This window comes from Sphaeramia orbicularis, chromosome 16 (assembly GCF_902148855.1).
Source record: "Sphaeramia orbicularis chromosome 16, fSphaOr1.1, whole genome shotgun sequence".
In the NCBI taxonomy this organism is placed as follows: Eukaryota; Metazoa; Chordata; class Actinopteri; order Kurtiformes; family Apogonidae; genus Sphaeramia; species Sphaeramia orbicularis.
Genome location: NC_043972.1, coordinates 34,756,062 through 34,897,068, shown reverse-complemented (window position 1 = coordinate 34,897,068; position 141,007 = coordinate 34,756,062). Strand labels below are relative to the sequence as shown.

The 141,007-nt window shown below is 39.9% G+C and overlaps 10 protein-coding genes across 21 annotated transcripts; 7 read left to right on the top strand and 3 right to left on the bottom strand.

Annotated features, from left to right (window-relative positions):
• Positions 1-958: 958 nt before the first annotated feature.
• Positions 959-7,185, top strand: rab13 (RAB13, member RAS oncogene family). Its single transcript, XM_030158782.1, has 8 exons — positions 959-1,500; positions 2,269-2,329; positions 2,722-2,782; positions 2,892-2,969; positions 5,172-5,261; positions 5,566-5,631; positions 5,780-5,830; positions 5,934-7,185. Exons 1-8 carry the CDS (start codon positions 1,377-1,379, stop codon positions 6,003-6,005), a joined length of 603 nt encoding a protein of 200 aa, XP_030014642.1. The 5' UTR covers positions 959-1,376; the 3' UTR covers positions 6,006-7,185.
• A 424-nt stretch (positions 7,186-7,609) lies between these two features.
• Positions 7,610-18,764, top strand: fam189b (family with sequence similarity 189 member B). 2 transcript variants are annotated; one of them, XM_030157957.1, is made up of 15 exons: positions 7,610-8,090; positions 8,175-9,094; positions 9,184-9,240; positions 9,995-10,102; positions 10,230-10,346; positions 10,445-10,552; positions 11,999-12,159; positions 12,262-12,361; positions 12,473-12,545; positions 13,560-13,857; positions 14,171-14,532; positions 14,616-14,669; positions 15,343-15,518; positions 16,498-16,644; positions 16,965-18,764. In XM_030157957.1, the coding sequence occupies exons 2-15, from the start codon at positions 8,861-8,863 to the stop codon at positions 17,211-17,213; spliced, it is 2,244 nt and encodes a 747-aa protein (XP_030013817.1). In that variant the 5' UTR covers positions 7,610-8,090; positions 8,175-8,860; the 3' UTR covers positions 17,214-18,764. The 2 variants fall into 2 exon arrangements, with proteins under 2 accessions (XP_030013817.1, XP_030013815.1); XM_030157955.1 differs by having other exon boundaries at positions 7,610-9,094.
• A 572-nt stretch (positions 18,765-19,336) lies between these two features.
• On the top strand, positions 19,337-24,482 carry fdps (farnesyl diphosphate synthase (farnesyl pyrophosphate synthetase, dimethylallyltranstransferase, geranyltranstransferase)). Of its 2 annotated transcripts, XM_030157959.1 has the most exons (10): positions 19,337-19,502; positions 19,967-20,119; positions 20,196-20,336; positions 21,649-21,729; positions 21,912-22,034; positions 22,118-22,206; positions 22,329-22,401; positions 22,709-22,786; positions 22,879-23,013; positions 23,538-24,482. In XM_030157959.1, the coding sequence occupies exons 1-10, from the start codon at positions 19,500-19,502 to the stop codon at positions 23,736-23,738; spliced, it is 1,077 nt and encodes a 358-aa protein (XP_030013819.1). In that variant the 5' UTR covers positions 19,337-19,499; the 3' UTR covers positions 23,739-24,482. The 2 variants fall into 2 exon arrangements, with proteins under 2 accessions (XP_030013819.1, XP_030013818.1); XM_030157958.1 differs by lacking the exon at positions 19,337-19,502 and having other exon boundaries at positions 19,718-20,119; positions 23,538-24,376.
• A 260-nt stretch (positions 24,483-24,742) lies between these two features.
• Positions 24,743-40,909, top strand: rusc1 (RUN and SH3 domain containing 1). Of its 2 annotated transcripts, XM_030157757.1 has the most exons (12): positions 24,743-24,854; positions 26,257-29,620; positions 32,075-32,974; positions 33,997-34,119; positions 34,214-34,290; positions 35,019-35,193; positions 35,521-35,626; positions 35,754-35,800; positions 36,414-36,919; positions 37,001-37,245; positions 37,405-37,572; positions 38,340-40,909. In XM_030157757.1, exons 2-12 carry the CDS (start codon positions 26,383-26,385, stop codon positions 38,503-38,505), a joined length of 5,751 nt encoding a protein of 1,916 aa, XP_030013617.1. In that variant the 5' UTR covers positions 24,743-24,854; positions 26,257-26,382; the 3' UTR covers positions 38,506-40,909. The 2 variants fall into 2 exon arrangements, with proteins under 2 accessions (XP_030013617.1, XP_030013618.1); XM_030157758.1 differs by lacking the exon at positions 32,075-32,974.
• A 517-nt stretch (positions 40,910-41,426) lies between these two features.
• Positions 41,427-59,955, bottom strand: LOC115435379 (histone-lysine N-methyltransferase ASH1L-like). 6 transcript variants are annotated; one of them, XM_030157754.1, is made up of 15 exons: positions 59,498-59,947; positions 59,173-59,284; positions 55,845-56,733; positions 50,800-54,961; positions 48,990-49,338; positions 48,643-48,816; positions 48,259-48,353; positions 48,098-48,171; positions 47,910-47,955; positions 47,721-47,761; positions 47,554-47,624; positions 47,270-47,451; positions 46,664-46,755; positions 46,401-46,543; positions 41,427-43,330 (listed from the first exon to the last, which is right to left on the bottom strand). In XM_030157754.1, the coding sequence occupies exons 3-14, from the start codon at positions 56,523-56,525 to the stop codon at positions 46,415-46,417; spliced, it is 6,096 nt and encodes a 2,031-aa protein (XP_030013614.1). In that variant the 5' UTR covers positions 56,526-56,733; positions 59,173-59,284; positions 59,498-59,947; the 3' UTR covers positions 41,427-43,330; positions 46,401-46,414. The 6 variants fall into 6 exon arrangements, 4 of the variants coding, with proteins under 4 accessions (XP_030013614.1, XP_030013613.1, XP_030013615.1 ...); XM_030157753.1 differs by lacking the exon at positions 59,173-59,284; XR_003937688.1 differs by lacking the exons at positions 41,427-43,330; positions 59,173-59,284 and having other exon boundaries at positions 46,402-46,543; positions 47,275-47,451; positions 59,498-59,949.
• A 2,375-nt stretch (positions 59,956-62,330) lies between these two features.
• dap3 (death associated protein 3) lies at positions 62,331-67,405 on the top strand. Of its 3 annotated transcripts, none has more exons than XM_030157413.1 (13): positions 62,331-62,476; positions 62,695-62,736; positions 62,876-62,989; positions 63,103-63,204; positions 63,609-63,717; positions 63,801-63,893; positions 63,982-64,112; positions 64,841-64,921; positions 65,543-65,707; positions 65,818-65,877; positions 65,968-66,057; positions 66,972-67,089; positions 67,173-67,405. In XM_030157413.1, exons 2-13 carry the CDS (start codon positions 62,698-62,700, stop codon positions 67,256-67,258), a joined length of 1,188 nt encoding a protein of 395 aa, XP_030013273.1. In that variant the 5' UTR covers positions 62,331-62,476; positions 62,695-62,697; the 3' UTR covers positions 67,259-67,405. The 3 variants fall into 3 exon arrangements, with proteins under 3 accessions (XP_030013273.1, XP_030013274.1, XP_030013275.1); XM_030157414.1 differs by having other exon boundaries at positions 62,337-62,443; positions 62,692-62,736; XM_030157415.1 differs by having other exon boundaries at positions 62,349-62,447.
• A 973-nt stretch (positions 67,406-68,378) lies between these two features.
• Positions 68,379-77,493, top strand: gba1 (glucosylceramidase beta 1). The gene is made up of 12 exons (XM_030157412.1): positions 68,379-68,517; positions 68,761-68,835; positions 68,936-69,127; positions 69,220-69,366; positions 71,545-71,678; positions 71,759-71,931; positions 72,020-72,109; positions 72,200-72,347; positions 74,266-74,490; positions 75,483-75,646; positions 75,733-75,849; positions 75,934-77,493. The coding sequence occupies exons 2-12, from the start codon at positions 68,766-68,768 to the stop codon at positions 76,037-76,039; spliced, it is 1,566 nt and encodes a 521-aa protein (XP_030013272.1). The 5' UTR covers positions 68,379-68,517; positions 68,761-68,765; the 3' UTR covers positions 76,040-77,493.
• Positions 77,494-77,619: 126 nt separating this feature from the next.
• Positions 77,620-81,755, bottom strand: rnf115a (ring finger protein 115a). Its single transcript, XM_030158410.1, has 9 exons — positions 81,732-81,755; positions 81,546-81,604; positions 81,253-81,307; positions 80,701-80,984; positions 80,554-80,622; positions 79,455-79,527; positions 79,268-79,361; positions 78,247-78,362; positions 77,620-77,739 (listed from the first exon to the last, which is right to left on the bottom strand). The coding sequence occupies exons 1-9, from the start codon at positions 81,753-81,755 to the stop codon at positions 77,620-77,622; spliced, it is 894 nt and encodes a 297-aa protein (XP_030014270.1).
• polr3c (polymerase (RNA) III (DNA directed) polypeptide C) lies at positions 81,546-90,416 on the top strand. 2 transcript variants are annotated; one of them, XM_030157411.1, is made up of 14 exons: positions 81,546-81,603; positions 84,533-84,830; positions 85,571-85,717; positions 86,131-86,395; positions 86,740-87,036; positions 87,134-87,240; positions 87,924-88,097; positions 88,357-88,408; positions 88,510-88,570; positions 88,671-88,821; positions 89,329-89,430; positions 89,554-89,603; positions 89,773-89,922; positions 89,998-90,416. In XM_030157411.1, the coding sequence occupies exons 2-14, from the start codon at positions 84,582-84,584 to the stop codon at positions 90,080-90,082; spliced, it is 1,890 nt and encodes a 629-aa protein (XP_030013271.1). In that variant the 5' UTR covers positions 81,546-81,603; positions 84,533-84,581; the 3' UTR covers positions 90,083-90,416. The 2 variants fall into 2 exon arrangements, with proteins under 2 accessions (XP_030013271.1, XP_030013270.1); XM_030157410.1 differs by having other exon boundaries at positions 86,740-87,044; positions 87,136-87,240.
• Positions 90,417-90,497: 81 nt separating this feature from the next.
• On the bottom strand, positions 90,498-124,100 carry itga10 (integrin, alpha 10). Its single transcript, XM_030157409.1, has 30 exons — positions 123,260-124,100; positions 117,423-117,534; positions 116,675-116,784; positions 116,494-116,582; positions 113,720-113,834; positions 113,485-113,612; positions 112,726-112,874; positions 107,329-107,479; positions 103,277-103,442; positions 101,160-101,233; positions 100,937-101,081; positions 99,698-99,846; positions 99,436-99,579; positions 99,038-99,244; positions 98,185-98,315; positions 96,722-96,888; positions 95,162-95,304; positions 94,977-95,087; positions 94,487-94,572; positions 94,239-94,380; positions 94,032-94,124; positions 93,841-93,917; positions 93,634-93,723; positions 92,405-92,489; positions 92,212-92,325; positions 92,034-92,141; positions 91,832-91,945; positions 91,651-91,746; positions 90,787-90,900; positions 90,498-90,695 (listed from the first exon to the last, which is right to left on the bottom strand). Exons 1-30 carry the CDS (start codon positions 123,309-123,311, stop codon positions 90,642-90,644), a joined length of 3,516 nt encoding a protein of 1,171 aa, XP_030013269.1. The 5' UTR covers positions 123,312-124,100; the 3' UTR covers positions 90,498-90,641.
• Positions 124,101-141,007: the final 16,907 nt, after the last annotated feature.

The window sequence follows — 141,007 nt, the reverse complement described above, 5'->3', positions numbered from 1 at the left end:
AAAAAAAAAAGATAATAGAGATAATATGCAAAAAAAAAAAAAACTCAAAAACCTTGTGTTTAAAACAAAACAGTTAATTACAGCAATTATAGTGATTTCTTTTTTTTTTTTTTACACTCAAGCATGTTACTGCAGATCAGGTTTATCTAGAACAGCAAAGTTACAGTAATGGTATGAATTGCAGTGTTGGGGACTATGCATAAGCGTCCACTGTGTTGACTGATATGGAACTAAAACACTGTAGTGACCACTATGCATGAAAGGGTTAATATCGTCAGTGCAATTTTTATATTTCACAAATTCATCCCAGGGGCCTAATTCGACCCTATGGCGGGCCGGTTTTGGCCCCCGGGCCGCATGTTTGACACCTGTGGTCTAAACCAATAAGAAAACACAAAACAAAAAGGTGCTAAATACTAAAGAATAAAAGCAATAACCATGAAAATTAAAAAAAAAAAAAAATGTAGTCTAAATATCAATTCATTCATAATAGTCTAAATATTAAACAAACCAAAAGTAAACAAAAAATGAACAGTTGGCAAAAAAAAATACTAAATTATTAAACAAAAAAGGTAAATTAACTTTGAACCAAAAACTAAACAGACAAATAGCTCCTACAACATTGATGCTATTATAGAATTTGTTTGGTCAAATTGTGTAGTTATGTTCTTTTCTGTGATTTAAATGGTGCTGGTTAATTTGGAATAAATGTATGAAAGAAAATAAGGTCCTATACAAGTGAGACAACAAAGAATCCCTTGTTTGCGTTAACTTGGTGAATAAAAGGGATTATGTTTGTGATTCTATGATCCAATGGCGCCATCTAGTGTCCGCTTTTGCACGTGCAGGTCTGGGCCGTTAACTCCCATGAACTGAAACACTCCCACACTACGTAGCCTCCAGCGGATCCGGGAGGACAGAAAGTTTTTTTTTTTTTTTCTTTCTTTTTTTTTTCTTTTTTTTTTTTTTTTGGGAGGCTGGAAACACGTAGCCACCCCGGCGTGTTTGTAAACGGGGGTATATTGACTGTCGGGGGAATGTAAAATGGTTGTCGGATGCTCTGCTGGTGGACGCTTCAATTTTGGATTGGATGGAGTGTAGACGATTTTTTCTATCCAGACCAGAGGCACTGAGGGGGATCGGAATTTACCGGTGACAAGTCTGAGAGAGGAAAAAAAAAAAAAGAAGAAAAGAAAAGAGGATCCAGTCGTTACATGGGGCAACACTTATAAAAGTCTGTTTTTATTTTAATCATAACTAAAGGGATTTGCATCAAGACTGGGAGCCTGAAGTCGATGAGAAAAGTGTTTTCCAGACAGAAAGGGACTACTCTCCCCCTCTGAGTTCTGCTGTAACTTTGAAGAACAGCTCCGATCATGGCGAAAAAGTATGATTTCCTTTTCAAACTGTTACTCATCGGAGACAGCGGAGTGGGAAAAACATGTCTGATCATCCGTTTTGCTGAGGACAATTTCAACTCCACCTATATCTCAACCATCGGTATGTTGTTAAAGTGTAATATTTGCATTATGACAGCAGCTTGTGATTGTTGTTTTGTTTTGTTTTTTCTAAGTTGGCACATATGTTTCCTGCATGCTGGATTTTTTGTTCCTGGATTTGATGTCCTGACTCTGCACAAACTGGTTTCTCATGCACACACAGTCAGAGCTGTCATGTCTCAACTAGTCTGTGCTCTCACATTTCCTCAACTTTTTTTTTTTTTTTTCTGTCTTACTGTCTCTTATCTTTTTTCTTTTTTTTTTTTTCTCCTCCCCCTGTTGAATGTCTGTGCTGGCTCTTCCCTGACCCTCTCCCCCATCTCTCCCTCAGATCTCATTCCTCTCACTTGGCTCTCAGAAGGTCCACCCACCCTCATTCCTATCTCTTTTACCATCTCTACGTTCCCAGAAGAATGGTTGGCTTTCTGGCATGCACAGTTTTTGCACAGGACAGCCCCCTCCTCTGCTCTGCCTCTCTCTGTGTATCTATCTGTCTCTCAGCAGGAAATTCAACCAAAAACAAAAACCACCCAGACCATGTATGTGCATCTTTTCTTATAATGGCTGATGGAGGCAGATCAACAAAAGGGGGTCAAATCATGGCAAAGATGACCCTGAATCAGTCTCCACCCAAATGGGGGTGACCTATATTTGCCTCAGTGTGATGTGTGTGAGCCGGGGTGGGTGTGTTTTCACTTCATATCTGAGGTATTTTACTCATTCTCATACCCCCCACCCCCCTTTCCTCTCTCCTCTTGTTATCCTTCAGGCATTGACTTTAAAGTAAAAACCATTGAAGTGGATGGAAAGAAAGTGAAACTACAAGTCTGGTAAGATTAGATAGTCAGTTACTGCATTCTTTTTAAATGCTCTGTGATTTGTCGCAGGCAGATAATACTGATATGTTAAGTTATGTTTCCCTGTTCTTTGCCTGCCTTGCCATTTTCCCTGAGAGAAAAGAGGAACCTCCCTCTTATTCTCCGAATCAGGACTTTATGACAGGGTTTATTGTCCAAGTATCCATCACACATGGCCACCACAAACAGACACTTCACATCATATAGCATACATTTGTTTTTCAAGCTTCTGCCTTCCTGCATAATAGTAATTTCAGTCTGTTACAGCTAAAAAGAACATGCTAATTACATTTCTTTCTTTCTTTTTTTTTACCCCCCAAGCTACTGTTGTGTTTTAAAATCCCCCTGTGTATGTTTTTGTGTAGGGACACAGCAGGACAAGAGAGGTTCAAGACCATAACAACAGCCTACTACAGAGGAGCTATGGTAAGTACAGGATGCCTGCAGAATGGCACACTGGGTAATCGGGCTGACATCAGTGCCCTTTGTGCTCATTCTGTACCTTTGACTGGATCGCTCTCTGTCTCTCTGTCAGGGTATCATCCTGGTGTATGACATCACAGATGAGAAATCCTTCGAAAACATCCAGAACTGGATGAAGAGCATCAAAGAGGTGAGACTGTTTCCTCTTTGTCAAAGTCTGAACAGTTAAGGCAGGAAACACTTAAAACAGCAGTTAGTCAGACAGTCCATATTAGTCATGAGTACGAGCCTCAGTGCAGCAACGACATAGTGTCACTGCACATTGAGTAACTTAACGGGTCAGTTCACAAAAATCACAGGAAACACATGGCCTGCTCTGTTTTACTCCTACTTTTTACACAAACCTCCTTCATCAACAGAAACAGCCTTAAAAACAACACACTGAGTTACACTTTACCCTTAGAAACTGGGGCATTATTTCCAGGGGTATGGGGACCCCTGGGGGGTTCACAACCCACAGCCAGGGGGGTCCGCAAAATTCTCTGCAATAAACTCCCGTGTAATTAAAAGTCCATATCTACAGATGGGAGCTATTTGCCCCAATAAAACATGCCCATTATGTCTGCTACTCCCACCCATATTCACTGTGAGCCAATAGAAAATCTGATACGATGGTGACACAACATGTTTATCTGTTGTGACTCACTGCAGAAATGAACTGGTCCTACTGCTGCTTAGCTAGAGCTAACTGTGGCTGGTGAGCATGTGAATGTTTTCCTGAAGTACTATGTTTAATTACTATGGTGTAATCTGTAACAGTATCATGACGACTGTTGTGATTGTTCAGAGAATTTTAATACGAATAAGGAGCAAAAAGTTCACTAATACAGTTAAACAGTGAAAGTCAGCTCTGACCTGGTTGTGCTAAATGTGTTCCAATTTTGCTACTTATTAATTTTCTGAAAGCTTTTAATTATTTATTAATCATCCTATATTATAAAAGGAGAATGGACTCTGTGTGTGTGTCTCAGGCATCACAAAAAATCCAGAAAGAGCTGACTGCTACAGTTTGGCATACTTATGTACTTTTGGTCAAGGAAGAGACTAGTGAAAACGGCAAGTTGATAAGACCATTATTTTGGGAGATATGAGTAATTTTGGAATAGAATGGCCTCCCCATGACCAATCACGTTGCTATGCCCAGAATCATAGAATCATCATTCAAGTGGGTTACCTAGCAACAGATAAACAATAAGGCCATTGCCATGGTGTCCAATTTGATGTGCAGAAACAGACATACCAGCTGAGAGGTTATTCAACTAAAAATGCTAGTGGAATTTATTTACCAAGAAAGTAAAGAAAGTAAAGGAATGAACTGTTTTCTCACAGGTCAACACGCTAGTTTACTTTAAAAAGACTACATGCTGTAAAGTTGATGCAGTGTAATCCAAATGATATAACCCTCTTTTTTAATGAATATATTAACATGTATCACCATTAAACAGGTCTGGATTATTTAGGCTGAAAAGTTTGTATCCACGCTTATACATTTTTGTTTGAAAATGCCAATGTTAATTTGGAAATATATTAATGTGGCTTTAGCCTATGAGTACAAATGATAGTAAGTTTATGTTTAATCTGTATGTAATGATTATGAAGGGGTTGTTGTTTCCAGAGAATAAATGTCTTTACTAAGGAGAAATGTAAGAGTCCCAAATTACCTAAATCCTAATCTATCAATAAATAAGAAAAAATAGAGGAGATTCAGTTGTTTATTCTTAGTTTGTCATATATCTGCCAGGATGTTTTTATTTTCCTGATGAAGGCTTGATGCTGAAATGTGTCTTTGTACAGTTAGGTTAGTATAGGTTTTGTATGTCTAACTTGATGACGCCACAACAATAATGGACATGTCTCCATCCATAGAGCTCCTCAAACGAAACATCATTTTTGAGTCCAAGGAGCAACATTCTTTTGTATCTGTCAGACTGAACTTTTTGCTGTAGAAGCTTATTACTCATGATACATAGCAGGTAAAAAATAAGTCTAAACAAAGCAAAATACCACAAAATGACACAAAAGAGTGTCTTAAAAATGAAATAATGTGATTTTTTCAATTTCACTATTATTGCAGTCTCATTGTAATAGACAAGAAATATGAATCTCTGAAGTAAGAGAGCCTGTAAGAATTAACTTTAATCAATGCTTTATTTTTTTTCCAATCTACTCAACTTCCAGAATTATGTCCTCTAGTGGCTGATGTTATTGTTCTGAACTTCATTCTGGTTTTGGTTTGATGTAAAGCTTTCATCTCTCCTTCTTGTTGTTCTCTTTCCTCTAAGTTTGATCTTAACTTGCCTCATTTGATTAATTTCTTTCTTTCTATTCCCAGAATGCATCAGCTGGGGTCAGTCGGATGTTGCTAGGTAATAAGTGTGACATTGAAGCCAAGCGGAAAGTTTCTAAGGATACAGGAGAAAAGGTGAAATGAGCTAAATTATAGCCTATATGCATTATTATTATTATTATTATTATTATTATTATTATTATTATTATTATTATTATCTATGAAAAGTCTATGGTTTTTAATTCTGCAGTGTCAGTAATGTTAACGAACAATCATTGCAACAACAGTGGAATTCAATCAGCTTCATAGGAGTGAGTGACTGAAGTCAGTGTCATGTTTTTGATGTTTCAGCTTTGAACTTACTTTAGATAAGATCCAGGAAGTGTTTCTCGCCCATATCCTGACATGCTGTAATCTGTTCTTTGTCTGTTGTTGATAGCTGGCTAAAGATCACGGAATCAGATTCTTTGAGACAAGTGCAAAGTCCAGCATTAACGTCGAAGAGGTGAGTTGGACTGTAATCTCTAACCAAACTCACACCTCATTAAACTTTACACTGTAAACCGGTTTAGCTCTGACTTTTCTGTGTTAATATGACACAAATTCTGCTCAAACCCATTATTTTCTCCCATTTTCTTTGATTTGTTGTGCAGTCTTTTCTGGCTTTGGCACGTGACATATTACAGAAGTCCAACAAGAAACCGGTAAGTTCAAACAGAAAGGCTTTTTTTTTACCATGCAGTTTTAATTTAAATTTTTCTTTTTTAACTTTAAATTATTTGTCTTTTTTATTTCCTTGTTTCACAGGGTCCCACAGGTCGGGAAGTGAAAATCACCAGCAGCACAGAGAAAAAGTCATCCAAATGTGTTCTTCTTTAGACAATCACCAGCACATTCAAATGTAGGGACACATCAGTATTACTAAAGAGATATGTAACATGTTTTCTGTCTCCATCTGGTGGACTCAGACATCAAATACATACAGGTGCCAAAAGCAGAGTTTATACTCCAAAAATGTACTTTTCCAGGAAAGTAATTTATTGGATTTCTTTGTTCATCAGAAATTGTTACTGAGCTCATAGTATCTGTACTCTATATTGAACATATTTTCACACTTCCTGTGATAATATCATCTTCTATACAATATTACAACCAACAATCCCCAAAAAATTCAGTTTTGCCCAATATTTTTCTGTCTTATCACCGCATTACTGAGGTGAGAGCATTGAAAGAGTTTTTTGAGAGGTGAGAGAGTTTTTTAAATCTTTGTAAACTTGGTAGTAAAGTAAGAAGTCACTCTCGGCTTGTTGGAATAATTTCATTAATTTCCAGATATATTACTTCTAGTTAATCTTTGATTCAAGGTGCCTCAGGGTCATTATAGATTCTGTTAGATGGTTAAAATTCTAGTAAGGAAAAACAAGATACACTGAACATTAAATGTTAAGGATTTATGGTTTAATTTCACCAGCAGCTGTATAATTATGTATTCAACAGAATCTATGAGGTGGGTGCCATTAAAGATCAAGCATCACAAGCTTATAACATTCCCTGGTCATTGTATAAAATTAAAAACAAACTCCTCTTTGCATTAATGAATGAAGTAAGTTAATGTTGTGTTGAGTTCAATCTGAAACAAACACTGGTGATAAACAAGCCTTGTTTTAATAGATGAGGGCGTTGAGAATGTTGAAGATAGCAGCAGTGGTAAATGTAATGTAATATGAGAAGATGAGTGGAGAGATGAAAGAATGATGGATAAAGTAAGTGAACATGAAGGTTGTGGATGCCTGGGGAAGCAGCAGTGCTCACACTGTTATCTGAAGTGCCTGGTAAACTGCTTTCAAATGCATTACAATCAGACATGACAGTTTCTCAGACAATTTTTTGTTCATTCAAAAATGATCACGTTTTCCCTTTTTGTCCTGCATAGATATATAGTTACCTCCTTTGTTATGTTTCTTGCACATTCTGTTCTCTTTTTAGATCTGCCACAGATCTGCCTGTATGTAGTTTTACATGCTGCGACTTGCTGAATAAAACTGCAAAACAGTCAAAATCGCCTTTGTCTTGTAGTTCATTAACTCTACTGCAAATATAAAATACTGGCAGTAGCAGCTCAGAGTCTGATGTAAGGAGCGTGCTTCTTTTAGTATATTCTTCTGTGGTGACACACATTGCACAGTCTACAGTTGAAGAGCTGAATAAACGTTCTCTGGCTCAAGGGCACTGACAGGAGACTAACTACACTGGTTATTGCTCAGATTAGACCAGGCACTTGTGGGACTACTATTCCCACTACTAGGACCCTCTGCTGCCTTCTTTTGTTAACTATTATCTCCCCAATACAGTACAGTGATATTTTCTTTTTTTATTGCTGCAGTAGTGGGAGCTGGAGGCGGTCGCTAGGCAACCGCCCCTCCTTCGCAGCATCAGCACCGCGACGGTGTACGCGCGCTGTGCCGCATCTTCAAGTTGCCTGCACGTTATGCGTGCCTTGTCATCACGTAGGGCAGGTTTCAGTTTGCAAACACGATACATTCTTTTCCAGTGTCAGTGCTCCACCGAGGAACAGAGGAAGGGACGTGAGGGCAGCAGAGAGGAAGGGCCAAGAGAGAAGAAGGATCCGAGAATATACTTTGGACGATTTTAGGATGTTATTTTGGATGTAGGTAGGCAGTGGGCTATGTTATGTTCATGTGACGTCTACTGGGAGGCAGTGAGATAAACGTCCGGGATACATACACACACATAAACACACGGGCTGAACGGGATGCCCGCGTGACTGCAGGGAGAAGAGAGGCGGCGGAGGGGGGGTCTAGGTGCGTGTGGACCACCGCAAAACCCTCGAGGCGGAGTTATCAAAGATCGAAACGTGTGAGGGGAGATTCATTCTAGCCCGGCTTCTATTTTTGGTGCAGTTTGAAAATCGATGGAAGATATTTATTTCCTGTTCATATCGAGGTAATAATTAGTGTCGCTTCCCGAATGAAACCGATGTGATTTCGAGCTTTGATCTCCACACCGCCTTTTTTCCCTCCGTGACAGGATGAAGACCCAGTAACATAAGGTCGCGGGAGGGGAGCGCACATGTTCGGATGCTGCTCCTCCTGACAGGACACATACACAACTGACCGACTCATGTCATCGCTAGTGGGAGTGCAACAACGAGGTGATCAGGTGCTTTCTTTGGGATGCTTTAGATTTTGCGGCCTACACGGGTCTCCAGTTACCGCAATGCCACGGGCGAGAGGAGGGAGAGGTGGAAAGGAGAAGATGGAGAGATGGTAGCAGAAAATAACCGAATGGAGCAGTAAAAAACCTATCTCCGGTTTTGTGATTGTGTTACAATCATAGAGCGACTAAGCAGGAGGATGATCTAGACTGTACCTCAGTGTAGGCTATAGTGGCCTGTGAAGTGCATGGGGTCAAAACCACTTTATCGACTATAACGTCAAATGAGGTGAGTACGGTGTAGTGGCTGCTCATTTCTCAACTTTCTGCTGACAAAGTTCTTGGACTCACTGACGGGACCTCAGTGCGCACCATGGGGCATTGCGGAGAACGTATGGCACCTGCCAGTGGAGAGTTTGGTGCATAACAGTGACAGAGTGGAGCTCTCAAGCCAGCCTTTATGTCACCCCCTCTTCCCTGCTGTACTTCTACTTACACTGCTGAACCTGGTCTTATGAACGCAAAGTAAGCATCAAACCTCTCCCACAGTCAAACCTACCATGCCTTCACCTTCAGACTCCAGCAGCGTGGCTTCGGCCTCCGGATCCAGAGGCTGGTCAGACAGCCGTAGGGGCATGTCAGGCAGGGGGGCTGGAAGTGCACGGCTTCTCCTCTACCTGGGACTTTGCCATTTGGGCCTGGGAGCCATGGTCCTGGCCTTCTCCTTCACCAGCATGGCCTTCACCTCCTCAGCCCGTGTGAGGCAGTCCTGTCCCTTCTGGGCTGGCTTCTTTGTAAGTGAAAAACTGATTGTCATGTAATATACAGATCCATGAATTAAAAAGACAAGTCTGACAGCATGTGTGTGATGTCTGTTTTCCAGGTGGTGGCATCAGGAATAGTTGGAATAATCTCCTGGAGAAGACCTCTGACTCTGGTGGTGTGTATATATCTTGCCTGATATGATATTCAAGTGTCATTAGTGGAAATATGCTGTAATAGTCTTTGGTGTACCACAAAATTCTGGTCCCTAAACAATGTCTGTGTTGCTGCTTCTTGTCTTGATCCATGTAGATAGATAGATAGATAGATAGATAGATAGATAGATAGATAGATAGATAGATAGATAGATAGATAGATAGATAGATAGATAGATAGATAGATAGATAGATACTTTATTCATCCCGGTCTCATACCTACATCCTTTGAAAAACGTATTTAAATATAATTGCACAAACACATGCACAAATGAATCTGCACTGGTTATTAGGGTAGTCACTGAACTGTTCAAACCACATTAAACAAGTAATAATATTTGGAATCTCTGCACATTACTGTGTGATACTATGGTTAAATGAGGTATGGTTGATGGATCATGCTAAAGAGAGTGTTATTTTCTTCACAATTAAGTTAGTAAGTACAGCCCTCAAGGTACTAAAATAAAGCTAAATAATAATAATAACAATATTTGCATCATTTGTAAGCGATTAGTCTCAGAGAGCCTCCACTATATCCACAACAAATTGGAAAGAAAAACAAACTATTCACTGCAGGCATTTCAAGGGCTCTCCTACCACTGGGGCTGTGAATAGTCAGTCCCACTTTCCCCACGCTTTGACATTACTGCTTGGTGGTTGCTTTAGAAGAATAAAATCTTGTCCAAATGAAACCATGGCTGTCGTGCTCCTCCACAGGTGTCACTGTTCATGCTGCTGTCTGCAGTGTGTGTGATCCTCAGTTTGGCCGGCTCGATGCTGTCCTGTCAGAACGCACAGATGGTCAAGTCTATGCTCACCTGCCAGGTACACAACATTATGCAAGCGCTCGCTTTTCCCTCATGCTAAAATGCCCTTCTAAACAGATGTACAGAGAACATGCCAAGAATAGTTTTTGGTTGGAAGTGTATATTTTTATTGTGTTTGCATGTAGGTGGAGAATGGCCTGTGTGTGTGTTGTGCACCCACTCACTCCTGCTCCATCACAGAAGAGGAGACCCTGGTCCTCTATCTAAACGCTGACTGCCACTCAGTTAGACATCAGTTAAAAGTGGGTGGCATCATGTGTTTGAACCTCAACATTTACCTGTACTTACATGTAAATGTATTCTGATGCTATTTTTTTTCTGAATGCATATTTCTCTGCAGGACCTTCTTTTCAGTGCTTGTGGTCTCAGCATTCTCTCCACTATCATTTGTACTCTGTCCACTGTGACCTGCAGTATCCACATATTCTCTCTGGACCTTGTGCACCTGGTGAGTGTAGACGCAGCACATTTCACACTTAACAGACTTTTTAGAGTGACTAATGCTCAGCAAATGAGCTGTACTGCTGCATTCAAGGATGGAGTTTATATTTTAAAAAACAAAATCACATCGTACAACACCAAAATCGAAAGAGCTGGCACAGTATGGGAAAAGCAAATGAAACAGGCTTTGAATAAAGAGTTGGAACAGGGGCAATTTAGGGCTAGTAAACAATAATAAAATTCTGAAGTATAAAATATTGAAAAAACGATGTGATTGTAATCATGATTTAACACAAAAGCAGCATCCAGGAAAAGAGTAGCCAGGAGCCAAGATCAATTGAGGACCACAAGCTTATCAACAAACACTTGAGAAAATTATTGAAATGAAAAAACAATGTTCCCCAAAGACAGTTAGGAAACGATTTGGTTATTTCACCCCTTATGATAGACAGTATAATTAAAAGTTCTGGAATATGGATGCATTTCAGTGCATAAAAATTGACAACATTGTATCTAGGACTATCATTCATCCATAGTTGATAGAACCACAGTGGTTCAAGGTTGCTGTGGCTAACCTTTATCCAGTTCTGCAATATGGAATTACATCAACAAATGCAGATTCAAACTCTCCAAAGACAAAAGGAAACCTTAAGTTCACTGTGTTCAGAAACCTCATGGACCATCACTCGGTAGAAACATACATCATCATTTTGAGAGAAATGGCGCCGTGTGGCCTGGACCAAAGACAAAAAGGACAACCCAGACTCTTGCCAGCAAGACATCCAGAAGCCAGGGTCTGTTGTGATCAGGGGTTGGGTCAGTGTCCTTGCCAAAGGTCACTTGGACTTCTGTGATGCAGCATTAATGTTGAAAAGCACACTGACATATGGGAGCAACACATACTGCCTTCATGACAGCAAAGGCACCCACATATACTTCACAAAGACAAAGTGAAACCACACTCTGCACACATTTCAAAGGCCTGGCTGAGGAAGAAGAGGGGATGTGCACAGATCTGGCCTGATGCAATTCTCACTTGTCAATAACAGACAATGTGTGGTGTATGATGAAATCCAAAATTCATACTGTTACACACCTTAACATTTATTTGCAGGAGGAACAGGATAAATTTTTACCCAAAACTGATTTACTACCTGGTATCTTCCATCCCTGAACATTGTTTAAAGTGTTGTGAAGCCAAATGGTAACTGTGCCAAGTTTTTTCTTGAATATTTTAGAAGTCTAAATGGAAGAAACGTGCGTATATTTAAAAATTAAATGAAGTTGACAAGACAAAACATGAAGTATACTGTGTTCGTACAGTTAAATTTAATGTCACTGCTGTCTTTTTTAACTAGCATTTTCCATACGGTGCCAGTCGTTTCTTATTTGGGCTTATATTCACTTCTGTCTGTGTTGTAATCCTAATGCATCTCCTGTTCTTCCTGTCTAGTTGGCGCCACATCGGTCTCGCTCTGTCAACCCAGAATGCACCACTCCTCAGGATGCTTTCCTGACCAACATCATGGACTTTGAGGAGTTTGTCCCACCCATCCCTCCACCTCCCTACTACCCTCCTGAGTACACCTGCAGCTCTGAGACAGACGCTCAGAGGTACCATAAGCCTATTTATTCTATTTTTAACATTTCGCACAAGAATTACAATTGCATTTCAAGTTCTAACATTTAATGACTACATTCTTTTTTTATGTGTAGTATCACTTATAATGGCTCCATGGAGAGCCCTGTCCCTCTGTACCCCACTGACTGCCCCCCTCCCTATGAAGCTGTGATGGGACAGAGAGCTGCCAGCCAGGTGAGCATGTGAATATGTCTTTGTGTGTGTGTGTGTGTGTGTGTGTTTGTGTGTTGATATGTTGTGAAAAGAAGCGGTGCTTACTGATACTTGTACGTTGTGTCTATCAAGGCGACAGTGTTTGACCCCCATGGCACTGAGCTGTCTTTAGAGAGAGGAACTTCTACAGCCTTCAGCGGTGAAGGTAAGACAACATTGTAACAACTTGTTACCAACAGAAAAGCTCTCACGTATGAATGATGAATGAAGTATGCTTGTTCAAATATTTAAGTTCAGCAATGACATAAGTAGTTAAATATTTTAGCCATAAAAAAACACTCATTTATGGCAGCAGCAGCAGCCGCAGTGAAGGGAAAAAAATGCCAGAATTTACTTTTGCAGCTCTCTTCTTGATGTCCAAATCAAAAGACTAACTTTACACTGAGCCTGTTTACATGCACATTAATACTCTGATCACGATCTGATTTTTGTAGTTATCAGATGTGTTGATCATGTAAACAGCATAATCTGATGTGCTTTATCAGACAAGAACAGTTACCTAATTATGAGAAATCAGATTAACACATCTGGATTTCTCCCCAATAATCTGATGTCTTTGTGCAGGCTGAAAACAGCTCTGTTCAACTGTGTATATAACAACTGAAAGGGTTCTATCTGCACTCTTCTCTTTTACTTTGTTTTAATTGATTATTATTTATGTTTTATTGATTATGTTTTAATTGTAATTGTGTGCTTTTAATCTCTTTTCCATTTTTGTAAAGTACTGTGAATTGCCCTGTGTATGAATTGTGCTATACAAATAAATCTGCCTTGCCCCTTGCCTTGCATGTATATTTATACAATCTCATTCTTTTACATTTATGTATAAATAATTGAAAATGGAAGTGATGTAATCAAACATGAGCAGAAGACAATAGCAGGAAATTTGAGTCTACCATCAGTACATTCAAATGTACCCGAAAGAAATCCAATAATGGACTGAAACGTGAAGTACATGTAAACGTGTTGGATTTGATTATTACAATTATCTGATTTCTAACACACCTGGTTCAATTAATGATGAGCTCATCACCAACCTCTGCAGAAGCCTGATAACGATGCAGTGGCTTCCAGGTGTGTTGGAAGAGGGAAATATCTAAAACATACAGTAATAATAATATATTACGCATTGTAATAAAAGATTTGTTTTGTGTTTTAGTTTCCATGGACAGTGGATCTCTGTTGATGTCAGAGATCGTGGACATCCCTGATGACTCCTCCCCCTCTGAGGACTCCTGTCTGATGGAGGTTGGGCTGAGAAACCAGGGAGAGAGAGGCAACAGGACCACCAGTGAGGGGGGAGATGGAGGAGAAGGAGGGGAGTACATCAGCTACCGCGGTCCTCCGTCTCAGACACCGGAGAGTCCACTGGCTGGAGGACCCAGAGCTAGACGCTTCATCAGAGGAGAGAGGTCCAACTCCTGCTCTTCACCCAGCACAGCTACTACAACATACAGGCAAGCACCAAACAGCATATCAGCATGATTATAGCTATTATAGAAGTTTTCCTTACCTGTCGTACTTATTCAGTCTCTCACTTGATTTAAGTTTTAGGGTCTGTATAAGTAGTTTTATTCTTATTTTGAGGAAATCTATTTATTTATTTGTTTAAAACCAATCAGTCAAATTTTATTTATATAGTGCCACATCATAACAAAAATTATCTCATGACACTTTACATTTAGAGCTGGTCAAACCTGAAAGTAAAACCCTCTACTCAATACAACATCCAATCCAGAGATGTCATTGTGTTCCTGCATCGTCATCCAGGTCCCCAGTGTTGCGGCGCCAGGCCTTGCTGACCAGTAGCTGCTCCCAACTAGAAGCCATAGGTGCTTCGGCCTCTCAGCAGCGACCTTTTATCCCAGAGATTCGAGTTCGTCCCTCCACTCCCTCTTGCCAAGGTGCAGGCCTGGTCTCCTCAGCTCCTGTCACGTCATCCTCCTCAGCTGACAGTAAGCAGGGTGGTCAGGGTCACGGACCCCCACTCCCTCGCCAACCCCTGTATCTACGACGAAGAGCTGGGAAGACAGAGAAGGACGGGGAGGGCTTGAGAAGAAGGGATAGTGAAGGGTTTCTGCGTCTTGTGAGGTCACATAGTGAGCCAGGCATTGGTTCTTCTACCGATACAGGTAAGTCAGACCCTGAAGTAAACACGCTTTGTTTGTAATTATTTCTTTTCCTGTGACCACTCCTTCTACTCCCTCTTCTCTAGTTGACTTTGGCTCTGGAGGCAGTAAGGACGGCGGTCTCACATCAACAGAAACAGGTCAAATGTTTTAAGAGAGCTTCAAGATGATGCTTTTTGGCTTTTACTTGCATGCATGAAAGGCTCAGAAGAAGCCACTTTGGGCTGTTTTATTAAGTTAAATTTCAATACATTTGTATTAACTTCCAATCATTTGTCACTAGAGCAGACTCAAGTACTAAAGGAAATGTAAACATCTTTTTCTCATTAACTGTTTCATAACATCTTAATGGTCTAAGACTCAAACAAACTGACAAATTACATTTCACAGTGAAAACAAATAATGACTTTACCACTTCCTCATTTACATGTCACTGTCATTGTTCACTTACATCCATATTTATGAGTATTCCTACTCTTTGCAGTTAGAGGACTTGCACAGCAAATGTTTCTTCCAATCCCTGTTTTGCTGTATTTGTTGCGTGATAGAGAAAGAACTAAGATAATGACTAAGATTCAGTATCTTAATTTATGCATTCTCTGTATGATGAATTGTAGTTTGTGATACAACACAAACAGGCTTCCATACACACTGCAAATACACACTGTACTTATCGATGATGTTGCACATTTATAAAACAGTTACACTCTGTTCATGCAGTTATAACAGGGACAAACTAGAAGGAAATAACCCATTCTAAGATCAGAATTTAGTGCTGTTAGTTTAACTTTTCCTTCTTTTTTCATTTCAAAGGGCCAGGATCTGAAGCCTGTCTGTTGCCCCGTGCTTCTCTGGCCCCCGCTGCAGCTTTGCCCACTAAAGGCAGCATGAAATCAGCAGCCACAGGGGTGCAGGTCCCATCTAAACCTCCCCCTACCTCGCCACTGCGTTTACCTAAAGACTGCCACCGTTCTCTAGGAGACCTTAAGGTACATCAAAAAGTGTAACTGTAGGTTTATACTACAATCCCAATTTCACCCCATATCTGGCGCTTACCCAACATTTTAGAGGCATGTTCCTGCCATCAAATGTAAAATTGCTTTATTTTTTCATATAATGGTACATTTTTTTCAGTTTAAACCTTGAATATGTTTTCTATGTTCTATTGTGAATAACATATGGATCTCTGGAATTTGCAAATTATTGCAGTCTGTCTTGTTTACATTTTACACAGCATCTCAACTTTTCTTGATTTGGGTTGTAGCATGGTGGACAGAGGGATATAGGTTATGATTAAATATATTGAGCTATAGCACTATGTTGTATATTTATTATTGTATATTCTTTCATCTAAATTTAGGAAAACTAGGCCTGATATAAAGAATATAACACTATGTGCTAAAACATGAGTAAAAAACTTTTCTTTTAAAATGGATTCAGAACAGTGTGATCTTCACTTTCATGTATTGTATTTATTGCATGTATTTGCCATCAACTTTTTGTCCAAACAGAGCAACAAAATTAGTATTTGCTTATCTCTCTATAAAATTGATTTTACATGTAAATTATTGATGCAAAATCGATACATGATATCAAGATCCTCAAGAGTATTCATGCTTATTTACATATCTATGTTATATACTGTTGCCCATAAAGGTGGAATAAAATATTTTTACCTCTTCTCATGAAATGATTGTGACAATGAGATTTATTCTTGATAGATTAAGTTAAACTGTGACTCAGTATGTAATCACTGTACCTGGTCTAAAGTGATTAATAATGTGTATAAACAGTAATAAAAAGAGGAATGTGTTTGAAAACAATATTATTCCAACTTTACAGGTAACAGAGTATAATGATGCACAGGTGTAATATTTACCAATGTCATTTGACATTTCCTGGGTTTGTAAAAGAAAAAAAAAATTATTTTGCTGTTGTTACGTTTGTCCCTTTATTCTTGTTCTTCAGGTAACTCGAGTTCTGGTGGCTCGCTTCCTGCAGCGCTCCAAACGCAACCTAGCACCCTCGACAGAGCATGCTGGGAATACAGGACAGGGTCCAAAGAGGAGGGGCGGAGCTGAGGGGACTGGAACCAACCATCTGCCCCTGGACCAAGTATGATAATGTGTTATAAATTAACTCATTAACACAAACTCCACTAGAAGGAGCTACCAAATTCCTTAGAAATCAGTAACAAACCTGTGCCTAATTTTAAATATAATATTTATAATGTCAAAGATATATTTTGTTGTATCCTGCTGTTTTTGCCTAACTTTTTTAATTTCTTAGTCTCATAAAAGGCTTTCTACAACTTGTTTGCTAATTAACATTCACTCTAAACCCTATAATCCTTATGTTGGATAGCTGTTTTCTGTTTGTCTGTGGATACTGCATCTATCACATGCATCATAAATAAATGTATGCATCGTTTTCAGGTGTTGCGGACCCCTTGGAACACCAACCGGGGACACCCCAATCATCACTCCCATCACCCCCATTACCGTGGCCACCACCATTCCCACAGTGACAGTCGACACAATCGGCATTACAGCAGCCGAATCCCAGAGGGCATCCACCTGCGTAGCTGTGGAGATTTAAGCTCCTCCTCCTCATTACGTCGATTAGTGACTCCTCATACCCCTCATGGTTCATCAGGAGCTCTATACTCAGAGTCTGCGCTGTGAGGACAAAGGAGGAATAGAGGAGGAGGTATGCAAGGGGGAAGATTAAAAGGTGACTGGAATGAGTGGAAAAGGGGCAGACTGATGATAAGTACAAGCTATGGTTTTAGTTTATGAACTCTGGACTGTCTTCCCTCCTTGTTCTCTTTGTCACCTCCATTTTCTGATGCCAACTGCGCAAACAGCCTTATAAAGTGGTGCTCTTTATCACAACATAAAACCAGAGCTCACATATTTCATTGTTCAACAGCAGTGAACAGACTAGATGCGTACATTTGGCCATTCAGGTCCCTGTTCCAAGGCTGGCCCAGACCAAACTAGAAGCATCCTTACAGTGATTCTGTATCTATCTCCTCATCATCCTCATCTGGAAACGTGTTTTTTCCTCAAGACTCGAGACAGAACTCTTCTACTACTCATGCTACAACAACCACTTGTGTACTTACAGCCTGTAACATAATTATGGGTTGCAAAATGCTTCTGGTCCTTTTGTACATTGCTGTTCATTAAGAGGATCGCTCAGGTGAAGTGATCGTGGAAACCTTTATTTTGTCTTCCATTTATTGAAAACATGCATCTCAATACACTATCCACTTATAGATAGCTGAGTACATTGTAAATTAAACAGAAAAGGCTGAACGTGAGGACACACCGTCTCACATGGAAAACATTTTACTGAGTTGAAAATTTTGTCTTTTTCATTTTGCAACTCAGATCTCCATTATTTTACACTTCCATAAAGGCCTTCACAAGAGGCAGCCAGCATTTCTAACACTTACATGAAAACACACCACTGACACATGCTCTTCTTTGAAATATATTCTCTGTGGGTGTCCACTGGGCACAGTGGTTTGATTTGCATATGTGCATGTTTTGCTACAGCCTCCCCAATACAGCAGGTACCTTGTGCATTAGATTCTGACCGTCTGTGTAACTAAGTAATATGTCTTCAGAATGTCTTTATCTGCATGTTTTGACAATGCTTCTTACTTTTTTCCTCTTGCACCCAAGACCTTTGATAGTAGCAATTTGAAATGCATTTGTGTTAATAGAAAGCTGAAAGGAAAGGTCAGAGTCAAAGATATGTAGTGTTTATCGAGTTTAATGCCAGATGGCTGCAGAGATGCCTCCGCAGTCTAATTTGATTTGATAGGATTTGAAAATGTTTCAAGTGCGCAAGCATATCTCTGACACTGGCTAAATCAGCCTAATTCTGTAAGATAAACAGATGTAAATTGCACCGTGACTCTGGCATGAAGAGTCTCTTGCAATAAATGTACAGACTTATTTGATACAAGGCTAGAATTCACATTACAGGTTGCCAAGGGTCCCCTTTTGAATTGCAGGGATTATGAGTGGGTGGTTAAATGAAAACACCTTGGGCTGCTGGTACCGCAGTGACAGTAATGATGTGATTCCGACAGCTCTAGAGACTGAATAAGATGTATCAATGTATGTATCAGATTGGAGATTTTTCTTTGGAACGTATTTTTGGTGTGTTCACTAAGTGATATTGACCCCATGTCAGTAAAGGCACATTTTTGGATACACTCATATGTATGTAAATTATTTAAAAAAGTACACGCATACACACTTTACCTGCATATGAATGCAGGCACACTCATACACTCCCTTATTTAGGCACTGAGCTGTGTTTCTACCTCCTGTCTTGCATAAAACATTATTTATTTAAATAAATGTATATCTGTATTGCAGGCTAACAGGACAGAGCCTTGAAACATGAATTATAAATGTATCTAAATATGACACCTATTCCAGATTTTAAATGCAGTGTCAATGGCAAACTCTCAATGCAAGTTATGTATTTCAACCTATGAAATAAATGATAGACTTTAAAAGGAATTCTTATGTTGATGTTTCCTACATTCAATAGATTTTGTTTCTTCATTTCTACTCCTCTGTCACTAAAACCTTAATCAGCCTATAGTAATCGGCCCGTTCCACTCAAACCCCGCCTCTATTAAATTCCTATTGGTCGGTCAGTATGAAAGCCGATCCTGGTTCGATGTAACTGTCAAATCAAAACGCTTAATGTCAAATGGAGCCGTTTAAACCCCGCCCAGATGCACCACTCGCAAAGGTCCCCGGGTAATTTAGTTCAGTGGCGCTTTAATAAAACGGGGTACGCCGAGCCGGAGAACTACAGCCTGCACGTCCTGTTTCAGGAGACGTTCACAGACTTCAGTTTGACACTAAGACGAATATTAAGAAGATAATATTTTTTTCTGTATTACACTGAACTGTTTGGGAAAAGAGGACCGCGAAATAATGGTAAGCACGGACATGAGTGTGACTAAAAAATCACAGTGTTGGTTAGAATAATAGGGGGCGTAACGTACCTGCCGGATGCTCTTAAACAATGTAAGCTAATGTCAGCCAACGCGCCTTCTCATGACATGGGAACTTGGCAGCTAATAATAGTTTTTCTCTTTCTCTCGTCTTAACCTTAATCCTTCACAGGGTTTAGTGGACTGTTAGCCGAGCAGCTAACTAATGACAGTTAACCTTTTTGGTACAGCTCACTATCCGTACGCGAAATGTAGAGCTAATGGTGCAGCCTGACAAGTTTGACCTGAGCTTGTTTACATGAGACAGAGCATTTGGTCCTCTCAGGAATGAGACAACTCATAAATTTAGTTATTAATACTCGGAAAATAATCCGGACCATGCGGTTGACTGCCTTTCCGATTCATCTAAAAAATACATCTCTTATGCTGTGCACATCATCTTCTCAGGGAGACAAGATTTGCAATGGGACACATAGCAAAAAGCCGCTGCTGTCAGACTCTCAGATGTTTGAAGCCCAGTTTGAGGAGCTGGTGACTGAGCTGACAGAGAGGGACTTCACTGATCCTGCCCTGGCCGATGCCCTCAACAGGCTCAGAGAGGTGAGTCTACCGTCCGGCTGGAGCTAAGGTCCTCGAGCAAGTACCGTCTTGTTTTACCTCCGTGTTTTGTCCCCAGGTTCTGGTGTACAATGCCCCTGGAGGCAAGAGGAACCGGGGCCTCTCTGTGATAGGCTCACTGCGGGAGCTTGTCCCATCCACTGAGCTCACCCAGGACACTGTACAGCATGCTCTGCTGATTGGATGGTGCATTGAACTGGTGAGGACATGACCTGTGTTGGGATGAATACAACTCATGACATGATATCAGTGCAAATACATATAAAGTCTTACAAATACCGAGAATCCATGCTCACATCTCAACCTTGTCAGTATACAGAGGAATTGGAAAACTAAAATAGTGTAATTTAACTCTCCAAAACTAGAGAATTTGGTGATTTAGTAATGCTAACCTCTAACCAGGGGTATCTATACCTGGTCCTCAAGGGCCTGTATCCTGCATGTTTTAGATATTTCCATCTTCCAACACACCTGGTTCAATTAATGATCAGCTCATCATCAAGCTCAGCAGAAGCCTGATAACAATGTAATGGCTTCCAGGTGTGGTGGAAGAGGGCAACATCTAAAACATGCAGGATACCGGCCCTCAAGGAACGGGTTTGGACACCCCTGTAAGTCTAACCTATTTGTATGGATGAATGGGCTTCATTTTTGGTTTGCCTCATTGTTTCCACAAGTTTCATGAAAATCTATCCAACAGTTTTTCCATAGTCCTGCTGGCAAACGGCCAGTTAAACACAAGTAACTTCATGACATGTCACTTGATACTAAAGTCAGTCCAGTACTTCAAAAACCGGAAAAAATAAGTAAGGCAATTCATTTTACCAAAAGCTTTATGTAAGTTAGTTTAAGTAAAACACAATACTCTTAATACAGCCAAGGACAAGGATAGCTGCGGCATTTCATAATCTCTGATTTAGTAGAACTCATATTGTCACCATACGTGTACTGTATACCGTCATATTGCCCAACTTAATAACACAGACTGAGATGCAGAGAACATTGTGAGTTGATGTCAATGTGTGTTTTTTATCATTTTGCACCTGCCAACAGGTGCAATAGAGAAAGGTTAGACTTGTAAACAATGACAAAAGGCGTCTGCACACTCTCAGTCAAGTTTTATTACAACATTTATGTCTGTCTGACCTTCATCAGGTATGTAGGCAGCATCCTAATGAAGGTCAGAGAGACAAAACATAATACAATTTCAACAAGGAGCCCAACAGTGTGAAGGAGCTTTATTTTCTAATTTAATGTGGGTTTTAAAAGACTTTTAAGTGATTGGCTCAGAGTCTGAGATTCAATGACATGTTTATCTTCAATGACCTACCCTTTATTCATCTATTTAAGATTTATACTAGTTTGAAGTCTGGTTTTGTAGAAATTACTTGTATAGGTTGGAGGAGAGCTGTAGTGTATGCCTTAAAGTTCACAAAATCTCAACTGATGTCCAGACAGTCATAGCTTATAATGGTTCCACACTCTTTATGTTGTGTCTTTTTTGGTTGTAGCTTCAGGCATTTTTCCTTGTGGCTGATGATATCATGGATGCATCTGTGACTCGACGAGGACAGCCCTGCTGGTACAAGAAGGTCAGTTTTACTGTTTGTTTTTTTTTTTTTTTTTTTCAAGAAAATTCATTTGTGATATGTCCAGTAAATTTTTAATACAGCCCAAATCTCAAATCACAGCTTTGCCTCAATTGGCTTTAGTGTAGTGGTTTTGTGGATGTTTTCAGGTTCTAATGTAAATCATCTGCCTGTTCTTTTTAAAGGATGGAATTGGTATGGATGCCATCAATGACTCATTTCTTTTGGAAGGGTCAATCTACAGACTACTTCGCAGACACTGCAGGGACAAACACTACTACTTCAACCTACTTGAATTATTTACTGAGGTAGTACAAACATTTCTTTGAACACACACACCTATACATACTTCCAGGAGACTTACTTTTGTGTGTGTCTTTTTGTTTTTCAGACATCTTTCCAGACGGAACTCGGCCAAGCCCTTGACCTCATGACTGCTCCACCTGGTCAGATTGACCTCAACAGATTCACAATGGAGAGGTAAGAATTGTAAACATGTTTTTACCGAGCATATGGGGTGAACTTTTTAGAGAATCAAGTAAAGTGACTATGCAGTTTACCAGAGAGAACGGGGTAAATGGATGTCGATTTTGGTCTTTCAGGTATAAAGCTATTGTGAAATACAAGACCGCTTTCTACTCTTTCTACCTCCCAGTGGCTGCAGCAATGTACATGGTGAGTATGTGTCTGCAGTGTAAACTTGGATTAAAAAGGCTGTACACCCACAATTCACACCTTTTCTTACTACTGATCTTTCCCTGCAGGCCAGGGCTTTACTAAAGAGGTGCACATTGTCTGATGTTTTTATATTGTAAACAAATAGGACTCGATAGCAAGGTCACATGTAGCACTAAAAGTACTGGACAGAATTAGTAGTGAACATGCTTTATCAATGAGAGGATGAACAGAGGGAGGGAATCTAGGGAAAGTAAGAGAACTAATTTTATCTTGTTTTAAAGTGTTTATTTTCTTGTCTTTACAGGCAGGAATCAAAAGTGAGGAGGAACACAATAATGCCAAACACATCTTGCTTGAGATGGGAGAATTCTTCCAAATACAGGTATACTATCATTTATTAGTCTTAAATATATCACGCAGTAGCTTCACTTGAATTTGCAGACTAATCTCAGACTGTGAACATGTCACCTACAGGATGACTACTTAGATTGTTACGGTGACCCCGCTGTGACTGGGAAGATTGGTACAGATATCCAGGACAACAAATGCAGCTGGCTAGTAGTAACAGCACTGGAAATTATGACTCCTGAGCAGAGAGCAGAGCTGGAGGTGAGTGTTCGTGTAGTAAACTACAAAGCTGAAACCTTTTTAAGTTTGTACTACAGGTTTATTGTTGTTACATAAGTACAAATTTTTTTGCGATAATGTTATTAAAAACCTCAGTTGTTTATCCTGTGTTGCTTTGATGAAAAGACAGAAACTATACTGGAAATGTTAATATCACACACTATTTATTCCATGTATTGGTCCAGATTGGAAATAATGAAGTATAATTAAGGCAGTTTTTCCACAGTAAGCAGTTATATTAATCAAGCAAGATAACATCTAGATAAAGTGCAGCCCATGGAATGAAGTATCTACTGTGTTTTGATTGCAACACTTTGTCTCTATTATAAATGTGTTTGTTTTGCCTAGAGAATTCATTTGATGACTGTAGCCTTTTGGTTTTATTCTGATGATTTTTAGAATTGTCCATATTTGCAGTAACTACATTCTGATGCACCGTTTAGAGTGTACTAAATTTACTTTCTACTATGTCAGTGAAAATTAAACTGTGTTCATCACCTCCTCAGGCATGTTACGGACAGCATGATGAAGCTAGTGTGGAAAAGGTGAAAGCACTGTACAGTGCACTAGAAATGCCAACACTCTACCGCAAATATGAAGAACAAAGCTATCAGCGGCTCCAGAAACTCATCGCCTGTCACGCACAAAACCTTCCCCACTCTGTCTTCCTCAACTTTGCCAAGAAAATCTACAAGAGGAACAAGTGAGAAAGAATGGTGAAACATGTATAAGCTGAAGCAGGTGCATCAACATGGGTTCCTTTTGACTTTTACTCTGATGCACTGATCTGCCCCTCTTTCTTGAGGAGGACTATGAAAGGACTGAGACTCTGACTTGAACAGCATGACCCAAACAGGACTGTGTCATTTAGAAATCCAACAAACACTCTACTGTAGATATTTTTGCTTGTGAATGTCAAAACTATGCTGTTTATGATCTCAGTCTGATGAAGAAGTCCCATTAATACATGTTTCTATGTACAGATTCCCCCTGAGGTAAACAATGGTACCATCAAAAAAAAAAAAAAGGCCAAAATGAGACATGGGCTGCAAGTAATTTTGCAGCTATTTCATGTATTGGTTAATTTGCTGATAATTTTAATGATTAATTAGATGTCTCCTACATCCATTGGCATTCGTTTAACGGATAAGGCATCAAAAACTATTTTATTCATGTAAGAAAAGACATAAATCTTCATATTGAAGCAGCTCCAACTAGCAAATGCCTGACATTTCTCCTAAAATATACTGAAATGATAACAAGTAATCAATATTGAGTCAATTTAAATTTGTATATTTGGAGTATTTGTTATTTGAAGGCAGGACAGGTATGACAGTAGATGCATTAAAACCTAATTCCATTTATTATTTTTATATTGCTGCTACTGTAATATATATCTGCGCTGACAGGAATGTCATTGCTTTTAATATATAAATAAAATATGATTGCTATTCTCCTGTTTTTGCTCTTGGTATTTCATGTGTTTGTTTACTTTTTAAAGTCTATTTGATAATAATGATGATAATGAATGCTCTTATTATGTAGAAATGCATGCAATCAGAGTATGATTAAAGAATAATAACAGCAGATTAAAGGTGGTGCTTTTAAGTGGCTGAAGCTGGATGGGATTCAAGATTAATTGCGTGTGATGGTTAAAGGGAAAGAAGGGGTGTGGTTTGGATGGAGGGGGGGTGGGGGGTGATCCGCTCGCGAGAACAGAGGCTGTGGCTGTGGACGTCGGAGATGTTCACGCTCACACGGACTGGGATGTTAGAGCACCCGTCGAGATGGAGACCTTCATCCATCTTTACCTCCATCTGATCGTGAGTGAAGCTTCCTTTTATTCTCCTCGTGCATGTTTTGTATTTGTATATATATATATATATATATATATATATATATATATATATATATATATATATATATATATATATTAACATGAATCCGCTCGGTCGAGTCTGGTGATGAAAATCCCATATTCCCAAACGGAGCCTGCGTAGATAAAAAAAAATAAAAATAAAAATAAAACATGCAATCCCCTTGTTAACGGTGATATTTCCCGTTGCATCTTATTATTGTCATCTGTTTTTACACCAAATCTAAATATCTCTGGTAATATTTGGGTTACATTGAGGGCGGATGGGCCTGAGCACCAGGGCGATGCGGCTGGAGGTACCCCCTCCTCCCCATCCTCCTCCTCACCGTCTCCATCAGCTCAGTGGGATCAATAAATGTAGAAGGTAAATACTGAACACTAGAGGCTTAGATTACAGGTGATGATCTGCTGTTTTTGCTTTTATTTCAAGGCTTATCGTGGGTTTTAATGGCCATTCTGACGAGGGCCCAATGTAAGCAAGCACTAAAGTGATTTACATTCCTCAGTGATGTGAAGGGCACTGTGCAGGAATATATGAGCAATAGCCTTCGGTAGATGGGCTTTAAAAGGCAGATTCAGTGTTGCTTGGTGCTACTGCCTGATTATTTCATGCTCCAGTTAAATTTGCCCTATGTTCTGTCATTGCTGTAAGTAAAACGTCATTTTTCTGAGATCTGGATCTTGTTGCCTGTTGTCAGCTTGAAAGGATGGACTGGCACAGATGGAGACAGAACGACAACTGTAAACTCATGACTATCAGTACTCAGTGAGCCAGAACATAACAGATGATGGACAATGACAGTAGGCTATAAATTAGCAGACAATTATTAACATGGTGATCATTTCATGTGATATGTGTGTGGGTGTTTGCATTTGAATTGAGAGATTGAAGGAACTGAGGAAATTATTCTGAAAAATGTAGAGAAAACTGGCATACAGCTGATGTGACACACCTAATATTTAATATTCCAACCTTTACTTTTCAGTGACAGTCAAAATTATGGCACAGTTTGAGTGCTGTGGGGGAAAAAAAACAACGCATTTTCAAAACAGTTATTTTTAAAGAGAATCTCTGTAAAGATGTCACATTATTTTTCTGATTTGACAACATCTATTTGACAGAGAACAGAGTAAGACTACATGTGTGTTCATATTACTACTGTGCCCTCCCAGGATGTGGGCTGTGATAATTATAAAACGGAAAGCCCAAAAGCAGAGTTTTAATGATAATCGGCCAAACTTCAAAGACTTAAACCTAATATGAGAACGTGTAGAGGAAGAAAATAATGTTTGATGAGCAGAGTTTGCTCCTAGTCGTTATTCACTGTGGGTCTTCTTTGATGTTACAGGATCTTGGGAATGAAGCCAAGATGTGACCGTCACGGCGTGTCATAGTTTGGATCTTTCCAGCTTTTACAACACTTGTTTCTATAGCAACAGAAGTATCATAGTATCCTGAAAGCCCCATTCCCACAATGCAGTCCTCTAGCTGCTCCTCTCAGCCTCTAAAGCCACGCCGTTTTGACACCACCAGACGGACCGTAGCAGGACCAAAGTCTCATGGCCCTGGTTTACAGAAAGAGGATAAAAACATGAATACAATCACCACTTCCTCCCCACGTCGGGCAACTAAAGGCCCCTCAGCACCTTCCAGAACCAGAGGGGGAGCACAGCCTCGAGCTCCGCTGTACCAGTCCAGAGTGAACTCACAAAAACAGGCATCTGCCGTCTCCAAATCGGCTAAGCCCAAACCCAAAAGTGGTCAGGCGGCGGCAGCAACCCAAAATGCACCTGCACCCGCTCCTCCTGTGCTTCCCTCTGTTCTGCCTCTCGACCCAAATTGTAACGAACCCAGTTTGCCATGCTTGTGCTGCGATGGGCGCTCCCCTCAGGACAACAACAGTATGTTCAATCATAACCACAACAATAATAACACAATCTCTCTCAGACAGCAAATGCAGCTTCCGCCTCCTCCGGCCCCAGTGCCTGAGAAGCAGAATGAAGCAGGGGCCAAGGCCCGGTCTGAGCCTCCATCACAGGCCCAGCTGGAGCTCTCTGCCTGCAAAGATGTCAGTGTGGAAAATGAGGAGAAGAGCACTGATCTTGACAACAAGAAAAATGTAAAACTAGAAGAAGATGATGATGAGGAGAGCAGTGGAGATGTTGATATTGATGATGATGATGAAGAGGAGGCTGACAATGATGACGACGATGACGATGATGATGATGACACCCTGGTCCCCTCATGTTGTGACTGCCCCCCCTCTCTCCTGGAGTTCTCACTCTCCTCTTCTACCTCCTCTTCATCGTCCACTTCCATCAGCTCCTGCTCTGATCTGGAGTCTGACTGTGCGGATCAGCCCACTTCCATCTGCTCTTCCCTTGACCAAGAGAGTCTATCTTTCACTCTGTCTCCCAAAGATCGCTGTCCTCAGCAAGCCCCTCCAGCTCGTTCACCTCCATCCCTTCCTCTTAGTTGCAATCCCTTCTCTGTAACGTCACACTCCCCCATTCCCCCATGCTCCCCAGATGAGGGCTACCCCTCTGCCCTCGACTCCCCATCTCCTGACTATTTAGGAGTCAAAGGTGATTCAGAGGTCACTAAACTTGGCTTACTTGACTTCCTTGAATCAGTTGGGGAGTTTGGTAAAATGGAACGTTTCAGCCAGGTCATCCAAGTGGCACGTTGGGATCTGGAAGGAGAGCAGCACTGGGATGTTCTGAGGGATCGTCTAGATCATCTGGATCGTTTGGAAAAAGTGAACAGGGAAGTAAAACTAGCACACATCGCCAGACTGCATGAGAAAGGGTTTGATCTTGGCGATCTGGAAGAACAGGACCTCTCAGATATCATGGATGAAATGGGAAACATTGACATACCCTGGAAGTTGTATAAAAGTCGCAGAGAAGAAATGGAAGACTCACAGGAGTTTTCCGATGCTGGGGTTGACCTCACTGCTCCATCAGATTGTGATGATCCTCTTGTTCCAGATTCCCTCACCCCGTCCCCTGCAGAGCCACCACCAAGACCCCCCAAACCACCTGCACGTCATGCAAGCGTGAGCTCTGACCTTCACACCTACATCAATATCAGCAGGGAGACCACCTCAATGGCTGTCTCCACCTCCCCTACACCCACATTGTCGACTTTCTCCCTGAACTCCTCATCTCCTACATTCACTACCTTCAGGTGTGAGAAGCCCTTACCCCTATCTCCTCCATCCATACCTCCTCTACCGGCCTCAAAGCCTGTTCCATATCTCACCCTCTACACAGCTCCCTCTCCACCCCCAGCTATCCCTACCCCAACCCCTCCCATACCTCCTCCTCGGAGGCGACACCTTGCTAGGAAGGAAGCACAACGTCTTGCTGCTCTTCAAGCTGAACAGGAAAAGACCCCTCTTTCCCTTCCACCTCCTACCACACGTCCCCCACCTCTACCTCCTCCACCTGTCATCTCAGTCTCATCTATGTCATCTCCCCCTGCCATACCACCACCACCAGCTTTGCCTCCTCCCCCGTCCTTCCACGCTCTGGATGTAGAGATTCGGAAGCTGTTGATGCTTGCTGGGTTGACTCAAGCTGAGCTCCTCAAACTCAGCCCAGAGCTCGGTGTCTGTGTTGGGGGGCTGGAGGATGAGGAGGATGCTGGTGTCACATCCAGATCTGGAGAGCCACATGAGTTCAGAATAAAAGACCGGCAGCAGGAGAAGGAATATGACACAGCGATAATAGTCAGGGATGGATGGAGCAGCAGGAGCAAATTGGATGGAGATCGAAGAGTAGATATACTTGGAGAAGCTGAAGAAAACAAAAAGAAAGAGGAAAGCAAAGACACACAAAGAACCACATCATTTAGTGAGATGGCAAGGAGAAGGAAGCGGAACAATGGTCTGACATCTGAACCTTACTACAGCACTGGTCTAAGCAATACACAAGAATTAAAAGCAAATAGACTGAGCTATGAGACTTTACATTATTCTGCTGAGTTACTTGATTCACCTCCCCCTCCTCCTCCTCCACGCCCCTTACCCCCAATCCCACCATGTTTGCCACCCCCCAAAGTCAGCACTCTCCCTGCCAACTCTGCACAACCTGAGCGCTTTGATTGGCTCATAGCATTTACACCTGACTGTGAGGCTCCACCACAGCCCCTTCCCCAGGATTTAAGAAAGTCCCATACAGAACCCCCAAAGAAGAGTGGCTCCTCAGGGTCATCTCCAGGGTCAGCTCCAAAAGTCACAACCTTCAAAGAGCTGCGTTTTCGCAACAAGAGTGCATCGCCTCCAACAAAAGTGATCACTGAGCCTGATCCTGACCCCACAGTCATAACACCTGATCCAGATATACTCTACAACCTGAAGTGGAGAAGGGAGAAGGTGGGTAGCGACGGCAACCAGTGGGAGTACACCTCCCAGGCCCAGGCCTTCTTCATGCAGCCACCGCCCGCCCTCACCTCAATGGCTGCTCTGAAGGAAATGCTACAGAGGGCTGACGAGGAGGGTGGACAACTAGAACTGTGCCCGTCACAGAAGATTGGCTCATCTGTCAGTGACAGCAGCTTGTGGACCATGGGCAGGGAATGGGAATATGAAGAATTTAAGAGGGAGGAAAAGGAAATGAAAGAAGAAGAAGATCAAGAAGAAGGAGAAGAAGAGGTGGAGGTGAGAGGACGAGCTGATGGAGGAAGGACTTTTGAATCAAGAACTACAGGTGAGCATTTAGCATTGAAAGGTGTAGTAAATATTTGTATACTTAGAGTAGATAGAGCTTTATTGATCCTTTATTGATTTTTAAAAAAATTTGGGCAGAGCCCTCAAAGTCCTGAGGCCTCTGCCCCAATTTTTTTTTATTCACCTGTATGTATTTGTTTGTTTCTGTGTACATACACATAGGAGAAAATGAATACATAAAAGTAGCACAGTTCTAATTTGGATGGCACAACAAATTCTGGATTGCCAGATGATGCAGAGAAACAGACGGGTAAAAACAGACGCACAGTCAGCTTGTTTCCTTCCTCAGTGATGCACAAACAATATCCTTGGACAGTGCATTGGAAAAAAGAGGGGGATGAAAATATAGGCTCATTTTTAGAAATGATGTATGAAACAAGGGGGAAGAGAAGGAGGATGAGTATGAGTCACAGTTCAGGATGATGCACGATGACGGTTAACTGATGATGAGGGATAAACAGAGAGTGATTTCAGACAGGGAGGAAACAAAGCAGTGAAAGCTGGAAAGGGAACATGAACACGATTAAGAGATGGAAGGATAAAAGCAAAAGAGAATGAGGGTAATATGAGGAGAAAGGAGAGATTGGAAACTTTCCAGCCAGTATTTCCTGTACTGGATGTCAGACTGTGATGTCATCACTGTCTAAATGAATAATTCATCCACTCAAAAGACCAATGAGAGGAGGATTATATAGTGACCACTTTCTACCCTTGCTTACCTCCTTTCCTTTTTCTCTATGTTTACAGTTCCCTCTTGCTTTCACTTTTCTTTCTGTTTGCCAGGAAGCTGTCACATCACTCTCTGACTCTCTCATTTTGGTTTCCACCAGCAGGAGATGTATATGTGCTTTTCTCTTGCTGTCTATCTTGCCTCCTCACCCCACCCTGACTCCCTAGAGTGGGAGAGATAGCTCAGATCAAGTTACTTATCTCATACAATGCTGCAGTAGGCAACATAAAAACCGAGGATTACATGGTAGTGTCTAAAACAGTAAGATACTCGTTTGTTTTTAATCTCTCATCTTCTCCCAAAGGCAAATGACAGCTAATTCTGAAGCTATTTCTAATCATAAGGATAAAATGATAGCAGAGTTGATGAAGTTTGCCAACAAATCATCTATATTAGGTCTTTCTCACAGCAGACATTTTGACTAATTATGGCAGAAAATACACAGGTTTTCCTTTAGTTTATAATGGCTGCTATCAACAAAGGTACATTGGTTCCAGCTCTTTAGTTTGTGCATGGTGCCTTTCTGGCACGGCTTTCTAGGACACTGAAATGGAACAGATTCATCATTAATATTACTAGCATCACCTGTTTTTCCTGCTGCAAGAAGCCAAATTATGTGCTGTGAAGAGGTCCGTAAGCTGTAGCAGTGAGACCCCGTGTATATACCTTTAAGAGCCAAAAGGGGTGGATCTTGGTGCATGGACCAATTGCTGACAGCCAGTGTCAGAAAAATAGGAAGTATCATGTGTTGGTAATACTTCAAAGACAGCTCAAGTCTAACCAAGGTATGGTTGTTTTCCAGCTTGTTTTGACTCTGGTAGTTTAGCAGTTTGTCAGAGGTAATAAGAGTGTAGTAAAACTGTGTCCAGACAAACGGATAGATAGACAGACAGACAGACAGAGTGATTGAGCAAGATCGGAAAGACATGTCTGTTAACTGACTCAGCATTACTGTACTGTAGGCTGTACTGGTGGAGAGGAAGCAGAGAGAGGGAGAAAACAAATACAGAGAACAAAGAGAGAGAAGGTGATCCAGAGGTGATGATGGAACGCACTGCAGTAAAGTGTCAGCTGCATCCAACTATTAAATATTCATCCTAAACATTCTTGACTTGGAAAACAAGAATGAAGCAGACAGTGAAACCAAATCCCTTGAGGAAATTTGTATCATGCACCTTAGACCACATTAGAATATGAGTGTTAATGATTGATGGTGTAATGTTAGGCTGATTGACAGATTGAGTATCTACTGTACAGCTATCAGAGTGTTTAACTCTTACAGTCATGGTATCATTTCCTGTTCTGTCCAACCCTCCTCAATAAAAGACTGTGCACTTCATAAATCAACTCCATTGACTCTCATACTCTGTCAATGTGTAACTGTCAATCAGCTGTTTTGACTGGTTTAAATGCTGCATTAATGCATGGTGTTACATGATAATGATTTCTGCTGGAATACATTCATGAATGTGCATTTTCTCTCAACAGACACTAACATTTTCTGCATCTCTCTCTCTTTCCCATTTATTTGCCACATTTTTTTTACAATCTTCTTTGTTTTTTTCCTCACCTATCTATCCCATTCTGTTGTTTGTCCATGATTCTGCTTTGCTCCCTCATATCACTTTGCTTGTGCGCCCGCCCTCTTCATCTTCGCTCCTGCACCTTACAATTTTTGGCCTTTTTTCCCTTGCTAAAAAACAGTTTCCTCCCCCCCGTTGTCCCTTGCCCAGTCCTCCCAACCCTATTTCCTCCACTCTGCGCTCCCTTCCTATCGTCCAGGCTTTTGTAACCCCTATCCCGTTGCAGATCCCAGACCCTACAGCCATGAAGGCAGAACGTCCTCAGACAAACACGCCAACACACAGTGGGCTCCTGATGCCAGCTCAGCTTTTATCCACAGAGATGATTCCAGTACTGATATAAGCTGTGGGTTTAACTCGGAATCCCTGGCTGATTTTGGTGTGGACTCTTTTCATAATTATGAGAATTACTTTAAACCAAATCCCCAATTGGCATACAAACATATCAATGATTCCAAAACCAATCACAGAGACTTTGTGTCTGACTCCATCTGTAATTTTGACTCACTCTACTGCAGTGATTCAGAGAAGCAGAAGACACACTCTGCATCGAGCACACCTATTAGTGACACTATTGATGCTCCATGTTGCACCACCCCATATAAAAACATTGATGTCATGATGACGTACTCAAATAGTATCAGCGCTGTGGATTCGCTTTGTTCGAGCAGCACAGAAAAGCACTCAAACACAGACCACAACAGCAACAAGTCCAGGACATCCAAAGAGCTTCCTCCCCTCCCCACTTATTACCTGTACCACCCTAAGAACTGCCCTCTGCATAGGGGTGCTCCACCTCGGCTCTCCCCTATTGGAGCACTCTCCCCTCCCCAGCGCTCTGGAGCCCCCCCTCCTGGTGCGGCTGGTTCTTGCCTCAGCTCCCCGCTTTTCCCCCGGTCACACACCTTGCCTGCCCTTGCTGCTCCCCTTTACTATCCAAACCTCTACCCTCCAGTCCCACCCAGAGCTCCCCCCTTACCCCCAAAACTCTACCAGGCTACTCCGCAGTCACGTGTGGCGAGTAAGACTTCTCTCTCTCTTCTCTCTCCCTACGTCTCTTTCTTCGTTTCACATCCTGCTTGCATGCATGTCTGTCTGTCTGTTTCTGTCTTTAATCGCTCCTGTCGATATGGTGGCTCTCACACCTTTGTCACTTTTTTAACCCAGGGGATTTGCAGATTTGAAAGAACTGAGTAACTGAAGCTGGTTTATGTATCAGAAGACAGCTCCCTGCAGGTCATCTGATACATCTTATCTACACTGTCCTTTCAAATCTGCAAAAAGCCTTCAGAAGGGTAACAGCTGTTCCTGTCAGAGGGTGTCTACAGTCACTCTCATCACTCTCTTTCTCTTTGTCTCCGTCTGTCCTTGTGTCTGTCTTGTCTGGTGTGTCCATGTAGTTTCTGTTGTCTGTTTCTTTTTGCACGTTGTGTTGAAGTGGACACTGCATTTCACGCAATATATGATGTTATTAAGGACTATTGTGTCACTTCACCTTTTTGTGTGCATTTAGGAAGAATCAAAGTATTTAAGATCCACAGCAACCTGTTCATTATGATAATGTCTGCATTTATATAACTTGGTTATATAAATGTGTTTATGCAGATATCAAACAGTATGCAACACATGCTCTTTGCACATATGTTTGATTGTATCTGACTTATATAATTGTTCCCCCAGGCTCTGCAATTACCTTTTATACATTAATAAGTATTTGTGAGCGTGAATGAGTATTTTTGTGTCTGTAAGTGAGTCTTGAGTGTGGCATTAATGAATGGGATGCTGTTTATCCTCACTGTAGACAAAAAGTCCTCTTTACAGATCCAGATGTGACTAGCTCACTACAGTAAACCAACATTAGAGGATGCTCTGTATGTCATCAGTAGTACCATCTGCTTCTATCTGCCTACTCCAGTGCTTCATTGCTTAACCGCTTCTACTACTAATAATAATATTTTTAAGTTCTGGTATTATAGCTTTGTTTATTATCTGTGCCTTTTGTCTCTCTCTCATACCACTTAATAATTTGTGTTCTACTTTCAGCTGTTCGCAGTGTCTCTTTTGCTGGATCTGTACAGAGAGGAGAGACATCCTGGATGGGCGAAGATGTGAAGCATCCAATGAGAGGTCTTGGCCTGTCCTCTCTATGCCTGCAGGAAAAGAGAGGTGTGAATGCACATTTGTTGTTCTGTGTGAGTGTTCACTAGATCAGCTGTGCATTTTTATTTTCTAACACAGTTGCTGTTGTTCTACCCTCCAGCTCTGGTCAGTGCGGTTAGTGTGGCAGTGGAAGCCATCTTGGCCCAATTCAGTTCTTCTCGAACAGTAGTTCAGAAGGTCAGTCAGCTAAATTTGTCCCATTGTTTGTTTTTTTCCTTGGCTTTCTGATCTAGTTTTGTTTAAATGTGAAAAAGTGCCCCATTTCAACATGTAGCACTCTAAAGTTCACATGTACGCAGGTAGTTTTTGTGTTCATGGAAAAATCATGTCAACATAAACATACAAAAAGTCTTGTGGGTATTTTGCAGTAATTAAAAGTAGATTCTGAAATTATCAAAAGCCAAAAGCTCAGTTTCCCTAAATAAATATCTTCACCCTAGAACGAGTTTTCCAAAAGATACAGTTTCAGTGGCAGTGTTTGTGTTAAGACAAAAGGCCAAAAAGAGGAGCAAATAAACATACCTGTGCAGATATGAACGACCCCATCTTTTTTTATCATAATGTGAAAAAATATTTTGTGTCTATTTGTTGTTCTCTCTGGAGATGCTTTTCATTTTTTCTTGTTCTCACTCTATTTATATTTGTCTCTCTGTTAGAAAAATATTTCTAGATAACTCAGGACAATACTAACTCTAAATCCCCTCTCCCTCTAATAATGTCCTGTCACATTACTACAACCCTAATCAACTCCCACCTCTCGTGTATGTGTCCTATTTAATTTTCCCTCTCTGTTTAATCATCCTCTTGGATCTCATTGTCTGTCTTTCCCCATCACTTCTTTTTTACCCCCACTTACCCCACCATGCTCTTCATCTCCCCTCCCTCCTCTCCCCTCCTTTCTTCAGACCTTATCAGGAGATAGCACTATAAATCCATCTCTGGGCCGTCTCGTGCTGCAGTGTCTCTGCCCCGCCCTGCACAGCTTGCTGACCGATGGCCTAAAACCCTACCAGAGTGACCTGATTGCAGGCAGGAGGCCAAATTCAGCCTGGAGCCTTGTCCAGGCTTCAACCAGACCAGGTATCACACAGAGAAACACAAGAAAATTAACATGAATAGATTTTGATTTAAGAACATGTATTGGATCCAAGTGCTGGAAACTTGATAATAATGATCCTAGGACTTTGTTTTCCTTCCAGTTTCCCACACATCCATCGATATGTGCTGATTTTAGTGTCTAAAATGCTGAATAAAGTGAACAACAGGATAGAGATATTGATTGGCTTATGAGTGCCAGAGCTGCACTGCAATTTTTGACTCACCTCACTACGTTTTAATCTTCATCACCATCTACTTCTCCCTCTCTTGATACAAATCTCCTCCAATTTTCTCATTCTATTTGTCAAGGCCTTAAAACACAAGCCCTGTTCAACCTACAAGTTCGAGTTGGAGAGCTGCCTCAGCTCAAGCAGAGCAAACACAGGTTCAACGCGTTCCTCCTTGGCCTACTTAAGTGAGTAAATCTACTATTCATGCCTTGTCTTCACAGGGAGCTTGATGAACATCCATCTCAAACACACCATTTAGAAATATCTGCTTTCTCTGCATGTATCATCATCCTCTTTTCCTTTTCCTTTTAGCACCAAGCATCTTGATTTCTGGCTGTCTCACCTTCAGTCCAGCAGAGGTAAGTTTCTCCTACTTTTGTCTCATGTTAAGTCAAGTCAAAGTTAATTATCACTAAATGTGTCACAAAGAAATGCACATAAAATTTAAGAATGACATATAAAACTTATGAAACAAAATTTGAGGTGAATCACATATGAAACAAAAAATTCAGATTTAAAATGCTGGAAACTAAATACAACAAATAAAAAATCCACATGTAAAAATCCTCTACATCTAAACATAAAAAAGCACATGTAAAATGTAAGGGCATGTAATACATATTGTATATGTAACCTGCAGTTATCTCCTCATGACTGAAGGCAGAAGTGCATAATTGTGTTTTGAGTTTACTCTTAAATAAGATATCTTAACTGGTCTCTTGAATCTGAAGACGGATCCATAGCAGAAGAGTGTTATCATTAAATGACTTTTTTTAAAGTTGTAATATTGTGGACAGAGTCCACCAGGCACATGTGGAGGAATAGGGATGATAGTGTGAGCCTATGTAATATTTTATAAGTTAAGATGAGTATCTTGAAATCAGATCTTGCATAAAGGTTGTCAGTGTAATGAAGACTGGTCTGAGTTAACGTTGTGATCATGTAAATAACAGTGGTTTCTCTTTCTGTCAGATGTATTGGAGACATACTACCATCCCTCATCCTTTATGCGTCTGTCATCGACTGCTTGCCAGCCTCTGTTTGAGGAGCTGCTTCTCTTGCTGCAGCCCCTGAGCCTGCTGACCTTTAACCTCGACCTACTCTTCCAGCACCACCATTTAGAGCCTGACAGTCAAAGTCCAGAGATCCCCAGCCCACCATGTCAGGATGCAGGATTTCAGGTTTCAACAAAGGGAACTGAATCTATGATCATGGGATGTAAATATATGGAAAGTCTCTCAGAAGTAGACTTTGGAAGTCCAGATTTTCAAGCTGCTAAAGATGTAAAATCATCACCACTGTCAAATCCAAAGAATGGAGAGCCAGCAGAGTCAACAAATGGCAATGCTGCACCTGTAAAGGCTTCTGTCCCTCTTGAGCAGACCAGTCCACAGCTGCTGTGGGTGCAGGAGAAGGAAATTGGAGCTTTACCTCCTCCTGATGTTGAGGAGGACAGCCTTACACAGCAGGCAGGACAGGTAGACACCTCTACATGTACAGTGTTTGTATTCATTTAGCATTTTGAGGAACTAGAATTCTATTGTGTTTTTTTAATTTAGGTGATCCAGCAGGGATGGGGAGCTGTGATGCGCTGGGGAGGCCGACTGAGCCAGAACCTGGCTGAGCTGAGCCTGGCTGCAGGGAAGAAGGAGGAGATGAAGACAGATCAGCCTGATCTTCAGTCCCAGGCTGGGAGTGACTTTGCTCCAGTCAGCGGTGGTGCTCAGGTTCCCTGGGGTCTTGGGCGGCTTTTTGGAGCCTCTAAAAACCCCAACAGCCCGACAGGTCACCCACCACCAACCAGGTCAGCTGATAAACATTCAGTATTCATGTATGTATGCTGTTCTGTTGAATGTCATTGATATAGTTAACTATATGAATAAATTACAGGAATGGTGACGGTCCCTTGTCACTCTACCCTGTTTGTTTACATTTCTTTGTACTTTTCTTCATTTTTGTCTAGACGCCCCTCACAATGGTTGGCTCCGGGTGTCACAGCGCTGACCCGCATGGTGAGCAGCAGCTCTGTGCCAGTAATCAGAAGGATGCCAGAGCTGCACAGGGACAGTGACCCCGAGTCAGACAAAGAGGCTGAAACACTAGAGATGAAGGACAAACCAAGACCACTCAGGTACAACAGGATAATTGATTGTAATGATAACAGACAAGACCTTTTTATCATTCAATGCTGCAGATTGATCAGTTAATGTCTGTATTTTATATGTATTTACTCTTATCTCATCATACATTACCATTACAGTATAACACAATGCCTAAGTAACTAAAGAAGAACAAAAATTCCTAGAAAGGCAAATAGACTTGGAGTTTATTCCCTATGCTGTCATGTCAGTTTCACAAAGATGAAACAATGTGTAAAAACTGCATAGACTTTAAGTTTAGTGCCTATTTAACACATACTGAATTAAACTTCCATATTCCATGTGACATGAGTTTTAATAAAAATGTTGGTGTTTGGTGCCACTGTATCAATATGTATTGTAAGAAGTACTGACATTTTTCCACCTCTATTAACAAAACTACAGTGGTGCTACAATACAACTTCAGCCAGATTCATGTAAGATTTAAATGAGAATTATTTAAGTTTTTAGTCATTTTAAAGAAACTCCAAGTTATTACACATTTTAGCTTGTGGGTGTGTAGAATTGTCATGTCTGGGATTTAAAAACAGGGATTTGTCCATTTATGATTCGCCATTTACATGGAAAAATTTGAAATAATTAAATACTTAAATAACTAGAATTACTAAATCAGCGGATTCATTTTAGAAAGATTCTACAACATTGATTCATCATGTGTTGAGGATGTTGTTGTTGTTGTTTGTGTTTAATGTATAAGTTCATTGTTTTGGCTGAGCAGGTCCTCCCTTACCTTCCTCAGGTCAGTACGAACGCTGTGTGACCACACTGGAACAGGTTCAGAGCTCAGCTTCTCCAAGGGGGAGGAACTTGTGGTTTTAGGAGGCGTTGATCAAGACTGGATTCGCTGTCGTCAGGGAGACAATGAGGGGCTGGTGCCTATTGGGTATACCTCCCTCATCATGTGACTTCAGCACTGTAACTGCTGCATTTAAACAATAAAAAAACAAAATAAAATATATAAATATATATATTTTAGGTGAATAATGAGAGGTTATACTGAGACCCACTACTCTGAAAGGGATACATCACACCAGCTTGGTGCGAGTTTGAGTTGAGTGCATAACACCATCTGTTCCACTTTACGTGCATCAGGAGCATTCTGCCGCCGCTCTCCCTTTATGAACATATGGGAGGTTTTTTTCCCATCGCAGTCCCAGTTTGGTAGCATTGAACTAATGGATTCTAGCAGTAGGAATGCAGCAGATGGTGTAAAATAATGACTCAAGTTAAATGTAGACCATTTCATACTGGAGGACCATTGAAGTATCCCTTTAAATGCCTTTTTCAGTGTTTGGCTTCCTTTTCAGCCACTGATCTGAAGATAATTACAGAGAATTTCTGTAATTTCAACAATAGATTAATGTATTTTCAGATCACTGCTAGTTGCAAGGAGGCAACAGTCGATAGCCTGGATTTAACAACATTAATATCTTAAGTCCTCAGCTGAAAAGATCTTTGGCTTCCAGGTTATCAGGGGGAGAAAGCATGTAAGAGTAGTGGGCCTTTGCTCCTGTTGTATACTGCGTAGTTATCTAGTGTATCGTAGCTGTGTAGATCTGTGTTCTCTTGACCTCTCACCTTCATCGCCTGGTTCATGTGTGTTTGACATGTTTCTGCTAATCTATTTGACTGTATAAATATACATAAAAATACAATATATATAAATATATAGATATATAAATTGAGATTGATTTTACCAAGATAGAATGGTAGATGAACAAGAGAAAGCAGTTAGTGACACACAAGCAGCAGCTTAATACAGTGGCCACATTGAGGAGGTTGAAATGAATGGATCCTTATCTTTACATCTGCTACTTTACACACAAGTGGTTGTTATACATGAAAAAAAACACTGATATGTTTGAGTATGGAATCCTTTATCTTCCCCCTTGTGTGCTTTATGTATTACCATTTGTCTTGACATCATATCCACAGAATTATTAGATTTCGCCTCACAACTTTAATCACTGTATGCATCATGTAATGTGCCATGAATGTTTTGAATGAATGCCAGAAACTATCTATCCCTCCCACACAGTCATAGATAACCTAATATCAGACAACAGCAATCTGTAGCTAATATCTCTTCTTGTCTAAAAATCTCACAGGCCATCATGAGTTGAATTAAAGTCTCATAAAAGTATGCTTAGCTCTTGTTCAACACTATCTGAATCTTAAATTAGTGCAGTGAGATAATCCCTGGTGTCTATAATTCATTACTGCTACTGTAAAGCCTGTAGGTTTGGTGGCTGGTCCAGCTTTTTACATTTATCTTAACCCTTCCTGCCATGTTTGCTGATCATAGTCATTGATATTAATGATAGTGGTGGTAGAAGTGGTAGTGGTGGAAGTGATCTGTTGATTCTAATGCTACCCATAGAAAACCTGTTGCTTTGTGTCATATATTTCTTAGTTGCCCTCTAGTTCTGTATTAATGACTATGCATATATGTTAATGTACCAACAGCTTTTTTGTTAAATGTCATTGTTTTATTTGATGTTCTCATGCACGTTGACACCTGAGTACTCAGTTAATATCAAAGAGTCCACCTGTAACAGGTCAGGACCTCTTTAATTCAGCAGGAAAGTTTCACACTCAAGTATTTTTATCTATCAATCAGGGAAAATTCAGTTCTTAAAAGTTTCCTCATGTTATTGTGCTGATGCCATGTAGCATGAGATTACTGTCATAGTAGCATTCAGTTAAACGTGTGCTTTGAGCACAATAAAATTGCATCCTCACTGTCATCAGATGGTAAATACCTTGGAATAATGTCTGCAGCAGGATAGATAGGTAACAATAAAATATAAAATATGAGTTGACACATGAAACTGTGTTAATGCTGTTTTTTGTTTCTTTGTATATAATCCAAATGTGAAATAATAGTCTAAATCCATTTGTTTGGAAGCTGTTAATTTATTGGATGTTCTATTTATTGATCTTAAGGTTTCAGAAAGGAATCGCTCTCTATCTGGGTTCTGTATGTGCATTTGTGTGAGTGTGCACATGGCAGTGAATGCAGCAGTGAAAGCAGAGATGAGCGTGAGCACATCGATGTGTCTGCACATCCTGCACTTTCACTTGTGTGTGTGTGTGTGTGTGTGTGTGTTAAAGTGTAACAATGACTCCTGTACCTTCCTCTGCCCTCCTCTTCCTCTTCTTTCTCTCTGGTGTCATGTAGCCTATAGACATTTCCCCCCTTTGTCCTACTATTGCATATAGTTCAGTGCCCCTCTAGTGTCAGTCACTGTCCACCTCCTGCATGTGCTTGTTTGTAAATACACCAAATAAAATGAATATAAACCAAAACCATTCAGCTTTTGGACTCATTTCTGTACTGTATAATCAGTTTCATTAATCACCACGTTTAACTAGAAAATGTCTGCGGGATATCTAACTTTGAGAGTATTACTACATAACTAAATTACATGACAGTCACATGACAATGGAAATAAAAAGAGCTCCCTATTTTGTAATTCTTTTGATATCTCCCTAGATACTTCATCCCTTCAATCTCATTGGAGCATTTACTCTGAATTCTCTTTTTTCCACTGTGATCAAAAGATCCCAGGATGCTCTGTGATGCAGTTAAGGGCAGAGAAAGGAGAAAAAATCTCCAGAGTGAACTGCAGCCCTCCCCCATCTTGCTGCCGTGTTCTTTTGACAGCGTCCTCCATTGTGGGTCATTATGGAGGACAACACAGTATGAAATAACACCACTAGATAGCACTGTTTGCTCAAGCTGATTAACATCACTGCAGCTCTGCCCCCAAATGTACACAAGCACAGCAAGAAACAGGCCTTGAAACCAACACACCAGCAGTTGTCAGGGTTAGTAGTAGTAGACATAAAATGCTTTTATTATTATGGATATAGAGGCAAAAAGTCTGAGCTGACATTCTATGGCGTTGAGTTATTAACTGTTTTTGATGTTTTGTTTTTCAGATGCACATTATCAGAGGCAACAGGCAAAGGTTACATGTCATGCAAACTAGATAAATAACTCTTTATGTGTACCTTTGCTATAAAGTTAATCATCCACTGGCAATAATGTAGTGCTCTTAGTTAAAAAAGGAAAGAGGAAAAATATACATACAGTATGTAAACAGTCAAAGAAATTGCACTTTTTTGGCTTAGATTTAGAAGCCACACTACAGAAAGAGAGCAGAAATTTAACACTGGAACAACTAATCACTGTCACTGATTGTCTGACCAATAAAAAAACAGACGCAGAGCTAAAAAAAGAACAGACAAATTATGTATCCTACAAAAAAATCATATACAATCATAGTCAATTTTAAGGAGAAATGTTTGATATATTGGTCAGCTGTATAATTTGTTAAAAACATCTTAGTAAAATGAAAGATTTGATTAATAACTTTTATGTATAATCCAAATAGTACTGTCATGAATAATACTCATTTTACACGCTACTGCTGATAGAAGGAAAACCGGTCTCTATGTACATTCACATGAAACTAAATGCTATGGTTGCTTCCACTAAGTGGATTAGCCCGATGCTCCTAAGATGAGAACAATCTAATATGCATCTGTACAGAAAAATGACCTCCAATCCCCCAATATGCACAACTGAAACAAAAACATAACCAAGAAAGTCCTTATATAGTCCTTATCACAGGAGATATTGCTTTAAAAGACTGCATGAGTTCGCTTAGGTACGTACACAAGACAACATGGCACTTCTACAGAGCATTTGGGACAAATCAATTACATTTTTCATTCCCTTTCCTCGCTCCTTCTCCCGCAAGGACATTCTGATTGTCACTGCTCTGGAGCAAAGAGTGAAACATTCTCAAAGGCAGTCTGAAGTAAACAGAAACACTTTTTACCCTTCCCCAGGAAGCAATACTGAAAATAGTCAACAATAAACATTCCTATCATGAATATAGTTTGTCAATTTCTTTAGCAGATAGTACTCAAGCTGTTTTCTTTTTCAAAAATAACTTCTCTCTTAAAACCTCATTAGAAATTCTCTTGCAGCGATGCCAAAATTCCTATCACTAAGCCCACCCCCTCCCCTGCCTATTCACTGGTACATAACAGACACTGTCTTGGTAAAGTAACACTGTCTCAACAGCCTTTAACTGGCTCACTTCTCCTCATGTCATTTCCCAAAGGTGCAAAGTGACTTTGAAAGCTTAACGAGAAAATGACGGTTCAGTTTTGACCTACTTAGGCCCAGGCTACATTTTTTTTACCCCCGGGAAGCTTGTGAGCTCCTCGTCTCTTGGAAACTTCAGAGCTGAAGACGCTGAGTACCATTTGAGTCCACTTTCATTCTCAGATCAATGTTTGTCTCTCCCAGTTTGCTTAAGGTGCCGAAGTAAGAGCAATCAAAGCATATATGTGTGTTTATAGTGTGTCCACTCAGCATACAGTCTTTAGTGTGCTTGTTCATCCAGCACTAGTGCAAATTCATTTCTGCTGGTCTGTTTCTCTGTTTCGCTCATCTCGCGCCGTTTGGACAAAAGATGGGTTGCCATGGTTTCATCCTTGGTGTGATGCCCTTCAGAGCACTAGGTTCAACACACTCATCTGTCAGTGTGTGAGAAGTCTTTCTTGCATGTTCAGTTACTATTATTCTCCAGTTTTCTGCTCCTTTCTCCCTTGTTTTCTGTGGCACAACTACTCTTAGTAGCAGTGCTTTGACATCAGTTCCTGTCTGTTGGTCTGGTGGTGGGCCTGGTCCCTTTTGCAGAGTGGTCCCACCTGCATAGAGGCAACATAATGTCAACAAAACAGGGCATATGCAGTTAAAATACCTCTGAGTAGTGCTGGGCAATATACCAGATCAAACATGTTTAGTTTAAGGTACAGTAAGAATTTTTCATATATGCAGTCAGAGCAAGGCTAGAACAACATGTGTTATGCTTCAAATGGCAGCCAATTATAGAATATTGTATTCTTTTTTGCACCTTGAAGTCCAACACAATGCTGTGCAGAATGTACTAAGACTGAACATACCTGTCTTACTAACAGTTTTAGCCAAAGACAGTTAAAAAACAAGACAATCTACTAAAGCATTATTTCTTTTTCTGTGAGTTTCTCCTTTATCCCTTTCATTCCAATGGGACAGGGGTGTCAAACATATGGCCCACGGACCAAATCCTGTCCTCTAAAGGGTTTAATCCAGCCTATGGGATGAATTTGCAAAGTGAAAAAATTACTCAGTCAAAAGTGTCATTAAGTCTTGACAAGTTGTTTTAAATTTAAAAGCTGTATTTTTCAGTTCTAGATGCCAGTTAATAAATGTTTTGTGCATTTGTAAGTCTACTGCAATCTGTAAATTGTAATGCACGTGTGTAACTGATAAACTGAGGCATAATTTTGTTAAAATTGCATTTATTTTTCTGAAGAAATTTTAGGTTGTTCATGGATGTTCAGGTTATTCAAACTTTTTGTGAAAGGATTTTCATACTGTAAATCTACTCTTTTTGCACTAAAATAAAGAGAAAATTTGGAGTTTTCATTATTTATTAAGTTATTATACTATTATTGTGGTGGCCTGGCCTGCTTGAGGTCAGATTGGGCTGTATGTGGCCCCTGAGCTAAAATGAGTTAGACATCCATGCAACAGTTAACCTTATCACAGGTCATGACAGATTCCTTCACCCAAGACACCCAAGTAAATACTAGACTGTTTTTCACACATGTTGTCACATATCCCCTGAATATTCTGACGTTAAAAAGTACATTTCAGAAACACAGATATAGAGCTTGAAGCCTGTCTCATGAGATCTAGACACAGAAATCTTGACTAAAGGAGTTCAAAACAAGCAGGAAAATAAATCATCATTATAATAAAATAGTGCTAGTTGCCTGTAAACGAAACCTGATATTAATGTATTATTTTATTTAGACTTTATTAATCTACTTTGATCCATCCGCATTACATTCTAAACCCTTCGGAGACGTGTACCATTAGTGTATAGTTTCATATCATTGGCATCGTGTACAGTGACACGATGTACAGTGATATTCAATTTCCCCCGGGGGATTAATAAAGCTTATCTGTATCTGCATCTGTATCTGTACCACCTTTGTTATAGATGATAACACACCAATTAATTATCCACAGTGTATTCCTGTTTTGGAACATTGTGAACAGATTAACAATCCACCCTCAAGAGAGAGGGGTTCAGAGAAATGATGAAAACACTTACTTCATCCTAAGAAACCAAAAAAAGTTCCTTCTCATTCAGTGTTTTGTCTTTGTTTTCATTACTTTCTACACTGTAAGTTAAAACTAAGGACATCAGAGCTATGAAAGAACACATGGACTAATGTAGTAAATCAAAAGTGTTAAACTAACCACAATTTGTTTTATATTTTACTTTTTTTTTTAAAGTAGCCTCTTTTTTGCTGTTTTGCACACTTTTGCTATATACTCTATATACTACTGCTATATACTTTGCTGCAGCAGCTCCTAAACTATGGAACGATCTGCCTCTCCATATCAGACAGGCCTCCTCTCTGTCTGTTTTTAAATCCCTTCTTAAACCCATTTTTTCTCCTTGGCTTTTGAAACCATGTGAGATGTTTGAATGTATTATCTTTATTCTATATTTTTTATTTGGTAGTGGTTTGTTGTTCTTATTTATCTATTCTATTTGTTTATTTTATTCATATTGTTGTTTTTAATTGTATGGCTTTTAATCTATTCTTGTATTTTATTCTTTTTATGTGGGTTTTATTTATTCTTCTGTATAGCACTTTTTTTTGTTTGTTTTTGTACAGTTTCTATGTCTTTAAATCTATTCTGTATTTTATACTTCTATTTTGGTTTTAATTTTTCCTCTGTACAGCACTTTGGTCCACTGCAGTTGTTTTAAAGTGCTTTACAAATAAAGTTGGATTGGATTGGATACTCTTATGATACTCCTGAGGTAGTCACCTAGAGTGGTTTTCAGTTAATATGTGTGCCTTGTCAAGAAGGTAATTTGTGGAACTGCTTGCCTTTTTAATATGTTTGAGACCATCTGTTGGGTTGTGCGGAGGTACAATCAGTACACAGTTTGATACATAGCCATATTTGACTACTATTCTTATCCTTATTATGGGAATATTCTGATTTGTTTAACTGTTTTTGTTTAGTACAGAATCCGATATGTGTTTTTTCATAGTTTTGATGTCTTCAGTAACAACTTAGAACGAAATGAAAACTCTGAGAACCCACTGAATGAGAAGGTGTGTCCAAACTTTTTACTGTTGCTGTTTAAAGTCAGTATTTTTATCATTGTTCTGAACCTGTCTCTTTGTGGAACAATGTCCACCAAAGGTTGATTGTTAATCTACTATGATCTGTGAATCTGTTGTAGAAAATAATCTAAAAAATAAAAAATAAAGATATACCATTTAATCAGAAAGTGTGTCCTTCCTTTTGACTGGTACAGCATGTCTTACACTTTAAGTACTTCAGGTCAATATACTGCTTATAGGACTATATTATAATGTTTTGTTTTGTCAACCAAGCAATGTCAGAGTTGTTGGTGTGTTCTTACTATGTTGTAGCCTACACAACAAGGATAATTTCAGTTCTACAACTTTTATTTTATATCTTGCATCATTTTCTGGCCGGTGAAATCCTATAGTAATCAAAGCCTTTGTCAAATACATGATTAAATTAAAATTAAGCCACAAACGTATGAAGAGGCCCAATGACGCAAAAACATGTTTTGCCATAAAAATCCCCAAATTGTAAAGAAATTCAATAATTTGCTCATATTGCCAAGCACTAGGTATGAGTGTCCTTTGTTACTGTATCTGATGTTGTACTTACCCCGTTCTATTAGCTTATGAATGCTGCAGGGTCAAAAGTAAATCATTCAGCCGTTTCCTCCGCTGTTCTCTGCTGCAAACCTCCTCTTCCCCTCGTTTTTCTTCTTCTCTCTCCTCCTCTTGTCTGTTCTGGGCTTTGGTGGGCTGTGGTGAAACAAGTATGCACAAGTAATTGCAAAGGCAGACTTTTTATTTTTTTGTTGAAATTTGCATTGTTCAAGGACTTTTTTCTGTGGGTAGTGGTACATTTTTTTTTTAACTCACACAGGGGCTGGCAGTGAGTGAGCTGGAGGTGTCCTGACTCTGATGGTGGGGGTCACTGCTGATAACCGTCACTTCCACCCCCACTTGCTGATCTGAGGGTCAGAGGTCAGAAGTATGTTAGTGGAGGCTGTGCAAAAAAGGAATGGCTCAAAATGGCAAGTAATTTGTTTTACAGATGTATCTGTAATTATCCAAGGGTCCTTGTTTCCTCCTGTTTTTTATCTGCAATCAGTCAGGGAGTCTTTGATGGAAACTGTGTGGTTTCACTGTTAATGGAGAAAGTTGATGCCTGCTGGGTTCTTGGACACCAGCAGTGGATGACAGAAATGGGGAAACATTTCTGCAGGCTGAAATTCTGTGGTTGGAAAACCACTTAGTTTGTACTGCTGAGTATGATATTGAGAGACAAGCCAAATATGAGGACAACAGGCTATGAGCAGAGCACACACAAACACACATACATGCACACATAAAAAAACACAGAAAACCAAAAAAATCTATAAAGAGATACAGTACAAATGAAAATGAGTAGCTGAACCACATACACTCATGCATACACAAACACCTACAGAAACAAAAACTAACACACACACTTGCTTCATGGACCTGACTTGATGTGGCTGTCGTCCCCATCAGCTCCATCACAGGACAGATGTCGTGAGTCGGTCTCCTCTCCCTCTATGTCTCCCTCCCTTTCCCTCTCTCTCTCTATCCTCAGTCGGATCTGTCTGTCTCGCACAAGCTCCCAGTTTCTCACGAGAAATACTTGGTGTTTCACCACAAAGTTCCTGGCCCGACACAAAAAGAAACATTATCCGTCGAGGCTGACATCAGTAACAGTGCATTAAATAGTTTATCATGAAACACAAACGGCCGAGTTCCTTCCATACCTCTCACTGCTGGTTAAAGGATCCATGTCAAGGTGAGGAAAAAGGCTGGTAATGTCACTGGAGGTCTCTTCCTGTGCAGTAAAATGCAAAGAGAGGAATGTGTGTGTTAGACATTTTGGAAAAACAATCATTCAGCTAAATCCTTCATTGGACTGAAATAAACTCACCACTGTCTGGTGAGAGGATAAAGTCCTGTCCTTCAGTCGGCCTGAAAGAGACAGACAGATAGAGAGACAGACAGACAGACAGACAGACAGACAGACAGACAGGTGAAACATACTTCCATACACTATGGCATTATTGACTAGACCTATCAGCTAAACCTGCAGATAGCATATCTCAAACTGCCAACTTACAGTAACGCCTCTTCCTCTTCAGGGGGACAGCAGGCTGCCTGCAAAGCTGTAATACCACAATATTAGGATTAAAATCAAGTACATTCAAGACACTCCATAAATCTCCTTGTAAAATCCCTCTTTCATTCAAATGCACTTCAGTTTGACTTTTCTCCTGCTTGTTATTGTATTATGGAGCTCTAATGTACCTGGTTATGTCGCCAAAGCCACATAACATCATAGGGTAACTGGAAATGAATCCGCTTAAGCCTTAGGTACTTCCCTATAGGACACAAAGCAAGTTAGGATAAACTACCATGAGGATCTACAACCAAATAAAGGACTGAGAAAATGCCTTTCTTGCACTCACCAACATGAATGGGAGCTGGTAGAAGGCTATAATCACGATCCCCTGGTGTATACTCCATACTTTCTCTTGGAAACTGCTGTGAATGGGAAGGGGGGCTAGGAGAGAGGCACAACATTAAAGAAATGAGCATAAGACCTATGGCACATGCACATTAAAGGTTCAGTGTTTAATATTTAACAGTATCTATTGATTAGATGGCAACTGAATACTCCTGGATTCACCCTCCCCAGTGGTGACAGCTTGACCCTAAAAAACCCTAACACGATGCACCATCTGCCATAAAATGGAAACTAGTCTGCTCTGAGTTACAGTAAAAACATGCCAGCCCCTAAATCTCACACATCAAACCTGTAAATAGATAACTTCTTGAGCAAGTGAACTCACTCTGTGGTTTTGTAATCATCAGAGTAAAGACCTGCCCTCAGAAACTTCTTCCTGGGAGGGCCATCTTCTCTCTCCTCTTGTTGGATGGTTACTGGTTGGGATGGAGCCTGGTCCACATCTGACTGGTTTAAACATTCAGTGGGTGTGTCACACTCTGGTTTATCCTCAGCGACACTAAAAAGAAAGCATGAAGAGAGAGATAGAATGATAGAGAGAAAAAAGAGAAAGAAAGAAAGGCACTGGTTTAGCACACAGTGCTGAAAACGATGTGTTAATATAGCAGTAGTGAGTGGCTGTATTGTAATGTCAAGTCAACCAGCTCAGGTGCTATGAAATGCAATGTTTACCTCTGATGACAGGGGGAGTCACCATGTTTTCTCTTCCGTCCTCTCTTCCTCTTGGCCTGCAGCTCCAGCTCTGTCACCTGCTGCACTGACTCCACTCCTCCATCTTTCTCTGGCCCCCTCTCTTCTGTTCTCCCTCCCACCTCTCTTCCATCTCTGTTATGGCTGTGTCCTGGCAAGAGTTCAGGTGATGACATGAAGGGAGCTGCAGGGGAGTGTGTGGGGGAAGATACAGCGGAGGGTAATGGGTGCTTCCTAGGCCGTCCTGGCCTTCTTTTGTTTTTCACTGCCACACTGTCTGTTGTTGGCACATTTTTCTGCTGGCTCCAGCTTCTTGAGTCACCTTGTAAACCTGCAGTTATTGAAATAGAAAGAGGGAGGGAAGGGTTGAGGCAGAAAGAGGGAGGAGGGTGGGGTGTCAGTGGCGGAGAGGAAATGAGACAGATGTGGATCAGTTATTGGGCCAGCAGGAGGTGTGAGGTGAGGCCACTCTAGGCTGAGTCATGCGGATGGGCCACAGATTAGGTGAGTCACAACATTTCCTCTGACCAGATCACTTCTGGGAAATGCATTAAGAGGTGATTTATGTACACACACTCATACACCAGAAAACCGCAGGAATTGACAAACACAGTGCAGCAGGCATACTTTTTAATGTGACTATGTACACGTATGCACACAATTTGTTTTGCACATTCAGTTAATGTGGAACATAAATCTCAAAAGGCTGACAAAGAAAAAGAGAGAAAAAAGTGTATGTGGCTGGGGTAGCGTGCTGTCCCACATGTGCATTTAGTTAGATGATGAACTGATGTCAAATGTATTCCACCTCTTTCAAAAACAACATTTTCCCCACACAAGCTCTATTTGCCCTCATTCTGACCCCTGTGCTGCTTCTTCATCAATCACTCCTGAGGTCATCTATCTTTTTGTTCCATTTTCCACAGTCCCTGACAACACTGACCACTCTCTCCTTATTGAATTTTTCCAAGTCAAATACGCCTTGTGGGTCAGCACTAAAGGATAGGCCAAGCTTTAAATAGCCAATCTGGTGGTTAACTAATGACTGTATTCACTGGCTAGCCCTGGGCTGTAACAGCATGTGGTTTGCTGCAGAACAGGAAGATTTTAAAGATTTTCTGGCAGATTTGCATCAAGATGCTGCCCTCCTGCGATAATTTTTTTTTTTTTTTTTTTTAATTTCAACAGAGAGTGGTTGCTGAATTGTTGCATGTGTATCTGTGTGTCAAGCATGTCCCCTGCTCAGTAGAGGGAGTCTGAAATTGGCTATAAAAAGAACGGAGTCTGATTTCCTCTCAAGCACCCTCCTGGCTTTGATGTGTGGCTCAACAACACCTGAGAAAAAGCAAAGCTGTCACTATATTGGGAAAAGTATTTCTGCCACAATCTCATCTCCACATTGTGCAAATATAAAAACCTGTCATACTGAGGAAGTGAAAAGAGGCTCTTGGCATAAAATCTATTCTTTCAGCTCCCTGTCATGGTTTGGGTGCTATTGTTGATTCAGTTTTATTCAATAATAGGCACAATCGATGTTAGATTTTCTGTATCATGTAAATTACTGTCTGTATTCAAGGTATTCATTTTCTGACAATGTAATAAAAGAACAGAACTGTATGTGTTAACAATATATTTTTTCTGTATTCTAGCCACAGAGACACTAACGTTACACTTTATATTTCTGCAGCAAACTTCTACAATGTTGCTTTAACCGAGCCATTGAGCATAAAGAGATGTGTCAGCCATCTATTTATTCATGCATCGATCAATGGATTCATTCATGCATCCTCACCTGATTCTCTTCTCTCTGTCCAGGCAGGCTCATCTCTCCTCCATGACCTGTCTCCACTTCCTGAAATCCTACTGGCCAATCCACTCCTCAGACCCCTCCCCCCTGTTGCCATGGCAGCAGATGTGAATAGGTTGGTGTGGACTGGGGATGGGGACGTCCTGTAAAGGTGCGATTGTTGAACATCTTCCTCGTCTTCATCCTCTCCATCTGATGCAATATCTCTGCCTGTATGTTGTTGCTCCCCGGTGAATGTTCTCCAGCTATGGTTGGAGCTTCCAAATCCTGCCCCTCCAAGACCCCCAAATTTTATCCAAGTCTGACCAAGACCCCCCCATCCGCCCCCAAATGAGGACAGGTGAGTGGATCCTAGCCCCAGTGAGGTGAGCGATGTGTGTTTGAACCTGTCTGCTGCTGATGTGGATGATGATGATGAAGTGCTGGCAGCAGGAGCAGCAGAGGAGAAGGACTCACTTCCATTCTCACATGACCAAAGTGATTCTTTGGATAGCATACTCCCCAGTCCTCTGTTCCCTTTTCTTCCCCCTTCACCTTGTCCCAGGATGAACCCTGACCTTGACTTTGAACTGACTAACCCCTCTCTCTCCATACCATCCTCCTCCTCATCCCCATGTAAATCTTCCTCATCGTCCATGTCTCGCTCGCAGTGCCGGTGACGGTGTTTATGTTTATGTTTGTGTTCACTCCTCCCACAGCCACAGGAGAGGCTTGATGTGAACCCTGATGTGAGGTGTGGGGTTCCCCCACTGCCTCCCCGTACATCTCCTTCAACCTCTCCCCCTAAAGCCCCCTCTCTCAGCAACCTGCTTCTGCGCCTGTGGAATCTGGCAGGGTTAAGAAAGAAGTGGGCGTGGTGGGGCTGATGGGGGGCATACTGGTGAGGAGATGGGAGTGCATAGGAGTTAGGGAGGTGGTGGTAAAGTGGTGTAGCTGGGGGATAGCTGCTATAAAAGCCCATATTTTCAATGGTCTCCTGGAACTTTGTTGAGCAACCACACTGCCTTCGGTCCGGCTTCCGGTTACAATGCACTGGCTGGCAAGAATAGAAAGGCTGAGGGGTGAAGGAAGGATTAGCAGAGTAAGACGAAGGGTGAGGCGAGTAGAAACCATTCAGATTTATCCTGAATATATTGGAGCGGAGGGAATGGGAGGAGTGATGGCGCCTTCCTCCAGCGGCATTCCCATCAAAGCCCTGTCCCAGTCCTGTTCTAGCCCAACTCCTTCGTCCGATATGTATCTCGCTGAACTGACTGATCATTTCTTCTAATTCAGCCAGAAACTCTGGATCCTGCATGTGCAGCTGCTGGTGCTTTTTCTTGTGTTTATTTTTCTGTCTCTTCAGTGCATTATGCCCATGGCAAGGATAAAAGTCTGAATGAGTGCACTTATTGTGTCCTGGGCATGAGCACGGGCACAAGCACGTACAGGAAGAGGAGCAGTCGTAATCCCTCCGCCTGTGTCTGTGCCTGTCTCTGTGTCGCTCTACAGCAGTTGGATTGGTTATCGGGTTGACATGGTGTCTGGACATGTGAGACAAGGGTGAGGAGACAGGAGATGGACGGTCCACAAGAGACGAGGTATGCCTCTGACCTCCTAGAATTACCCCAGAACCCTGGCCCAACCTAAGCATCCCTCGAGCTCCTCTCATCTCCCCTCGCTCTGAAATGCTGTTGTTATCTGTTCCAATTCCGCTATCACTAGGCAGAGTCTCTTCACTGTGTGATTCACTCCTGGGGGAGGGGGTGGCCTCTTTCAGGTGGCCGGGTGAGCCAGGTGTGTGATGGAGTGGAGGTGTTGGACAGGAGAGCTTACATGAAGACTGGTGAAAGGGGAAGTGATGCCTTCCCTGACATGGACAACTCTTCTTCACAAAGGGGGAGAGGGATGAGGAAGAAGGGGGGCGGGGAGAGGTGCAGGACGATGATGGGGATGGTAGGGAGAAGGGGTGAGAAAAAAGTAGAGATGAAGTGGGTTCTGTGAGGCTGCCTTCACTGTAAGGGCTCTGGGCCCCACTGGAGTGGGTAAGAGATGGAGATGGAAAGGGGTGAGAGGGAAGAGCCTGGGGTTGGCAAGTCGAGAAGAGCGATGTTTCAGAGGGACTCGTAAACAGAGATGACTGAGTGGAGTTTTGGGAATTAAGGTTAGTTGTTTGAGCTTTAGGTTTGCGTCCTCGCCTCTTGCCCATGTAGATGGTTCCTCTCTTACTCACATTGATCTGGGGGCCTAGCTTACCCCCAAAGGAGGACGACAGGGCGGAGAGTGTGTGTACTGTTGTAGCCTCTATCGATTTACACATTCTTAGAGAGGTCTCACCATCTGCTGCCTCATTTCTCCTCCCTTCTTTTGCTACATATCCAGACAGCATTACCTTGTGAAGTCTCCTCTTCTTTCTTTTCTTCATCTCATTTATCAGTCTCCTGATCTTTAGCTGCCTATTTCCCTTTTCAGAGGGATGAAAATCTTTACTCCTGTCTTCATCATCAGTTTGATTCAGTGCATCTTCGCTCTGGTCGCCAGGGAGGGGGCGTTTGGGAGGACGGCCACGTTTCTTGGGGCTGGATTTAGTCTGAGCAGCACTAGGCAGTATTGGACTTGGCTCGAGCACAGGGGCTTTCTGAGCTCCGTCACGCCCTAGAAGAGGCACCTCAGATGAGATAGCATTTGGTGAAAGCTTAGGAGGAGGGTCATCTACATTTTGAGATTTAGGGCGGCCCCTTTTTCGGGCAGGGGTTATAGGGCGTTTAGAGGCAAAGGGGTTAGGGTCAGAGTTGGGATGACTCTGTTTTGGGGATGGAGGTTTGGTTGCAGTAGAAAGAGGGGAGGAGCTGCTGGTTAAGGAGCTAGAAGGAGCTGCATGTGAGTCATCTGTCTGCTGAGTAGTTGCCTTGGCAGCGAGGGACGTCTTGGGGTTCTGGGGGAAACTTAGTAAAGGATTACGTTGAGAATCTGAAGGGACTTCCTGACTTTCCGCCTTCTGAGCCCGGTGCACCAGCTTGGTCCAGCTGGGCCGTCTGGCTTTACGTTTCTTGAGCGGTCGGCTGTCTTGCTCTTGAGGGGAAGAAGGGGGAGAGATGGGTGCCCTGGAAGGAGTGGGCAAAGTAGGAGGAGCCGTAGAAGAGGGGTGGGCTGGAGGCACAGTTGAATGTCTTGAGATGTCTTGTTCTTTTGATTTACTGGTGTCACCTGTTGTTGTTGCTGGTTCAGCTTGTTTAACAGGCTTGCAACTGTCGTCTGCTTTGTCTTTTTCGTCCGGTCTGCCTGGGTTCACTATTTTACTAGTTTTGTCCTCTGTACCATTATCAACTGTTTCACTACATTTTGTATTGTTATTCTCTGTTCTTTGTCTGTCTGGGCTAAGCTTAACCTTCTTTTTCTCAGCTTTTCCTTTTTCAGTTTTTACTTCCTCCCTCCGTGTATCATCAGTCTTTTGTCTTTCATCCTTGTCTTTACCATGCTTAGACTTTCCATCCTTCCCTTTTTCTTTTTTCTTCTTCTTGCTGTCCTCCTTCCTGCTCTCACTCTTTGCTCTTTCAGCCTCTATTCTATCTCGCTTTGATTTCTTCTCTCTCCGTTTCTCTTTCTTTGCTTTCTTCTCTTTCTCTCTCTTTTTCTCTAGTGAGGGCTGCAGAGAAGGATCCTGATCCTGGGATTGGACTGAGGAAGGATCCACACCAGGGGGAGATTGTGGTTTTGGGGTGACAGTGGGAGTTGAAGGAGAATCTGGCTTGATCTTATGGCACAAGCCAACCTCTTTATGGGTGCCGGTAGAGACTGGTGGAGATTTTGTTGAGGAAGAAGCAGAGGTGGAAGGACTGTGTTTTCCACTCTTAGTTTTTGTTGAGGGGGTAGTGCCAACAATGTCAGCAGACCCTTTCCCATTTGATAGTCCTTTCTGTTTGGCTGTCTGTACCAAACCATTATGTTTCTTGGAGGTGTTTCCTTCACTCCTGATTTCTGCTGCAGAGATTGTTTGGTTGCAAGGTGTCGAGGGCGTAGCAGAAGCTGCCTGGTCTGTAGTGGGTGAAGAGGGTTGGTGCCCTGCAGAGACAGGCTGGCCATTGACAAATGGAAACTTCTCTTTCTTCACTCTCTCAGATGTGCCATTTGAATTCACCTCGGTCTTATCAGCCAGTTTGATAGGAACCTGGGGAATACAAACATGCAATCTCTGTCATGGACTGCAATAACTGTGACATCCATTTGTTCTCTGTTGACAACACTAAGGGATAATGGGGAAGAAATCGTAACTGAAATGCCTTTGTTTTTGTCTACCCATTAAAAGAGAAACTGAGGACAAAATGACTCAATCAGGCAGAGAAAGGAGGGCATACTGAGGAGAAGGAGAGAGCGAGGTGACGAAAACAGGAATGGGGTTGACACAGAAAGGAGAAATACAAAGGCAGAGAAAAAGAGAGGAAGGGAGTGGGACAGGGAGAGAGGGGGAGTGAAAGATAAATGAGAGCAGGTAGAGAGAAAAGAGGGGATGTAAAAATAGAAGAGAGGGACAGATATAGAGAGCTAGGCAGAGACGGAGAGAGGGAGAGAAAGCTGTGCTATTGGTAGCTATAAATTGCCACTAATACAGATGAGAAGGCTTGACATTTCGTACTTGTCCTGTAATTTTGGTATGCTGCAGCTTGAGTGGCGTTTGCACAACTAAAGCAATAAGCTTTCCCTTGGGTGATTGTCATAGGTACTGATGGACCAATGTCTGTAATAGCCCCAATTGGTTGCTGTGCCGTTGTCCTATTTATAGGTCTGTTTGTTTAAATGTGCTGCTTAGGTTTCAGCATTGAGACAATAGCTTGTTTGACCTTATTACAACTGAGCACAAAGCTGGGCGATTTTGCATCATATAAGCCTTTCTACTGGACAACTACAAACAGAGCAACAGCACATATGTCCCATTAATAATATATGAAGTCTGTACTCTCTTGGTTTCAGCAGCTTCAAATAATAACAGGTTTATTATTGGCAGATGATGTGGAGGAATCTGTACATGTGAGGCATAATGCCCTTGTTCTTACCTGTTTGGCAGTCTTGGTCTCTTGGCTTGACAGGGCAGTGACTGAGGCTGGGGTGGAAGTTGTAAATGTTGAATATAACGACAGTGTCTGTGATGAAGATGATGATGAAGATGATAACGATGATGATGATGCAAGTGGTGGTGGAGCAGCAGATGCAGTTTGTTTGGATGTGGTCTGGACAGCATCCAAGCCTGAGCGTTGCTCTCTGCTTGCCTCGTCTGGAGTGGAGCTGGTTTTACTCTGCTGGCCCACTCCTCCCTCTGCCTCCCCCTTCACCAGTCCCCCTCTGCCCTGTCTCTGATAGGTCCTGATGGTAGGCTTGCAGACATAGCTCTCCAAGATCTTGGGCGGCTTCTTGGTACGTTTGGCCTGGAGTCCAATTCGAAGTCTCACATTCCCCTCAGGGCAGCTTGTCTCTCTGCCAGAGATCTGGAGCTGTTGCTGCCCCGTGCTTCCACAGCGCCCCTCGATGAGTAGCTCTAGCACTGCCCCCTTGTCTCCTTCCCGTTTCCTCCCCACTCCTCTTTTCTCCTCCTCTTTCTTCCCCAATTCTCCATTCTCCCCTTCACCTTTCTTCCTATTCTCTGCCACCTGGTCCTTTTCAGAGTCTTCAGGTGCAGAGGAGGGGTCCACAGTGGAGTTTATGGTTGGAGGGGTACCCCCCTTCACTCTCTGGTCCATCAGAGAAGTCAGGGGGGAGAAGTAAGGTGCTTTGGCGTTCCCAGTATAACACTTAAATGGCCCCGTGGGGTTAGTGGGGTCAAGGTCTGAGAGCAAACAGCCAGGTGTAGGTGTGGAGATTTACAAAAAAATAAAATGATCCTTTAGAAGTCCACATACAGATGGGATCCTTCATCCAGCGAGGGAAGATCTCTCTCTTTAGGCAAAGCTAAAAGGGAGTTGGTTTTAAATAGAGAGACAAGGGTAGAGAAGACAGACAGAGAGACAAAAAGATAGAGAGGCAAGTGATTAGTCATTTCGGTGATCTCAGATGCTGTGTAGCAGTAACACAGGAATTGAGGGGAAAGTCCCCTTCCTTGAGGCAGCTGTAGAGAGGTGCTCAAGTCTGTGTCCACAGAGATGATCTCATCATACGTCAATGTCGCCGATTCCCAGAATGTCAGCGCTAACTGGAAAAAAGATCTACAAACATTTTTCAAAAAACAGCCATGTCTAGTTTTCTTTAAAAATCTGTTTTAAAAAATCTATCTGACAGACAGTGCTTGATCCCTAAACCTCTATAGTTTTCCTTATGTCCTCATCCTTACAGTGCCCCCACTCCCCAAATCAATATATCAATCAATCAGCCTCCTACTAATACGCACACTTGATCCAGTCTCCTCCCCTCCTCTCCTAACTGTCTTTGCGCCTTCTGTTCTCAGCTACTCCCACAAGCACTTCTCCTCCCACCCTTCCCTCTGCTGTACTTTCTTTTCTCTCCGAAACTCCCCTTTTCATGTTTGGCAGTAAGCTTTTGCATGCATTCTCTATTAGTCCCATCCACTCTCTCTCTCTCTCTCTCTCTCTCCCTCCCTCCCTCCCTCCCTCTCTTTCTCTCTCTCTGTAGACCACACAGTAAAGTGGTCAACTCATACACTGAATCCATGTTAATCAGAACCATATTTCCTCCTCCACTTCGTTCTTTTCCTCCTCTCCAAACTAAATCCCTCCATTCACGATCCAACCATTCCCCTCCTCCCCTTTCAGTAGTGGTAACACAAATCCGTAGGAAAGGGTAAAACTTATTTTTGGAAAGGAGTGCAAATTCCTCCTCCTCCCATTGCTTCCTCTAAGTCAAGTAAGCTTTTCATTGACCCCATTGTAAATGGACTTTTAATGTGACATTACAGCAAGTAACACACCCTAAAATAACATTCTCCTTACCAGAAAAACGTTCACTCTCATTTGCACTGAGTTCAGCACAGTTTTTTAACCTGAAGCATCTTCTGTCATGCTTCCTTCATTATACTCAGTCTCTCATTAAGGAAGACACTCATCCATTTTCTAATAAAACACACCCTGCCAAGCATTCTTTCAGCTCTCTCCTGAGAGCCTCTTATGAAATAGCTCATCTGTCTCTCCACGCACTGAACTGCCCCCTTAAACTTACAAGAGCATCTCAGATAATGTTTTCATTTAAGAGCTCAGTGGGCTATCTCTCCTGTGTCTTGGTCCCTCCACACCCAAACCCTTTCCTTGAATCATACTGTGCTCAAATCAACATCTGTTCCAGTAACTGCAGTTATGTAACAGATTCTGAAAGCTTTTCCAAGGCCAAACCTCCTTACAATAAAATAAAAATGTGGAGATGGACAGAGGTCCCCCTCAGCTGGCCCAGTCACCTTTATCATGGCCACCACTATATCTGAAGAGGGGCTGGCTGAAGAGGATACGGGTGCGGAAAAAAGCTTGAGTTATAAGGGTTTCATACTTGTTTTTTAACATGACTATAAGAAGGGAATAAGAATGGCAGGTTTTCAAACTTAAAAGGCCAAGCCTATTCAACATCAGTCAAAGTGCATACTAATAGCCTTTTATGCTCTCCAGAGCTATACCTCTCAAACATAACTCAAAATTATTCTAACATTAGACTAGAAGCTATTTCCAGTGACAGGATGATGGGTGGACTTGACACTGTAGTCAGTGTGGTTCCTCGGCGGTGCTGAGGCGACGATTAAATCATGATAATGGCCCACCATATTTCCAGCCATCATCACCTTCCCATGACGGTGTTATCATCAATAACTACAACACCATTATCATCTGCCTGACAACAGCAGGAGCAGAGCATCCCAGCTGGAAATTAGGCTGCTGTGATGGCATCTCAAAATACTGAGGCATGAAGTCAGTGCAGCCTCACTCACATAGGCCTATAAGGGAAGTTTCTCACGTGAGTCTCCCTCGTCCTCCTCCTCCTCGTCGTCTTCCTCACACACACACACACACACACACACACACACACACACACACACACACACACACACACACTTTTCCCTAGTTAGTATCATAAGTGTGTTGGTCGTACATTGTGTACCCAGGTCGCAGCTGCGTAGGCTGACTGATGTTGCTACTGTAGATACAGTATGGGCAGTGGGGGTGTTACCGCACTGGAGCAACCTATCACTGGTTTACTGAGGACGTCAACAGGAGCTTCCTTCTCCATAATGACTTTGCGCACCTCTGAAAATCACTATCCGCCTGATGCTGTCGCACTTACAAATGATACACACATGCACGTGTTGTTGTTGTCGTCACTCCTATTTCCATAATATAATATACGCCACATTTGAGCGACCTAAAATATACACAGCTACAAATTCAAACTCACCGTGGAAGTGGCTTCTACGCAGCATCAAAATATGCTTGCTGGTAGTGTTTGTGGTGTGGATTAGTCCACAGCCACCTTTTTCTCTTCTATCTGTCCTCTGCCAGCCCTTCTGCTGGTGTCAGCAACATTGAAATAAGAAATATCACCATGCGCGGAGAACAGAGGGAGAAACATACTCAGCAACAAGGGATAAAATTAGCGCAAAAGCGGATGCACAAAATTGTCACTAACCTACAACGCTTTGAGCTGGCTGATGATGACAGGCCTGCACACATTAATACAGACTGCCATGACAATCTGTAATAAGGCTACGTAGGCTACTTACCCCAGAGCGCGTCCCAGAGCCAACTGCGTTTAGGCAGGAGGTGAAGGTGTTGCTGTCCTGCTCTCCCCTTCGCACCAACAGCAATCCCACAGCTTTTGGTGCATTAGATGTTGCTTTGATTACATAACTAAGGCCATCGGAGGTTAAAACACCTCCTAAAACCGACTTTCAGTCGCATCAGAGCGCAGAGCCTACTGTGCAACAACATTGGCGCGGGTGTTTTCATAATCATACAGTCGACAGATCTCTGTCGGCGCGTCTCCGCAGCTAGGTGGCGGACTGGTTACACTGGATCTTATTTTGCCCACTTCTCTCGGGGAAAGTTACATCGCTCCCGCCAGAATAATGGCTCAGATTGTGCTTTGGTATGCATACAAGCTGTTAACGTGTCACGGCGACGGACTGAAGGCTGCAGCGGTGTGCGCCTGTTCAGGCTCACAGCGCAGAGCGGCTGGTGGATGTGCGGGAATGCAATTGCGTGGCCATTTTCATGTGGCCAGAGGAGGAGATAAAACGGTGAATACAGCACAGGATCTCATTGCGGTTCATAATAGGCGATTGGGGAGGGCTATTTAGGCGCTTAATAAAATGGCGACGACTTGGCTAAAGTACGCTGTGGTGGGGTTTAGGGCTCAGCGCAAAAGTTGTGTCGCTTATCGTGTTCATCTTTCAGCCGGGATAGAAATTAAAAACGAGTTTATACGGACATCTAATATAAACTTAATGTGTTTTAACTGCACAGAAGCACCAGCTAAACAGAAAACATTGATGAAAACAAGGGGTTGTTCTCCCCCAGGATGCACAAACAAACCTTGAAGCCCTGTTAAAGCTACATGTGTCAGGAAATACCAGCCTTACCACATTTTTTTTTAAATAAAACACAAAGAGAAATACACAGTTTGATAAACACTATATAGATTATGTATTTAAAAATATAAAAGATGAATTAATAATATTGACAAAGCATTGCAATACAACACGTGTTTAATATTTCCCTCCCAATACGGAATCTCTGTATTTAGGATGCACAACTCTAAAGCCACCATCTAAAATTTCCAGGGGCACACAATGACACAATGAACATACTGAACCAGATCCCATGGGTGTCTGGGTGTCTGTGGCCCAAACCAGGTTAGTTAGTAACCTATTTCACTCACACACAGCCACCCTTTGAAAATGTGTTTTTGGATCAACTTGTCCCCCTACTGTTCCACTACCCATCACCCCTGTAGCCTATTTCCAGGATAGCAACTGGACCCACTTTCTGTGTGTAAATGAGTTTGGCTGAGTTTAAGCGGACATCACTTTATTGTTTATATGTTTCTAAAGTAGAAGCTCTGAACACTTAATATATTACAGGTACAATATAGTTATATTAAAAAAATTAATTAATATGTAAAGGCAGAGGCTTATGCCTACTTTTAAAACTTTTATCATTAGGTTTACAGACAAGGTTCAAGGTTCAATTTATTTGTCATTACATGTATATGTACAGGGTGGGTAAGCAAATTTACAATATTTTGAGGCAGGGATTGAAAGACAGTGTATGACCAATTACTTTATTGAAAGTCATGAGAATTTATTTGCCACAGGAAAATTTACATAATAGAAAATGTTTTTATTCTGTGTCCTTCTTTCTCAATAACTGCCTTCACACGCTTCCTGAAACTTGCGCAAGTGTTCCTCAATTATTCGGATGACAACTTCTCCCATTCTTCTTTAATAGTATCTTCCAGACTTTCTCGTAATAGTTTTGCTCATAGTCATTCTCTTCTTTACATTATAAACAGTCTTTATGGACACTCCAACTATTTTTGAAATCTCCTTTGGTGTGACGAGTGCATTCAGCAAATCACACACTCTTTGACGTTTGCTTTCCTGATTACTCATATGGGCAAAAGTTTCTGAAAAGGTATGGATAATAGTGTTAGGTATGATTATGACGTCAATATATGTTTGGTTTCAAAACAATTGACGTAGTGCCTGCTGAGAAAAAACAACTAAATGTTCATTGTAAATTTTGCTTCCCCACCCTGTACATGAAACACAATCAGTACTCAGGACCAGCAAAGTACATCATAAAAATTCCTATAAAATAGTATATTATATATATATATATTAAAATAGTAACAGTAAAACCTAATAAATAAATAATGCATAAATAATGCAGTGCGAGATTTAAAAAAAAACAAAAAAACAGACACTAATAATATGGATCTTACTTAGAGAGGCTTTTTTTTTTTTTTTTTCAGTTTTCCATTAACATGAAATTTCACGTGGCACAATAGTCGAGTCTTTATCTGGACGATATAAGAGCTTTGCATGCACGTTTTATGTACAAACATGCTACACTACTGCTCTTTCCATATACACATCTGGGAGAAGTATGATGGTTTATTTGCTTCATTAAATAAATTCAATTCATGAAATTACACAGCTTTGATGATCAAGTTGTTACTTTAAATATGTAGAATTCTGCACTCTGTAGCCACAAAACATCTATTGGTTAGTTTTGTCTGTTTCTTAACAGATATATTTACTTGAAATGGCATGAACACCTAAAAGCATCTGAACTTGATGTTGTAGCCTATTACAAGACCAATGCACATATCTCATAATTCCTGTCAAAAGTCATGTTGGTTTTTGCATTTTGTGTCTCTTTCAATTTCCTATTTATTACGTTGTCAAACATCTCCACGCATTCAGCAATGTATAACTCCACACGCATTAGTGATTCCAGGTGAAGTGTCAAAGTCAGACAAACTCCATTTTACTCAGCTGTCTCCTGCCTCTTGCGACCTCATTGGCTCAACAGATTTGCAATATCGTTACGTCACATCCGGTCCTGCTCTGCATGATGGCGGTGTCCATGACAGAAGTAGCACATTGACTTCATCTGGAAGTGTACAGTTCACCCTGTTTTCTTGCCTAATCCGTGGACGACAGCTACTAAATCCGCGGTACTGTATATTCGAAGAGGTGAGGATTAGGGTCAATGATTTCTGTACTTAAATAGCGCCTTATTGCCAGTGTTTGGTGTAAATTATGCATGCAAGCTAGCGGTTAGCTAAGTTTTTGCCTTTACGCAAGGTTATAGAATGCTGGTGTTTACTAGCACATGACCTCCTTTTTGGACATTGTTATCTCTGATATACAGCACATTATAATGGTATGTGGTTTGCGTTGTCATATTTCAGATAATGGCCCTTCAAAGATTGTCATTAAAACTGCGGCAGACGGTAAGATAACAGTTATTTGAGAAGCTACTGACAAAATATACGAAGTTTTCCTCTTGATGTTTTCACCTGTGAGAGTTAAGTAACAGTTTATGTATTATTTCTGTAATATTTATATTTTATATGTGTTAAACTTTCACAGGTGACGCATTCAAGGTCCCTTCACAGTAGTGGATGTGGGCATCAGCAGAAGGCTGTGGCTGCACTGTCAGACCCTGAACCTTTCTCCATCTTCAGATCACAGGAGAATGATCCGGTGAGCAGACATGACTTCACCAAGTGTACTCCTTATTTTACTCCCACACAGCATAGTCCGCCTTTCATATTTTTGTGACAGTGCCTCATGATCTCACTGTTTGTCTCTTGTAGGCATGTCAGTCTGAAAAACATTTGGGACAGTATTACACAGTGCCATCCTCACATGTCCGCGCTGTGTTCCCTCAAGGCCTCCGTGCACGTTACCCACAGCAGGTAGAACATATCAACATTTATAGTCTATTTATGTTTGAGGTATAAAGATTACATACCCCACATCAAATGCATTCAGTCCAATTTTTTTTCACAATTCTGAACATTTATTTCAATATTCATTCCCTCTGTTAGTTCAGTTAGCCTAACTACTTCAATTTGATGATGGGAAAAATTCACAATAATCAAAGAGACAATTTTTAAACTCAATTTTTATGAAGTTACATGCACAGGGAACCAAAAGTTCATAGACACTAACTTCACTGTGTATTATAATAGCCTGGAAGCTTGTAGAATTTGACTTCTTATTGTGAAAAACACTTTGAATGCATTTAGCTAAAGTATCACATTATTTATTTAACGTGCTGTTGTAAAAACAAATAAAATAAATCTTTTGTATGTTTTAGATAAAAACATTTAATGAAGCATGTGTGATGGTAAGGCAGCCAGCTCTGGAGGTCATCTCATGCCTGAAGAAAGCTGACTACAGCAAACCTGCCTTGCGGTTTATATTCTGTATCCTTCTCAAATCTGCAGATGATCATATATTCTCTTGATCCTCCTGAATAAATACATATGAACCTTAACAAGTTGTTCAGATGGGTGGGAAGGCAGTGGAAAGACATTGTCTCTCTGTCACTCAGTTCATTATTGCTATACACAGGGATGGGTGGTATTGCACGTTCCTAATGGTGAGACAAACACAAGCCTAAATGCTTAATTACTCAGTTGTATAGTTGAAGAAATCCTACATTTTCCATGTGCTTCTGATCTTTACAGCATTTCGCTGGGTGAAAAGTTGTAGGGATTTGCTTCCCTCTTCTTATAACAAGTCTCGCTTTGACCAACCCTTCCACGCCACCGAATGGTTACGTAACTTCAAAATCATCAATGAAAGCATCCTTTCTAAGGTAACCAATGTTATTCAAATGTTTTTGTGAGACTCAAATGGTGAATGTACCTGGATTTTCATAGCACTTTACCAGCTTTATGGTACCCAAAGTGCTTTACAGTATGTCATATTCATCCATTTACAAGCATACATACACATTCACAAACCAGTGGCACTGTCTGTGGGCAGCATGGACACTTCAACTTGTAAACAGGGCCAGGGATTTAACCACCAACCTTCCAGTTTGTGAGCACAGTCACTCAGATGGTATTAGTAACATAAGCTGCAATTTTCTTGTGTTCATCTGTGTATTTTGACTGTATCCAAATTGAGACATGGTGTGTGCATAATTTCTCATGTCATTATCTGCTGTTCAGGCTTTTATGGACTCTGTTGACTGTGACTATTTTCACAGCACTTCTGGCCACACATAGATACACAGAAAGCGGTTAAGATGCTTGGTGGCTCAAGTGACAGTGATGAACCTATAAGTTAATTATTTTAGGAAAGCACAAACATTTTAATGCAAAGAAGAAAGAGAATAGCATGTTGTCAGACTCTGCTTTGTAGAATATTAAAAAGAAAGACATCTGAATGGAATATTGTCCTGGAGCTGACCAAGAAATGTCTTACATTTTCCACAAACATATTTTCTGCATTTCCTGTCTGGTATAAACATTGGAAACATGTTCAATAAAGAACAAAATCTGTGAAAAAAAATCATGTAACATTTTGTTTTGCTGTCAGATAAAAATAAAACAGCGCTACATGTGGACAAAGAGAGAATTCACTGAGGAGGGTAGCCTGCTAGGAGAACTGGTGGATCAGGTGTGTATGAGTTTTGGCCCAACCCTCCCTTTTCCTCCTGTTGTTTTTTTTTTTTTCCTGCTCAGTGTATTTATTTGTTTTCTCCAGAGATGTGTTTTTCCTCAAATTTTGCTCCGTTTGTTGTATTTCTACTTGTGATTACTTACTTCTGGGCCGTCGATTTCCCCGCAGGGATCATTAAAGTTTCATCTTTCACCTTGCCTGTGCTTAGTGATGATCAATAGCCGATGAACTAAGCACAGTGATGGATCAGCACAATGCTTGTACCACACACTAATAAAGGCAGAAAAGAGCTGTAGATTTTTTTTCCACAGCTTGTGGAATTTCTCATTTTTCCAGTCACTGGGTTTTGCTATTAATGCTGCTGACTTGTCACTCACTTGGTCACCATTGATCTTGTTTTGAGCTTGTTGTGGACTATTATTAAATCTTATATTGATAGGCAGCTTTCTGACAGCACACTATTAGAAAGCTATTTTAACCAGTCATTAGTTTCACATTGGTTTTAACCTGCTAAATTTAAAACTACAGGAAAATACTAAGCCCTACTATTTGTTCAGACATTTTCTTTGAGTCACATATTTTTCCTGTTTAACTTAATTGCTGTCCTCTTCACTGTAGGGCATATCTCGTGTGAAGAGCAGTAGTGATGTGGTGGGAGCGGTGATGAAGGAGCTGAGGCTGCAAAGTGGGCAGCCGGAGGCAGGCTTCCGTCTGGCTGTGGCAGTGGATGGTGTCAATGCCCTGTGGGGAAAAACCAACATCAAAAAGGAGAATAAGAGCCCTGTGAGAGAACACATCCAACATCCTGTCATTTATCATACTCGTCTTCATACTTCTCCCTCAGTTGCCTCAGATAAGCTGTCTCACAAGTCACTCTTTCTCACTGTAATTAGGTGGATCCAGAGGAGCTCACTTTGGTTTATAATCTGAGGAAGCTGATGAAGAACGACTGGGTGAGAAGTTAAAGACAATGACCACGGCTCTGAGAGAATATTATAATAATGTATTTGAACTTAATATTCTTTTTTTTTTTTTTTTGTCAGAGCGGAGGTGCAGTCATCACCACTCTTTCTCAAACACGGTTTTTCTACATTTCAAAATCTTCATACTTGCCTCAAGAGCTGCTGGGAGAGGTCAGTGGTCATTTTATTTGACTTTATTATCTGTAGCCCTTGTCCTCAAGCTCTGACTAGGGAAGAGTTTTTGTTCTCTTCTGTAACTTTGTTCATTATTCAGGAAATTGCAAACTTGACCTCTTTAGCCTGTGCCACACTGGTCTTCAGGTCTCAAGAGAAGTGGTTATTTAACGTAAAGTGAGACACACAAGACTCAGTTGTAGCTTTGTGAAAGAAGCAAAAACAGCTCCGTAAATCCAGTGTTATTAGCAGAGCGTGGATAAATATTGTCAACAATGGATGAGTGGCCTTGTTTGTTTAGTACATGTAAGCTTTCCCACTACACTAAACAGAGCAGAAAAGCTTTTTCTGAGCAGAAATGTAAACAGCACTGTGTCCCCATCCCACTTGTGAAGCGTGGCTGTAGTCGTCGACAGTATTGTACCATGTGGTTAAACTGTTTGTTGTTGGGTCTAATAATATTTATTGCGGTCGTATTTATCTGATGCCTGCATGTCACAAGATCAATTTCCTAATGGATGAATAAATCCGTCATTGTCAGCAGAAATTTCACTCGATGCTGGACAATGATTCAACTATAAACCTCAAAGTGGGGTCCTGTAACAATCATGTCTCCTCAAATTAAAATGTTGAGGTTGTAATTACATCTGATTAATCATTTAGACTTTGGTTCTTGATCAGTGACTATGCACCTGCATTTACACTTACGCCCTTTCATTTTTAGTTGTTCGGTGTTCATTATTGATTTCACCACACTGTGTATATTTTTCTGTGCAACTGTCTGATGATTTAAAAGGTGTGATCATTAGTTTAAACATAACCTTACAAAAATAATAGGCATGTTAAATACGGATGATAACAACAGTACTTGTTGTCTCTCACACTGACCTCCTGTTTGTGTGTTCTATCAGAAAGGCTTTGACAGCATGGACCCGTTCATCCCAGTGTCAGTGCCCAACTACAGCGAGAAAGAGTTTGAGAGCTGTTACCTCTACTACATGGACAGAAACTGGCTGCAGCACCCACAAAGTAAGTAACACAGACCTTATTTTATAAAGTGATGCTTCACTGATGCTCTTCTTGTAACAATGTTTTGTGTTGATTTTCATCAGGTCGAACAGAGGAAGGGAAGAAAGAACTCATCTTTCTAAGCAACAGAAATCCTGCTGCTTTCGAAAAACTTTGTACTTTCTTATGAAGTTGTGCAAAGTATTGAATCACACAAGTATAGAATTATATATCAGTGATTCATAAACATAAAAATGTCCATCTGTATAATATTCTGTGTCCCGCTCTGTAAATTATAATGGGTGTGCTACTTTGATAATAAAATGTTGAAGAAAGTAAAAAAAAAAAAAAAGTCAAGTGTTTTTTCTTATTTGACATCTTCAGGCTTGTTTCTTAAAGGGCTGAGAGGTTTCACAGTCAGTGACAACAAAAGGCTGCATTTTTTTGTTTGTTTTTAATGAATTATGTGCATCTGGGATACAATATTTTAAGCAGTACATTATTTGAGTAAGTTAACTGGAAAATAAATGATAAAAGTGCTTGGCTCATAATTTCAATACAAAAAATGATTATATTATTACAGGTATTGACAGGTTTATAAATATTAGGAATCTGAAATGTGAATGTATCCTAATGCGCAGACTGTTTTGGTATCTCTGATAAACTTTTTGACTAATACCTATTTTCTTACTTCATAGAATTTCACATTTTAACCATGTACTGTATATTGAAAACTAGCCAACTAGCACTTTTGACTTAATTCTTCATTAGTCACACAAATTTTGGGACTTTTCAACACCTCTGGAATTCTGGAAGCATTTTTCTTGATGATCAGTGCTATACATGAGTTTAAGTAATTAGATTTTTTTTTTTCTTCTTGACAAAGGATTTTATTTCAATTTTATTCCATTGAATAATGTCTAGAATAAAGAGTTTTTTCATCAGAGTTTATCATTTTGCATTCTGATACCAGTCTATCTGCAAATAACATTTCTGTTGTGGCCTCGGACTCATGTAAACAAAAAAGCAATAAATGTTTTTTTGTTTTTTGTTTTTTTTTTACCTAAAATTTTGCCTAAATGTGGTGTAATTTATCACATATGAAGTTTCTGCAAAAAATATTGAGATTTTTTTTTTTCTAATAAAGTAAGATGAAATAAAACAAAACAAATTAAAGAGGTCCAAAAGGTTAAAACCATTGTTGATTCTTCAGGCTGTTTTAGGTGCAGTACCATCTGGCGGTAGGTCGGAGTTACTGCAGGCTTGATCACGTGACCGCTTGAAACCTCACATGACTAGTAGAGGTTTTTTTTTTTTTTTTTTAATCGCCAAAGAAAACAGCCTGGGAGTCACTGGTTTGCCAGTTTGGAAAAGTTAAGGTGACTGTTGGATGTAAACACCTGAGTAGACCTGCGGGACATGACAGAGTGTGTGTCAACATCCTCTGAGGTGAGACTTCCTTTCAACAACACCCTGAATGATGGGACAATGAAAAGTGTGTGTCAGCTGAATGAACACTGGGGTTCCTGTTGTCGCTGAAACTTGGCTTTTACTTGTGAAGTGTCTGGGACTGTTTTGGGCTCCGTGGTGAGTCCAGAACGTTAAACAGCTTTACCGTGTGTGTGTGTGTGTGTGTGTGTGTGTGTGTGTGTGTGTGTGTGTGTGTGTGTGTGTGTGTTTTGTTTGTGTCAGGTAAAATGGCGCTGTCACTGTCAGCTGTCAGCCTGGCCCTCTTCATCCTGACTGCACCAGTCAGCCTCTCCACAGGTAACCACCAAGTGTCATGTGTTCACAGAACAGAAAACACCTGCTTCATCAAGTGTCACACAGAATAAAACCTTAGTGTTATGACTCCATCTCCATCCAGGAAGTAATAAATGTGTAGCAAGAAACTTTGGCCATGGCTCTGTGGTGTGTGAGTGCAACTCAACCTACTGTGATAGTATTGGGAAGGAAGCTCTGCCTCCACTGGGCCAGTACTCCTCCTACCTGAGCAGCATGGCCGGCAGCAGACTGGAACCAGGACAGGGTCCAGTCCAGGTGAACAGTAGCGGGGCAGGTGAGCTACAGGGGTTGGTTACTGTAAAATCAGGCCTGTGAAAGCAGGTGAAGACCATTTTGTGTGTGTGTGTGTGTGTGTGTCTCTTTTAGGCCTCAGGTTAACCATCGTACCTTACCAGAAGTATCAGAAGATCAGGGGCTTTGGTGGAGCTATGACAGACGCAGCAGCTATGAACATCCTCTCCCTCTCTCCGGGCACCCAGGATCAGCTGCTACGGCAGTACTTCTCCTCTGAAGGTACAGACAAGATGCATGTGTATTAAGAAAATGTTCTCATACTCTAAAATTATGGCTGGTTCAAGAGAGGTTTACTCATTGCATCTTAGTGTCCAGACAAGCCCTGCAGCATCACTGTGTGTCTGACATTCTATCAGGCAGGGTTATATATAGTGGTGAGGAAAAAAGATTTTGGATACATTTACATTTATGAGATATTGCATAAAGAATTACTCTTATGTCACTGAACTCCCTTCTTCACATGCACTGTTCTGTCAAGGTCAAAACTGAATGTTTTATGAAAATAATTCCCCTTGAAATACATCCAGGGCATGACATGTTGCAAGTGTCAAGAATTTAGTTTTGTTATATTTGCATCTGTCTGACACAGCCACACCTTATAAAACACAAAAATGATCTTTCTGCAAATATTTCATGATATTTGCAATTGTGTAAAATTTCAATGGTACCTGAAAACTTTTTTTTTTTTTCTGCCACTTCAGTACATTTACAGCACTGACAAAAGGTATGGTTTGGTGTTAAGAAGTTGGAGGAACAATGAGAAGTAAATCCTTCTCCGGAGTGTCCGCAACTTATGTTTACTGAACAAGAAGGCTTCAGAAATGTAAACAGATAAAGTGACAGCGGCTGGGGGGACTCCAATAATTTGTGTTTCACGTATGTTTACTTTGAGATAAAACAAGTTCTCACAGAAAAGTAAACAGTAGAACATCAGAAAAGATGACGCAAAGTTAGAACTGTTAGATTCTAAAATATTTATGTGGGATTACTGAAAATAAAAATGACATGGATATTTTTCTTTTATACACATGCACACACATTTATGTGGGATTAGGCCATTGGTACCCAGATCCTTTAAAGAAATGGCATTAATACTGCACTGAAAATACTCAGCAACAAGTAAAAGTTCTGCATTCAGAACATTACTTAAATAAAAGTATCAGCAAAATGTACTTGAAGTCTGAAATGTAATGGTTTTTGTAGTCATGTGCCATAAAATGACACCTGTCCATGTATTATATATGATGTTTGTGGTTCATATTACTGCTGCATTACACTCAGTGTTGCATTTTACTGCTTCAGATGTTAAAGGTGTGAGCTTGTCATGTCCCTGGGGCTGTTGTCCACAGAGAACCGTATATTTGTAGTAACTAAACTTTCATGAGCACAGGAAAAACAGCTCTGATTTCTGTTTTGTGAAAATACATTAGCTACATGAAAAGCAACTAAAGCTGGTAAGTGTAGTGGACTAGAAAGTACAGGACTTGTCTTTCAGGAGTAGAAAAATCAGAGGCAAATCCAGTAATAGTACAGTAATAGTGTAATAATCGAAGCTGCATAAAATGGAAATGCTCAAGTAAAGGACCAATACCTCAAATTTCTACTTCTGTACAGTTGAAATGATACTGTGGTAGTGATGATGTAGAAAATGAATTTGGTCATAACTGATGTTCTAAGGTATGATTTGTCCTTCAACGTTGTACACTGTAACATTTTGAATCATAACTTCAACAGAGTATTTTCTTTTGTGCCGTTAAAATTTAGAAATGTTATTTGTCATTACCGTATCAATTCACTAAAATTTGGTGAGTTTTTGCACTGATTTCAATTATTAGTTGCATATTTCTATCTCAGGATCTGTGGTATTCAAAGCAGAGAATGAGTGTCATTAAACAGGGAAACTGTTTTTTAGCCGAGAGAAAATAAACATTTTTACTTCCAGTTTTTTTATTGGAGCAAAATAATAGACTAAATATCAACGAAACACGGTGATCAAATAGTGGATGTTTAGAGACAAATGACAAAAAGGAAAAAATAAATTAGTTATTTAAAAAGATCACAGAGGCCCTTTAGAAGTTCATTCAGCTAGTGTTCATACACCAACGAATAAAAAGTGACATGAAAGAAGAAAAAACAAAAATATACTTATAGAATACAATAGAATAGACATTGTCATTACACAGAATGTGCAAATACAGTCATATATTAGAAAAATAATATCAGACACATCACTTAATATTTAAATAAGATTTTACAGTTTTTCCTCTGTTTCATATTTCTTTGTGTCGTGTCTCAGACTAACTTGGACTATTTTTTTCTAGTCAGTGACTTTTGGGGTCTCTTTTCTCAGCCATCTCCTAGTTAACTGTCTTCTCTTTGATGCTTGGTTTCTGGCAGGTATCGGCTACAGTGTGGTGCGTGTGCCCATGGCCAGCTGCGACTTCTCCACCCGTCTGTACACCTACGACGACACGGCCGCAGACTACGCCCTGGACAACTTCACGCTGGCCCCCGAGGACATCAACATGAAGGTGTCTCCATTGTCCTGAACACCCACACACAGTCTCATCCCTCAGTCCGTCGTTCTCATCTCTTCGTCTGTCCTTGTCAGATCCCTCTCCTGCAGCGTGCCCAGGCCATGTCTCCTCAGCCACTGTCTCTGCTGGCCAGCGCCTGGAGTGCCCCCGCCTGGATGAAAACTAATGGTGCACTCATTGGAAAGGGCTCCTTGAAGGGCCAGCCTGGGGGAAAGGAGCATAAAACCTGGGCTCAGTACTATATCAGGTGACATCTGCAGCTTCACCATGCAGTGATTTCACTTTTAGGTACTGCTGGATACAAGAGAAATTTACTCTCATTTCTTTCCTCTCAGGTTCCTTGAGGAATACGCTAAATATAACTTGACCTTCTGGGCAGTGACCACAGGAAATGAGCCCTCTGCAGGACATATAACAAATTACAGGTCTTTTCACTTGAAATGAAAAGGCACAAAACAATGTCTAATATAATCATACCTCTTAGATTTTACATGTTACATTATGTCCTTCTGCAGTTTCCAGGCTCTGGGTTTCACTCCTGAGGAGCAGAGGGACTGGGTAGCCCTGGACCTGGGCCCGGCCTTGCAGGCTTCATCATTCCCTCACACACACATCCTCTTACTGGATGACAACCGCCTGCTGCTGCCTCACTGGGCTAAAGTGGTGAGTCCAAGGACAAACCGATACTGCAGAGGGAAGAGTCAGGGAAGAGGAAATTACACCTGAGTCCACACAGCAGATGAAGACAGCTGCGCAAAAAAGACAGTGTAAAACATAGGACTGAAACTGGGCTAAATCACAACCTTAAAATAGGAAATAATGGTACAAATACAAAGTCAGCTGTGTTCAGGGAAGCTAAAATAAGAGAAGTTGGGCTCTATTCATTTAGTAAGTGATTGGAGGAATAAAAGACTAATAGGGGTGTCAAACTCATTTTAGTTCAGGGGCCACATACTGTCCAATGTAGTCTCGAGTGGGCTAGACCAGTAAAATAATAGTATATTGACTTATATATAGTATTCCAAATTTTCCCTTTGTTTTAGTGTGAAAAAAGTAAAATTACATTATGAAAATGTGAATAACCTGAACAAACACACAACTACAACCTGAAATTTCTTAAGAAAAATAAGGGAAATCTCAACAATATTATGTGTGTTTATTGTCAGAGTGGACCTATAAATGCACAAAACATTTAGTAACAGGTATTACATTGTTAAAATTACACTTAAGTTTTCATTAGACATTGCAGGTTGTTCATAGTTGGTTAAGTTATTCATATTTTTTTTGTGAGAGGATAGTTTGTAAAGGTGAATATTTTCATAATGTTATATTACTTTTTCCACATTAAACCAAGATGAAAATATGAATTTGTCATCATTTATAGGTGTTTATGCTATTATTTTACTTGAAATCACATCAGGCTGTATGTGGCACCTGAACTGAAAGGACTGTTAATATCTTCAGTGTAATTTTTGCACTTCACAGCTGGATTGGACCCTTTTTTTGGGCCGCGGGCCATATGTTTGACACCCCTGTTCTAGATTCACATCCCTGGGCTCCAAATTGTTTTCTTGAGGGAACACTAAGGAATTAAAGTTTATTTGATCAAGTACTTTTACAGTGCAAAGTCACTAAGTGCATCACAATAATACTTTTGTTTTGAATTGTATAATCAAGAAAAAATAGAACTAAGATAATTATAGACAGAGGAGGAAGATCTCAAGTGTTTCATAAGAGGAAAATGATCAAAATGAAGACCATAAAAACAGTAATAACTAAAAGTAAATGAAACAACAAGACAGAAGAAAATAGACTGTGTTCATAGAGATCAGTTTGACAGTTAAAGGGGTCATATTTTGCTAAACCCATTTTTATCAGTCTTTGGTACATTTATTTGTGTATTTGGACCCTAATAGTTCAAAAGCTTTAAATTTGAACCCTCCAGGTGCTGCAAAGCTATCTTTATATTCATTTTGGCAAAAATTGAGTGGATTTCTACAACCCGTTTTAATTCCTGCTTAATTTGTTACATTTATAACTAGTTATGTCACGACATTTGTACAAATAAGGTCAAGACTTCCAACGAACATTTCTCCAAATATGCCATAATTGTTTGTCAGTAGCAGCGTTTGTAGTCCATACTGAAAATATGTCCAAACTTCGAACTGATTACCTAAAATGTTCAGTTGTTGGTTGAACGGGACAGAGCAGCACAGTCAACAAGCTGGAGGGGGTGGAGCATGAAGTGGCTTATGTGCATTTAAAGGGCCAGCGCTCAAAACGACCTTTCTGGTGTCATTACTCAGAAATAGGGTTGAAGATGGACCTCTGGAGTTGAATTAATGAAGAATTCCGACCCATGCATAGCATTTACAGTTTATGTAGACCATAGGGAAATGTTTTAAAATGCGAAATTCCTTTTAAAAAAGCAGAATGCCACTCCTTTAAGGCAGTCATTTGGGATCAACTTGCAGAAGGGCGTTTCTCAATTGTTATATTAGTATCTGTGGTTTTCTTAAAGTTCATTTGTGTCTCTATTTACACGTATGAAGAAGAAATACAGTTTTCTTTCCTTTTTTAGGTTCTGAGCGACGTGCATGCAGGGAGGTACATTCACGGCGTTGCAGTTCACTGGTACATGGACAGTTTTGTCCCGGCTGAGATAAGTCTGGGAACCACCCATCACATCTACCCAGAGTATTACCTGTTTGGCGCAGAGGCCTGCGCCGGCTGGAGCCCAATAGACAGAGGAGTGAAACTGGGCAGCTGGGACCGAGCCGAACAGTACGCACATGACATTATAGAGGTAACAAGGCTTTTGTTTTGTTCATGTGGGTTGTGCATGTTCAGTCAGATGCGCTTCAACTTATGCAAGATTTGACAAGCTGGGAGTTGTTCCACAGAGGTGAGTCACGTCCCTCGCTGCTGCTGCTGCTGCAGTGCAAGTTTACATGTTCTACTCAGGCGTTTAGTCTCCAAGAGCTGCCTGCAGGCCACCAGAGCAAGCTGGAACTGGTGTTTTTTTTCTTCTTTCTTTCTGTTGCTTCCTCTCAAGGGAAATCAGACTCCATTCTATCAGTCTATCCATTTTGCATGTGTGTATTCAAAGTTTGGATTCAAAGTATCTTATGAAATACAATGGATTTGTTTATGTAGATTTACTTTCTATTCAACATTTAAGCAAATAACCAGGCACAAGTCTACTGGGCTGAGTCCATGCTGCAATGTTTAAGAAAAGAGTGTGAAACATTTTTAATCATGGAAATTAATCACAAACCACAGCGGACCTCTATAGACTATGAAAGGTGTGAGGTTAATCCTCACAGCTGTTACAGTAATATTTAGAGAATAATTTTGTACTTTACTAAAACTATTTTTATTTTGAACAATGCAAGTCATTAATTAGCACAGTACTTTGACTCTCATGCCTTGTCTTTAAAGGGTATGTGGTCATAAACACAACAAAAACAACAATTTATGTTTCTATTTATGTTTGGTGAAGGTCCGGTAAAACATGTCACTGTGCTTCTGTGTTTTCATTTTTCTATATTTGAGGGGCTGAAGTTTTAATGCTGTAAATGGGGGGATGATTTTTGATCCCACTGGGAAGAAAAAGTAATTCAGCAGAGGCAGGAATATGTACACCAAAGGGGGCAAAATTCCCCACAGACCCCCAGAAAGCTGAAACCAACATGTCTCATTTCAGATTGATGCAAATGTATTATTTATGATATTGGGCTGTAAAAACACAAATCGACACAGATCAGGTATCAGACTCAGGTGTTTACTCCATCACAGGACTTGAACCATTACGTGGTGGGCTGGACTGACTGGAACCTGGCACTGGACCAGACTGGTGGACCAAACTGGGTTAAGAACTTTGTTGACAGTCCAGTTATCGTGGACACAAAACATGATATCTTCTACAAGCAGCCCACCTTCTACAGCATGGCCCACTTCAGGTACATCTTCTAGCCGGGGTTTTTGTCCACATTTAATGACATAATGTTTTTTCTAATGAGATAAAACAAATGATGCATTCACACAGTAAGTTCCTGTGGGAGGGGTCTCAGAGAGTGGGTGTGTCTGCAAGTCAGAAAACAGACCTGGAGTTCTCAGCCTTTGTCCGACCCGATGGCTCTGTAGTGCTCATCATACTCAACCGGTATGTGTTCTGGATTTATTTACTGCAAAGGAAAAGTACATATATGCTGCTAACAGATAACACTGCTGGTCTGTTTTTCTATAGGTCGTCATCAGTGATCCAGTTTGACGTCTGGGATCCCATGGTGGGCTACATCCCCTCCACTGCTCCCCCTCACTCCCTGCTTACACTTGCTTGGAACACACACTAATCAGGAATGGAGACCGACAAGTATTTGATGCACTCAGACCAAAAATAATTTTTTAAAGATACATTTCAAGATGTCACAGAAAATTTCACTATCATTCTGACAGCTGGGTCAAAATGCTATTCAGTGTTCACTTAAATGTATACTAAACTCCATTGATTTTTCAGTATAGTCCACAAAATTATTTTTTTGCACTGATTTTTGTACCAGAATGGAATGTTAAAGGAATGTCATCTCACTAAAATGACTTGTGCTGCAATGTTCCTACTGCCTTAATTTAGACCTGATGAGATGCTTGAATTGTACAGACTTTAAAATGCCTTATATTAATGCTATTTAATTTTTTAAAATATCTAATAAATGCATCATGTCATGTCTGAAAATGTTCAAGTACCTTTGGGGGTAGAGCCTAAATAAAATAACACTAGTATTAGGACAATGAGCGATGAAAGTTGAACATATCAGTTTTTTTGGCAATTTATTAATACATCATAGACATTTTTTTCATATATATAATATACAGTTTAATAACCAGGTAATTCACATTTGTGTCTCCATTCTCAATGTTTTTTTTCCTTTGCAAATCATAAGTTGTTGGACTAAAAGTATTTACATTTTAAAAAAAAGGTGATACAAATGTAAAACAAAAGACAGTGATAAACAGAGGAATAGAACTGACAGCGGGATTCCATCTGTTGATAATATATACACCAAGAGGAATATGATCAGATCTAAAGTACTGGATAAAGGGCTGAGCTCCATGGATTTTAAGTGCATTCCCTTAATCCTGCCACATAATATCTTATGTGAAAGGTCTTGAAAGGAGTCCCTTGCGTTTACTAGATGTCAAAGCTTTCATTTCAGGAAATTAAACAGCAGCTACGTGACAATTCCTGTTAAAGACCTGCCTGTTATTTTGGTGAAGTACATTACAGAGGGTGGACACAATAACATAAACACCCCATCCAGTAAAACTCCACCATAAGTAACAACAGACTTAAATCAAATCTCTGACATGGTCTCAACCAATATTTTACAACATTTGTAAACATAGAATTTATTGCAGGGTTATCATCAGTTGGGTGTTAATGTTGTTAAATACAGCCTCTGTAAATGCCAAGAGTGGAAGTCACCCATACAGTATTCCCATATGCCTTACAGGGCTCAGTTGCAGGTTTCAGCGAATCTTCAGGTAAAGACGGCACTGTATACGATATAAAGTCTGGCATTTCCCCATTAAAGTGTATTGTAGCAGTGCATTTTTCAGAACAGATGGAGAGGGAGGTTATTTGAGAGGTGACGTGGAGAAGACACGGGCTTGATCATCAATCTAGGCTGGTTTGTTATTAGGCAAACAAAGAGATCGGCAGACCTCCACAGACTGGGTGGGTATCTGTTTACAACGTTCAGGAGGAAGGCATTAAAACAGAAAAGTAAAAATACCAAAAAAAAAAAACCAAAAACAAAACTTAGATCGAGATGATTATGACTGCAACTGGGATGAAAAGAGGAAGGTGAGAAGTGTTTTGTCTTCTCGTGTTATTGGATGTGGGTGAGGAGAACCAGGGGATGAGACAGGTGTCTCAGAAGGACCATCTGTCCTGTGTGCGAGGGTCCATGGAGAGGGATGGGGACTCTGACGGGGGCTGGCTGCTGCTGTCTTCTCCGTTCAAACTCTTCCTACACACTGGACATGTGTCGTGCTGTGTGGCAATAGAACATGGTGCAGGCAACATCAGCTTTATGTTTAACAATCAGGTTGTTGTTTGACATTTACAGCATTAATTATCCATGAAAGAACACTTCTTTCAGTTATTGTTGAACTACTGTAATAATGAAGGGTCCAAAATCAAGCAAATATACCTACATTTTAGTCAAGTAGCAACAAAAAAGCTATTGCAGCACTTAATACATGAAAGACTCAGCACTGGAGCAAAGTCATCCCCACATCTCAAACTAAGCTTACGGACACTAACATGGGTAAAATAATCTTACATAAGTATGTTAACTCAAGTGAATTTAGAAACAGCTCATGCAGTCATTTCAATATTCTGCATGAATTCTATAGTTAAAACCAGATAGCTATAGTACGTGAGCAAGGTTTCTTTAAATATACTTAATCTTAAAGAGTAATGAGTGCTGTGAATCAAAACAATAGTATGTCATTGAGGGTGTTCATCATTATTCTACAAATCTTTGCTGTGACTCACCATTTCCAGCCACGGTACTATACAGTCTGAATGAAAGAAGTGGTTACAGGGTAGCTGTCTGACAGGCTCTCCCACTGCGAAGTCCTCTTTGCACACTGGACATTCCATACAGCAGTCTACAGGAGAGATGAAAAGGTGAGGTTTTTAACATTTATCTAATATCAATACTCTAAGTCACATGAGATGGTCTTGGACTGAAATTCACTGCACAGCAACATTTCCTGATAACATATTCATCAGATAATTAGAACCAAAGCTATGTCTGCATTACAAAATCTGCTGGCAGGGAATTTAAGATAAGGAAACTAAGCATGGCCACAGTAATGACTAAATATACAGAATGAGTCAAAAGATGCCTCAAGGCCTGGGGAAAAAGATACTGTCTGTCATTCATCCAAATAAGCCAGTTAACAAAAGTGCTGCTAAAGCTGGGCGGCAGAGCTATCAAACCAGGCAAACCAACAAAATGGGACAGGATACTCAGAAGAGGAAGTTGATCTAAATATTTCCAGAACAAAAATTGCAAAACAAAATGCTGTTAATGTCATTTTATGCAGGCTTCTATGGCAGGTGGCGATAGTACATAAACATTATTTCTATATATTCATGAACATAGCTAAACAAGGTTGTATCCACAGTATGACAGATGTCCAATAATGAAAATAAAAAAATACTACTATCACTACTACTACTAATAATAATAATAATAAACTGGATTTCTATAGTGCTTTTCAAGGCACCCAAAGCCCTTCAATTATTGACCCATTATTCATTCACTCACATTCCCACTCATCTTCACATGTACTAATTTCTATGATGCATTATGATCAGAAGATGTGATGTTGATATTTATATCGCCATTTTATTGCTACATATCTGGACAACATACAGGTATATTCCACTGACTGATCTACATATGTATAAAGGGAATGAAACTCCAGTCACAGTCAGAAGAAATGCATAAATTTGTAACTGGAGGAGAACATAGTGCAGCAGTGGGAGAAAAAGAGAAGCAACTGACCTGCTTGTTCCTGAGAAATATTGACGGTTGGAAGAGACGAGATCTTCTCTTTCTCTGCTGGAGGAGGTCCCGTGTTTTCCAACTGACCTAGTAACTTCACACACAGTACACATAAACATTTATCAACTCAAGAGAGATTTAAACAGTGGCAAGAACATAAAATTGGCATCAAGTTAACGTTCTTTACCTGTGTTATCACAGCATCTAACCCTCCTTGGCCCCAGGCGTAGTCACCTGGATTAGAGTGCAGCATCCCTGTCCTTTAAGACACACAGAAACCACAAGCTATTAAGAAATATGACTGAAATAACACTCAGCAGTTGTTCAGTTTAAATCTAAAATCACCTTACAGTTAGCGGTGTAAGAAAACATCAACACATTTAACAGGGTTCCCACTCTTTCCCTGAAATTATTTTCCAGGACATTTTCAGCCTCTACAGAGACAAGTTACCACGTCATACACTAATGCATTCCCCTGTCTCCCTCATTGTTTGGAAGTGTTCTTTTCTACAATTGTAACATGCATTTACCCAGATTGTTTCTATGTTTATTACTCAGACATTTGACATTCAGTCTATGGCTATAATTTATCTATGAAAAATAATTATGACAAATGTATCATAGAATAATGCAAACACACAGATTACAGCGCAGCACTTGATTAGCATAACAATCTGGAGTTACAATGTCCATTTAGACAATTCCCAACTCAGCTTTCACTTGTCTCTTACTTTCTCTCCTGCACTTCCTCTTAACATATTTGTATATTTTCAATAAATCACTGAAAAAGAATTTCCTTTGTTTCATCTCAGTTATAGGCACACAAGGTCACAAGGCAGGGGGAGGATAAATAATTTTCCAGGATAACTTAACTGTTTCCAGGACATTTGACCTTTTTCCTCATTTTCCAGATGTTTTCCATGACTGGAAAATTGGCCAGTCATTTTCCAGGTTTTGCAGAACACGTGAGAACCCTAATTTAAGTATCACAATATTATGTTTTGTGACACTGCAATTATTTTTAATTTGTAATTTACATGCAACACTAAATGGTGCACAGTTCATTTAGTGTGTAGTGTTATAATCTATTGTCAGTACTTGGCTCCTTCTGGCCTGACTGCATGAAAAAGTTACTTTTAGATATGTGGCATGCATAAGGTGGTATCCTTTATACAATTTGGTTTTCTTCTAGCCTTGCTTGATGCATCACAACATATATAAAAGTGTAACCTCTACATCATTACACATATATCATTAGGGGCTTGCCAATACACAGTCATCCTTACCATGAGAGGGGAGGTGAGCCAGGGACTCCGGAGTTGGCAAAAAGACCAGCAAGAAACTGTTGTACAATCCTGTAAAACAACAAGGGAAATTTAATCAAAGTGGGTGGATAAGTGGATGAACCACGGTTGTACCAGTCTGTTACTCACCCTTCTACAGCAGGTGAACGGTCTGGTCTACTGCTGCCTCTGGATCGATATCTCCTCTGGCTGTGCAGGCGGGGGATACGTGCAGGCCCCCAGTGTTCCCCAGTTCCTAATAGACCCCCCATTGGTCCCCCAAGGCCTGCTGGGACTGATCCTCCGATTGGTCCAGCTCCCAACCCTCCCAGGTCACTGAGGCCCCCCAGGCGCCCACCAGGTAGCCGGGGTTCTGAGTCTGGGTTGTCGCTGTCTGTCGTGAATGGCCGCTCCAGCAACAGCAGGTGCCATAACTGGAGAGATGGAGGAGGTGGGTACAGTATGAAGGAGTCGATTTTCAGACAAAATTGTGTTGTTAGGAAAAGAAAGCAGGCAGGGAAAAAAACATAAAAACAAAAATGAAAGAGAGGAGAGAAAGGGGAAAAAAATAAATGACAGCCAAAGAAAAATGAGGAGGGAGAAGAAAGACGGTCAGTCACAATTACTTACAATAATTACAGATCATTACAGTCCCTTTACCCACTATGTACTCCCCCCAAAAATCCTCTAATTAGCTCATACCTCTGCAAACTGTGTGGCTGTCTCATCTATCCCATTAGCACCACCCTCTAGGAGACTGGGGAAACAAGGGAGCACAAGGAGACAAAAGACACATTAATAGCAGCACATATTGAGTTCTGTGCACAAGTATAGTATTAAGCGGGGATTAAGCTGCACAGTGAGGCTAAAGATAATACAACATGAGTATTTTGGAAAAGCAGGCACAACAGTCTGTCTGCCCAGGTACAGTATAAGAGACGTCAGGTTGTCTAAAGTGAGCTACATCTTCTGAACTAAAACAAAATATCTCTTACCTGGAATCTTCCGTTACTTCCTCTATGAACCCTGAATCACATCTTGGACAGATGTATTCCTGGAAAAAGTCAAGACAACATCTTAGACACACAGGACTGTACATATCTGAATCCAAAGGCTTGGAGGAATAGAGTTGGGTCCTGACAGCCATATCCTGCATCCTAGGGATCAAGAGTAATGGTTGCCTGGTTACTAGAGGCAATTGCCATGTCGGGTTAGTGGATCTGGGAACTCACTTGCCTGATTGAACAAGTGGTGAAAAATTAATTTTTAATGTAACCTTATGGGGAGTCAATGATTATAATAACCAACAAGTGAACTTCTGTGTCTACAGTACTGTGCAAAAGTCTTAGGCTGCCTTTACAACTCCTGTTTTTGCATTTCTCAGTCTTTTATTAAGCTACAACAAGAAAATGCTGGAAATATGTCACAGTATTACAATGCATAAAATAGAATTAAATGGCTCCTTCAGGTAGCCTAAAGGTCAGTATTTCATGTGATCTTGTGTGACCTTTGGATTTCGTACATCTTGAACTCTCTTGGGTTGACCTCCTGTAAGTTGTATATAATCTGGTGCCTTCTGAAGAGCATCCCACAGTTTTTCTTTACACTTGGGCTATCCTTTATTATTTTCTCTGTCCGGATAATACCATAAAGCTTCTGTAATACCCATAGTTTTCTGATGTATATTTTTGTTTTGTATGCTGTTTACACTTTCCCTATATTTTCCAGTCGTACATATATTGATACAGAGACTGAAAATTGTATATGTATGGACATTATTTTATTGCTACAACAAGAAACCTAGTAGCAGCCTACTGTATATGTAAAACCATATGGCTTATAAGGTCAGTGTAAATGAACATTTCCATTACCCTGAAAAAGGAGTTTAGTTGAATGGTGATGGATTTGCAAGATATGGGCAAAACAATGACTTATGTTTGAGTTGTTACAAACATCACTGGAGTGCCATAATAAAAGAGTCTGTATAGGACCAAGTAAAAACTTATTTTGGGTGAAAAGATTTGTGATGCACTTTCCCAACTAAGTGAAAAAAAAAAATTATTAATGCAGAACCCTGTTCCCCTTGAAGGGAATCATAACATTGTAAAGCCATTATTACTTTATAGCCAAGTCCATAAAAGAATACTATGTCAGCCTGTGTTTGTAGGGATAATATCAGTCTGATTTGTATGACAGCCAGAGTTTTATGAATGCAACCCAGGAGGTAAAGCTGGTCTGCCAACCACACCTACAATTTTCTGTGTTTCAAAGCCAGCTCAAATAGAAAGGGGAAAACACTCCTACATGTTTATAGATACAACACATGCAAGTTATCCTTCACTATGGAAAGAATTTCTCAACCTTGGGGACAAAAGGCACCACTACTTATTTCATAGTCTGTATTATTTAAATGTTGGAAAATATTGATTTTATTTGGCGATCTGAATATTACTACTGCATCCTTATTAGAGCACAATCATATTTACATGATAATTTAACACACAAATAGGTCAAAAGATTGTGATCAGAATAGTTCAGAAAATTTAACTAACCCAAATCTACTCCTGTGAATTGGGTGTCACAGGTCACCAAAAGGTTATTCTATTTGTTGCATAAATGGATACATGACTGGGACAAGCTCCTTGGGATATAGTAGTGTGAGGTGATATATTCGGGTGTTGTAGTCACTTGGCTCAGTGAAAACATGCCACAGGATTGAATGTGTCTGAGACAAGCAGGCCAGTTTAGAGTCAGTGACGAAGTAGGCTGGAATTACCCATCTTGGCCATATGATTAAAGAAGTATTCAATCTTACAAAATTTTAAGCATTCAGTTAAACAACAAAAGTTATCAGACCATTTCTTTTAATGACTTCATTGATCAGAACATACACTCTGTTCATACTTACAGTTTTATATGACTTGTCATTTTTAACAAATGTGAAAAACTGACCATTTCAGTATTTTCCTTGGGAAATGATCATGTTTTTCCACTGTGGACTAAATTATTTGGTCAATTACATGTCAGTTTCATACAAACTCAAATATATAAACACAAGTCAGTCTTTCCTTTGAGGTGCTGGATCTAGAAAAATCTGGAAAATTGCTTGTTAAAAAAAAAATTAAATAGATAGTTTTCTAACGCCACTAATGAATTACGGTATAACATACAGATCCTTCTGCAAGAATGGCATTAGTATTTCAATCAAGAAATCACTAAAACAACAAAATAAAGTCAGTTAACACATCTGTGAAACACTTTAACCAAATACTGCATTTTATATGGATACATGGATGTCAGGCTGATTACATTGACTATGTTATGTTTCTATAGGATATAACATGACAAATGTATTCAAACAGAAAATCCCACGACAGAAATGCAAAATAAATATGTTAAATGCAAACTGAGAAGAAAGATGTAATTTACGATATGAGCCATGTCTCGCTCTGTATTTTACACTGCTGTCACTTTTGACTTGAAAACTGAAAGTAAAAATGTGATGTCCCGAAAATCCCCACAGCGCAACAAAATACGTATCAGCAGGAATGTCAACTGAAAACGAAAACAAAATATCTTTCACCAAGTGACTTTTTACAATGTCTGTGAGATTAAATCGTATTAGCACAAACCTTCTTCCTCTCAGCTGTTTGTGTTGTTTTGTGCAAAACACCATATCTCCGAGCTGTCAATGCAAAGGCTTGAAAAACGGTAATTTAACAAAAGTGTCTCAAACACATAAGCCTAACGAACTTGCCAACATCTTGTTGAAATGTGTGATTCTGACAGAGAATTTTACGGCTGTCATGAGTTTATTTAGTGACTTAACAACAACAAACCCCGCTAACTGCTAACTGGTTAGCCTCGATTTAGCTGTAGCAAGCAAGCGAAACAATCGGTTTTTAAAAGAAAAGCTGAGTTGACAAGCAGTCGTTTAAAGCGGGAGGGTGTGATCAATACAGAGGGAAAAAGGTTCACCTTACCGGGAGTTTGGGGTTTACTTCTCCCTTACAACAGTGACAGAAAAACCGATGCGGGGGAACAGCCGCAGCCTCCGCCATCTTCCCCAGACCAGCACAAACACTGACGTCGGTCCTCCACAATCTGAAGCCCGTCGTCCGCCTCCAGCCCGGCATGCACCGCGGCTCAAACCAGCCAATCACAGCGAGCGAAATGGAGTAGCGGAAGTGTGTGTGTTGTCAGCTGAGCCGCATGTGTTTAGACTCTCATCAGTGGTATGTTTAAAAGAGAGGACCTCCTTACTCCTGTCTATCGGAAAGGTTAGTAGAAATACTTATAAATGAAAGTGTGAAATGTCAACATTAATCAGTCCTGCGTGTAAAGTGCTTAGCCTTAGTGTTTAGCCTCTGTTAATTCCTGTCAAGTTTTCCTGCTGTGTTTTGGCACCGTGTTTTTAAAAGTACCTGTTTATGAACAATGATTATTAATGAATAGTTGTAAGTCAACTGATATGTGTTGTCACACACTACTGAAAATGTAATTTTTTCTTTTTTCTTTTTTTTTTTTTCTTTTTTTTTGAGCAGACGACTAGTCTGCCTGTGGATTTTAAAGCAACTTCAGTGTTGTTTGAAGCTCAGTTTGAAGCTGCAGGATCCACATTTTATGTTTGCGTTATTCCAACAGAATATAATACACATTATTCGCATAAAATTCATCCTTATGCTTTTCCCCTTGCAATCTCCTTTAGAGGTTCAAAGTAGCAAGCAGTGCCATGTAGAGCAATATATCAGCAGTTTGCTGTTCAGTGACTGTATCTAACATCATGATGCAAAAAACTCTCTGATTGCGATTTTTCCTATATGATCTCAAAGCCAGTCAGTGCTTATCATATAAAAATGACTCTTCCAAATTGTCAATAATATATGAGTTTGATAAATGTTTATATAGCAAAAATAAATGTATTGTAAATATGTGATGATTTCTACAGTATCTTTGTGTTGGTTGGATTTGTCCAGTACATTGAGTGTAGTTGTAAGACCATCTGTGTTTGTCTGTGCAGATGACTGCCCAGGAGGTGCGTCTTTGTGGTCTTCTGCTGAGAGAGCATTTTGGAGAAGTGGTGGAGAAAGTGGGAACACACCTGCTCAGAAGTGGAGCGCAGAATCTTAGAACTATCATTCATGAAACAGGCCTCCCACTGGACCTGGTAACACCCACTTATTTCTAGATTTTGTTTCATATCAGCATGTTTCCATGATGGTAACGTTATATAATATATCCTGTATATCTGTTGTATGTTCCTGTTATATCTGTATTATGTTGTGGATACATCACCTTTGTGTATTTCTCATGAATATTCTGCTTTTCTTCACTGTTTCTGTTCACATGTATTTTAATTACATGATTATTTTACACTCAACTGTGATTAAAATAAACAGTATTTTGGGAGAAAAAAAAAACCTTGATACACAGAAGAAACATGATACATGTCTTCACACAATTATTTTTTCCTCTACTAAAATGCATAAAACTTGAGCATGTTTGATGAGGAACATTTAATTTATTTTCTTGCTTAACCTGATTAACAATGAATAAAACACCTTTTCTGTGTCATTGTAGGTGAAAAAGTCCCTGTGTGTGCTTGTACAACATGGGGCCTGTAACTTTCGCTCTGGTCGTAAAGGACCCGGATGCCCCACTGAGTACCAGGCCAGCGGTGATCGGATTCTGAGAATTCTACGCTATCCGCGGTACATCTACACAGCCAAAACACTGTACGGTGACACTGGAGAGCTCATCATAGAGGAGTTACTGCAGAGAGGTCACATGACCATGAGCAGCACAGTTAAGACCGTCGCTGACCGACTCACACAGAACATGGAAGGTCAGGCTTTGTATCACTGGTATTCTACAGAAAACATGAATGTCTCTCTGATTATAGTAGCTATTAGACACAGAAAACTTTAGTTTGCTGTAAGGGTTTGAACTAACAGAAATCAGGCAGGACAAGTAAATGCTGTTTACGAATTATATGGTAAGATTGACTTATTGTACAAAACTTTTACTTTTTAATAATGCTTCCTTGATTTGCTGATTTTGTAAAAGTGAATTTGAGCATTTATTAATTTCATCTAGTTAAACAAAGGATATACATACACAGTTGTTGAATTTAAAAAAAATGTGTACTGGTTACTTTCAGTCACTCATGGCTTCTTTGTCTTTTTGTAGAGGGTCGCAGTATGGATTACAGTGAAGTAACTTCTGCCTTCTCCAAACTGGTGGAAACCCAGTTTCTTCAGCGCTGCCCTCCAATGGGGGGAGCAAGAAACACAAAAGACAGTGGTTCTCCACCTACTCCATCTACCCCAGCTACGCCTGGTACACCAGCTAGCACCGCCTTACTCACACCGGAGAGTTTCCCCGACTGCTACAAAGTGCCTCATATTACGCTTATAGGACGAGGCAAACGCCGCCACTCCAGTGACGATGGAGAGGACCAAAAGAGTGCAAAGAAGGCTAAAATGGATCCAGAGGTAATTCTAACACATCACCTGAATGTGTTAATACTGGCCACAGTATTGCAGTAACTCATCTATAAACATCTGTCTTGTATTTTTTGTTCAGACACACGGTGATGAGGGGATTTATTGGCAGGTGAATTTTGAGAGGTTCCATCTCCACTTCAGAGACCAGGCAGTCATCAGCGCTGTAGCCAACAAACTAGACCAGGTGAATAAGGATTATTTCTAAAGATTTGACTTGCACAGGTGTCACTTACGGAGGAATACTAAGTTTTTATTTAAAGAAAGGAAGTGAATTCAGTTCTCAGTGCTCTAATTCAGTTGATTTATTAACTTTAAGAGTAAATACAAAGTTTATTATGCCCAATGTGCAAAATAGTTTTCAATTCCAGTAGCTGAACTCGAAACACAATGATGCCTTTTTTTTACAGTAAAGTATCATTCCCATGTGTGTTTTATCTTGTTGCATTGCTTTTATCTTATGTTCGTCTTGTATGATCTACACTGAGATACACCACAGGATCATATTTGTTCTGTGTTATTGTCTCATCAGTTTAGATTGCAATATGTTTTAATTGATAAAAAAAAATAATCAATAATTCCCCACAACTGCATAATAACTAAAGTAAGGAGACTGTTTTGTACTTGTATTTTGTTACTACCTATCTATAATTAATCATGTATAGTCTAAAGTCATACAACACTCTCTACAGTTGTGTTAATCATTAAAGTGCTTAGCTAATGTGCTACAGTCCAAACTGGAACACTATCATAAAAGAAAGCAGCCATGTAAGCTATTGATACCTCTTAGTTTGTATGTTTTCTTTAGTAAAATTAATAATTGTAGTCATATATACAGTTTTAATGATTCTAATGAATAAATCCTTTCAGACTTGCAGTGAGATAGTAAGGACCATGTTAAGGATGAGCGAAGTGACGACTTCACCCTCAGCCACCTGCACAAAGCCCCTCTCTGCCAATGAGATCTTCAGGTCCCTCCCAGCCAGCTACAACATCCTCAGACCCATCTTAGATCAGTACCTCACCTTGCTGGTGGACGATCCGGTACCACTCCTGCAAGACTCGCATCACATTATACCGCCTCATTTGAAGACCCTGGTGCTAAAAGTACTGAAGTCACAAAAAAAAAAAAGTCAGTTAAAATTATTTATAGGGTGGACTTAGCTAAATAAATAAAACATGTTTATGTACTCAACTTGAATTGTCCAAAAATGTGACATCAGTACTTTTGGCACCAGGGTCTTTAATTGTTTTCCCATAAGAAGTGTGTTGAAGCTCAACTCCTTTTTTTATTATTTACTAGATGGAGTTTGTGGGGAAGGCCGGTGAGAGTGGAGGAGGGATGTTTGTTGTCAGTATCCTTTTTTCATGCTTGGGTGTGTTTTCAGGAGTCAAACACTGCTAGGTGACTTAGAATGTTTGGACACAAAGATGCTTTTCTTGACCCACCTCTCAGATCTGCACAGAGCTCTTGCCAATCTGGCCCGAGCCACACTTGAGTCTGCAGTACAGGAGAGGTAAACCTGTGTGTTTCACATATACTACACACTACTACATCCCTCCATCAGAACTTGCTGTTCATTTATTTATATGTTGGTAATGATTATCTATCAACAGATTTGGCTCCCGGTCGGCCCGTATCTTTCGTCTGTTGCTAAGGAAACGTCACCTGGAGCAGAAGCAGGTGGAGGATTTTGCGATGATTCCTGCCAAGGAGGCCAAAGACATGCTCTACACACTGTTGTCACAGAACCTGGTCCAGCTTCAGGTTCGTACCTCCCATGTGAAGATGCTCATTAGTGTTCATTCTTAGCAGGATTATTGTAACATATATCACAGCTTGTTGCCAGAGCATACTATATGTTTTATTTTGATGAGCCCCGATCACATTGTTCACATCTACAGTTTATTAGCAGTGAAAGTAAGATGAAAGTTGATGGGGAAAAAAAACTGTTCAGTGCTATTTTCTGCAGCATTAATATTGTGCCTGAAAAGAAGGAAAGCAAGAGTCCAAAAACTCCCTTTGTTAATTGTCTGGCATGTGTCTGTAAGATGTACTAAATCAATGAGAAATCTTTTTAAGAATTAGATCTGTAGAACTGTAGCTGCATGTTTGGGCAATGACGCAGTAAGAACGTAAGTAACTGTTTGGCAGTTGAACCAGAGATTCATCAGATAACTGGAGCCAGCAAATTAAAAGCAGCAGTCCTACTTTTTATTACTTAATCTTCCCACTCATTATCTCTAAATAGCCACTATATTTCGTCCCCTTAAGGAAATCCCAAAGACTCCTGACTACGCTCCCTCTCGTACCTTCTATCTTTACACTGTCAACCAGCTCCCCACTGCGAGAATGCTGCTGCAGAACTGCTACAAGGTAAAACCAAATGATTTTCCAACTCTGGATGGCAAAAGAAAAATAGCATCAATCTTTTCTGTTTGCGGTATCCTTGTTAAAGTGTTGCTTCTGGATGTTTTTTTTTGTTTGTTGTGCATGCAGACAGTGGCCAACCTCATAGAAAGACGACTGTTTGAAACCAAAGAGAGCAAGTAAGTGCATCATCTGGACTCCATACCCGTAATATTTGTTGTGTAGACCTGCCACTGCAAACCAACTGGTTTCTCATGATCATGGTTGTCCAGAGCTCACAGTAGTGTGACAGATGAATGGCTTGACTGGGGGTTTCATAAGCTGATTGGTTTTGTGTTTGTCTGGCAGGCGTTTGTTGGAGAAATCCCAGAGAATCGAGGCCATCCTGGCGTCTCTGCAGGTCAGTGGTGCTGAGCCGGAACAACTGACAGAGGTCGAAGAAATGATCACCGCTCCTGAAAAACAACAGCTGGAATCTCTACGGCTTCACATTAACAAGTAAGAAGATGCATCAACACTTCTCAGTTTCTACTGTCAGCTTTACTGTTTTTTTGACTGTCCGTCTCCCTTCAGGTTAGATTCAGCAGAGAACCAGGTAGATGAAACCATGTTTCTACTAGAAGCCTACGTCAGCTCTACTGCCACCTCCACAGCCTGAGAGTCCCAGATTCAAGTGTTACAATGCACCCGTAGTACTTCTAAATAATTAGCTTCACTTTTCTGCATGAGTGCTGGAAAGTGCAACTGTTTTATAGTTTGTATGTTTGATGTGTTTCTGTTTGAGGTGGAATAAAATGTGCTTATATGTTTATTGTTTTTTATTTCATGCACCAACAGATGAATAAAGTTCTACTAGAATGCATCTTTTTAAAACTTTTAATTTCAGTAAAGAACAAACACAAAACTGTTGAACAAACTTAAGGCAAAGTGAACATCTGAAATGCAAAACCATGGAAGTGTCTGTATATTAAATAAAAAGAAGTGTGGTTTAATACACGTATGTTTATTCTTAAAATTAGAAAAAGATTATTTACAGTAAGTGCTCCCGACCCTAGAAATAGTGGGTAGTGCATTTCTGTTGGACCCTCGTGATGCTGTCTTTGGTCCTGGAGGACCTGGCCTCAAGTCCCATCCCAGGACTTTCGGTGTGCCTGGACGTGGACTTGACTCATCTGGTGGTCAGCATGTCTGGTGACTGCTGTCTGTTCAAGTCAGGTTCACTCCTCATGGTTCTCATCCTCTCCTCTGTGTTTCCGTGCGAAGAACCCCAGCTGACAAGAAGTGAGTGAAATTGAGACTCTGCCCTTCACAAATGCTCATATTTTCCACAATCAATTGTCAATGAAATTTAACATGAAATACCTTCCATAATATAAAAATGATAAGAGCCAGTAGCAATAAACCTCCAATGATGCTACCAATCAGAATCCAGAGTGAAATGGGAATAGCTCTGCCTTTCAGAACCTCCAGGACTGTCTGGAGAAAAACAAGTGAAAACAAGGATTATTCTACCTCCTCAGTGGAAAAGTACGTCACTGTATTTAAAATATATAAACATTTAACCTAAACAGAACCTCGGGCTTTTACCATTTTTACAGTAAAAATTTTAACAGTTTCTGTTAATATGTTTTATGTTGAAGTTTGCTTTGTGCATTTTTTAAAATTTATGCTCAAACTTATTACAATCAGTGTAAAATACACATTTCAACATCGTCAGGTTTTAATGTAAGCTGCATTTGAGTTTATTTTAGTTGTATACATTCCTGCTTATAATTAATTACCTGTACTTTTTTGTGGAAAGTGTTACAGTTTTACAGACAAAGACACAACACAGACAGAAAAAACTGGAGTAAAAAGACACCTTATAGCCTTGAGTGTTAATTTTTTTCTTAAAAGTAACCTTTTTCTTTCCTTTTCAGTGGGTGTTGTTTATTATTTGTTAAATTGAAAAGGTGTTTGTTGATTTCATCAGATAACTGTTACAAAGAACCCCTTTCTTTGAGATATTAACTAATATTATGCTATCTAAACAGTAGGTCCAAAATTATGCAGAAATGCATAACTTTTAGACATCTAACTAAAAGCTACTGTGGCACCTAAACCCTCCACAATCCCATGAGCCCTGTGTTAAAACGTGTTACTCCCTATTTATAATATATTTTTCAGTAACTAAAATGACGTTTTATAAGGTGGCATTGGTCCCTGTCAGTCCCTCCGTTGTATTACCTCCCTCCAGACTGTTCCTGTGCCCAAAGTGATGAGGTTCGTTTCCTGAGCTGTGACCTGGTAGGCACCTATTATTTTTGCTGACTTGTATTTTGCCTGCAGAGAGATACAGAGTTGATGATGAATGGTTAAGTCATAGGTCAGTGAAACTAGGCCATAAAGTGTGTGTTGTGTATCTTACATTTCGGAAAAAGTCATCATGGACTCTGCGGCTGACCCGTATGACAGCTGCCTGCCCTTTCAGAAGCTGCTGGACTTCACACACAACTTCTGTACACCATGATCTGCTGCAGTTCTGGACACAAACACACAAGTACAGTGTATTAACATGTGTGCTCATGCCACTGCTGAGGTCAGTCGCTGCAGGGCTGCCAGTGCCTCACCAGAACGTCATTCTGCATCATGTCTTCGGGATGGAGCGGTCGTACGTCCTTCTGTCTGCCCTTCAGCTGGGTCAGGTCACTGAGCACGCTGCAGTTCACCCCTGTGGCCTGGGGGACAGGATAAATGTGTCAGCCATGGTCTAACAGAGGTGGACCCCCACACAGAGGTAGTACTCACATTGTATGAGGAGACATCAGTGACGGTCATGAAGACTGTGTCTCCTGCAGCCACTGAGGGCAGGAGCAGCCTCAGCTCCACGTTACTCACAGAATAACAGCCCAGATTCTGCAGCTGAACACACAGACACATACTGTCTAATTCTGACATCATCACGTTTATTCGTTTTTGCATGCGAGTCATTTCTTATTACCCTGAGGTGTGTGTAGAACTCTGGTCCGATTCCCTCTGACACAGATCGAGTAGGATGGACCTCATAACGGTTCAAATTAGAGTCACTGCAAAAGAAAAAACACATGAACACAAAGCAAAGTATCTTCACTAAAAGGTAAATGTGCGTGATTTTACCAGAGTTAGTACAATTCTAAACCATTCATTGGCTTTTATTATTACATGGTCTTCCACTCAGTTTATGATCAGTGCATAGGTACTTGGGATAATTACGGTTTCATTTACTACTTCAAGCAGTTATTGACTGCAAAGTATTAAAAATACTATTCATGTTTATAACGATCATAGTTTGTCCAATTACTTTTGAGCCCCTGAAAATGGAGGGATGTTGTATAAAAATGGTTGTAATTCCTAAATGATTAATGCAATATTTTTGTTGAATACCTTGAATTAAAGTACTTCAGTCACAACGTTCATGCTTTATTTCAGTTCCACTGGTGACGCACAGAGGCAAAATTACAACATTTGTGTCTCTGTGTAATACCTATGGACCTGACTGCAGTTGTACTGTTTTAGTTTCTTGGGTATTTTGAGGAAATCCTTATTACTCCGCCCCCCGAAGGGGAGGCAAGGGGTATTGTTTTGGTCTGTTTTTTTCTTCATTTCTTTGTGTGCTAACACTCTAGCAGCAAAACTATTGGTTGAATTCATACCAAATTGAGGTTATAGATTGCCATTGACCCAGAATAGAACTGATTACATTTTGGGAAAAGTAGGTCAAAGTTAATTTTTTTTAATGAAATTTTAAATCTTCTTTTTTTCTTTCCATTTACTTATAATGGGTGAAATTTCAAATGTCTATAAAAAAAACATCAGTTTTGTTTCAATTTACTTCAAACTTGGCACATATATAGAGGCAATTGATATGCTGACATCAGCACATGCATAGACATGATGACATCAGCTGGATTGATGCCAAAATAAGCTACAATACATATGAGGGGCAGGGTTTGTTGCGCCTGGCACCACTTGTTTCCTTATATTTTCATAAGCTGAAAATGGAAGGATTAAATAATGCATGACATCAAATATACTTTAAGTACAAACAAAACTGCAGTTCTGTTTAATTCTAACTTATGTTACACTGTTTTTACTTCTATTTCATTTCTATCTCAGGTAACAACACGACTTTTTCACAGCTTTGTTTAGTCTTTGTTCTTGTTGTCTATAACAGCTCTTGTTGTCACTTACCTACTGACAAACAGGTCTGGTTCATATTGCACAAAACTCTGCAGCTGAACACTGTTGTCCCCCAAAGTTTCCTCTCTCTCCACACTGTCACTGTAAGAGACTCAAATGGTTACTTGTGAAAATAACATTCAAAACCAAGTGTTTAGGGGTATCTGTACCATGGTTTAACTTGTGACATATGCAGAACATGCTGCATTAACATCCTACCTGGCAGCATTGAGCTTCATCTGGACTCGACTGTGCAGAGATGTGCAGCTGAACTCAAACTCCAGCATAAAGTTGACCTGCAGCAAAGAAGAGAAGAGCCTGTTGAAGTGGCACATCTTACCTGGAGGATGTGAAGTATGAGTGGGCTCAGTCGAGAGCATGATGTGGCTATTTTGCCAGTGTGGACATACCTTTGACTGGGAGCGAAATACTGGATAGCTCACATTACAAGAGTGGCTGTTGGCACTAAGTGCTGTACACTCAATCTTAAAGTGGGCGTCCTCCTACAGGAAAAGCAAGTGGAGAATCAGAAATCATGTTTTTTCTTTGTCGGGTGTGTGTAAATGTGGCTGGTGATGGAAACGTGGTGGTGCGTGTGTGGTAGTAGTTTGGTCTACCCTGATGCTGAGGCTGGAGAAGTGCAGGTTGCGTGAGTAGTGCAGCGTCAGGCTGGTGTTGTAGGCGTTTTCCAGTCTGTTGTGAAGCTGCACCTCCACCGCCAGACGCCTACGGGGGCTACGGATCACATAAGGCTTCTGTCTGTAGAGGAAACACAATGAAAACTACCTGAAACTGAGCAACTAGTAAATCTCTCATATTGTTAGATTACAGTGGAAATAATGCAGAGGATTATCACCATCTGTACCTTGTCCCAGAGATGTCCATATGAGCATTAAGCACCAGGTCCGTTGTACATACGTCATCCTCCCCACAGTCTTTAAAGAATGGGATCTGAGCATAAAATGTAAGAGCATGTCTGAATTAAAGCTGATCATGTTTTGTTTTGTTTTGTTTTTTTGGAAAATCATCTAACAAATCAGGGGATTAGTAGCAGTACATCTATATCTGTTTATCTTGGACGTATCCCAGACAGTTAGTAAAACTGATAACTCTTGCTTAAAGAATTTGTTGGCAGAAATCATAAAAGCCAATACAAAATGTTGGCTTCTAAAAACAGTCCTACTGCTGATCTCTTGCCAATACTGTTCAACAAGTGCATCCTCTAGTAGAGATCATCTGTTCTTTGTAGCTCTAAAAAGTAGTGGGAGAAAAGTGTGTCTTCAAAATAATTTAGAAATAAAAGAATAAATAGACAGAATGCTTGACGGAGAAATGTTTATTCAAAAACAACTCACATATTTCTTGAGCGTAGTTGGCCAGCCTTCATCCAAGACTGGACCACTCTCTGTGTCGTTAATCTTAAACCTCAGTGAAAAGCTAATTGGACGGATGTAGTCCGCTGTGTCCTGTTAAAAACGAACGGATGAAGTTATGTCAAGCAGTTTTGTCACATGGTTAAAGGTGTTTAACAGACACTCACATAGACATGGAAGGGCAGGTTGTAGCAGAGGGTCTTTTGTGTCTGAACCCGGACCGCCAGCTGCGTCTGTCTGTGAGAGCTGTCATCAAACAGGGCCCGAGCCGACGACTTCCTGTCATCCAACATGGCTGAAATCCACAACTCTGAGAAGAGAGCAGGTAAACGTACTGAGTACTGGAAAACTCTCAATTTAATAACATGAGAGTCCAAGAGCACTTACAGCTTTACTAGTAAGTCTATTCTATTCACTTTTGATAAATATTCCAACAACTATTATAGAATTGGAGTCATACATTTCATTTACTGCCCATATTGGACCATATTATCCATGGAGTTTATGTGTTGAACATCCCAGTCTGCCCTCATGTTCCTGCATGTGTCTTATTGTGGTTTTATTTGTATTATGTATGCCAGGGATGTCCAACTCATCTTAGTTCAGAGGCCACATACAGTCCAATTTGATCTGAGGGGTGCTGGATCAGTAAACAGCAAAATAGCCTATAAACAATGAGAACTCCAAAGCATTCTCTTTGTTTTCATGCAAAAAAGTAAAATTAAATGATGAAAATGTTGACATTTACAAACTTGAACAATCCTTGAACAAAAATTGTAAATAACCTGAAAAACCTGACTTTTTAAAAGAAACACAAGTGCAATTTTAACAATATTATGCTTTAACTTATCAATTATACATGTGCATTACAGATTGCAGTGGATCTGCAAAGGCACAACGATTTAGCCGCAGGCATATTAATATTACAATTTTGGAGTTTAGAACTGAATTGAGTTCAGTATAATCCTTGCACTTCACAAATTCATCCCATGGGCTAGATAGGAACTATGGGCAGGTCCAAGAGTCAAATGTTTGGCACCCCTGATGTATATAATATGCATGTGTATTTATATCTGTGCTTCTCCAAATCGATGAGCTTCTGTGCGGCATGTGGGTGTCCTGTGATATGCTTTTTTAAATTTTATTTTATTTAATACAGTATAATAATAATAATAATAATAATAATAATAATAATGGATTAGATTGATATAGCGCTTTTCTATGAACACACACTTAAAGTGCGTACCGTGGATTCATTATTCATTCACTCACACACTGTCACTCTGGTGGTTGTAAACTACATATGTAACCACAACTGCCCTGGGGCAGGCTGACGGAAGCATGGTTGCCAATTCGCACCTACGGTCCCTCCGACCACCACTGAACATTCATACACATTCATACACCAGTGTGAGTAGCAGCACTGGAGGCAAGGAGGATGAGGTGTCTTGCCCAGGAACACAACAGCACTAGGACAGAGGGGGATTCGAACCGCCAACCCTTCGGTGGCTTCATGGCCCTCTTTTCTTATCATTATTGTTTCTACATGCTTATACACAAATGACCCACAGAATCGTATAATCAGTTTATCCACTTTTTATCACCACTCTAACATCTGTCTTCTCCAGATGAAGAATATCTATATTTACAGCAATGTTTATTAATGTGCAATGTCCCTATTGAATAAACCAACAAATCCAAGCGAAGTCATGAATAAACAAAGATACCAAAGTTGTTGCTGTGTAGTCCAGGGGAGCGAGAGATGGCTGTGAAGCAGGCGGTGGCATTGAGACAGGCCGATTCCCTGCCTCCCCTCTGGCAGGTCTTCTGGATGACGTTAATGGAATGGGGCTGGAAGGAAAGACTCACGTTGATCTGGACGATGCTTCGAGAGCTGAGGGACAGAGAGGAGGTATAGCCGATAAAAAAAATAGAATCAATCTATAAATGTAACAGTTATAACTAAACACGTAGAAGAATCCCTTTAAGTGAGGGGCTTTTTAGATGAGATACATGTAGGCTTAAAAATTACAAGAAAAGTGATGGCAATTTCCTTTAAACCAATGTTACCGAACTTTTTCAGCTTGAGAAATATGGCGTATCCTACAGAACAAATTTAGAAAAAAATGCTTAAACATTGTTATAAGTTGTATATTTTTATTCAATCACCCAGTTGTACTTCTACACCATTTTTGACCTGATCCGTCTCTAATATCATTTTAATTTTGTTCACTTTGTGACATTTTCATCTTTTTGCATCTTTCCCGTCATGTCAGTCTTGTTGCATCATTTTCATCATTTTGTGTCTTTTACATCATGTCCAAATTATTGTGCTTTTTGTCTTGTTGTCTTCTTCAGGTCATTTTCATCTTGTTAAACCTTTCCATAACTTAACCCATAAAGATCCAAACATCCACTTTCGACCAAAACTATCTACTGATGTAAAATGTTAAATAACTGTTCATCTAATAATCCAATCAATACATGTAAATAATTGGTGTAAAATGCATTTTCTCATCTTTTCATGGTCATCAGATATGACCCATTTGGACATTCAGATGCTCCGTAGTGAACGTGGAAACACTGTCATCTTCTACAACATTGATTCACCAGTAAAACCCATGGAGTTTGATCAATGACAGTAGATGAATACATTGTCTTTATGTTCAGGTAATGATAGATTTGCTGAAAGTCACTTCTTCAGTTTTCTCTGTTTTTGATATAATAATCCTCAACTTTAATCTGAGCTATTATGAACATCTACATGATTAACAAATTACATGTAGGAAAATACTTGATTTTCATGGAAAAAACAAAAAATGCAGAGGATAATATAACAATAAATGGTGATAAATCGCTTAAGGACGGGTAAATATAGAGAAAAATTCATTTGGGAACTGACACAAAAGTAACGCTGGGTCCTTGCGGGTTAATATCCACATGACTTTGATGAAGATAACATTTCTAAAGTCTAAATTAAGCAAGAAAAATCACATATAATATTGTTGCTACATATTTACTGCTGTAAATTTGTGACCCAACAAAAGTAAGCACTAAGTTTGGGAAACACAGCTTTTAACTAATAATAATAATGTAATGTTAAACTGTTTTCCTTTTTTCTCTGTGGGGAGTTTCTTCCACAGACTTAAGTAATAAACTAAAACTTATACTGGTATTAATCTCGACCCACCTGAGCACTACAGCGCTGCCCTGTGCCCCCACTGCCAAGTCTATGAGCTGATCTCCATCCAAGTCCAACCGAGCACTCACACTGCGGCCAAAATACTGCAGGGAAGGTGAAATTGATGACCCTGGAATTCGCTGAAAACATTGGGAGACAAAAACAAAAACAGACAGATTAGATCGACCTGTGATTCACCAGGTTGTAGTATTACTGTTTTTTGTAATTCATCAAAGAACACAGAAGTTCAAAATGCAACATATTTAGACCATGCAACACACTTTGGAAGAAAAAATCTCGCATTTAACTTTAAGGAAATATTAATGTTTAATAACTATATGGACAAAAATATTGGGAGACATCATGGCTACAGCTTGTAAGATGTCCTGTTCATGCTGAGTTGAGATATAAACATTAATATTTCCTTAGAGTTTAATGGGAGATTTTTCTTCCTAAGTGAGATGTGAAGAAAGTAGATGGTTAGTTGTGATAGAAAATTATTATTTACAGTCAGAACATGAAAAATATTTGAGAAATTTAGAAGTAGAACTGTTAAAACCATAGTCATAGATTTGAAAAAAAAAATCAGTAGAGAGAAATGAAGTAAAAACTATCTCTGAGGCATTTTGGAAGAAAAGATAACAATTTAAACAAACCTAACCTATGTCATGCATTGATACTTAACACAATATAGAACTATATTATGGCGTTGGTCATTATTGTTTTGTATCCCAGACCCATTAGAAAAGAAACACCTGAATTCAGTATGTACAAATACTTTTGTCCATTTGGTGTATGTGTGTGGAATATTAGGGCTGTAGTGTAGATAGTGAGGATACTGTGGTAGAGGACTGACAGATACCTGTTTGTAGTTGTGGATGATGTGAATACCATCTCCATGGTAGACATAGATAGCCCCCCTGTGGTCATCCTCCAGCGGCGCACCCACCAACAGGTCAGTGAAGCCATCCTGGTTCAGGTCTGGAGCAGATGCTAAAGCATAACCAAACCTGGCGTCCTGGGATTTTTCCTCTGCCTTCAGAGTGCCATTCGACACAAACACCTCCTCCTGGGAAAAAGGAAAAAGATTAATTCAAATTAAAACCATGGATTCACTTTAAATGTTGGGATAGATTCCATGAATGATAATTTAAAAAACAATAAAATTTTTATGACCTTGTGATATCAGATAAATGTGTCTTTTTGTGTATTTGTGTACGTGTACACAGAAGAGTTTCAGGTCCCACCCTACTTTCTTACCCCACTCAGGCTGTAGATATAGACTCTACCAGCCTCTTTATTTCCGTATCCAAGGAACATGGGAGCAGCAACCAGGAGGACATCAGTGATTCCATCCTGGTCAATATCCAGACCACACACCTCACTGCCATAATACGATCCAATCTACAGACAGAAACATGCAATTTCATTTTATCGCCAGTAGGTGGAGGCCTTGATTTAATCCTTCACAAACAGGACAAATGGAGTAAAGTGATTAAAAGTGGTAAAAACAGAGCTGTACCTGCTCTCCGTTGAGGGCCTGGACTATGTTGACATCACCCTCATTACTCAGTTCAAACAGGATGACTTTGCCTTTGTGCTTGAATCGAGGAGCTCCTGCTACATAAAGCCTCCTCCAGTCTCCAACTATCACAGAAGACACTGTGTAACCTGCATGAACACACAGAGTCACATCAGCAAACACTGCAGCTAAGTTCACATTCTACAGGATCTATGGTTTGGTTTGCCTATAATCATCTATGTTTTAATCCAGGCAAGATTTCAGAAGATACTGTGGATGACTGTATGACCAGTTTGTGACTGGGGGAAGTGGTTCTGAGGCTTTTAAAAAATCCAACAGAGTCATTACCACATAAAATAAACTAGTAGAATCAAGGTATATTATTATTATTATTATTATTATTATTATTATTATTATTATTATTATTAATGATAATAATAATAATAATAATAATAATAATAATAATAGGTTTTGATTTAGTTTAGCTATTTTTGTGAGTAGTTTCATTTTTTTATTTTCAGGAATTGACTTGTTCATTTAGGGTTGGTTCAGTTCTAAATTAAGTTAAAGTCTTTCAAGTATAATGAGTGAAATCTTGATTTATGGGGTTAAAAGTGGTAGGATGAAAGAATCCATAGCATTGAATATTTGTTACAAAACTAACGTTTATTAAATTATATTGTTAAGCATTTTGACAGTACACATCTTCCCCTATCAGCTCCCACCACTACAAAACAATGGAGTGTTGTGTGGGGGTTTTTTTGTGTGCATTTTTACAAGATTTCATGTCAAGATACGGAGCAGAGCACAATAATTATGTCCGAATTTGATCAGAAATGGAGAAGATTTCCACAGCCCAAAAACACAGGAAAGGAGCTGATGAAGTATGTATTGTTCTTTCTGCTCAGGAATGCTGAAAAAACTACCAACACTGCAGCTTTAATTGTCATTTTGATTTAATGATTTTGGAAACTGTCAGCCTTTTTTCCCCATTGTAATAATGGCCCTGGATACATGAGCTGAAATATCAAAATTATGGTAACAGTAATATGTCCAAGTTGAATATGTACATCACAACAGAGTAATTTGTTTGATGAAGGTAAAATGTTTCACAACGATGTGAAATGAAGTGTTGTGCTCCACAGAAACCTCATATTCTGGAGATGAATTGGAGCATGTTTGTCTGTGTTTATACTTTTACAACGTATTTCGGAATAAACACAATATAGTTACTGATACCTAGATAAGCAGCATGATTTTTGAGCTCTAGAGGAAACTCGCTCTCGAACGCCTCCCTCGGCGGCATGATACGTCCATTGGCACCCTCTTTCAGCACGCCGCCATCCCAGTCGTAGGCGCCGACCATCCCAAACAGAATACCATCCTGAAGACAACAGCAGAGCAAGATAAGACTCACAGGTAAAAGGCTCCTGGATGAACATGTGGTTAGTGTTGGACTTACATCCAGTGTGTGTGTGGAGAAGCCGATCTGAGACATCTCCATGTGGAAAGAGCTCTCGTTGTAGCCCAGTGTACCTAAATGGGGACACACACAGTCACTTCTCTGGCAGATCTTTGCACACCTCCACCCTTCCTTCCTCTGCCTCTTAGGACATCTCAGGATGGAAATGGCACCATCAGCACCCTCACTCCAGGGGGCAGATAAGCTCCACCCCTTCCTTTCCTCCTCTCCCTTCCTCTTGAAATCCCTTGAACATGCAAAAGGAGCATCACTTTCCATCCCCCTCCCTCTCTTGTTCCCATAGCTATTATGATAGCTGAACACTCCCTAAACCTTTTTCCTCTTCTTGATTTCTCTGCAGGACTACTGTTTATTTTTTCACACGGACCCAGTCCTTCACCTCTGTCGTCCACCTTCCACACTGTTCTATGTACTTCTGACACTTTCATTTCCCCTCTCCCTCTGAGTGCCTTATTTAAGCTTTGAATCCTCATTTTGTTTTCTGTTTATTGTTTTTATTATAAAGTAGACTTGAATAATAACTGCAATAATAACTGTGTATCTGAATGTGTTTGCACAGACCTACAGAAGAGGATTAAGGCCACAGGAGAAAAAAAAAAAAAATTATGGTCCATTATGTTTTTTTATCAATATATGAGAAAAAAGTCTGAATTCTGACTTTAATCTCAGAATTCTTTTTGTTTTCTCAGAATTCTGACTTTTTTCTCAGAATTCAAACTTTAATCTCAGAATTCTGACTTTTTTCTCAGAATTCTGACTTTAAACTCAGAATTCAAACTTTAATCTCTGAATTCTGGCTTTAATCTTAGAATTCTGGCTTTAATCTCAGAATTTTGACTTTTTTCTCAGAATAATAATAAAAAAAAATATATTGGACATTAATGTTTTTTTTTTTTTCAGTAGCCCTAAGCCTCTTCCATACAGACCTCAGTCAAATAAGTATGTGTTTATATTTCAGAAAATCAATCAAAAATCTGATGATCCTAAAGAAAAGGACAGCATTCACAGTAAATTAACATGAACTCAATGGTAGATTATTTAAGATTCTACTACAATCACATAACATGATAAATTAAAGCTGTGTGCATGTTTCTTTGTGTCCATACCATAACTCCATAGTAAATAGCAGTAAAGTTGACCATGACCCATGTGGTCACCCATAAAGTCACAGGATCAAAAAATTACATTAAACAGCTATACAATATACTAAACAGGCTCATTTATCTCATCTTATCATATCTGTCTGGATATGAATACACACACTGCAAAAAAAAGTCCCCATCTGGATTTAACTAAGCCAATAGTTCAGATCCTTCCGTTAGATGATTACTGCAGTGGGTAGCTTCTCATTTCTTTAAAAAAAAAAAACAAAAAAAAAAAACATCAGGGATCTAGAGAGCACATGGACAAAGCCAGGAATATTCAGGCTCATCCGGCTTGTGAAAGAGTGGTTCAGGGAGCATGAGACATCATTTTCACACATGAATTGGCCTCCACAGAGTCCAGACCTGAACCCCACTGAGAACCATTGGGATGTGATGGAGACTCTATGCAGGTCCGACTCTCCCATCATCAATACAAGATCTTGGCAAAAAATGAATGCAACACTGAAAGCAAATGCATCCCATAATCACAGCTAAAGGCGGTCCAATTACTGTGGGCCAGGCTGTGTATATTGTGTGTAACATTTTATTCAAAAAATAGAATTCCATCTAATAAAGCATCTCATAAAAAGGGGAACTGGGTTAGATATTCTAAACAGGTGCCAGGCCTGAGTCAGCATCTCTTAAAACTGGGTAAAACTATGTCTTACTTTGTAGTTCTATACCCTGTGGATAATTTACATTAAAGAGAGTGTTACTATTCTACTGCTGGAATGTGTAAATTACAGCTGCATATATTTAGCAAACAGTTTTTTTATGGGCCTGCCTGTAACCAGCAGCTAGTACATGCCATCACATGACAAAACATGATGGATTATGTGTAACATAAGGCCCCACTTGTAGCTTGTGGTTTGAATAAGTGCTACTTTCTTTCTTTTTTCTTTCTACTTTCTTTTATTCATCCTAAGCCATCCTTTTTTTTGCGTCACAAACCTTCCAGAGTGAAGATGCGGTCTCCCAGGGCATCCACGATGTCATTGAGCGCAGCTTCATCGGTCACATTGAAAAAGTATTTGTCATCAGGGTCACTGGCGATATACTTGATCTCACTAATAAACGTCTCAGGGTCCTGCTGCCGGCGAATGTAATGTCCTAGAACCTGAAGTATGGCAGAGAGAGAGAGAGGGTAAATGAATAAACAGATAACATCAGCTTTGTCAAATATCAAGGGGTTAACTCTGAGTGGGAGGCGATGAAAGCAAGAAAAACAGTGAGCATAAACAGACTTTTTGGCAAGTGTCAGTACAATTACTTCTCCATGTTCCTGAGAAACAGTTTTGAGAGAAAGTTTGTAGAAGACTTGAGAGAGTTAGCCAACAGCATCAGTTCAGTGGAGTTTGCAATGACACAGGACATGGAATCCAACTAATCTTTACTATTTAATTTAGTAATGATTAACTCAAACCTAAAGGCAACATATTACCTTGAAAACAAAAGAGAGGAAATGAAAGTCACCAGAGATTGGTCAATGAGGAGCACAGGCCCACGGTGGAGCTGAGGAGATGACTGATGCAGAAGATATACTGTAGCTGGAGTGGTGAATGGCTTAACGCCTGAAGTACAAATGAGAAAATTCCATAAGAGAAACCAAACCCAAGAATCTCCCCCTGTGACTCCAGCTGCCAAGCAAACTAAGGAAATCCTCTGTTTTCAAAGCGTAGGGAACGGAGAGGTCTGCAATGTGTAACATGAAGAGAGCCCACATATTAATATGTACATTAAGATCTTATAGAGGCGGAGAAATTCCACTCAGGCTGCCAACTGCTGCTGCCTTTTACATAATCATAAACAGGGAAAGAGAAGAATAGCAGTGTAACATGAGGATACGACTCGTTAAACTACAAAGAACACCACATTTCAGTAATATATAGTTTTGTTTGAATATATGAATGTAAGTGTAGATACACGGATAGTTCTGCGTAGATGACCCCCCCCCCCCACACACACACACACACACACACACATATACTTCTAGATGTAGAAAACACAGTCTGCAGTGACCGTGCTCTTGTTTTGAAAGCGCTTGCCTCCCTTGTGAACCATTTTCACTCCACACACACAACCTACACACACAGACAGCAGCACAGTGGACGACATCAAAACATGGCTGTAACAAGCAGTAGTTACCTGTCATCACTCTGACTTTTTGGGCAAACACTTGACCACAGAACCCACCTCCTTCTTTCTTGTTTTCTCCATCCACTGTTTGTTTCTTTTTTTTTTTGTTCAGCGCTGCATATAATCTGTGCTCTACCCACATGTTTCTGTCCCTTAGTGTCTGTTATTTTGCCTCAGATTGAACATTGGTTGACGTAGCATCATGTTGTCCACATGTCAAACAGCTTGGGCTGTTAATCACACAGCCTGCAGTGCAGTAACCTTAACAACATATTTTGGCACAATTTGTAGTATAGAAATGCAGCCTTTACCTTTTCTATTCTAAGCACTAGATGGTGACATATATCTCCTGTAGATGTATATAGGGAACAAAATATGTATTTAGCTGCATTTTGTTACAGTTATGACTTATCTCAATTTGTCTCGATGTTCTAGAAAATAAAATGAAGGACAATTTGGTTCTTTATCCTTCTACCAGACAAAGGGTCATAAAGGTTTTGTGTTTACACAGCTTACACCAAGTGTTAATATACAGTACCAAAACAAAAAAAATCCCACACATTATATTTTGTTGGACTGCCTTTCACTTCAATTACAGGACACATTTGTCGTGCCATCCTGTATGTCATGCAATGCTTATGCAGTGTCTCAATAAATGTCATAAAACATATTTCCATCCATGGATGCATTAAAATGCAGATGCATTAAGATGCACCAAAGTCTGTCTCTATCCCAAAGATTCTCAGTGAGGTTCAGGTCTGGACCAATTCAGCGTTAAAGTGGCGTCTCATGCTCCCTGAACCACTCTATAACAATATGACCCTGATGAATCCTGGTTGTAACCTTGGAATATGTCTGTGACATCAGGTGAAAAAAATCCACTGATGTACTGACCTGGTCATCCAGTATATTCAGGTAGTCGTGTGCCTTTATTTTTTATTTTTTTACATATAATGTTACTGAACTTGGACTGCACCAACTGAATCAACCCCAGATCATAACACTGCCCCCACAGGCTTGCACTGTAGGCACTAGGCATGATGGGTAATCACTTCATCCACCCCTCTTACTCTGGAACAGGGTTAATCTGGACTCATCAGACCACAGGACCTTTTTCCATTGAAACACAGTCCAATTTTTATGCTCTCTATAAAACTGATGGTCGTTGAAGTTGGAGTCAGAGTTAAAGAACTAACATATTAATCACTGCATGACTGCATGAATTTTTAACTTCTTTGTACATGTGTATAATGACAATAAAGCATTCTATTCTATTCTATTCTATTCTGAATTATCCAATGGAAGCCTCTTACCTATTTGCTCAGATGAAGACTTTTTTTATTGCCATACATACAGCATCCATTCACTTTGACTCCTAAATTATTTTGAATATGTTACTCACTTTTAGTATTTTAATGAGATATACTATATATTACATTAGTGGGCACACATTGTGTAATTAGTAGTGAAATATGTTTAAAAGTTGCCTTCCCAACAGCAGCCACGTCCAACACATTTCAACATAATTTGTGGTTACAAATCCTTTAGCCATGTCCATTCACTGGTTGTATCCACAGTGCCATTTTGCCATGTCAGCTCTTGTTCTCCTCTGCTGTGGTTTCAGTGGGGTCTGAAGGTTCCCCAGAGGCTCTTGTGGATGGGAGGGTCTTACCCAGTCCTGCCACTAAAGTCTGTCTGCCCCACTGACACCAAAACCATCATGCCACTCACTGTGTTCCTGTGTATTGAGGGGGTCGGGTGGGGCACGAAAGGAAGAGTTTTTGTTCCCAACTGACTATTTTAAGAGTCTCAAGGGGTTCATTTAGTAATTTGTGGATGTTATTTTTGGGGGAGTGGTGGAAGTATTGTGTGGTTGCTTGAGGGTGTATATGGTCACCACCACTTTCTCAAAATGCATGAGGAATGTAAGAGATACTCTATACAACAAATGGATAACAAGTGGTGCCAGGCACAACAAACCCCACCCCTCGCACGTATTGTAGCTTATTTTGGCATCGATCCAACTGATGTCATCATGTCTATGCATGTGCTGATGTCAGGATATCAACTGCCTCTATATATGTCCCAAGTTTGAAGTAAATTGAAACAAAATTGATGTTGTTATAGACATTTGAAATTCACCCATTATAAGCAAATGGGAGAAAAGAAAGATTAAAAAAATTCCTAAAAAATTTAACTTCAACCAACTTTTCCCAAAATGTAATCAGATCTATTCTCAGTCACTGACAATCTATAAACCCAATTTGGTATGAATTCAACCCATAGTTTTGCTGCTACAGACATTTGAAATTTTGCCCATTATAAGTAAATGGGAGGAAAGAAACATTTTAAAAATTCATAAAAAATTTGAACTTTGACCTACTTTTCCAAAAATGTAATCAGATCTATTCTGGGTTGCTGGCAATCTATAACCCCAATTTGGTATGAATTCAACCAACAGTTTTGCTGCTAGAGTGTTAGCAAACAAACAAATAAACAAACCAAAAACAATACCCCTTACCTCCCTTCAGGGGGCAGGGTAATAAAGATCACTAGTTTGCTTTCTATATGTCACTCTTGTCAAGGCACAATTTATCAAATTCCAAAGGAACTGAAGATATATCCTCCTGAGACCCAGCAAAGTATTTTTGTATTCTGTAGGCATCAAGAGTTTTGAAGTTTTGGTAAATTTAAAAAAAAAAAAAAAAAAAAAAAAAAAAAGCTCCACTGCAAAGGACACTCCATAAAAATATGTACAGTATGTTAAAAAAAAGTATTACATCATCAAGGTAATTTAAACTTTTACTTTACTGGGTCTCGGGGGTAGTAATATTGAAAGCTCTCAAAAGTTGCTGCGATGTACTCACAGCGATGGCGTATCTGGTGATATTTCTGTTGTCGCATTCATCCAGTGCGTCTGCTAGCTCCTCCCCATCATGTGATTCTCCATCTGTCACAACGATCATCACCTTGGTGGCACCCTCTCTGGCTCCTCGCTCAGTGCTGAATGCCTCTGTGCTACAAGGACAAGAGAAAAAAGAGAGTTGTCATGTCACACTAATTCACGCTCCACAGTTTTCCAAAACATCTACCTGGACTCAACTGAATCTGAGATGCTGAGCGAGGGCAACACAGTGGAAGGACACTAAAACTCAAAGGAGAGAAAGGGCCTGAGGGAGCTAGAGGATAAAAGGGAGTATCCAGTCGCATGGTTTCCTAAAATCTCAAATAAACATCCTCTATATGATAATATACAATTTCAAGAGCTTCTCTGAGAAAATGAATAGCTAGTAAAAACACTAACTGGATTTGAGCTCCTTCCCATTAACCCATGAAGACCCAAACAGCCAGTGGTGACCAAAACCATCTACTGATGTAAAATGTTTAATAACTATTGATCCACTAATCCTATCAATACATGTAAATACTTGGTGTAAAATACAGTTATTCATCTTTTCATGGTCATCAGATATGACCCATTTGGATGTTCAGAGGCTCAGTAGTTACAGTGGAAACACTTCTACAACACTTATTCGCCATTAAAACCTATGGAGTTGGATCAATAACAGTGGATGGACACACTTGGTTTATGTTCAGTTATTGATATATTTTACTGAAAAAGTCACTTTTTCTTCAGTTTTTTCTGTTTATAATATAACAACCCTCAACTTAAATCTGAGCTTTTATGAACATCTACATGATCAGTGAATGAAATACAGGAAAATACCAGATTTTAACTGGGAAAAAAACAAAATAAAGAAGATAATATTACAATAAATGATGATAAATCACTTACGAAAGGTTAAATAGAGAGAAAAAATTAATTTGGGAACTGCTACAAAAGTAGTACTGGGTCTTTATGTGTTAAGTAAGATATTAATGGTCCAACTCACAACTGGACCATTCCACTACTTTATTAGTCATACTTGACACACATACATTAGCTGCCAGTTGAGTCAAATTGGTCACTACATGGAGTATGCATGTGTCATTGCACACAGTGACCGCATCTGTGCATTCCCATCCGGCTGTGCCATGATACAGAGAGGAAACCTAAATGACAAACACACACCAACAGACTCAGCCGCACCCTGTTTGTCTGCAGGAAACCTGTTCTCAGTGGGACCTGCTTTAAGCATTGAATAGGCTTGGTAAGCCTCAGACCAAGACACACACACACACACACACACACACATACAAAGTGAGTAGTCTCTGCTTGTGAACTCACTCATTTTCAGGCCTAACTCCAGCCCTTGCCTAAATATAACATTGTGGTCAGCCACAAGAAACTCAGAGTTAAAAACAACCGTTTCCCCTATGCAGTCTGAAAATTACATAGGGTGCAAAGAAGAAGAGGCGAAACGAGAACAACCCAGAGGAAAGGAGTAGAAGTAAAATAATGAAGAGGAACAAATAGATGGGTAAATTTTAGGTAAGAAGAGTAAAGGGTACTTATGCAAACTGAAGGGAAAAAAATATTAAAAGAAAAGGGACAAAGGATTGAAAAAATGGATTAGCAGGATTAGGAATGTAAAAACACAGATTTAAAAGGCTAAAACTACTAGATTAGAGACAAAAAATTAAATCAAAATCAACTGTCAAAAATCCAAAATCCTTCTCTGATGTGGTATTAAAATAGAACTGACAGTAAAAGAGGGAGATAAAAAAGATGTCAAGGATGGAGGTGGACAACAACAGGTAAGAAGGGAAGTGAGAATAAGAGGAAAAGAGAAAAGAAAATGGAAAAGCGGAGATGAAACAAACAAGAAGATGAGAAAGAAGTAAAGAAAGATGAAAGACAAGAGAAAGTGAGTGGAGCTAATTGGGAGGCCTGGTTGTATTTACGACCCATTTTATGGAGTCACAGCAGTGTGGTAATGACACGGCGCAGTGGTCTGTGTGTGTACTTTTGTGAGTGTGTGTGGGTGACAGAGTGTCTCAGACGGGTGGAGCAAAATAAAATCAGCTCGTCCAATTGTACAAAGACATGTGACATCCATGCATCAGTCAGTGATCCCCTCTGTGCTACACGTGTGTCATTTACATGTCAACATTACACTGTGTGTGCCCATGTGTCCTAATGCACAGCCAATATTACTATCATGAAAAAATGTGTTAAAGTGTGTGTGTACACTAAGGATTGTGGCTTATTGATGTTTTAGGGCAAGTATAGGTCAAGACTGAAGTCACTGAAGGGAAATCCACGTTGAGCAAATTACATGTCAGCCGCACATTTTTAGGATTCTGAATACAAACCATTACAATATATCACATTTATTACTTCTATCCAAATCAACACGCACATTCTAGTTGTGTTATTAGGAAAACTATGGAGTTCTGTCCAATTCAGTCTTCTTTATGTTCCTATTTTTACTTTATTGCTTTTATTATCTTTAAATTTAGACTTTTTTTAATACTTTCCAGACTCAAGAAGTCTTTATTTTGGCTCTGAAGTGTCAAGTGAAGCCAAATCTGCAAATAATCTGTTGTGTTTGGTGAAGTAAGTGACCAGTTGTGAGCCTTTGTCAGCACTGAGTAGTAGATGATAAATGACGATATTGTCAGAAATGTATGTTTTGTGTGTGTTAAAGCATTTATGGTCTGTTCAGATGAACTTATGTCAATTCCAAGTATAGTTTTTATTTTTTTGCATCTTTTTAACAACTTATCTTCATTAACCTCCAGATAAAAGAGACGTTTTGCGTGTCTAATGTTGTTTAGGAAGCTTTTTTAGTTTAAGTGCCTGAGTTTAAGTTCGAGTGTATAATAAGAACAAGGTTAGGGTGAAGGTTAAAGGTCAAACATGCTGTGAAAAGGGGTAAAGTTGAGGTTAGAGGATCAGGAAATGAATGTAGTCAATGTCGGGCCTTTTAAGAACAGAAATAAAGCATCTGATTGTAGATGCGTGTGTGTGTAAGTGTCCATTCGTGCATGTGTGTACTGTATATATAAGTGTGTATTTTTACAGCTGTAGGAGCGCTGCTTGGCTGACCGGGCTGGGTCAGGCCCTGCCACACCTGCAGCCATGCTGAGCCAGCAGCAAGTTGCCCCAGCTCAGCTAATCTCACTGTTTTTCTACCCGGTCACTCTCATGCCTTGTGCCAACCCAACTATCAATACCTCTGAGTGTTTATATGTGTGGAGTATGAAGTACAAGTCAAAATATAAGTTTCATTTTGTTTGTTGGTACTATATCCCATGCTGAAAACTTCTTCTTTATTTACATTCTTATCACATCTAAATTTATTCATTAGGAATTACTTCTCTAAACATTTAATGAGCAATGATGAGCTGAGTGAGAGTAGCAGCCTGTAGTTTAGTCAGTCGTGATTTCCCGTCACTGGTGTTTTAATGCCACAGTTACCTTATTTTACTGGCTCCATTTTTCCAGTCACTTCTTTTCAACTACCCTCTAAATGTTCCTCTGAACTCCTCTAACTTTTACCTTTAAATGTAGCAGAAAACAGGAACTGTCCAATTACCTGCATGTGTGTATTTTAGTGTGTGTGTGTGTGTGTGTGTGTAGGTGTGTGTGTGTATTTGTGTGTGGCTGTGTGTGTGTGTGTGTGTGTGTGTGTGTGTGTGTGTGTGCACGCGTGCGCGTGGGCGTGTGTGTGTGTGTGTGTGTGTGTGTGTGTGTATGTGTACAACACCTCTACAAGAGCCACATCCTAAAATGGAAGTGGTGCCACACATCAGGTCTGGGTGTGGTTCTCTACGCGGGTATGACTTTAATAAAGCAGGAATTTTATTTTGAAAAGAACAGGATATTTTAAGACTGAGGTTTTACTTCAAATCTATTAAGCTGTTTCTTTAGACTTATGTTACCAGCTCAAGCGCCCCCCACATATTTCTGACAGAGCAGGCATTAATCGACAGGAAACAAATTACTAAAGGGTATTCTAAAGGTTATATACTCTACATTTGCCATTTATCAACATCTATTGCTGTTCACTTACTGCTAAATGTGTTTCCAAAAACATACATATTTACTTTCCCTATGACTTTATATTACAGAGTTAAAATTAAACATTCTTGACTCATAGGTTTATACTGAAGTATATCATTACATAGAAAAACAGCAAGTTAGACCTGATTGTCACTATAATTACATATGATGAACTATTGTTATATATTTAGACAAAACTCCAAGAAACATTAATCAACCTTAAAAGCCAGAAAGTTTTCAGTACAGAGACCAAATCTGTATTTCTTTATATAATGATCAATTAGTTGAATTAAAATAACTGTCACTATATTTACATGAAAAAATAGCATTCCACTATTCTGAATATGACTGTCCTTTGATTTTCATACAGGTCATGTAAATAGCATATCGTTAGCCTCATAGCATGATTGACTAAGTCATATTTTTTTTCAGGTCATAGCCAGTGATGCAAAATGAAACATCAGTGGTAGGAGAGTAAAGTTACACACATACCACAATTTGGCCAAAAATATGACTTGGGTAATTGTGCTATGAGGTTAACGATATGCCATTATCCAACCAAATTAGGACTTATTCCAGAAGTAGTATTTCTTTAAGACATATGGGATATGCTTATATTATATAGGAACACTCTGAAAATGCATCTTGGTTGGGGTTTGTTGTAGACTTTACCTCATATTGCTCTGTAACTGTTGCTTACAGTCACCTTATTGATCTGTACACAAACCTACTGACTTACAGTTTGCATTTCCAACGGGATGAGCAGTCACTATCACTAACAGTGATGTTATAGATGACAACCAACTGAATACCTCCCTACCCACTCCTACAAAATCCCTTGTTACAGCCAGTGTTTGTTTTGTCTGTGCTATAAGTAACTCTAGGCCCACTCAGCACCTTAACAAACATTAACGCTGGATGGACAATAGAGTAGAAAAAAGAAATATACAGTTCATTCTACAGGAACAAAAACCTGACAATTCTTATTTTCATACAGTTATACAATAAAGAAAAGATAATCCTAAATCCTTACCAAATCATACATAATGGACCTTTAAAGCTTATGAATAACCTTTTCAAGAGGTTGGTTATAGGAACACAGTCCAACAAGTCTACCAGCCAATGAAAACTTAGAAAAAACACTATTTTGACACAAAATTTTAATGTGCAGCTGCATGAAAACGGGAATCGTGGAGTGTTTATTTTCATAAGTTGTATACACAGTTTCAAGAGAACGGTTTTTTTTTTTTGTTTTTTTTTCAGAATAAGGGCAGAAATCTGAATATTTTGTGCATGTAAACATGGTCAGACTTACCAGGCCATGTGGATGGCATATGCAGTGCGCGTCTCTCGTCCCTCCTGCCGGCTGATGTTTTTGGCAGCTTCCACCACTTCCTGTGTGGTCTGGTAGTCTTTCAGTGACCACTCATGGACTGCTATCTCTCCATACTGTAGTATACCCACCTGAAATGCACACACATGCACAACAATTACAAAAATGCCAAATGTTCATGGCTTTTTGGCACATATTTGTGGAAAGCACCATCTGAGACTGGTGTCTTTGGGGGAACTATCTCTTTAAGCACCAGTTCTGTTCTTAAAGCAAACAGTGCACTTGGGGAATTTCTGAATTCATTCAGAAACCAAAGGTATTTCCTCTTCACCTCACATTGCCTGTTACCCCTTACCCACACCACCCCCTTCTCAAAACCCAATCCCCCCTCTCACTGATCTTGTTGTTTAAACCCAGAATAACGTCCCCATGCACAATCCCTCCACCGCCAGCTTCCATTCTTCCTCAACCGTAAGTGATCCTGGCTTCTGTCCCCCTGCATTACTACAGCCATTCATTCTGTTCATATTTGCCAAAATTGTTCTTTATATGTGTCACTCTGAGTATGTTTTCACTCAAGGGACTAGCTTGTCTTGCTGCACATGAAAACCAAAGCACCGTTCCAGAGTTCCAGAGATTTAAGTGGGAGACAAAACTCAAATAATTCAAACCCGCAAGTTTCCATTACTAATGTAAATAATATTTATAGACTGTTCAAATGCACATTGACTTGCTTTTTACCTGCATCTGGTCTGAGCTGATGTGGAACTTGCTGAGGATATTGCTGAGGAAGTTTTGGACCTCATACCAGGGGTAGATACTGTTGGAACCATCCAGCACGATCACAATGTCCATGTATGTGGAGCACCCTGTCACATGAGGGGGTTAAAAAAATGTTTGGTTGGCTTCAGTAAAACCAGGGAGGGATGTTTCTCTGCCTCAGTGTGTGTGTTTGTGTGAGCAGATGTGCGGTTACTTTGCGCTGTTGGAGCGATGGTCTCTCGTGGTTCTAGGTCATCGCTGACTGATGCGCAGATGCCAGTGCTGAACATAGACGTACCGCACTCCTGAGACCACAGAGGGGCACATGCCTGCCAAGGACAAACACAGACACACACACATCAACATCTGTCTTACAGGTGAAGTCATTCCATCTATGGACAATTTCAATGGTTTATATCTTTAAGTATCTCAGAAAGACCAGTAGGTGGTTGTTTGGCTGTTATCAAAAGGATTTAACCACGTAGACAAACGCGGTTGATGGACCCGCTTAAAAATACAGAAAAAGAGAATAAATGAGTGCAGACTGGGAACAAAAAGCAAACAAGTCATAAGAAGGAGTAAGTCATGGAAAAACTACAATAGTGTGGTTTGGGGGACAGAGAAATGAGGGAGAGGCAGAGAGAGAGCGACTATTGTTGACATGTTGGCAGTGGATGTTGTCATGAGCGGTTTAACAGAACTGGAACACCAGACTGAGACCAGTAAAGCAATTTAAATCTGATTGTGCTAAAAGTAGGGGGGACGGTATGGGGTCATCATGTAAAAATATTTCAGTCTTCAAAGCGTTTCTTTGGCTTTCATAGCAAAGGGTGAAGTGTATGTGTGGGGGGAGGGGGGGGAGGAGAGACGAGGTTCTGCTGGAAAGTTAAAAAAGAAACTGAGATACAGACAAGAGGACAAAAGAAGAAGACTGAAAGTTGGGTGAAATGTTGGTGGAAGGAGAGAAAGAGAAACATCCTGGTTTTTCTAGGCCTGTCATTATGGACGGGTTTCTCCACAGAGACTCACAGAGAGAAGAAAGGATGGAGGGAGGGATGAGAGGAAAGAAGGAGGGAAAAGACGGAGGAAAGCGAGAGAGGTGCTATGGCTTTTAGTAGGTCTGTCATTAACAAAGGGCCGGAGACGCATTCCGATCCTGTTATAGACCTGACCACTAGGGCTAAGATAAACACACACACACTCATACACACACGCACATTAAGCGGGCAAAGTTGGCTAGCATTCGTGAACTGTACACGACTCCACACCCGAAACAGCAGTAAAAAACCTGGCAGACACCAAGCACTCAGGCACACTTGCATTATTCCCCTGCAAGCCAGAGACCTCATTGACATGGACAAAAATAAAGTAACTAAAATTAGTAGGATTAACAGACTTGAATTGGACTTGGACTTGGAAAAACAGCTTAAAATCTGATCAAATCTGAGAACATTATATATAAATAACATAAATAAGACTGATAGCGGGGCATAAATAGCCACACAGTATATACTTAGTGGACAGAGAAACCATGAAGTCACCTATTGTTTTCTGACTAGGGATGCACAAATACCACTTTTTTCCAGACCGAGTACAAGTACAAATACTTACATTTGAGTACTTGCCGATACCGAGTACTGATATGAGTACTTAATAATACCATTACGGTTCTTAGTTACTTTTGAAAATCTATTTTATTGTCGTTGTCGTTAGTCTGACTGGAACAAAGTGCTGCTACTGATATTTAATGTGTTGGAATGAGCGTTTCTCTTCAGCTTTCTCTGCTCTGATATAACAGGCTTTGAATTTTCTCAAAGCTTTTATGATCGCTGGAAAATGTAGTGGATCATATTATAAATGGCAAAAAAAACATAGGAAAGGCTAAAGAACAATAAGAAAATTTCATTTGGAATAATTCTAGGTCTTTAAGGGTTAACTGGGCAGTATTTTAAAGACTGACCACTGAGCTACTTATTAGAGGTACCAAATAAAGCAGATAAGACCTGAATGAGTCCAGATAAAAAAGTTATTCTCTTAGTATTTTTAGAGAGGAGGTCAATGTAAGCTCTTGAATGCAATATGTGGCGGTGAGCCCAGCAGCCATCAGTGGTTTTACTACTTTAAAATACGTCCACTTTGGTTCATTTTGGAGTTGAGGTCCTAATCCTTTGAGTTGAGATGAACATGTGAGCATGTGTGGGATCAAGGGCTTTGTTAGTTTCTGACTCAAAGCATGATTCCTGTTTAAGCACAAAGTAATGTGTTGACATTTTATTCATGTTCCACGGAGTCATGTATATTCACATTCTGTCAAGTCATTCCGATGAAATATTCAAGGGGATGTGACACTGAGACATTAAAACATTACAGTTAATAATGCTCTGAGCATTGGTGTAAGTATGTGACATTAACTTACACAGGTCAATAAAATAACACAGATCAGTTTAGATATTTTGATACATAAATGTCTAATTATTACACAAATGCAGTGGTGGTCATAGCAGATTCATGTCACGTAAGTAAAGTCGCAATATTTATTCAACTCTGACTCTACATTTTCTGTTTTACAACATCTACCGAAGGGAAGATGATAGTCAGATAATGAGTAATTTCAGTCTTGAAAGCTTTAAACGTGGATGTGTTCCTAAAAAAATCCTGTAAAGTATTTCAGATTTGTCTGTAAATGTATGCTTGTAAAGTAGCTCTGTGTGTTGCACAAGACATTTTGATTCGGTAAGCCAATTATTCATTCCTCTGTGAGTACAACTTGGTTAATACAAGTATGAATCTGCAAAAGGTGTCCAGGAAGTGTGGGTGTCAGTGAACCGCATATGGCCACATTGACAGCTGAATAAAAACACACCATTGGAGCTGATTCATTCAGAACCTTTCAAACAAACACAGTCTGGTCTCACCACATCCACTCAGACCCCACACACAACCCCAGTGCCCATAAAGTTGCAAGAAAAACCCTTATTTTTCACCTACCAGGAATCCATCAGGTGAGTCTGGAGTGAGGGTCATTCCCAAGTGAGAGTTCCTCAGGTTTTTAGAAACATTCTGGAGAGCAGTCTCACCTGAGATAGATGGGAAAAAAATATGAATACAAACACTAGATAAACATTGTGATTACTGAGATGTTTTCTTTGGGTTTACTCATGACTCTCACCTAGATTTACTTTGCTGCAGTTTGAGTTCTTCTCTTCTCCCACAATGCATTTGTACACATCCCCTTTCCTGTTGTTGGGTGGCCCGTCCCAAGGAGCGCCAACCAGCATTCTTCAACACGATGACACAATCAGTCATTTAATATCAAAACTTTATCACATTTTAAATACACAGTAATTCCTGCTAAAGGTCTCTCAATTAAAACAGTAACAAAAGATGTAGTTTGATGACATTGTGAAGTTGCATGGGATAATGGGAGTTGTTGGTCTCAACAGCACTGCAAATGAAAATCTACTTGGTATTAATTATATTTACAGATGAAGAATGTACGTATATTCATGTTAGGAAGATGGATGGATGGATGGATGGATGGATGGATGGATGGATGGATGAATTGTTATAATAAGGGGCTGAAATATGTATTTATTCCCCTGAGACCCAGCAATACATTTTTTTCCTCTGTAAGGGACAAGAGTTTCACAGTTTTAAAGACTGTCCACTGCATAAGACACTCCACCAAAAAAAAAAAAAAAAGTATCTGAAAAAACTGTTATATCATGCTGCTTCCAATCAAAGCAATTATTTAATGTAAAAAAAAGCCAAAATCTTTACTTTCCTGAGTCTCAGAAGGATGTACGTACACTTGGTCATTTTCACTCATTGTAATCTCTATGTTATGATGTAAAGGTGTAATCTTTTTTTCTTGTCTTGTTTGTTTGTCATCTTGTATAATTCATAGACACACTTACAATTTCTCCCCTTGTGATTCATGCTGTAAAACAGAGAAGCCAAACAGAGCGTCTTCTGGTCCAGTAAAGATACGAGGATGCGTTACATCAATGTTGAAACACTGACACAACTCTGGAGGACAAAACAACAAACATAATGGTATAGATGACAAAGGGACACAAAGATAGTAAATTATAATTTTCTAACATATGAAAGCAATTCACATTCCTGTCAAAGTATCGTAATTGCGCATATGAGCAAACAAACAATATTTGTTAGTGGAAAAAATGAGTGAAAACACATGTAAAACATGGAGCTGAAAATAAGTCCAGGGCTGTAGTTAGAGCTCCAGTGCAGAGTCAGGTTATTATTTTCCTCTTGGCCTTGGGAGAGGGGATGAGGGGTGGGAGGTGGGGAGTGGAGGGTGGAGGGGAGGGTTGAAAAGATGGATAAACACAGTGACCAAAGGCTACTTCGGAGGAAAAAGGGAGTTCAGTCTGAGGGAAGAGAGGGAGAGGAGGCGAGGTAGGGAAGGGTGTGGGTTAGAAAAACTATGGAGTATAGTAAGCCCCCTGTTATGACACACAAACCTGCCTTCATCCAGACAGAAGAGACGTGCAGGAGACACAGAAGAGACAGTGAGTGGCAGCGTGGTAGTTGGACACTTTACTGAGCTGCGAACATGGAGGTGTAAACTGAAGCAGTAAACACACACACGGCAAAATAAACCACAGTCAGCTCAGTTTTAGATACAGTAGCTTATTTTTTGGGATAAAATGATTATGTAAATGTACAGTTTAGCTTAGTAATTAGCAACAGGACTTTTAAAGGTGTCGAAATAGCAGCAAAGATTCCAAATTTACATAGATAGATAGATACATACATAGATTTCTTTCCTGTTTTAGAAGTGTGTTTATGGTGTTAGCTGACGACTGGAAGCAGAACATCCGCTTTACTTCCTAGCTACACAATTTCACTAAAATGAAATGTAGTATTTTCACATCAGGCTCAAAGGCAGCTCTTGACAGTTGGTATTTAATTTGTCCCACATGTGTATTCTGGATGTCATTTGCAGGGCGTGTAGAGAGTATTTAGTTAAAAGAGCTCACTATGTACATTTATAATTGTGGAATCAGCTACAGGTATCTACAGTTACTCTCCTACTGTACATAACCCACTGATTCCACTGGAGAAGAAGAGTCCAAGACCAGGAACGGGACCAGAACACTACTGCTGCTGTGATTATACACCAGCTCCTCACACACTTGTATAAAGATACTTTTCCCCACAAATACGCACTGACACACACAGACAGTTACCTCAGCCAGGCCAATCAGAGTGGGATTCCATTTGGTTTGAGAGAGGAAACTAGATATGTTCGCTGTTTCTCTTCCATCATCGCTTCTCTCTCACATGCTGTAGTCGGTATTCTACCTGCACTTTTACATCCCTTTGTTTTATTTTTTGTGTTTCTGGTCACGTTTCTTCTGCTTCCTATGACCACATTTACTCATATCTTCATATCTATCTATATGTGTCACAACTATATGTTGTATTTGTAGTTTCAAATACTACAGAATGATTATTAGAGCATTTACAATGAAGACCTATGATGTTCTGTCAAAGATCTAGCATCAAAACTATTGGTTAAATTCATACCAAATTGGGTTTAAATATTGCCAGTGACCCAGAATAGATCTGATTATATTTTGGGAAAAGTAGGTCAAAGTTCAATTTTTTCTGAATTTTTAAAATCTTTCTTTTCCCTATTTACTTATAATAAGTGAAATTTCAAATGTCTGTAGCAGCAAAACTATTGGTTGAATTCATACCTAATTGGGTTTATTAATTGTCAGTGACCCAGAATCATGACACACACACACACACATTTACTTATATTGGGCGAAATTTCAAATATCTATAAATACATCAATTTTGTTTCAATGTATTTCAAAGTTGGCACATATATAGGGGCAACTGATATGCTGACATCACCACACATATAGACATGATGACATCAGCTGGATCAATGCCAAAATAAGGTACAATACGTGCAAGGGGTGGGGTTTGTTGTACCTGGCACCACTTGTTATGTGATGTTATTATCTTTGCTAAGTTCTCATTTGTTGATCCATGGTTCAGACAAAGCTATGACAGTTCTGATCTTGCTTGGATGATTCCAAATAGATCTTTGATGCAGATATTGATGACACAAACTGTACATAAAACTGGGGTGATTTGTGGTTTAACTGTGGCTGTTTTCTGTCTAAATACAGAGCTAAGCTAACAGAGCTATAATGTAAACTATCAACTGACACAACACATGAAAATTATAAGACACTGTCAATTTATACAGACTGTCAAAGTAACTCTCTATTACATTTCATGTGAAGAAGAAAACTTGATGATACCATAATACAGATGTGTGGAATCATAGAACTTTGTATTTTGTGCAGTGACTGATATAGTCTGTGGATACATACAGGGTGGGGAAGCAAAATTTACAATGATCATTTAGTTGTTTTTTCTCAGCAGGCACAATGTCAATTGTTTTGAAACCAAACATATATTGATGTCATAATCATACCTAACACTATTATCCATACCTTTTCAGAAACTTTTGCCCATATGAGTAATCAGGAAAGCAAACGTCAAAGAGTGTGTGATTTGCTGAATGCACTCGTCACACCAAAGGAGATTTCAAAAATAGTTGGAGTGTCCATAAAGACTGTTTATAATGTAAAGAAGAGAACGACTATGAGCAAAGCTATTACAAGAAAGTCTGGAAGATACTATTAAAGAAGATTGGGAGAAGTTGTCACCTGAATATTTGAGGAACACTTGCGCAAGTTTCAGGAAGCGTGTGAAGGCAGTTATTGAGAAAGAAGGAGGACACATAGAATAAAAACATTTTCTATTATGTAAATTTTCTTGTGGCAAATAAATTCTCATGACTTTCAATAAACTAATTGGTCATACACTGTCTTTCAATCCCTGCCTAAAAATATTGTAAATGTTGCTTCCCCACCCTGTAGTGTTGATTCATTGGTGGTTTTGGCCTTAAGTGTGTTCTGGCATGGCTGTTCCTCCTGTTGCTGAGAGTTTGGAATATCAATACTACATACAAAACATTTAAAAACAAAAAATGTGGCTAGTTTTAGCTCATGTTAAAGGTTAACTGTTATATAGACATAATTTGAAGCACTACATCCATGGTACAGTTTGAAAGATCAGCTTTTACTCTTTCTACTTCCAAACCTTCAGTGACTTGGAAGGGATCTGTCTGATTCTATGTTATAATACATGACCAATGGGAATCTGGCAAAGACGAGAACTCCTTGGGTATTCGTTTTCAGGCCTACAGTGATTAAAAGTCTATCCATCTTCAAGCATGGCAACATCTTATTCTCTCCCACCACCCTTCTTTACACACAGTGCAGTAAAATGTTTGCATCTTTTCTTGTGGCAGCGTCACCCACCCTCTTCAATTCCAAACTTCTTTCCACAACAAACCAGGCCTCCAATAACAACTCCTGCCACTGATTTTCTCCTTCATCCTCCTATTTCACTCATTCTCTCATAAACCATAAATTGCCTCTTATTTTACCCCCTCTCCACACACACACACTGTTATACACACTGTAACTCTACCACAAGGCCCCCTCTCCCTTCTCAGACCCCCTCTCTGACTCCCACAAACTGTACCATCGTTCCCCGTTTCCCCCCTGTCTTGTCCTCCCCGCTCTGGTTCCATTTTCACTGGGGTTTATATATGACACTATACCACAGCCCGTCTGACCACCCATCACCATGACGACAAGTGGCAAACATTTGTCAAGCCAAAGTGGGTCCAGATTCTCTCAACCACATGTTCGGCTCTGGGCGCTACTGCTACTCAATGTGATTGTGTGTCTGTGTCTCTGTAATACATGCATACTCTAGTGTGTGTGTGTGTGTGTGTGTGTGTGTGTGTGTGTGTGTGTGTGTGTGTGTGTGTGTGTCTGTGTGCGCACGCCAAGAAATTGCAGTGAACTTGAAACTACAGTGTTTTGGATACAAGAGAAAATATATCAGTATAGCAAGACATTGGCGCATGATGTTTAAATTAGGCGAAAGTATTAAAGTTTCCCTTCCTCATCTGTTTTTCTGTGTTCTTTATTTACGTCTCTTGACTTATGGCACCTCTGTGAAATGTCCTGCAGTTAAGATATCTGCTCAACGGTCTGTTTCTATCATCTTTATTTAACTCACTAATAATATTTCCCATGCATCCCCCTCCTCTCACACACTTTCACAGATTTTCTCTCCATTATCTCTATCATGTTCTGTTCTCATCTTTGTCACCCTCTCGTGGGGAATGGGGGTGGATGAGAAAAGGGTGGAGTAGGAATGAAAGTCAGCAAATGATGAGAAGAGAAAAAGGAGAATAACCGGGAGAATAACGGCAAGGATTTATGAATGACCCCTTAAACGCACACAAGCACACACACCTGTGTTAAACATCTCAGTAAAGCATAACAGAGTGTAACAGACATGGAGGCCTGCTGCCTGCATCAGGGGATCTCTGCTGAAACCATTAACATTACACACATACTCATTCACCTACATGCTCCTGTGACACATGAACACACATGCAACAGCACCGTGCTCAAGTAAATTAACGCTTAAGTTACAGACCGGAATGGTTGCCTTTTAAAACGCTTGGTTTAACCCAAAAATAGAGGGTAAAACTGGAAAACATGCAACTTCTGGCTGCTTCAGTGTGTTGTTTGTATGAATGTATGTGGCGTGAATGATCTGAAGGCGTGACATATTATCTAATCATTCTGCTTCTGAGCAAAATGCACAGTGCATATGATGAAGGTCGGCTGAATGGATAATCACTCACAGGTACTTTTTTTAGATCTAGCCACACAAATGCCAACTATTACAATCTATACATAAAATTCATTAACTATGTCATTCAATGGAGGTATGACTGTAACATGCCTTGCACAACATACAATCTCATCTATCAATCTGCCTTTTTCTTCGTGGTTGCATGCAGTTAAACATCTGCTTATCAGCTACATAAATACTTAAACATGTAGAGTTTCAGTAGACAACAATGGTCTTTTTCTTTGGTTTCCCACTGGGCAACCAAAATGCTAAATGAGGTGTCTGAGGCAGCTCTACCAGAATGAACAGGAGCAGTGCAGGGTAGCTGATGTTCATGCTCCATGAGGAAAACACACATGGCATAACCGCCTTAGTGGGAGAGCTTAGTCATGAAGTCTAAGAGATGGAAATGGATAATATGGCCGGTGAGGTCGTGTTGCACAGCTGCCAGTGTCAAAAAGGTGTCAGCTGTAAGAGGAGATGAACCAGTAACCTTTGGAAGAGGACACACTTGAGTATCTCTGAAGGCTTCTAACATCTCCTGGTAGGCCTCCAGCAGGAATGAAATATTTCCTCTGCACTGACATCACTGATAGATTTACTAAAGACTCCAACTTTCAACTAGGAGCCACTATTTTGTTCAACTTCCTAAGTTTTTGATCTCTTTGGCAAGTGGAGTGTGGCCATATGTTTTAATATGCCTGCTTCTGTACTCTCCTGCACACAGCCATGCTAGGAATGTCTTCATGGTCAGTCGCTTACTGAAGGTCTAAAGGTCCTCGGAGCTCAGGGAGGCACGTGTAGCATCGTTATTCACAGATGCTGGATGGTTAAGTGCAAAATTTGTGGAGGTTAATCACCATATCATCCACTGAGACAAGGCAGGAGGTCAATGAAGAGGCATCAGTGAAGGCTAGAGAAGAACAGATAACCTAATGTCAAAATGTATCTCCAAGGTGAACCATAGAGATGTTCTTACCTTTCAGAAGGAGGATGAACTCCAGGCACAACAGGTATTTACGCAGCTCCATTTACAAAATCCAATGAAAGCAGAGTCTCTCTCTTTTTTTTCTTTCTTTTTTTTTTAACTTTTTTGGTCTGTTTACAAAGTGGTCTCCCCTGAACTTGTGGAAATGCAGTACACTGGCATCCAAAACACACAACACACAAGCACACATGCGCTCTTTCAGCTCTTTCTTCCCCCTGGAGATGCGTAAAATCCGGTCAAACGGTGCTGCAGTGGCATGCCTGCTGTGCGTGTGTGGGGGTTCTCACCAAGACGGTTCGTTTACAAAAGTCCCGGGTAGTTAAATAGAGATAAAAATACCTTTTCGTGGCGGGCATTCTTCTCTAATGTTCAGCTTTTTTGCGCACCTTCAGCACAGGACATGAATTGAGGTGTAAGAAGCCGAGAAAAACCCAAGTGGCACCTCAGTGACCCATGTTTTGGCCGTCAAATCCTGCACCTGTGCACCATCCAACAAGAGGCCTCAGTGATTAAACCATTACTAATGTCCAACACCTTCCCAAACAGTCCGTCAGCGCCGCGCGTGATCCCTCGGGACTCTGGAGCGCGTCTTTGAAGATCACGACTCAAAAGTCCGCTCATCAGCGCCAAAGTTTGAGGTCAGCGCAGTTTTCCCAAAAAATCACTGCCCATGATCGTCGCCGATAATTTTCTTTAATTATCAACAAAACGGCCGCCTCTACCGAGTCTCTCTCGATGTAAATACGTGCTCTTTGGTAACGGATTTCTCTCAGTGTAAAATGAAAGAGCGCATTTATCCTCAGAGCTCCCCTCCCTCCGTGCGTCCTCCTCCATCCATCAGACTTCTCTCTGACCGCCTGGTTCACATTCACAAACCTCAAACCCACATCTCTCTCTCTCTCTCTCTCCTTTTCCTCTCTCTCTTTCTTTCACATAGATTTAATCTACTCTCTCAAATGGTTTAGTTTCCACCGGTTTATTATTAATCTATTTATTTATATTCTTTATATCTCCTTTTCATATCACCCATTGTACTTGTTCCCTTTTGCTGTGATGTACAAATCTGGCACGCTTTATAACTTCAGTTGTGATAAATATTACATGAATTATTGGAAAGAAAAAGGCGGGTCAATTTTTTTACTACGGTCAAACCAGCCACTAGTGTTTTTATGTGCGCTATTTATCTGATAATTACGGTAAAGTAAGTTGGCTAAAATGGTTTTAAGGCTTTTTTTTTTTTTTTACATGGAAAAACAAATCTTTTTCTCCATAGGTAATTCACGAATCTGGTATATTTAGTATTAGTACTTATTATATTACTATTATAATATAAACTACTTTTACCGTGTACTTTTGGAATAATCATACTCCAACATCCCTTCAAGGCTATACGTTTTCATCTGAAATAGTGTAAAAGACTAAATTTAGTGATGAATAAAATTAATTTTTCCAACAAGTACCTCATGAATCTAGTATATTTGGTATTAGTACTTCATATACTATTAGCACAAACAATATGAACTACTTCTACTGTGTATTTTTGGAGTAATACTCCAAAATCCCTTCAATTTTACAACTGTTTTCATCTGAGATAGTGTAAAACACTAAATTCAATGATGAATAAAAATAATTTTCTCCAAAAGTAGTCCGGAAGGGATTTTGGAGTATGATTAATCCAACATTACACAGTAAAAGTAGTTCATAGTGTTTATGCTAATAGTATATGAAGTATACAGTAAAAGTAGTTCATAGTGTTTGTTTTAACAGTATATGAAGTACTATTACCAAATATACCAGATTTGTGAAATACTTGACTTTTACAATTTTAATTCATCTTGGAAAACTTAATTTTATTCTTCATTGAATTTAGTCTTAAAGCCTATTTGTCGAATAAAACACACTTGTAGCATGGGAGGGATTTTGGAGTATGATTACTCCAAAAGTGCACGGTAAAAGTAGTTCATAGTGTTTGTGCTAACAATATAATGAAGTAATAATACCAAATATACTAGATTCATGAGGTACTTATTGGAAAAATTAATTCTATTCATCACTGAATTTAGTCTTACAGCCTACTTCAGATGAAAACACATATAGCCTGGAAGGGATTTTGATTACTCCAAACATAAGCAGTAAAAGTAGTTCATAGTGTTTGTGCTGATAAGTAATAATACCAAAAACACCAAATTCATGAGGTACTTATTGGAAAAATTTATTTTATTTGTCACTGACTTGAATCTTTTACACTATTTCAGACAAAAACACTTTGGCCTGGAAGGGACTTTGGAGTATGATTACTCCAAAAGTACGCAGTAGAAGTAGTTTATATTGTTTGTGCTAATAGTATATAAAGTCCTAATATCAAATATACTAGATTCATGAGGTACTTATTGGAAAAATTAATTTTATTCATCATTGAGTTTAGTCTTTTACACTATTTCAGGCAAAAACACTTTGGCCTGGAAGGGACTTTGGAGTATGATTATTCCAACATTACAGAGTAAAAGTAGTTCATAGTGTTTATGCTAATAGTATATGAAGTAATAATACCAAAAATACCAGATTTGTAAATTACTTATGGAGGAAAAAGATTTTATTTCATGTTAAAAATAGCCTTAAAACCATTTTAGCCAACTTACATGACCGTAATTTTCAGATAAATAGCGCACATGAAAAACACTAGGGCTGGTTTGAGGGCAGTAACTTTTTCAACCATCTAAACCCATCTGTCAAATAAATCTTTAAATCTGATTGAAGGTAAAGTTGTTTGAATGTTTTAATTTGCGTAAAGTTGTTTTATTGGAAAGAAAAAGTTTGCAGATGGAAACTTAAAAAGATGGGCAGCTATTGCCCACGAGGAAGGGTAAATGTACAACAGTGGACGTACCAGTGATGACCTTTAACCTCTGCTCACATGGTCCTCTCCTCCATCCACAGCGAACAAGGGTTGAACACGTAGCTACAAATGAAAATGAGGTCTTAGAGTCCTGCTCATCAGCGCATCTTCAGTTGATAACTAAATTAGGTGATCAAATCAAACACACCTGTAATCAGATAATCTATCTACACTCCGCACAGATTCTGTTGATGCTTAATCCAGAGTCCTCGATATATATCAGAGTCGCGACACTTCCATAGACTCCCATTGTCAAAGAAATATGTGCCTTCCTCCGGGTCACGGAGGGGTTACTAGTTCCAAACAGTGAGTCTAACACATTCATTTCTACTGCAGCTCATTTAGCAACTCCAGTGGTAAGTTAAGAAGATATCGTCATCTTTCAAATTATCGAATGTATTTCCTGTGTTAGCGGACATTCATGTTGTAAATTCAGTTGTCTTTGGTCAGGGTTGTAGTTCATACAACTTTTTATCTTAAATAACAATTCTGTTGGATTTTCAGCTGTAGCCCTATAGTTTGCTAGCGTGACTTGGCCAACTGTTGAGATTTAACCGCTAAACCACAAATTATGGAGTTGTTACGATAAGGTAACGTTAGTACAAATGTTATCAGTGGGTTTTATTTTAGTAGTTTTGCTGAACCTGGTGGTGTTTGGATAAGTCTGTCAGCTGAGGTCATGTGCTAATTAGGTGGAAAGTTACTGTAGAGCTGAGCTCTGCCAATAAAAGTTCATTAAAGTTATTATTCGTGAATTCGTGTCCGACTCATCCTAAAAGGATTCTGTTGAGTTTGCTAATGTTGAGTTTTTAATGAGTTTAGCGTCCGTGCTAACGCTAACATGCTAAATTAGCCGCTATGCTATCCGCTGGTTAATGCCTTATTGTGTGTGTGCTATCAGAGCAGAGCTTGGCAGACACACAGTGTTCACAGCTAACCACTGTTTTCTGCCTTTACCTCAGTCCTATAATAATAAAACTTAAAAATGGTAAATTGTCTATCTCCTTACGAGTACAGTACAATTGCAGAATGAGTGAACTTGTAAAGTTTGCACCACTCATGTAAATAGCCTACCCAAGCTAACACCAACCTGTTCCCCCAAAATGTAAGGTTTCACAGTAATAAATGCAGTCCTTTCAGTGGCCAGCCCCAGTGCTCAGAAGTATAACACACACAACACTACACACGGCAGTGACACAACGGTTGTGTGTGGTTTATTCTCAGATTTATCACGCTCACTGCTGTTTCTCCCATTTAATAACATGGGAGCGCTTAGTTTTTTTGGACCTACTCAGGTTTACGTGAACCACGTGATCACCGGAGCGGCGACATCAAAGCGTGTCATAGCTCTGTTTGTAGGGCTCTGCCTTAATCCAAGTGGACTTGTATGGGGGCCTAAAAAGAACAAAAAAAAGTTCTCATGCAGAAACTGCATAGAAAGCAGCTGTGCGCCCCCTGCCGGCTTCTCATGAACCTACACGTGATCCAAGTAGTGATTTTTCCAACTCGGTCTGCAGTAGATGTCTAACATATGGATAGTTGAACCAAAAGTGGCCGCTAAAGGGTCCAATCTGGCCCATGGGATGAATTTGTGAAGTACAGAAATTACACTGAAAATATTAACAGTCAAGGGTCTTTAGTTCAGGGCCACATACTAATGAATGTGATCTCAAGTAAACTAATAGTTTAATAACCTATAAACAGCAAGGCCTCCAAACTCTCTTCTTGGTTTAAAATTAAAAAAGTAAACTTACATTATGAAAATATTTACATTTACAAACTATCCTTTCTCTATAAAATGGGAATAACCTGAACAAATCTAAACAACCTGAAACACCTTAAGAAAAGTAAGTACAATTTTCACAATGTAATACCTGTTACTAAATGATTTGTGTATCAGTGTATGGTAATAATAAGCTGAGACATACTATTATTGAAAATTTTCATATTTTTTCTTAAATTTCCAGTTGTACGTGGTCATTCTGGTTATTCACATTTTCATATTGTAATTTTTCTTTTTTCACATTTAAGCAAAGAGAACAATTTGGATGATTATTCATAGGTTATTATGGTAGTATTTTACTCGTCTGACCCCCTTGAGATCAGATTGGGCTGTGTGTGGCCCCTGAACTAAAACGAGTTTGACAGAGTTTAAGTTTATTTATTTATTTAGCATTAACCTTGCAAAGTATATCTTTCACTACAGATACAATCCAGTTCAATCAACAAATATGTCAGTGCCCTTGCTTGTATTAGCCATTTATTAATCAGGTTTATTACAGCCAAACTCTTAAAGTTTATGACTACGTTAATGAAATCAGTGTAACACAAATGTAGCCCTGTTTAAAGTGGATTGATGACACACATAGTAACCTTTTATTTTGACTGAACCCAAGGCTACATCTTAACACATGCTAACACCAAACACTAAAACATCCATCACTGCAGCTATTGCTCACTAAGTGACTTTTTCATCCGTTAGCAATAAACATTAAAACCATATTAATATTCATTTAGAGAATAAGTGCATTTCCTATAGAACTAACTAGTAGTAACACTTTTAAACTAGTTTAAAGAGATATGTACCCTATTCAATAGTAAACGTACATTTATTACACTCTTATTTAGGCTCACAGCAACCATCAGCAGCTTTCAGTAGTAATATTCAAACACCTGAAGAAGAGCAAAAAATAAATTATGTTTCATGACTGAGGTATTTAATGCAAATTGTTCTAACTATAACGTACTAAAACATCACGGAATATTGTACTTACATTGATCTGGCAAAACAAAGACTCCATATGGATACATATGTAGAACTAATAGAACTTAAGCTTAGGCTCCACATTTTGTCTTGGAGTGCTTCTGCCCTCAAGTGGTCAAAATGGATATAACTTTTTTTTTTTGGTCAGAAAAGTTAAACTGCTTTTAAAGTTGTATTTTGGAGGTCAGCTCTTTCTACCGGATCAAAACACAGACACTGGAGGTCTGAGTTGTCAGTAGAAGATGTGATGGATATTTGCACTAAGCCTAAAAAATGTTGGCATTCTCTGGGTCACTACACAAAATCTCACAAAATAGTTGTTTATTTACACATACAGATCAACTTTATTGAAACTTTAAGGATGTAATCAGCTCCAGGAAAGAAAGGAAAGCAAAATAACAAATAAAATCTACAGCTAATCATGAGTTTATCAACCACCAGAAAAAGGTAATGCACAGTCTAATGGCAGTGATGAGGGGTCTTCTGTAACGTTCACTTGTCCACTGCTGCTGATTGGTTTGTTGTCCAAGCTGTCCTCCACCTCACACAGTGTGTACCTTACTGCCACAGTCCCCAGTGAGTCCAGCTTCTCTGCAGACCCTGAACTACCTTTTTGTGCTGTTTTGATCAGCTGTCTTGTGTTCTTTTATTTGACGCTGCTTCCCCAGCAGACTGCAGCATAGAACAGTACACTCACCACCACCAACTGGAAAAACATGAGAACCATCTGAGAACCTCCTTAGGAAAAAAGATAGCTGTGTCCATTTGGCATCTGTGTTCTAGGATGAGTCTGTGTTGTTGTACAGATGCACAGCAAGACGTTTGACTAAAGTTTGTGGCTGTTGTTTTTTTTTTTATCCTCTTTATCACACTAAAGAAGTTTTTAGGGGGGTTTGGCTAAGTTGTATTTGGGAATGAATGAATGAATGCACTTTTGGTTTGTACACTGATTGTTGCACTTAGTACAATAGTTATAATACACATAAAAACCAACAACTGAATAGGCTCGAAGCAAATCTTTTTTTTTTTTGCCTGTCCTTTTGTCCTGATCTACTGCTTACATTAAATTAAATTTGTACAGCATTGAGCATTCTCACTATAATAAAAAAATAATAAAAATCAACAACAAAAACATATCTACCATCTCAACTTAATATTCCTGAATGGTTTTATACTTAAGGCATTTTTTAAACTTTGCCAAAGAAGTGAACAACTTAAATTCATCAAGTCCATTGCATAATTTCACACCCACAACATAAAAACGTCTAGACTTCACGTTTGTCCTCACTTTAGTATATTCAAAAATATAAGGACCTCTGAAATTATAATTACTCTCTCTTCATTTAAAGAAATCTTGAATGGTATATGGAACAATATTATTTTTTTACTTTATAAATCATCTCTAATATTTTAACATACAGGGTGGGGAAGCAAAATTTACAATATTTTTAGGCAGGGATTGAAAGATAGTGTATGATCAATTAGTTTATTGAAAGTCATGAGAATTTATTTGCCACAAGAAAATTTACATAATAGAAAATGTTTTTATTCTATGTGTCCTCCTTCTTTCTCAATAACTGCCTTCACACGCTTCCTGAAACTTGCGCAAGTGTTCCTCAAATATTCGGGTGACAACTTTTCCCATTCTTCTTTAATAGTATCTTCCAGACTTTCTCGTAATAGTTTTGCTCATAGTCATTCTCTTCTTTACATTATAAACAGTCTTTATGGACACTCCAACTATTTTTGAAATCTCCTTTGGTGTGACGAGTGCATTCAGCAAATCACACACTCTGACGTTTGCTTTCCTGATTACTCATGTGGGCAAAAGTTTCTGAAAAGGTATGGATAATAGTGTTAGGTATGATTATGACATCAATATATGTTTGGTTTCAAAACAATTGACGTAGTGCCTGCTGAGAAAAAACAACTAAATGTTCATTGTAAATTTTGCTTCCCCACCCTGTATACAATATCCTGCATATATATATACTACATAAATATCCATATCAACTTATAATATCACATATGTTTAGCAATTTTTATCCCTCATCTTCCTTGTACCTGTTTAGAAATAATTTTTTATACCTCAGGGCTCAAAATTAACTTTCTGACCTAGGAGCACTGTGCTCCTAACCCTAAAAAGTTAGGAGCACTGTGCTCCTAACCCTAAAAAGTTAGGAGCACAGGCTAAAATCTAGGCGCACCACTATTATATAAAAAATTTGGAGAACAAGCAAAACTCTTGGCCATACCAAGTAATATTCCTATATGTATTTAAGCAATGTTAACAACCTAGAATAAAGTATTTGAATAGAGTATGAAAGAAAAAGCTTACATTGACACAGGTGCAAAACAATTGTCAATGTGTGGTATATACTTTAGTTGTTTCTTGGAGAAAAAAGACGAATCACACCATTATTTGCAACAACCAACTTTTTTATTTCATGGCCTAAAGGCCCTTAGGGGCCGTTTACACGGCGTCGGCTTCAGTCGACTCCGGGAAGATTTCATCGCGGATTAGCCTTCTGTTAACATGGAAACGGTGCCTAGAGTGCCTGAATTCGGAAACTTTTGATACCAGGTCCAGGGTGGAACGTTATCGATACGCTCCGCATTCCAGCTCCGTGTTAACGCGAGTTGGAGCGTTCCGGGGTAAAATATGACGTCACCGCATGCGCGCACAGCCAAGAACCGCCAGTTAACCCACTCCGGGCCAGTTGGTGGCGGTAATGCGCCTCCAAGCTGGTTTGCCAGCCTCTATGACACAATAAAGCTGCAGAAAAAGAAGGAACAACCACAACAACAATGGCCGGTTTCAGAACAACATACGTGCTGCTAACTGTGCTCAGCTCGTCTGTCCAGACAAAGAAGTCCTGCGTCTTTGTACGACCACTCGCCATTGTTGTTTGTAAATAGTGTTGTCCGCCTCCTCCTCTTCTTCTTCTTCTTCTTCTCCTCATTTAAAGGCTGTCTAAACCGGAAATTATTTGTGCGCAGGCGCCTGTTTTACCACCACTGTTTCACTACAGCTCTACATCGCCAGCTACTGGTCTGGCATGGCCACTACAGCGTATTCAGCCGTCCTCGCGGACTCATGTTAACGCAGATCGTTATCATAGCGGCGTCGTCTTAACGCGGAATGATTTTATAACGCAAAGGAGAAATCTTTGCGTAGTGTTGCCGTGTAAACGTACCCTAGTCACTGTGGTCTACACCACGCCTGAAGTCAAGTCTCCTTGACCTGGTGCCCCTTAGTCACTGTGGTCTACACCACGCCTGAAGTCAGGAGATTGTTTCAAACGTCGGTGGAGTTATTTGATCCCTTTGTTTATGCCGCCTGCGCACGCGAGGGGCGGGGACTAGATTTTCCGCTTCAGTCAGCGGGGCGTAGAGCTTGTTTATTTTCAGCTGACGAGTTACTTCTGCAGCCATTATTCTAGGCGCACGTATTAATTTTCGCTCATTTTTTTATTGGCGCACCGTGCGATCGTAATCTCAAAAACAGTCGCACTACCGAAATTCTCAGGCGCATGCGACCGTAATTCAGTCGCAGTCACGAGCCCTGTACCTCTTTTTAAATATATTTATGTTTGTACTTTGCTTTGTCTCTTACTCCAGACTGTTCCACAAAGTCACTCCACAGCTTGATATGCTCATACTTTTCATTGTTGTGTGAAATCTTTTGGTTTAATAGATTTGTATATTATGTTGGTTTATCACATTCTTTTTTAAGATTTGTTTATGGGCATTTTAAGTTACTAGAGAAAGACAGGAAATGAAGGGGAAAAAAATGATATACAGCAAATGGTCTCAGGCTGGAGTCAAACCTGGGCCACTACAGTCAGGCCTTGGCTTATGTAGGATGTACTCTACCAGCTGCACAACGTGGACGCCCCACACAGGAGGTTACAGTACAGATTTTTTCAGCCCATGTCTGATCATCCTAGGTATAACTATGTTGACAATATGCCTGTTTATTCAAGCATTCTTTGTGTGTGCAGTGAATGGCAGCAAATTATTAACTATTAAAGACCCAGTGTTACTTTTGTGGTACTTCCTAAATGATTTGTCCTCTATATTTAACCTTTCTTAAGTGATTTATCCCCATTAATTGTCAAATTATTTTCTGAATTTTGTGTTTTTTCAGTGGAAATCATGTATTTTCCTACATTTATTTCACTGACCATGTAGATGTTCATAAAAGTTCAGATTAAAGTTGAGGGTTATTATATCAGAAACAGAGAAAACTGAACAAAAAGTGAGTTTTTTAGTAAAATATATAATTACCTGACCATAAACCAAGTGTTTCCATCCCCTGTCATTGATCCAACTCCATGGGTTTTTACTGGTGAATCAATATGTAGAAGATGACGGTGTTTCCACAGTAACTACGGAGCCTCTGAACGTCCAAATGGGTCATATCTGATGACCATGAAAAGACAACAAACTGTATTTTAGACCAATTATTTACTCAAGTTTAGTGGATCAACAAGGATTAAATAGTTTAGATCAGTAGATGCATTTGGTCGTAGATGGATGTTTGTGTCTTTATGGGTTAAGAAGTCTTATCGGTTGTACAAATATAAAAGCTGATTGAGTCATAGCATGATGTTGGTTATTTAAGTTTGCCCTCAGATTCAGCAAGAAATGTGTCCATTGGTCCGTTGAGATGTTTGAGATACGATCAAGCTCAGGGGTGTCAAACATATGGTCTGTGGGTCAAAGTGATCTTCAAAAAAAGGGTCCAATCTGGCCTAGTAGATGAATTTGTGAAATGCAAAAATTACACTTAAGATATTAACAGTCGTCAGCCCTGCGATGAACTGGCAAAATGTCCAGGATGTACCCCACCTTCGCCCGTAAGTAGCTGGGATAGGCTCCCAGTGACCCCCGTGACCCGAGTGAGGATAAAGTGGCTTCAGAAAATGAATGAATGAATATTAACAATCAAGGATGTCAAAATACTTTTAGTTCAGGTGCCACATACAGCCAAATACGATCTCAAGTGGGTCAGACCAGTAAAATACATTCATAACTAGAAGCACTCGGAGAGCGCAGACCTCCGCCAAGGCTGATCAGTGGCTCCCCCCGTGGGCCCCCCCACCCCCAATCAACACCAAAATTTAATCATTTCTTCCTTATCCCATTTCCAACAAACCCTGAAAATTTAATCCAAATCTGTCCATAACTTTTTGAGTTATGTTGCACACTAATGATCAGTGTGCCCCCCCCACCCACCCCGTGGGCCCCCCCACCCACCCCGTGGGCCCCCCCACCCCCGATCACCACCAAAATTTAATCATTTCTTCCTCATCCCATTTCCAACAAACCCTGAAAATTTCATCCAAATCTGTCCATAACTTTTTGAGTTATGTTGCACACTAATGATCAGTGCCCCCCCCCCCCCCCCCCCGTGGGCCCCCCCACCCCCGATCAGCACCAAAATTTAGTCATTTCTTCCTTATCCCATTTCCAACAAACCCTGAAAATTTCATCCAAATCTGTCCATAACTTTTTGAGTTATGTTGCACACTAACGGACAGACAAACAAACAAACAGACAGACAGACAGACAGACAAACAAACAAACCCTGGCAAAAACATAACCTCCTTGGTGGAGGTAATAACCTAGAAATAATGACAACTCCAAATTTCTCTCTATTTTAGTGTAAAAAAAAAACAGTCAAATTATATGAAAATGTTTACATTTACAAATCATTCTTTAACCAAAAATTGTTAAATACCCTGAACAAATGTGAACAACATGAAATGTCTTAAGAGAAGTATGTGCAGTTTTAACAATATTCTGCCTGTTAATAAATGTTTTGTGTATTTGTAGATCCTCTATGATCTGTAAGTTGTAATTCATATGTGTAAGTGATCAACTGGGACATAATATTATTAAAATTGCACTATTTTTTCTTAAAATTTATAAAGGGCTAAACCAGTCCACTTGAACCGAGAAGAACTACCAAGAAGAGTGATGACCTGGTCAAAGGAGAACCTACACAGACATTGGCTGTATGTGGCCCCTGAACTAACATCAGATTGACAGCCCTGGTCTACCAGTTACTGTCCTGCTTATGAACCTATTTTTACTTGTCACCACTTGGTGCCGCTGTGTTTCAAATAATGTGACTGAACATTAGCTGCTGTTTGTGCTTTCTCCTTTATAGCTTCTTTAAAACACCACCCATTTTATCATTTGATTAACCGGGCTGTGACTCATGATGGTCAACTGATGTCAGATTTACATTATGTTGATTTTTTGTGCTGATGGATATCTGCTAAAGCCTGGACACAGAGTGCAATGGGTTTGGAGAGCAAACAGAGAGAAAAGCCTAATTGTCTTTGATTTATGAATCCATCAGAGGAGTAGATGATGATTATTGGTTAATTGACCTCAGGCTCTTCATCTTCACCCCTACTCTTACTGCCTACTTGACATTGAGCCCCATCAGTGTCCTTCCTCTAATGGCCTCCTCCTCTATCAGGGCATTTAGCTCGCTTCAGTTCTTATCTCATATTCTGTGTCATCTCAGGCAGCATGTGAAAGCAGTTTACAAGCACACAAACACACACTTATGTTTTTTTCAGCAACCCACATTAGCATTGTTTGGCAGAGAGCTGTATCTGTAATTCAGCTGGCAGCGAAGTACTGCTGACTGGCAGCTGTATGTAAAGTCAGATGAGCAAGCGCACACGCAACCAAAGCTCCCTGTGCACAACCACAGATTCCTGCACAGAGGTGGAACCAGTGTTAGAGCCAAAACACACACACAAACACTCAGTCTGTTTCACACCAGTGGGAGTCATGCAGGAGCCCATTAACATCAGGCATAAAATGGAACTTTGCAGCATCAAACTGCTCTAACAACATAACTTTAATGGGTGTACAGTAGATAACATTTACAGCCTTAACAAGTCATTGTGCAGTGAATATTGAATATAACAGAATACTGTACTGGATCGATACCTTTGCCTCTCAAGACAAATGCACATTTTAGGATGAGGAGTGGAATGTCCACTGGGCGTACTCCATTAGCTGTCATGTCCATGGGATATTTTGCCTGCTGGATGATCAGTAAATCAACCTCAGACATAGAGCTTGGCTGTGTAAACGGATAGACGAGGGCAGCAGGAGACCATAGCACCAGTGTGTAACATATTATTAGTCTAGTACGGTAGCTGTTGTGGATAAGTTAGACAGTAGTGACAGTGAAGTGTTATTAGACAAGCTTGTTTTCTATCTGTCACCAGGTGCTCCTGAAATGTTTGTCTTTTTCGGTTTGTCAGGAGACGTGCCAACATTTTTTTGTCCCTGTGGTTATGTTGATGACTTTCTGTTTCTGTGCACACTTCATCTCATATCCATAGTCTGTCATTTCAACCACTTTTTTTTCTACCTGTCTTTTTCTTTGCACTTGTGTGTTGTATGTTGGTGCTGTCAACTGTGAAATGTCCCCATGGTGAGATGAATAAAATCTTATCTTATCTTATCTTATCTTATCTTATCTTATCTTATCTTATCTTATCTTACTCGTTTCAATCAAAGCAACAATAGACATAGACAACAGTAGACTGGCTCATCATGAGGAGCTGTTTGATGAATTTATATCTCATATGAGCCAGGCAGAGATCATGTTTACAACATTTGATTCATGCATTACATAGAGTGGCTTAAATTCCCTTGATGTCATTTCCTCATATTAAGCAGTAGAGGGTTCCTAGAGTGAAACGACCCAGAAGTATCGGAGTGTCAGACATGATGAGAGTTGTATAAATTCTTTAAATGTGAAGGAAATGAGCTTCTATGCTTCCTTTAGTGCCTATGTTAGCATAGGATACACAGGACCATGCATTTCCACAGGAGAGGACAGAATGCTGTCCCACAATTCACTGCAGTGGCATCATCAGCCGACCTGTTGATGAAAATAAACAGTCAACATGACAGACAGGACTTATATTTTTATATTATACCATATGTTATTATAAATGTATGCAGATAATGTTTTTAATCCAACATATAAACACAAGAATGACCACATGGAGGCTTTTAGATTTACAGACAAAATTCATAGCTTTATGCTTATTTTGTGTAGATTTAATAATTGGATATGACCATGCTGTGACTGACTATCAGACCTTATTTATTTCTGTTTCAAGTTTGATAATGAAGTCACATTTTTACCGCGATGTTTGCACTTATATCCTACGTTAATCAACAGGATAAGAATGCACTAGGGGAAGTTTCCAAGATGCATGTTCTATAGTCCATCTTCAGAAAATTGCAGTTTCACCAGTTTCACCTACATAACGTCCATCTTGTCTAAGTGAAGCCAGATTCTCTCAGTAATGCAGTGTCTTTTCATAAGTCCTTATGATTTCTCCTTTCCATCTTTCCTTAACCCTGTGATGTTTTCCACTGAGGTCAAGGGAAAGTCATTGGGAATAGTAGAGGGGGGGTTGGACTTTTCAGACACACCCTTATTGTAAGAAGAGAAAGAAGAATCTTATTACAGGGGATATGATGCTACTGACATGAGAACAGATGAAACAGGACATTACTTGCATGTGTCCGATTTGAACGTTATTGAAAATATTTTAGAAAATTTTAGCACATTCAAATAAATATAGGTTATAAGCAGTGCTGTCAAATGATTACAATTTTTAGTCAGATTAATCACAGGGTTGCTGTGGATTGATTTCGATTAATCACAATTAAATATCATTCATTTTTAATCTATATTAATTACATTTCATTTTGCATGAGCAAACAGACTCAAGAAAGAAGGAAATATATATGCACTTAATGTGTTTATTAAACACCTTCAACAGTTTCAACAAAACAGCTTGAAAAAACTGTTCCACCTTGGGGGTTTTTTATACTCAAATTTCCATTCACAGGGCCAACGTACTGTTTAGCACTGTTGCCTCTCACTGCTGGATCAACTGCCCCTTTGTGCATGCGCAGCAGTAACTCTGTTTGGATGAACTGGCCAAAATGTGTTGCCAGAGATGGTCAGAGTCATTCTGTGCTGTAGATGGGTTATTTGCGTTAAAAATATTTAATCAGATTAATAATGGATTAGATTTCTATAGCACTTTTCAAGGCATCCAAAGCGCTTCACATTATTCATCCATTATTCATTTACACTCTGGTGGTGGTGAATTACATTTGTAGCCAGCCGGAAGCGTGGCTCGTGTGAAGTGCAAAGTGTCTTGCCCAAGGACACAACGGCACATGACTAGGACAGAGTGAGATTCAAACTGCTAACCCTTCGATTGCTGGACCACCTCCTGAGCCACAGCCGCCCCACCAGATTAATCTGATTAATCTGATTAATCATGATGATGGATTAATCTGCATTAACGTGTTAATTTTGACAGCCCTAGTTATGGGTTATTTTGATTATGTTATACAGTATATTACATATTACTCCTTTAGTTCCTTCCTTTAAAAAGTGTATGGCTGTTACTGCTTGAGAAAGTTTATTGCAAGTTCACATACAGTTACTTGGTACACACATGCATGTTTCACTATGTGAGTATTTATGTGAGAATGTGCAGCAGCAGTAGGCTTTTTATAAGGTGTGTTTCCTCCACCCCTGTTTCCCAAATCAGTCCTCTGTAACCAGTCAAATGACACCCCAGCCAGCGCCGGCTACACTGTGTCCAGCTATGACATCCTGGTCTGCGGTATGCTTTGGCCCTATTGGTGTCTGGAGCTGGTCAGAAGAGGGGAGAGATGGAGAGAGTGAAGAGCAGGGTGAGGAAGAAAGAGGGAAAGAACGAGAGAGGGTGATAAGCTGAACCTCATGTCTGCAGTAATCAAACACAGGCTCTTTAAAGTTCAACAACAGCTACTACTTTTCCTATTGAGCCTTCTTAATCTTGTACTTGTGTGTGCAGTCTTTTTGACTTCCTCCAGGCTCTCAAGGACCATTTAAAGCTTAATGAATTGAATGCAGTTAGATGTCATTTTGTTGTGTGATGTACCTGATGAACCACATAACAAAGTGCTGTAGCTGTGGAAGATTTATTTTTTATCAAAACAAGCCGTGGGTGAAATGTGCATGTGCATACTTGTGTGCAGTAGTGTGTGTGTGTCTGTGTGTGTGTGTGTGTGTGTGTGTGTGTGTGTGTGTGTGCGCGCATGTGTGTGTGTGCGTGTCTGTGTGTGTCTGTGTGTGCATGCGTATGTGACTATGTTTGCATGTTAAAAGGGAACTGATCCTATAAAAAAGAAGTGAGTCATGTTGTTCTGACAGTTGATCACACTGTAATGCCTGATGATCCTCCGGGCGCCTCCCCTCTCAACCATCCGTCTCACTTGCCCTACACACCCCTGGCCACATGCATTTCACATGTGTTTAGAATACAAACTCTGAAAGACTGAATTTGGTCAGATACAGTTTCAGAATCAAAATCAGAATCAGAATACTTTATTAATTCCAGGGGGAAATTTTTGTGCATTAAAGTTGCTCCACTCAAATTCAACAAATTAATAAGTAATAATCTAAATACGCTTTAAACCAACTCCTTCATGCCCACTGCCATCATACTCTACAACACCTCAGTCTGATGATTCACGGATTGATGATTGCGCCTTTTTTGTTTTATTTTCTTTCTATTTATTAAGCTGGCGGGAAAAAAAATTCTGCCTGGCGATCAGCAAAATTCATCTGTGTCTGTGATAGATTACTTAAGGGGGTTAAGTCTGTCTTATTCACTCTGAAACAGTATTTTCCTATAAAACTGTGATTTTAAATGAAATGCAAAGACATAACTGCTCCACAATCATAATGCACTGAATGCGCCTGTCTGCACACAACACAGAGCATGGCACCCCAATGGACAATCACATTACATATACATTAAATGTACATTATTGTCATTTATGTTCTATCTTTTACACCCGTCATGAGAACTAAAAACTGCTTGTGAGCCATTTTTAGTTTACAAGGATTAGTTGCAAAGCTATAAAATACACTTTATAAACTACTTTAAGGGGGAAAATATACTATTAAGGAACAACAAATTCACACAGGTTTAATTTCATCTTTGTTTCCTTATTTTTATTTGACTTGAAGTTTGAGAAAATTAAAGTTTAAGGAAATATGGGTGATTCTGCAGACAAACCTCGCATTACTGTGTGTTTTCAAAGCTTGTATCTGTACAGCAAATAATATTCATTCAGCACATATGGCACATTAATACTGTTAGATGTGATAATACTATGAGACCATGTTGAAATAATCCACTCTCCGAAATACATAACTTATTCTAAGTAATTTAATGAAATATATTTCAAATTACACTGTAGGGCATGTATTTTGTAAATTATAGTGAAATACTCCTCCACATCCAAAAAACCTGCACACACACAATATTTTATTAGACAGCTTTGATTATGAGATGCATTTGCAGTGATATCCTTTATGCCATGCAATGCTTATTCAGTGTCACTATAAATATCACATTTATTTCTGTTCATAGATGCATTTGTTTTTTTGTTTTTTTTTACCAAGATCTTGTATTGCTGATGATAAACTCAGACCAATGTGTAAAGGCTCCATCACAAACCAAACATTCTCAGTATTCTCAGGTCTGGACTCTGCATTGGCCAATCCATAAGTTAAAATGATGTCTCCTATTCCCTGAACCACTCTTACAATTTGATCCTGATGAATCCTGGCATTGAAAATTTTTGACATTTGACATTGAAATTGACATTGAAAAAATCCACTGATGTTCAGACCTGGTCATTCAAAGCATTCAGGTTCATCTGCCCTCATTTTATGTTCACATAATGTTACTGAACCTAGAGTGGACCAACTGAATCAACTTTAGATCATCACACTGCCCCCACAGACTTGCACTGTAGGCACTAGGCATGATGGGTAATCACTTCATCCTCCTGACGCATCCACCATTCTGGAACAGAGTCAGTCTGGACTCATCAGACCACATGACCTTTTTCCACACAGTCCAATCTTTATTCTCTCTATCAAACTGATGGCTGTTTAAGAAATGAGAAGCTCCTCACTGCATCAGTGAGAGTTAAATATGTAACA

Bases quoted from the DNA above. Each gene is read 5' to 3' on its own strand.
- rnf115a (XM_030158410.1), bottom strand. From the start codon at position 81,755: ATGGCAATTGCCTCTAGTAACCAG. The intron at 80,985-81,252 runs GTATGAGCTAAT...CCATCTCTCCAG, and splicing joins CAGCCACACAGTTTGCAGAG to TTATGGCACCTGCTGTTGCT. The intron at 77,740-78,246 runs GTGAGTCACAGC...ATTGCCACACAG, and splicing joins TAGTACCGTGGCTGGAAATG to CACGACACATGTCCAGTGTG.
- fam189b (XM_030157957.1), top strand. From the start codon at position 8,861: ATGCCTTCACCTTCAGACTCCAGCAGCGTGGCTTCGGCCTCCGGATCC. The intron at 9,095-9,183 runs GTAAGTGAAAAA...TCTGTTTTCCAG, and splicing joins CCTTCTGGGCTGGCTTCTTT to GTGGTGGCATCAGGAATAGT. The intron at 10,103-10,229 runs GTACACAACATT...GTTTGCATGTAG, and splicing joins AGTCTATGCTCACCTGCCAG to GTGGAGAATGGCCTGTGTGT.
- itga10 (XM_030157409.1), bottom strand. From the start codon at position 123,311: ATGGAGCTGCGTAAATACCTGTTGTGCCTGGAGTTCATCCTCCTTCTG. The intron at 101,082-101,159 runs GTAAGTCCAACA...TGTTGTCTTCAG, and splicing joins TCTCCACACACACACTGGAT to GATGGTATTCTGTTTGGGAT. The intron at 92,326-92,404 runs GTAATAAGAAAT...CTGTGTGTTCAG, and splicing joins AGTTCTACACACACCTCAGG to CTGCAGAATCTGGGCTGTTA.
- fdps (XM_030157958.1), top strand. From the start codon at position 19,847: ATGAGACAACTCATAAATTTAGTTATTAATACTCGGAAAATAATCCGG. The intron at 20,120-20,195 runs GTGAGTCTACCG...TTTTGTCCCCAG, and splicing joins CCCTCAACAGGCTCAGAGAG to GTTCTGGTGTACAATGCCCC. The intron at 20,337-21,648 runs GTGAGGACATGA...TTTTGGTTGTAG, and splicing joins TTGGATGGTGCATTGAACTG to CTTCAGGCATTTTTCCTTGT.
- dap3 (XM_030157413.1), top strand. From the start codon at position 62,698: ATGGCCCTTCAAAGATTGTCATTAAAACTGCGGCAGACG. The intron at 62,737-62,875 runs GTAAGATAACAG...AAACTTTCACAG, and splicing joins CATTAAAACTGCGGCAGACG to GTGACGCATTCAAGGTCCCT. The intron at 64,922-65,542 runs GTGTGTATGAGT...TCTTCACTGTAG, and splicing joins TAGGAGAACTGGTGGATCAG to GGCATATCTCGTGTGAAGAG.
- gba1 (XM_030157412.1), top strand. From the start codon at position 68,766: ATGGCGCTGTCACTGTCAGCTGTCAGCCTGGCCCTCTTCATCCTGACT. The intron at 72,348-74,265 runs GTGAGTCCAAGG...TTCCTTTTTTAG, and splicing joins TGCCTCACTGGGCTAAAGTG to GTTCTGAGCGACGTGCATGC. The intron at 75,850-75,933 runs GTATGTGTTCTG...GTTTTTCTATAG, and splicing joins GTGCTCATCATACTCAACCG to GTCGTCATCAGTGATCCAGT.
- rab13 (XM_030158782.1), top strand. From the start codon at position 1,377: ATGGCGAAAAAGTATGATTTCCTTTTCAAACTGTTACTCATCGGAGAC. The intron at 2,330-2,721 runs GTAAGATTAGAT...GTTTTTGTGTAG, and splicing joins AAAGTGAAACTACAAGTCTG to GGACACAGCAGGACAAGAGA. The intron at 5,262-5,565 runs GTGAAATGAGCT...TGTTGTTGATAG, and splicing joins CTAAGGATACAGGAGAAAAG to CTGGCTAAAGATCACGGAAT.
- polr3c (XM_030157410.1), top strand. From the start codon at position 84,582: ATGCGGGGGAACAGCCGCAGCCTCCGCCATCTTCCCCAGACCAGCACA. The intron at 89,431-89,553 runs GTAAAACCAAAT...TTGTGCATGCAG, and splicing joins TGCTGCAGAACTGCTACAAG to ACAGTGGCCAACCTCATAGA. The intron at 89,604-89,772 runs GTAAGTGCATCA...TTTGTCTGGCAG, and splicing joins TTTGAAACCAAAGAGAGCAA to GCGTTTGTTGGAGAAATCCC.
- LOC115435379 (XM_030157754.1), bottom strand. From the start codon at position 56,525: ATGGACCAGAGAGTGAAGGGGGGTACCCCTCCAACCATAAACTCCACT. The intron at 47,625-47,720 runs GTGAGTTTATTT...TTTACTGCACAG, and splicing joins TATCCTCTCACCAGACAGTG to GAAGAGACCTCCAGTGACAT. The intron at 46,544-46,663 runs GTGAGTTAAAAA...GTTTCACCACAG, and splicing joins CACTCACTGCCAGCCCCTGT to CCCACCAAAGCCCAGAACAG.
- rusc1 (XM_030157757.1), top strand. From the start codon at position 26,383: ATGCAGTCCTCTAGCTGCTCCTCTCAGCCTCTAAAGCCACGCCGTTTT. The intron at 32,975-33,996 runs GTAAGACTTCTC...TTCTACTTTCAG, and splicing joins TCCGCAGTCACGTGTGGCGA to CTGTTCGCAGTGTCTCTTTT. The intron at 37,246-37,404 runs GTCAGCTGATAA...ATTTTTGTCTAG, and splicing joins GGTCACCCACCACCAACCAG to ACGCCCCTCACAATGGTTGG.